The following is a 131944-nucleotide window of genomic DNA, read 5'->3' as shown; positions in this document are numbered from 1 at the left end:
GCACCCGAAATGAGGGCCCAACGGGATTAACAAGCGCGTCCCTGTGATCGTGAGGCGCGACCCCGGTCAAACCGTGGCCCAGTCCCCGGAATCTCAAATAAAGTACGAGTTAAACATATTTATGTTAAAAAAAAAAAAAAGCTCCTCCCCCAGCGGCAGGCACTCGCATAATCCCCTTCTGCTCCATTAAGGCTCGGTTCTGGGCTCCTCGGTGTCGATAGAGACATCAAAGCCGACCAGCGCGGCGTCATGTGGGGCAGACGGCGCGCAGCAGCCCGGCTGCAATTGGCCGATCCGGGGAGGAGGGAGCGGCCGCCGGATGAATAATGGATGCGCTGCGCCGCTCTGGAAGCAGCGCCTCGGCTCTCGGCAGGCGAGACTGAGGGGAGCGAGCGGGGCCGGCTCCGGTGGAAGGGTTTGGGAGTCGGGAGTGTTCGCTTTTGATTGGCCTCATCTCGCATACTGACACAGCAGCATCTGAAATATTAATCTGATCAAAAGTCTGCCTCATCTCAGCCTTGAGCGGCGGTTCCGCTGCTTTGAGAGCCCAGCGTGGGCCCTCCAGATCTGGGGGAGCAGAAGGTTGTTGTTGTCTTGTGTGTTTTAAGGACAGTTTGCACATTTTCGCATGTAAGTGTGATGATTAGAATCAAGAGAGGCAATTAAATGATTGTTCTGAAGAAGTAAGTTATTTATTACTCAATTTTAATGTACAGTTGACTTCTTTTTAAAAAAAAATGTAGATGTGGTTTTTTGGAGCAACCTTTAATCATATTAACCTTGAGTTTGGACAACATAAAAATGTCAGTGGGTGAAGCTAAGAAGTTAAGGAAGCAAATTAGCACTAATTTAGTTAGTCTGGCATCGATGTTTGACAGCAGCGTCGGGCCCGAGGCACAAAAAGATTATTTTAGATTTATTCAAGTCCTCTTCCATCACATACATACTTAATTAAACTGTAGCCTGGATGTTCAGCCAAGACTAAATAGAACTCAGCTCAACTCACGAAAAACAACCAAAAAGTAAAATAAGCAGTTAATTCTCTAGTGGTGAGATTGCAAATTGCAACCAAATGGTTTCTTTCTTTCTTCTCACGCCCCTACAAACCATATGCTGGCCCCACGATCAGTTTAGTAAATACATACACCTTGATAACTTTTCCTACATCTGTTAATAGTTTGTTACGGTGTCATCTCTTTTTTTTATGGCCTTCCACATTCCACATAATAAACTGCTGTGAAAAGACACAAATGATGGAGATTTAAGCCTGGTGTTATGGGCAAATCAAGGGATGGGCAATTGTGTTTGTGTGGGGGTCAGTCTGGCCCACAAAGAGAAGATAAGCCCAAGCTGGTAACCCCATTTCCCTTCCATCTGTTGGTCGCAGTTGTAGAGCATGGCTGGACTCACCAGGCCCTGGCAACCCATCCCCCAAGCCCTCTTTCTCTGGCTGACTGCACAGCTGTGTTGCGTTTTGGATTACGCCAAGAATAAAACAGGAAGTAGAAATTAAACAAAAGCTTAAACACACACGCAGACACAGAAACTCGTGCACACTTACACAGGCAGGGTAAGTCACCGAAGACTCCGCGGCAGCGCCAGTGACGGCCTGTGGAAAAAGTGCGCACCCTCGCATGCATGGAGCCGTCACACAAACACACTGCAGTATGATCGGAGTCATAATACTCTGCCTCCCACAGACTCACATAAGCCCAGGCAGAACCACAGGCATATCATTTCTCTGTGCCCACACTCGTGCTCACACATATGGTCGTTTTACACGCTTAGTGCCTCTCGGCCTCTCCTCCCCTCTTCATGGTGGTCTGCTGCGGCTGATGAGGAAAACGAGCAAACATGCTCCATCAGTCTTGGAGCATGCCAACGCAGTGACGCAAACATGATGGTATTTTGGTTATGGGATGGCACGCAAACATAGTAAAAAAAAAAAAAAACTGACAGGAAGATCTGGGTTTAGCCACCATGGACGCTCCTGCAGCCGCTCTGCTGTTTCTGACCCGTTGCTACGGATCTTTTGAATAAACGGCGGCTGAAATTGCATCTCGCCTTTATTTTTCCAAGTGCACCAAACTGCGTTTTGCTGCGTGTTCGTGGAACGTCTCCGCCGTCAAATGCATCATCTCGCCTGAAGGCGACGGCCTTCGCTTAATCCGGAATCCGCTATCTCTATCTGGAAATGAACGGGAGGTTTCTGGGCCCGGAAATGACGTCGAATGAGGAAGCCGAACTGGGAGGAAGGTGGTGGATGTTTGGAAACATGTAGCTTAATAAAACAAAGCCGGGTTGGCTGGCAAGGTGCGCTGGAGCTAAGTCTCCACCGCCACTTCTCGTCATGACTTGGACCAAACGTTAATGAATATACGGTAAATGGTTTCAGATGTTATTTTTACTGTCAGGACCTGAGTCACTTAATGAGTCACACAAGCTCTCCCTCACCCCCTCTCACCCCTCTTCCCCCTCTCACCCCCCCTCTCTGTGCTTTGTTGACATGGATATTCCAGCGTGCTTGTCAGTCCCTGTGTTTATGTGTCTTCATGAATAGCACTTGCACATGGAAACACTTACTGTATTGCTGTCACCCCTGGACACCCCTCACACACACACACACACACACCCTTCAAGACTCACACACACAAGCAGTAATGGCCTCTGCAATCACCACAGGGCAAAGCAGCTGTCGACTTAAACATATCGTCTTGACCATAAAAATCTCTACGTCCATATATGTGGTAATATATGCCCGTGGCCTTAGACTTTATTTTGACAGGCTTTGTCGTCCACCTGACATTTTCCCCTGAAATCCTAGAACATACGCAAACCTCCCCCTGGAGCTGCCTCCCCTCCCTCGCTCTCCTCCCTCCAGTGTCATCAGGAGGGTAATATGAGGCACATGGATGCTGATGACAATCCCCTAATCCTCACGCTGATGACTGATCGTTACCCGCGCGCTGCTCATCCCCATCTTGTCCTCGCGCACCCAGACTGGGGGGAGGGGTTGGCATCATCCCTGTCCCCTCCCCCCCTTGCCGCCGCCTCACCCAGCTGAGAGTCATTATCTCCCAATGAGTGACGTGAGAACGGCCGATGGACGAGGGCGATATTAGTGTTTGAGTTGGTGCAGGAGTTTGGATCTGCTGAAGGTCGACCGTGGGGAGGGCAAAAAAAGCGAAATCTGTGGTTCGTCTTCAAACGTTTCAGGTCTTTATCCTGTGTAACCCATAAGAACTCTAAACTGGGATCTAAAGCAGAGTCGCAGCGACGCAGCATCTAGTCTGACAATCTCCCAGACACCATTTGTATGCGTTATCTACGTTCTGATAACCGCCGTTTAACCTTCTTCAGGGTCACGGGGAGGGCTGGAGTCTATCCCAGCAGCCACTGGGTGAGAGGTGGGACCACACCCCTGACAGGTCACCAGTCCATCACGGGACACACACACACACATACACCATTCAGGAGACGATTTAGAGTCCTCCAATCAACCTAATGAGCATGCTTCACACATTGAAAGGAAACAGAGAGAGGTGTGTGTGTGTGTGTGTGGGGGGGGGGGGGGGTCTTCGGGCCTTGAAGCTGTGCTGACCACCGCGCCGCCGCGCAACCGCGTGTTTTTTTTCAACTCTGCGGCGTGAAGCAAGGAGATGTTTTGTCTCTAACACTGGCTAGACCTTCAAATTATAGCTTCTAGCTGAGGCATCAAAGTTGATAATTAGGATGTGGACGTGTTATTATACCGTACACAGATTAAACAGTTTTACTTGTCAGCACAACGTGGTCATGGCTGTTGACGGAGCCACTGGTTTGTGCTGGGAATCACGACCAATCGTCTCCCTCGCCGCTGTGGACGGATAGAAACGTAGTCCAGTAGTAATTATCAAAGGGATTTTAACGGGATTTCAATAACTGCAGAGATAGGTAACAAAAGTAAATTCTTCTTCTTTTTTGGGGGGTGTAAATCCTACTTACTGAGTTTTTCTGGAGCTTTCAACCACAGCTGACAACTGAGCAAAATCCTTTCGGTCCAGCAGACCAAGTGTGACTGCAGCGGCACGAACCCCGACCACTGAATGAAGCAGCTAGGTTTGAGTGCTTATGAGCACTTTTCATTTCTCAGACAAAGAATCTGTTAATTGTTGTTAAAAAAAGTTGCCCAGTCTTGTTGTAGTGAAAACAAACAGCCACGTCGGCCAAATGCCAACGCCTTCCTTTTGCACCGAAACGCCGCGAAACAGAAGAATTACAGACCCGGGTCTATTTTCCTTCTCCGAGACTTTGTTGGTCTACTCATTGGGGCCATATGTTCTGTGTTTTCTTTGCATACATAGGATTCATTTGGCTTTTGTTGAAAGTAAATCGCCGCTTCCGCCCACATGCGCACACATCAGGAGGTGTTTGAGGTTAGAGTTTCTCAAAGGAGCTGAGAAGAACAGTTTAACATGTTGAGTACCGGCCTAATCTTGTTTACTCAGATGCAGTTTGCGAACGGCCGTTCATGTATGTTAAATCTGACCTGGCACGGCTCCCTTTGCTGAGATTTGCAAGCTTGTCCCGCCACTTTCTGATTTTCTGCGTCGCTGGGTTTTATACACATGCCGGCGATGTTTGATAGCCTTTGAAGGTTTTCATGCTCGCAGGATGGAATATGGCGGCACATCGGGACTCACCACCTCTAACCTCCGCTCAAGTGTTGGCTCTGATGTAGACAGGGAAGCATCGGCTGCTTAGTTCTGCCTGATCGAATATTTGAACCCAAATATTTGTCCATAAATATTATGTTAAATATTTGTGACTTCTGGGTTATAATCTGGATGTCGCCCTACACTTCTGCCCCCATTTTGTTTCGCTGTATCTTACCTTCACCCCCTGCTCTGCCCGGCTTTACCTCCTTTATCAAGGCTCTAATTAAGGCTGCTACAAAGTCCACAAGAGCTGAGAAAATGGTCTGTTTATTCATAATTTTAGACCAGGACAAGGTTCTGTCTGGTTGGGGTGTCGAGAACAAGATACGAGAAGTCCCCGTGAGAACAAAATGATGTCGTGTTGTTCTCGCGTCCACGGGAGGGAGAATACACTTGCTACACATGCTGTATGATCAACAGCGTTTATTCCTGTATTGGCAAATTGCCAGGCTTGGTTCCCCTTCGGCCTCTCCTCTAGGATTCTACCTCAGCTTTCCGAGATTCCCGTCAGTGGATCGCTGAAGACAGATCAAAACCCTCCGCTGAGAGTAGGGCGGCTTATTTCAAGTTGTGATATATGTGGAGCAAAAACACTACCAGGGCGTCAAATGTTTTTACAGCCTAAGCAAACTGAGGTTTCCGTGCATCGAACAGTGCTTGCACGTACAGAGGAGACTGTCTTTTTTTCCCAAACCAGCGACATTTCCCAGGTCTTGTGGATGTCAGTCATGGGATTGGGTAAGCTTGGTCCATCTTCTCATTTTGAGCCTGCCAGTCAGCCGGCCACTCAACCAGCTCTGGAACAAGCCAGCCAGAGCTTTTTAAAGGGCCTCTGATTTGACAGAATCCCATGGGGGAGCAGGGGGGATTAGGATTAGCAGCTGTTTCCCCTCAAACGCTGCAGAAGATACGCCAGAGCTACACCACGCTGATGGCAAATTAATAGATGAATAGAACATGCGTGCGTTGACTCAGATAATGTGCTAAAGCTCCCCGTTTCATAAATAGCGAGGAAGGTGTCCTTTCCTTGAACTCGACTGTGCAGATCCGTTGTCACACACGCGCTGAGTAGCAGAGAGGGACGCGAAGGCATATTGCGGCTGCGAGAAAGGTTTAAAACATCATTGCTTTAATCTGGAAGCACAAAGCCAGCGACAGATTATGCCTCTGCCTCTCAAGCGATTCTGCCGCAGATCCGGTTTAGATGACCCCCACTAACACCCTCAGAGACAGGGGCTTTTAACCCCAAACAAACACCCATAGTAAGCAGGCAGCAAATGAGAACACACGCGCGCACACACACACGCACACACATCCTTGGCATGCACAGCGACTGCACCCACCCACCCACAGCATCCAAAAACACACACGTGAGGTCATACGTGCAGGCTCACAGCCACAGACAATGACAGATAAACACGCAGGCTTATGTCAGTTCCACTTCCATCCATTTCAGGCTATTAAGCGGGACGTGAAAACCCCAAACTGTGGTACAGCAAACAGGTTCTGAGGTAAAAATGACACAGCTGCTGGTGCGTAACGACAGCTCACAATGCCGCCGTCTGTCAGGCCGCCACAGAGCCCACTTAAAGCTAAGATGACACTTGTGCGGCGCTGTCACGAGACGAGGTAAAATAAAGGCCAGTGTGGATTCGCTCGGTGCTTCAGACGCCAAACTTCCCTGCTAGATTTTGGCCCCCTGGCCGCAGCAACCTTTACCTGCCATCGGAGGTCTTTTCCTTACGTTTAAAGTGTAATCGCATATTAGGTGCATGTATCGATACGCTTGAAAGGCACCAGACTGGAGGAACTGCTCCACACTTATTAGAAATATTTAGTTCCTCTTTTATTTGCATTTTCTCAAGAATGAAAAATGATTGTATTTATGGAAATTCCTTTTTTGGGGGGAAGTATAAAAATTCATCTTCTGCCATGAAAGCAGTAGTGATTCTTGGCAACTATAAAGACTCTAAAGACTCAGTTAATGATAGGAATCACAATTATATACATTAAATCCACATGACAGAAGAAGGTGAAGCACAAAAATGGTCACTGTCGTTCAATAAAATGTGTTTTGTGGCCCAGATTAGTGCCCCAACAGTTGGCATCATAAACTGTGAATGTGAACTGTGAATTATTCCAATATTTCTGTGACCAGCGATCAAAATTGTGCCTGTCTGACATCATTTCACATTCTGTGACCACAAACGCGCAGCTGTATATGTTGTGCATGTGGTGACTTATTTTAATTCAGGTCTGAAGGGATCTACTGATATAGTTTTGCAGCCTGAGATCACAAATGAGCTACTCAAATGAGCTGCTCAGTTTCCTGCAGAAAGGGCTCAGGTCTAACCCAACTCCAACTTCCTTTCCATGATATTGAACAATGTTAACTCACTACTCACATATTCTCTATAATTTACAATATTTTCTTTTTAAAGAGGCAGCCTTATCTATATTTAACCGGGAATATGCATTATTTAAAGCTATTACGGTGAACTAGAACTTAACCTTTGCTTAGAGAGACTGGGGCGCAGCGGGCGGAAATGGAATGGCGGAGAAAGCGAGATACAGTCGAGAACAGGGGTGTAAAAGAGGAGCAAATCCACCGTGGTTCGCCGCAATATGCTCGAGATCTGAGGGATGAGTCAAAGAAAATGACGGAGGAGAAAAAAATACTCCTCCAAATATTAAACTCAGGTCCTGATTATAACCATCTTATCGTTTCTCAGTCAGCTGGTGGTAAAATGAGTCTCTGGCGTGACAGGGCTGCCCCCCCCCAACACTTCCACAAGAACCTCGGACTAATTGGTCTGCAGACATTTCTGTCTGTACATAGAGCAGATCTGGCAGACTTTTTTTCATACACTCTTTAAAAAAATCACCACGTTCAACCACTTGAACCACACGGAAAGTGTCCCCACACCCTTCAGTAACGGTAATGTGCGTCTGCATGTGTGTGTGTGTGTGCGCGCGCGTGTGAAATAGAGAAAAAGAGATAAAGAGAACGAGTGTGCAAGCACACCCTGATGTTTCCTGTCTCCAAATAAAGACTGATGGTTTCTGTGTGCATGTGTGCAATAATACACGTACAGGATGTGCACCTATTGACCAGGCCTCCATTATTTTAATTTTCACATCTGATATCTGCTTTTGCTCCCAAGAACACTGAGTTATTCAACAGAAAGGCTGAGAAACACACCTCACACACTTCACAACCACCGTCTGTGACATACGTGCAGCAGATAAAGCCAGATCTGACCATATTTAAGTGGTTAAAAGCTACAAGAAAAGGTCTTTTGTAACAGTGGCGTCGCCTGTGCGCCACAGTAAAACCCGGTTGTCGTACTCTTTCTGAGTGATTTCAGGCATAACCGAGACACACAACAAATAGAAAATTACAAAAGTGCTGAGGTTTCAGGTCTTCCTCTGTGATTTCTGAAGGGCTGGTGAGAAAGTGAGACAGTATCTGCACTGGAACACTCACAACTACCGCAAATATACCGAGTGTGATTCATCACTTCCTTCCTCTTAAGCACGAACGGTGCAAGAGCATACCGTTTCCATCACCGAGCCCCCACCTAGCTGAGTAAACACGCTGTAAGAAGGAGTGTGCTTCAAAATGTTTGCCAGCCTGCATCTCCACCTGCATCTGTTTTTATGACATATGGTCCATTTTGAATGTTGCGATTCGGCGATTCTTTGTCTTGCGTGGATGTGTGTCCTCACATCGACTGCATAACGACTACCAAAATGGGCAAAGTGGGACTGAAGTTTGTGACCTTCAAAGGGCTGTTTGAGGGTTAAGACCTGGTTTTAAGGTTGAGGTTACAGTGGCTACGGTTGGGCTAAGGAGCTGGATAATGCATTAGACCTATGAAACTCCTCACAAAGATAAATACGTGAGGATGTGTATGTGTGTGTGTGTGTGTATTTGTGTGTGTATATACAGGGAGAGAGAGTCTCAAGGCAGCGAGTCCAGCGGTTTGCTACCCACGCCTTTATCAGTTCTGAGGGAACACTTTACAGGTGGGATATAAATTGAGGTTAAAGTAATGTTTGAATAGAAATAGGTTAAAATAAGCTGTAGAAGTGAATGGAAGTGTGTGTAAAGGTAAATATAAAAGCCACTAAGGGAAACGCTGCACAATCTTGTGTGTGCACATGTGTACCGTACGTGACCCTCGGCAGAGGGCCTGCAAAGAGCCGCGCTCTCGACCTCTGGTGCCATCTGCCAGTGACGGAGCAGAAATGCAAATCAGATGCAGCCAGATAATACAGCACGCTCGCTCCCTCCATTAGAGAAGCCTACAGAAATAAAGTAGGTCAGACAGACCAGCAGCCAGCTGTGTGTGTGTGAGTGTGTGTGTGTGAGTGAATGTAATAAGGCACATGCGCCTCTCTTTGTGTGAGGAGACATCTTTACATGCACGTGGGGGGATGGGCCTCAACTTAGCGTTAAGTGTTCATAATATCCTCACTTGCGATGCCGAACGCTCACATGTAACCTAAAGACAAACAGCAGCTCATCCAGTCGGCGCTCCTTTAAAGAGGCGTGTGTGATGGTGCAGAAGGAGCTGGCTGAAAAATAAAGGCTCTTATCTGAGGCTGAAATTAGTCACAGCCAGCCAGGAAGTGATAGGGAGCGTATTAAACTCTCGAAAACGAACCACCCAGGAGGGTGATGCAACGCAGGGGCAACGCTGGTGTAATGCAGACAGATGCGTCTCCTTCTCTCATATCGCTGCGACGCCTTTGAATTATGAATGAGGCCCCCGTACACCTCTTCAATGCTGAAGGCTTCATCTGTTCGTACTCATAACCTGCTGAATGTTTTCAATCACGCCTCACGCCCAAACCACACAATCCTCACCGTTAGCTGTGCCGAGCGTCTCTGGTTAGGGCACACGGAGCCTTTGAGGGGGCTGCTCGGCTCTTTGTTTCTTGTCTGGCAACAGTCAAACACAAAGCAGACACAATCAGTTGCCTGGCGGTAGTTTTAAAGCCCCGCTCCTCCTTTTTATTTATTCGTGCGCTCCCGCTTCAGAACGGTGTGCATGCTTGTATTATTTCCAAAAGGCATCCTGCACAACAACCAATCACATCAGCCCCCTGCTCTTCTTTCTGTAAACTTGCAGCAATCCGAGCTGAATAATAAATGACTACATGCCTTTCAGAATCATTTCGAGCCTTCTATTTATAGATGCTTAAACATTTCCTTCTCCGGCAAACTTTGTGTTTTCTTTTTTTACCACCATCTGATTTCAGGCACAGATTGGAGATTCGGTCACAAGGGAGGGTCAATGAGTCTCATTTCCTGCTGTTTGGTCCTCTTTAACCAAACGACTCTGCACTCCCTGAATTCTGTGAAAATCCCGCTCGCGTTTCTTTATCACTGCTGTGCAGAGTCGATCCAGCGTGCGTTTATGTACACAGAGAAGGTGGTCAAGGCCAGGAAAGCTTTCTCCAGCTCTTTGGAAGGAAGGTAAAGCTGAAGGTAAAAGGAACACTGACATCAGTGTCATTTCCAAGGCCGAGACTCATTTAGAAGTTTTGGATTTTTCCAAACACTTTGACCTCTGATACTTTTGGGGTTACGGTTCAGGTAGTTTGAGTCCATCCAAGTCTCAGCATCTCAAAGATGGGGGGTTTGAGAGAATCTTCGAAGTGAAGATATACCTGGATATCATTAGCAAAGATGGCGTTTCAGGGAATACACAAGAAGGTCCTTGTGTAGTTTTACAGCACAGAGAAGATGACATGTTTAGATATTCTTTTCTTGAGCTCCTTTTCCACTAATGTTTTCAGGTATATATATATATATATACCTTGGTGGAAGAAAAATCCTGGGAATTGCATGGTATGTTTCCACCACACCTCCAAGTTCCAGAAAATAGATTGAAGTTTCTTCAAATGTTAATTCATTTGTTTCAGCACTTGTCCTCATCTAGCTCCTGTCTGCCTTAGACCGTGTTCCTCCACTCAGCACACAGCCTTTTAAAATACTGGGGGCTTTCTTAATTCCTGCCTCACTTCTAGATAGTTTTTTCAGGGAAAGTTTGTTGCTGGGGGAAAGTTTTTTCACCATGTACATTCTGTTGAAATGTGCTGAGGTTTATCAAAATCCAGGGCAGATGATACAAGTTCCTGCGCATGGAAAGGGGGCTTTGGTAACAAAGGTCACCCCTGAGTTCATAGTGGAAGACGTCCTTTCATTCAGTGGTTCAGAGGAAGGACAAATGGGTTATGGATCCACATTATAAGACAGAGGACAGGTAGAGGACAGAGCAGACAAGGCTGGAAATTTGACCTGGCCTGCAGACTTAACCTAGCCTCTTGTTGCTGCTATGATGAGCTAACTGGATTTCTCCTATACCAGCAGTCCCATTAAATCCATCTCTATGGAACATTCATCCAGAATTAGTCTTGTCTTCCCAACGTTCCGGAGAGGAACGCTCATCGCCGTTGCCGCTGCTCTCCTTTGTCTCACCAGACCGAACGAGGGACTCTCTCGGGCAAATCCCGCTTTTCTGTGTCCAGACGCAGGCTTGCCCACGGATTCGCTCAGCCCTAATTAAGCAGGATGAGTCGAGGGGAGAAAAATCTCTGCACGGACATTATCATCCGGTGGCAGCTTTACAGATTTTTGACTTTTCGTTCAGTCTGCGCGCATGTGTGTAAGCTGGCGCTGAGGGAGAGAAAACATCGACACATTGTTGTCGAGGGCATAATCCTCACTTTTATTAATGGCGGGAGTGAAAGAAACTCGCCACGTGTCCGGACGTGTGTGTCCACGCTGCAGCCCGTTGCACGGCCTTGTACGGTGCGCTTCAGATGTACAGAACTTGCTGTGCATCCCCCCCGAGACCTGCGTCATCGGCTCAGAGGTTATTTCCTGTAGCCGCAGAGCAGCATATCTCTTCCTGTTCTCTGTGTGCAGAAGCATCAGGACCCTTTTTTATACATTAAACAGAGAGTGAAATGAGGAACAAATGCTGAAGGAAGTTGTGCTGTGCTATCCATGAGACTTTTGAAGGTGAAGGTTTGGAAATATTTTACATAAATGCTTATTGCTGCAGCAGAATTCCTCTGGAAATATTGCTTCCCTGACAGAGACCCCCTGCAGAGATTAAAAGGTTAAATATGCTTCACGCCGAGCGCCAATCATTGGTTTTACTCATAAAAGTCTATTTGTGTGCGTAAAAGAGTCCCTCAACCTCCACATTCCCAATTGATGGACCTTTCTTTTGCTTAATGCCAGGACTGATTTCTGTTCAAACGGTTGGATCAATCAATAGAAGAAAATAGGTTAGACCAGTTGTGTATTGATGGTCGATACTGTGCATAAAACTGGAATAAGAGCCAACAGAAAAAGTTACTCTTAATGCAGGAGGATGAGTTTGATTGAATCGCTACTCAGGGTTTTTACTGTAATCAAAAATAATACCCCTCAGCATTGAAAGTTATTAGGATTACCTTAATAAACACCCCACCAAAAAAAACCAAACAACCCACATTTGGGGCTTTTCCACTGTCATGCATGGCAATTCAATTTTCTGGATGTTTGAAAAGTGACGTTCTGTTGACCCACTTCCTATGATTATAACAAACAGGCATGTAGAATCAGGCATTAGGAAGAAGGTTGATAAGGACATATTTCAGCTTCATATACCTTAACCTGGTTATCATTCACTTGGGTATTTATTACTGTTATAAACACATTATAACAACAGGTAAAGGATAATTACATTATTACATGTGATGTTTTAGTGCCAGTGAACAGGTATGAATTCTGGAATCATAGATTTCAGTTTCTAGGATGAAAGTCACAAAACTACCAAAGTCAACGTCAATATTGGGACGAGTTTTGCATCAAAAACAAACAAATGTTCTACTTGTCTAGCAGCAAATTCATGTTTTTCAATGAGACTTCTAAGTGGGGCAACTGTACCGTCAGCAGACGGGTAAAAATGTGATTCTGGGACTACAAAGGAACAGAATTTGGTGTGCACAAACAACTGCATCCCAAAGGAGTTTCTCCTTAAAGCTAAGTTCTTATCCCTCGCATCCCCCCAAAAATATTTCTTTTTTGTTCAAAGGTAAATCTGTTGTCAACTCCAATTTGAAGAGATCAAACATGCTTGATGCTTTTGAGTCTAGGTGCAGATATGAATTTGTTAGTGGCACAAAGGAAAAGTGCTTTTTTCTTTAAAAGTGATGTCTGCCAGAAGGAGATTTGATTCTTTACTGTCGTGAAAGATTATCACCTGTAAAGAACCATGATCAGGTCCTTGTTTTTACCCCATCTGAGCCTTTACCCCAAAACCAAGATGGGTTCCATCAGTCGAGCATTCTTAGTGGTCTGACACGAGTTTCACCTACCATGTTCTACTTAGTGAGGCCAACAATAGGTTAAAAATAAATAAATAAAAAATAAATGATGAAAATCTTGTATTTTATGCACATTTAGGTGTAAAGATTCATGAAAGATGTCACACTTTTTTTTACACCTTTATTGAATATGTATCCCAAATAAAAGTTTGCAATGGTGATGTGTAATGGTGATAAAAAAATATTTTGTACTATTTTTGACAGTAAGTCATTCCCTCTATCCATCATCTGCAACTTCTTTGTAGGGTAATAAGTCATTTTTAAAAAGTCCCAGTAGTGGAATAATACGTTCGGTAAGATATTTCACTGTTGTGTTTGGAACTGATAAAGTTATTTATCTTCCTCAGTTTGAGCTCCCCTGCAGCCGGTCCAAAATGCTACAAAGGGAATTAGCGCCACCTAGTGGTAAAATACTCATATATATATATATATAACTTTTTGGTACTTTCTAAAGCATCGTTACGGTAGACACGTGGGTTCTAATGTGTTCGCCACAGTTGCATAAAAAGGGAGTTTCCACAATTGCAACGTTCTAACCCCTTACATTTGAAACCATGCTCTAAATCCAAATGATAAGACTGAATTCCTATTGTCTAATATTATGTTACAGACTCCCAATTTGGGGGTTTGCAGTAACAGTTAGTGCAATAAAATATTGAATTCACTATTTAATAGCGTCTCCAGTGCCGCCTGGCCACTTCCTGTCAGTAGGGGAGTGCCGATACAACAGGAAATCTCGCACAAAATCTTCAGATACCAAATTGAGGTCAAGGAGCGTGTGTGAGCGCGATGGAAGACGGTTCAAACGTGTCTTCTGGATGGATTAAAACACTGATTTTGTGTTACGTCGCTGTTTCACTGTAAGTAAACTTCAGACGTTTGCTTGACGTTGCGTACTTAAATGTAACTGCAGCCCAAGACCGTCTCGAAGTTTTTATTTGGGAATAGATGACCTCGTTTGAGTTTAGTTTATTAGTTTTAGTTTAGTGTTAGGTTTTAGTTTAGTTTCACGTATATTTATGATCGATTATAGATTTAAAGTGTCGTGTCGACGGGCGGGTGTGGATTGACGGTTGGTTTTTTTGTGCGTAGACGTAATCAAGTAGGTGTGTGTGTGTGTGTGTGTGTGTGTGTGTGTGTGTGTGTGTGTGTGTGTGTGTGTGTGTGTGTGTGCGGTTTGTGTTGTGTACTTGGGAATTCAACTCGTACTTTTACTTTCGGTTCCAGCGGCTTCGTCGTCCCCTCTTCCTCCCAGTGTGTCGATGGAACCTACAAACATGACGGAAGGGACTGCTGCCTGTGTGCTGCTGGTACGTCTGCATGGTGTCAGATTCATTGATTTGCATCTGATTTCCAGAATATGCAGGAGCGGGTTGACAGCCTGGTCTTACTGCTTAATTGGTGTACTTCCCAGTTAGGATCAGGAGCTTGCACAGGCTTTGTAGTTGAAATGGATACTCTCTGTGGGTCGAGCTGTACTCTCAAAGAGATTTAAATGTTCAAGCATGTCCAATGTTGTGGCCACAGTCCCTGACTATCAGTTATGTAAAAGAAGGAACAGTGGACTGATCATCAGATTAACCTGGTTAGTTAAACCATTTCTATGCATCCTCATGCTGTAGGTCTCTATCTGGTGGAACACTGCACCAAGACCCTGGAATATGGAAAATGTGAGGCCTGTAAAGTCGATACGTACAGCAGTGAGCCGACTAGCCAGATGTCCTGTGAGCCCTGCAGGTCGTGCTCACAACCCAATGGTACAGTAGTGCAACTGGGTGACACTCACTTCTGCTCACACTTTCTAAAGAAAATACATAGCTCAAAAATGCTTATTAATGTTATATAAAATGCAACATTGTTGTTATTGTTACAGAGCTTATGCAGTTCTGTCAGTCCCTCTCATGTCACTCTTGTGCTTAAAACATTTTTTTAGATAATCTGGAAGAGGATGAACCCTGCACTCCTGCCAGAAACAGAAAGTGTCGGTGTAGAAAGGACCATTATTGCAGCAGTAAACTGGAAATCTGTAGACTCTGCAACCCTTGTAGTATGTAAGTTCTTGCATCATCATTTATTACTGTTAGACTGCTGACATTTTTCTTTTTTTCTAAAAAAAAGACAAATACGTAATAAATTAGCCCTCATAACTCCACGTCATTCATACCTTCATCTATTTTGGTTCAAGATGTGAGCCTGAGGGCATCAAAGTAGCCTGTACAGCCAACAATGACACAGTCTGCAATGAAAGAGCTCCAGGTATGCTTTTGTGTAATACAATTATCTCTCTCCATAATTATGTTATTGTATCATAATTCCTTTATATAACCCAAATTTGTCAATACCTTTCTTTTTTAGATGGGCTAAGTGTCGGAGGTATACTTGGCATAGTTTTTGGGGTCATTGGTCTTGTGATCGTGGCACTTTGTCTGTTGTGTCTTTATTGTCGTAAACGTGAGTATTTAATATAATGAGACCCACGGAGGGCACTTGAACATCTCCGTCGATAGTTAGGTACAGGTATAACAGGTGAGTGTTATTAAAGTTGTTATGCGTTTTGTCTCCCTCAAAAGGCAGGAAACAGCAGTCAAAGGACATTACAACTATTAGGGTAAGTTAGCATCTGCTGTTTACTGTGGTACCATACTAACTTTCTCCTGTTTTATCTAACATCTGCTGTCTTTGTCGGTTACAAAAATACTTTTCTGTCTCTACTGTTGCAATAGCGGCTCTTTTCTATAGGAAATACAGGTCAGTTGTCTGAAATGGTTGGAGTCCTAGTTTGTGTTGTAGTCAGACGTTGGTGGTTTTGGTTTGCTTGTTTATTTGCTGTGTAAACGTGTTTAACACTTATCCTGATTTTGCTTTCCAGGAACTGCAGCTGTTAAATGGTAAGAATCATCTGTTGATTCAATGGTTTCCACAGTTGAAAACCTGTAGATAATATCAGGTTGCATGGTAGAAACCTGTATTGAAATGCAATTTATGCAGACCCAAATATGAGGGGGGCTTTCAGACCTACATGCTAAACTGTGGTGGTGTTAACAATAAGTTAACATCTTATTCTGAAAATTGTAAATCATTATCTAGTAATAAAAAGGGAGTAGTTGGCATCTTATATTCCTGGAGAGAGGTGGGATTTTACTCAGTTCAGTATTCCACATGCTATTAAAATCACAATGAAAGGTGTTTGTCCCTTTAAGCGTGCTGAACTTTGTTGTAATAATCTTCCGGTTCTTTTCAGAAGTGGAGCTTTACCCTCACTTGCCTGACATCGCGGCCATAATCGGATGGAAGGATATGAAAGATATAGCGATAGCAAGCGGTATAAGAGAGGTGACGATTGAGAATGTCCAACTTAATCACCAAAATGACCACGAGGAACAGACACAAGAGCTGCTGAACCACTTTAGACAGATGCACAGCCAAGAGGCCGCAAAGAAGTTGATTGAGTTGCTTAAAACAAAAGGAAAAAATGACAAAGCTGTCAGGGTTGAATCTCTGTTGAGACATGCTGCTGGGAATGTTGTCTAATGGAAGCATTTTTTTAGAAAAAAAGAAAAAACTTACAAGCACTTTATTTTTAAGCTCGTACCAATTGCTATTGTCTGCCAATCCACCACCAGGAGAGTCCGAGTTAGGTCCTGGCTCAGACCTCTCTGGCTCGCTCTGTGTGGAGTTTACATATTGTGAGGGTGTTCCAGAGATCACCTGCAGATCAAAAACATGCACGCTTGGTTGCCTTGAGACTCTGAAAATTTTAAACCCAATAAGTTTATTGGTCATTTACTGTTTTGCAGTATTTGTCTTCTGATTTGTTTTGTTATGAGATTGGTGCACATTTTTAAATGATTTCTCAACTCTAAAATGCTGTTAAATGATTTTAAATAAAAGCAGCAGGATTCAATTTGTGTTTCTTTTCTAAAACAAGGCAGACTGCAACAAAAGTCTCTTGCAATAGCTATCCTTGAGAAATTCTGCCATCCACTTATGGCACAACCACATGCAACCTGTTAACTGAAACTGCCTGACTGCAATAACCGCAGTCTTCTAGCATTAGCTGCAAGGGCTTCAGGATGTTTGCAAGATGTTCCCTCATTAGAAGTAAAGACCTTAAAATTGCATGAGTGTTATTAATATGAAATCTAGCAGACGTCTGGGTACTATTAACAAAGCCCGTTTTTTTTTTTTCTTAAACATTTTTAGTGTACCAATAACAGTGACGTGGTTGGCCTAATCACTCATGTATTTAGAGTTATTATAAAACAAAATATTAAGCTCATAATTTATTGAGGCAGTGTTGCAGAAGGCTCTTCTCAATCGCATTTTGAGTGCGTTCAGACCTCCGAGTGGGCGTGGTCTGACCGGATGGGTGGGGTTCACAATCCGGAAATGGGTGGGGAAATAAAGCGTCAAGCGTTCCCAAGCTTGTTCTCATGAGTTTGACGCATATGGTTTTAACAAAGCATTTCTCCATGGAGAGAACCCTCCACGCTCAGAAACAAAGACCAGTGCAAAGGTAAGGTCAACGATTTTATATACTATGTCTACTTTTATGTCTTGGGAGTCTACAAGTTGATGTCCGCAAAACGTTTTCAGTCAGCGTTTTCCGTAATGGCGGGTCGCTGTTTTGTTACTAAGACAACCGGAGACAGCCTCAATCTGTGAGCAAAACAACGATGGAAAAACGTGCATTTTGCTTATGGATTGTGCAGTTTTAACTGTAATACGCCTGACATGTCTTCATCAACGTTATGAAAAGTGGAATACTTTTGTTGTTTAGCATATTTAACAGCAACACTTGCTTCTTGTATCTGACAGGAAGGATCCACCATAGATCTAAGATTTAAATGACCGTCTGTGCTGGTCTGGTCTCTCTGTCTCTCTGTCTGGGTGTTTGTTTGGACAAACTGAGCCATGCAAGTTTTGGAAAAATCCAAGTCATGGGAAGTTTCTCTGCCTGTATGACCTCACATACTCTGCAATTACACTGTAATTTTAAACCCTACCAGCGACTAGTGATTCCACCCTAGAGTGAGATCATGATCCACGTGTTCTTTCTCAGTATTCTCACCACGTTATATTCCATCACCGTAAAGTGTCGTCGGTTTTAAACATTCATCCCATTTTCTTCACTATTACGATCTGCTAAGACGCAAGGGGCTTATGCAATTTCCTTTCCTGCACACAATATTGCGTTGCTTGGTGGCCATCAGGAAACACCCCGAGGGAGACGAGCCAATAAGGTTATTGCACATTTTTTAAAAGGGAGGTAACAGTTATTTCATTTTGCAGCAAATGTTAACAGGATGCAATTTTTAAGAGGAACAAAGTTGATAACAAGCCTAATCTTACTTCCTTTCAGACTGAAACTAGCAAATGTGTCTATATTTGGCACAAAGACTGGGGCGGAGTTCAACTCTGCCAAATAACTAAATTAGCATTTGTAAAACTGTAATTTCCTCTCTTTCAGGGTCTAGGCTGCTGCCTTGTCATCAGCAGGGTGCTTAAATAAAATGAACTGAAGATGCAGGGGGCCATTGCACGCATGTGTGTGTTAGTGGCTGCGGCCATATTAAACCATCCCTTGCTCTCCCCTCAAGAGAACGCCACGCTCCATGACCAGGATGAGGAACTGATGGCTCGCATGCGGGAACATGAAGAGATGTTGGAAAAGGAGCAGGCCAAGCTGGAGAAAGAGTTCTCTCAGCTGACACCAGAGCCAGAAAACATCGGCTCTGAGGAGGAGTATAGCGGGTACTTGTGGAGCTCGGTGGTATTTTTAGTATTCCTGGTGATCGAGATGTTCCGAATGCATGGGGCCCATACAGAAATCGCACCGTTTGGGGACGAAGACATTTATTCAGAAGGTGGCTCCCTCGCCCCCAGACTGAAGGCGTTGGACAAGGAGGTTCTGAACAACTTCTGCGACAAATGCACCTACACATCCTCCAATGAAATCTGGAGGGTGAGAGAGTTCGTGGAGGGTTTTGCTGACGACTTGTTGGAATCACTCCGGAGTGTGTGTGACAGGGATGCCGACATGGAAGTCGGGGACTTTGTTGGAATTGGAAGCGTGTTTGAGTCTTGGAAGGTGTGCAAGCCCCTGATGTGCGACCTCCTGGTGCCTTTCTCACCTCCAGATCCATTTGCGCTGCAGTTCCATCTGTGGTGCAGCTGTTCCAGCAACGTGCCTCCGAACATGCAGGGCTGCGGCAAGATCAAGGTCTCCAAGTCTGGTGGGAACGAGGGCTGTCTCTGCGGCTCTGCTAACATGGGGGAGGACATGCTGTGTCTCTTGCATAATGGGAACGATGTGCCCAGTGTGGAACGCAGTCCCGATGACCTGCTTTGCACCAGGAACACATCCTTCTTATCTAAAGATCAAGTCATGAAGTGGTTCCAGATCTCTGTTACCAAAGCTTGGGGACGCATCTCCCACAAATATGACTTTGAGGTCACTTTTCGCAACCTGGATGCTGCGGGCGCCCTAAAGGTCCGCTTTCATTCAGGGAAGGTTGTTGTATTGAACATGATACCAGTGGTTCAGCTGCAGGATACAGATGCCTACTTTGTCTCTCACTTTCCATCCGGTTCCGAGAGCCCCCCAGACCCCTACTGGCCTTTGTCTTTCGCAGTGTATGAGAGGAATTTGCTGAAACTGATATCTAAACGTCTACCGCAAAACTCCTGTCACTTACACTGCCTTCAGATTGTTACTTTTCTCCACAGAAAACAGGCAAGCCTCACAGGAAGGACGGCACTCACAAACTACCACATTAAGACTGTCCTGTTGCACTTGTTGCTGGGTAAAAGGGCCTCTTCATGGGGCACGGAGCACATGGAGAGCAGGCTTTGCGATTTGCTCAGCTTCTTGCATAGAAGTTTACAGGAAAAGAGACTGCATCATGTTATGATTGGGAACAGTAAGGTGACAGAACTCATCCAGGTTCCTGAGATAATAAGTAGAGCAGAGCCCGTCAATCTGCTCCGGTGTCTGGTGCTGCAAGCGGAGCTTCATGCTCAAACACTTCAGCATTTCAATGAGATGCTAAAAAATGCACCTGCGCTCCTACAGGATTACACACCTCACTGGTCTAATGGTTTGTGCCTGCTTGGTGACGGGGTGTGAACCAGTTGTGTTATCCAAATTATCCGACTGTTGTACTGAACTGTTAAGAATATCACCTCCAAACCTCGCCACCTGTGCAACAATAGCTACTTTTTGTGCATAAGCACTGTGTGCATGTTGCTTCTTGAGCTCCTCTTCCAAGGTTCCTTTAAAACTGACTTTTCACCTCCGTCTCAAATGTCAGCTTTATATGATTGTGGAGGTCTACAGACATGGATGATACAAGTCGCAAAAAGTAGAACGTATCATCCTCTGAAAGAGATCGAAATGTAGACCATGAGTCCTCCAAAGTTGTAGTTAAAAAAAGTAGTCCCTGTCTAATTTTTATCTCATTTTCATGACTGTATTCTTTACCTTCCTTAAAATAATTCCATATTTAGAGAAGCATTTGTATAAAAATGTGTTTTAGAGGTGTAAAGGTTGGAGGATTGATGGATGGAACAGCCTAGTTTACTGATGGACGCAGCAGTATTTCCATGAATGGTTACATTAATTACCTCAGCACACATCCATCTTATCAACAGTTAGAAATGTTAGCGCATCTATTTTCTGATATAGTCTTGTATACCAGTGTTCTTATTTGTAAGACAAGTTATTTTTGTTACCGTAGATATTCTATATATTTATATGCGCATTATTTATTAGGAGATTTTTGTACAACAGATGTTGAGAAAAATTTATTGGATGCTGAAAATCTAGTTACATCTCAGTTCCGTTTTTGATAGAAAGACCAAGATGACAGAAACCATAACAAAAAAGACGGTTTAAGTTTTGGAAACGAATCATTTTTACAGGCCGTAGTCGTAATCAGGTTTGCCATCAGCGTATGTTTTGTAGAAGGCCTTGTGCGTGTCCAGACTGTACGAGGTAGCTTTGACCGCTGGGTCCTCACGCATGCGTTCAGTCCACTTTGCCAGCTCAGGTGTGTTGTCAAGGCAGCTGAAGATAAAAGGCAAAATCTCAGTATTTATCACAGACTGAATTGTAACGCGTTTGTGTTCTCATAGAAATATGAAGGTAAAAAAACCAATATGCTCTGAAACAATTAATCTGCTTTTTTGGTTTATTATCCAGCTCTTGTACTGTTTCAATTAAATGTATTTTCTCTGATTCAGGAGATTATTTCTTACCTCTTCAGTCCAAAGACTTCCAGCCTCTCGAACCACGGCCACATCATGTAGTCAATCATCGTGACGGAATCACCACCAAAGTACTTGGTCTTCTTGTTAGCAAAGTCCTGCAAATGTAACGTAACACACATCAGAGTTGTGTACAGTAAAAACCTAATGTAATTATTGAGCTAAGTAATTCAAAGCACACAAGTGGGTGACTTTCCTTTATTCAAAAACATCTTTAGTTTTAGGGGACAATGATATTTCATTTTAAAATTCTAAACTATTTTCTAACCCACCTCATTTAATTTGGTCAGCTTCTCTTTTAGTTCAGTTTCCAGTCCTGACACATCATCTCCATTCTTTTTACCCATAACGATCTTGTAGAAATATGGAACTATCTGTGGACAGCAGGCACATTTAAGATTATATTCATAAGCATAATAGACTGCACTGCAAACTGGTATTCAGCCACATTTCTAATACCTTGGAAAAATGCTCCAGCATCATTTTTTGCTGAGCTTTACCAAAAGGTGTGGAAGGAAGCAGTTTCTTTTCAGGGTAAACTTCATCCAGGTATTCACAGGTGATCGGGGATTCATATATCACCTCTCCAGCAGGTGTTTCCAGTGTTGGAACGAGACCAAGAGGATTCTTCTGAAGGAACCAGTCAGGTTTGTCTTTAAGATGAATGTTGATGGTTTCATACCTGCAGTACAGAAATGTATGCAGCCAAATGAAATCAGCACCACTGATGATTTTAACAATGGGAATAAAGATGTGGTTCAATATGGAATTACTTGATCCCTTTGGCATTCAACACCAATCTCGTCCTTTGAGCAAATGGGCAGAATCTCATGCTGTACAGTCTGATGTGGCCTTCAGGGACTGGACCTGGAGCAGGACTACCTGCAACAAATAAAGTCCATTTACCAATGTGATGATTGTGATAATGTTCAATCCATTTATGCTGACTTGCATTATTATAACATTGTGCGTTGGTTGCTATAATTACAGGATGAAAAGTTCACAAACAAAATAGACGATCAAGTTGACTTATTGTAAAAAAAAAAAAAAGTACTGTGCATATCTAATGTTGCCACATTATTGCACTATTTTCACATTACAACATCACTATTTTGCAGGAGAAATTAAATACATCGAAAGACACCAGATCAACTTATCAGTTTGACCTTAAATTTAGGTCAGTGCGAGTACGCGCACAATTTTACCAAGTCATCGTGAGTCACGATAATGACCTGGCAAACATCAGTCTGTCATTTTAAAGGATCTCACCATTCCAAAGATATCAGCAATAAGGGCAAATTCTTAGTATATATAAAATTCAGCAGCTATTTACAGCTTTCATAAAATCAGCAAAACATATTTAATCGAACGTGTCTGCCATCTGTTTAAGTGGAAAGGTGCGCGCCCCTAATCAAGCAAGTAAAAGTAACAACAGCTTAATGAGGAGACCAAAAAAAGGCAGAATTCTTACCGTTAGCGTGACACTTTTCAGTGGACATGTTTGTTTCAGGTGGAATCTTAAACAGCAGAAATATAGACGGGCGGACGGTATGCAGACAGACGGCGCTCCGCTCAGCTAAGTGCACACTCTTCCGGGTTCGGTGCCGCTGAAGAAGACGTTTCAGCCAATGGTGACAAAGGGTGTTTCCTCGAGACTGTCTGGTTGCCAGGGTTACCTAACGCGACCCTTCACTCCTGAGTGGCGTATGGTTTCTTGTTTGGTATTAATACATAAATGGATAAAAACGCGGTCTTGGAAATTAGGTATGTAAATGCACCAAATTATTCTAATTACCTTTCATTTGTTACACCATAAAAAGCTTATATTTCAATATTTTTGCTCAATTGTTAGCTTCCACGTCCTTTGGATTCAAGAGAGATGACACAGGGTTTACTTCCTGTTTTACTCTCTCCAGGTGGATCCAGGCTTTTACAGAGAGGAGTTTCTTCGAATTTGTCGACAACAAAACAATCTGCTATTCATATGCCAGTCATATATGTTTCCTGAACCTGGAGACTAAACTACAAAGTGTATTCCAGAGTTCTGTAAGAGAAATTGGTGCATTGACAGCAAATGGCAGCAAGAGGATTTTTGCTTTCTCAGAACAAAAGCTATCCCCATCAATATTTGTATACAGCTTTCCAGAGTTTCAGTTAAAGAATAAACTAAAAGGTAAGGTTGTGAAATGATTGTCTTGATAATTATGGGAGAATATGGTAATCACCTTATACATTTGCAGTCTCAAAATGTATTATCACAAAGTGGTAAAAAGTAAAGTGCATTTCATTGCCAAACACGATGTATTATATTTTAATCCAGTAGGAAATACAATTAAAGGATAAATCTAACAAAGAAGTCCATCATTCCTGTTTAATCTCTTTACAGGAACCGCACCGCTAGACTGCACATCTCTGGCATTAAGTGATGGAGGTCCCTTTTTGGGATGTTGTTCTTCTCTTCCAAACTACACCATAACAGTTTGGTAAGCAACAGATCATGAGATGTGTTATTATGTGTTAATATGTTATTTGAATAGATATATTATAACATTTGTTTATGCAGTATATGTGGAGGAAATGTGCTCATCTAACATGGCCTTCTTGCAGGAACTGGGAAAAAGCTGAGCCAATTTGTTCACAACCAAAAGCTGGGTGTGATGTGGTTTCCCTGGTGTTCAACCCCTTAAACTGTTTCCAACTCTGTGCTTTGGGGACTGCATCCATCACCGTTTGGAATATTGAGAAGAGTACTAACCTTCATGTTCTGAAGCCCAGGTATCCAGGTTACTCAAATTGAATATATATTTTTTGATGACACAAGGTATCAAACCATATTACCAATGTCAAACATTTGTTGTTTCATATAATACTGTTTTGCAGGGTGATAGAGCTTCCAACAATTGAGGATACAGTTGATAAGGGACTAATGGCAACTTACCTTAATGAGAGTGACAAAGAAACCCAACTTCCTCCAATACCCCTCTTGGATGTAGGAGACAAGGCAAAATCTTTTCCATATCATTTATATCAACATATGTCTGCCTTAATGTTGGACTTTCAGGATGAAACCTTGTTGCCAGTTGCCATCAGTCACATAATCTATGAACTCTAAGCTGTTATATAATTCCAAATATGTTTACACAGCCTGAAGTCTGCACCAAAGCCAAACTGACCCCTGCTGCTGTCTGCTGGACGGCAACGTCAGAGCTTTATGTGACCTGTGCACAAGGCTTCCTGCTGCTCGTTGACCCCGAGAGCCTTGACGTCTCGGTGCAGTTCAACCCCTCATGTAAAATAAGCACAGACACAGTGGGGCTATTTTGTAAAGTTGGGTTACCAGTAAAAATGCTTTTATCGTCTGTATTTGTTGAAGCAGCTGCTGAAGCCATCCCTGAACTCAGACAGGACACCTTCCAAGGTTTAACACTTTGGAGGGATGATTGTATTGCTGTAGGAATGGTAAACATGTGTACTTTCATTTTTCCGGATTTATTATTTGACATAAAGCTAGACTAAGAAACATATATGCTGTATATATGCTCTACAGGAGAGCGCGGTGCACTGCCTGCGAGTCAAAGGAGGTCAGATTGAAATCATAAAAACGTGGCAAATTGAGCAAACCGTCACAACAGTGATGCACTCGCCCGACAATGAAATGCTGGTTGTTACTTCAAACAAAGTAAGAACCTAAATTTGCCATTTTTTTCAAAAGAATGATTATAAGAGAAACCTGAACATTATTCAGGAAATTCTGATCTGGTTATTGTAATCATTTTTCAGGGGCAAATCTTCACGGTGAATCCAAATCGGTCGGATGAGATTTTGAAAATCCTGGATGTCGGCAGTGGGAGGTCTGTGGCAGCTGCTTTTTCCCACACTCCGACGAACATTTGTGTGGTAATTGTTGTTGCTCCAAAAGCCACAATGTGTTGTGTCTTTTTGGGGAATTTCAATTGTGTTTCTACTGATTATAGTCAGTGAAGAATTCTGGAGAAGTGCAGCTGTGGTCCAGAGATGGCCGCCTACTCGGCTCCCTGTCTCTTCAAACTGATGTGACATTCACCTCTAAGCACTTAGATCAAACCAAGATGTACAACACTGGCTCAGAAAGGACGAGAGAGGTAGCTTAAGTTCTGCTCTGTCTTTTCAGGTGACATGTGTGGCCTGCTGCCATGTTGCGCAATACGCGGCTGTTGGAACAGCTTCAGGAGTCGTGCTCTTTGTTGACCTGAAGAGGGAGCAGCAGCCCCAGCTGATACACGAGTTCCATCTTGACCACTCTGTGGATCAGATAGTGCAAGTATCGCAATTCCCAAGCGTTTCATTTACTTCGTACAAATGTGTGTGGAAAAAGCCAAATGTTTGTGTGCCTTTCAAGTGCTTCTCTTTTACAGTTTTGATCAAGAGGGACACTATCTTTTCATCGGAGCCTCAGACTCACATGTCTTTGTTGTAAATGCAAAGCCATCAGAGGGGTTCTCAGTCCTAGGTTACACAGGTAGATACTGTTTATAAACTCATCTAAACTGATCCTACACTATAATAAAATGTTCAACACTAATCAATGCTGAGTACATAAACGTGAGTGTAATGTTAGCTTTTATGCAATATTCCAATTTGGTTTTTGTTTTCCAGTTGTGCCTGGTCCAGTTCTGTCTCTGTCTACTCAGTGTGTCAGGGATTGTGAACAAGTGAAACTCCTAGTTTTGTGTGCTGGACAGAAGGAGCATAATCAGAGTGGAAGCCTGCTCACAGTGCTTTCTCTGCCCCTGAGGGGTCTTGCAGGTATACTACAGACCCATTCACCCATTCAAAAAAAACTGATTGTTGGCATTGGCTTTACAACATTAGATCCCAAACTTCCATAAAATAAGTTGGTAGTCAGAACAGAGTTAGAGTTATTAGATCGTACACAGCCAGTTTCACCTGCAGCAGGACAGAGTTCAAAATGATAGAACTGAGGTGATGGATAAAGTGAAAGAGTGATGTCAGAAATTTATGTATATTCAATTTATGTTCCTTCAAGCAATGGGTCATAATTACAATCAGCCAATGCGAGTTGATTTATAACCAAAAATGAAGATTGTCACAAACAATATACTTTAAATGTTTGTAAAATAATGGACGGTGTTTTTCTGGTGTTTACTTGGCTTTAGGGACCTGTCCACCCAATGAAATGTTGTGTTAGTTGTTACCGTTCAAGCCTTCAAAGCGAGAATTCCAAGGATTTAAGCAACGCCAGTTAATAAAATTTAGCTGGACATATTTATTAGCATGTTTAGACATGTTGTCACTAACACTCTTAAAATGGGAGCTGAAGACTGAGTGGTTTCTAAAAACACACAGGTGTTTAAAGATCCTGGAAAACCTGTTTAATGAGATAGAATTTCAGATGAATAAATGTCTAAAGTGCAACAAAGAAGGCTTCTATAAGGGCTAAAGATTCAAACTGTGCTGAATACATCACAATTACAATGTATTTTAATTAGATATCAGTGTGAAAATTCTTAAAATTCCAAAATGTTGTGCATTTGCTTGTAATAGACGTTATGGCAGAGGTTACAGAATTTGTGTAAAACTTAATTTGTTGTGTATCAGGTAACAGAAGTTGTTACTTACAGGCTCAAACTGGAACAGTCCTTCAGTAATACCCTAAAAGGATGAACTATTGTGTTGTCCTCTAAAAGAAACCCCTTTATTACTGATTTACATTCTACTACAGTTATGTGCCTCATGACCTACAGGTCCAGATTGTGTAGATGGGAATAGACGTTTGGCAGCTGACATCCTTCAAATATCCAGATATGAAGTGCCTCATCCAATTCAGACGTGTGTCCTCGGAGTCGGAGAGATCTTTGCTTACTGCCACCAGAAAAGAGCTCTCCAGCGCTTCCCCCTCCCTAAGGTACACTTCCACTTATTCTTTTCTGTTCTTACCTGCATGAAATGTTCATTTTCAGTGATATATATCGAAGATATTTGTCAATATTCTTTCCTTATTGCTGTAACAAACCTGTGACAAAGGTTCTCAAAGATTTATGCCATGATTCAGCTTCCCTGTGTGTTTGTTTTTTATATTCAGGACGCAGATGCTGCTTCCAGTGAGCGTATGGTCCAGCTGAAGCCAGAGGAGGAAGTGCAAGGTCATCCTTTGGGTCCTGCCTGTCTTACTCTGTCTCCTCACCATTTATGGCTGGCCTCTGTGGGCCGAGGTGGCCTATTACGTGTCCGAGAAACCACTTCGATGGTAGATCGTCTCACTTACTTAATCAAAACACTTCAGTTGTATTTGCTTTATATCTGCTGTCCGTGACACTGTTACCATACAGGACCAGTTTATTCAGCTGCAGTGTCATCCGTATGGCAGTAGCAGAGTTGGGAGCGTGTTGTTCTCTGCAGACAGCCAGACCCTCCTCACTGTCGGCTTAAATGATGGCGCTATTGTTTGCGCTAATCTAAGGTAAACAGAAAGCAGACTGTCATGCTTGTACAACACAGTAGAGGGAACTGTTGCTCTCAGTGATGATGTCACAGACAAAGTAACTGTTTCTTCCAAGGTAATGCTTAAATTGCACAACAAAATGGTGGGTTTTAAGCTTGTATTTTGATTTCTCAGATACACTTATTACAATATAAAGTAATGAGTCTCACACTGCAGGTAGATAGAGTAATCATGACTTTGCCCTTGAAACAATAATGATTCTGTCAATCGTGTGTACAGGATGAAAGATCGGGACCTTGGTAAGATGAAAAAGTCTGTGGATAGTCTTCATACAGGATCCGAGAAACTCAAGGTGAAGTTATTCTACTTTAGCAGTTGTGCTAAATTACAAAGACCGGAGGAGTTTGTTTTTATTCTTAATCCAAGACAAACGGATATTCAAATAGAACCAACGCCATATTTAAATTACTACAACTCATGAACACCATTGCAGCAGTGGGTCAAATACCGTTATTTATTTGTGTCTCTGTGTTATTTTTACATGTGTGAACTCTCTGTAGGCCAGTGCTGGAGCGACCACGGTGGATGTGACACGGGAAGAAGGGACTCTGCCGTCCCCTCCTCCCTCTCATTCCACTTGGCTGGAGAGCAGGCAAAAGACGGTCAGTGGCTAATAAACTGAAATAGTCACGCTTGAAAAGGAGCATAGCTTTTTAAAGATCACCCTCCCTCATGTAGTCAGTCTAAAACCTTTGTTATTTGGCTCTTAAAAGATCAAAAGTCAAAGGAGCTTTGATTACACTTATGTTACATTGCTCTTTATATATCACTGATATCGATGAACTTCAGTCACAGACAGGAACTATGGAGGGAAAAACAGAAAGCAGAGTAATATATTAAGAGAAGACATTTATTTCTGTTTGACTCTAAAACGGAAGGAGCACAACACATGTTAATCATGGCATTTGCTACTGTGTGTAGGATTACAGATGTGAATGTAACACAAGTATTTTTATTAAAAACAGTGCTGGTAGAACAGTTTCACACCAGAATACTCCTACGTCCATGTTTGACAGTAGCTACAGTTTTCTTTGGGGTTAAAAATCTCTTTTGATGCTTTGACCTTTAAGCTTTCCTCCAGGAGCCTCTAATCTAAAAGCCTCTCAGTCCCCAGTGATACAAAACATGCTGGACTCACACGCACACCTTCTTGTCCAGGTCTCTGAGCAGCATGATCTGCTCAGGTCAGACACAAAAGGAGTATAAAACATGCTCTGTTTAAGTGGGCTGAGGAAAGGAAACAGCTGTTATTAATCATAATCGCTCTGAAGACGACGCCGTGGGTGACAGCCTGAACCGATAAAAGTGGATGTGCCGGCAGATTTAGTAATAGTCTCTGAAAAGTCATCAATGATTATTGATATGCCTTTGAGATTGAAAATTAACCATAAGAGCCAAAAAACAATTAAAATGGTCATTAGCCAAACCCTGATACATCCTTCAAAATGGAGTGTTTAAGTGGATCCAATTCATTTTTTCCCCACAAATGGGGACCAAACAGCCACTGTCTAGTTGGCTTTTACAATATATCCACTTTTAAAGCTGTAACATGTTAAGTTATTCAATGTTGGCTAACATCTAACTGAGGGTTGTGTTGACAGACGATTCTATACTATAAAGGCATAATGATCCCTAATTACAATTGTTAACCAATGTAATTGGTTCCACAGGCTGTAAAAGAGGAAAATGAACAGCAGGAAGCCATAGCAGCCACCCTGAGGAAGGACCTAGCCCAATTGTATGCCTCGGTGAGTTTTATTGCCTATTTATTTGCTTATTTTTGTGATTAATGTTTCAGCTGAAGCATCCACATTTTACAGCACATGTCCTCACAAGTATCACATCGTTTGACAAGTTTGTTCTCTTCAGCCAGCTGGGGCCCTGTTTTTATAACATGCAGAGCATCTAACAAAAGTTCTCACATAGAGGAGTGAAAATGATTCATTTGAAAACACCCAGCCCTGAAGGATAAAAAGCCCAAAAGAAGAAGATACATTTGATATTTATCCTGGAGCACAAAGTTCTGCAGGGTGAAGTTTAAAACCAAAGTATTTCCTGCATTTCCAGCTGCATAAGATGAGGCTTGAAAATGAAACCTGCAAAGAGATCGAGCGTCTGAAAGACAGCGAGTTTATCCTGGATCCAGAGGAACAGAGAAAACAGGAGGCTTTGATGGAGCAGGCGGTTAATCAGGTAACCTGCAGATGCAGATGAGAATGCAAATAGATTATGTAAAGATGGAAAAGCTTCTCACTGAAACGTCATCATAGGTAAGAGAAGAAATCCAGCGGGAGATTGCAAGAAAGCGATACCTGTACGATGTCCTGAAGAGAGACTGCTGGGACTCTTTGAAGGTCAAAGGCAAGGCCATTAAAGTAAGATGCATTAGAAACAAGTGTAACATTTCCTATTCAGCACAGAACACCCTGATTTGTCCTATTATTCTATTCCAGGCCTTTCACTCTGACCTGGAGGTGATGAACTACCCTCTAAAAGAGAGAACGGAGGCAGACATGGCGGAGCTTCAGAGGGTTCAGAAGATACGGAAGTTTGAAATGGCTGTAAGCAAACTTGATCAGCTTTTCGTTACAGCCTTTAGTGCAGTAACTTAAGTGGTAGACTCACTGGGTTCAACGTGATGACACAAAATGGATTTCCCCTGTGCAAGATAGGAAATAATGAATGCACCACAGTTCCGGTTTTAAGATTCCCATGAGGACTATTGTTAAGATTACTTTATTTTGCAGTCTTGCATCCCCGCAGATTCATTCTTGTTCATTGGAATGTTTCTAGATGAATTCAGCTTTGTCACTTTTGAACTCCAGCATATAGAAACTGTGACAGAGGAGGAGGAGGAGGAAGGCCAGGAAGCAGACAGTGCTGCTGTTATGGGGAGCTTCTCTGCACAGCTAGGATATTCAAATCCATACGTTTACAGTCAGTTCAGCCTGAGAACCACAGAGCAGAGAATCAACCAGATAGTTCTACTACAGGTGAGAGTGTGTTAGAAAACTGTTGTGCATGTGGTAATGTGAGTGAAACTTATTATAAATCTCATTATCTGAGCACAGGATGTGATTTATAACATCAAGAAAGGCTTCGATGAGGAGTTTGAGGCCTTGCACAGACGCAAGCTGCAGGAGATCCTTAATGTGAGAGAGAGAAACAAAGATATCCGGCGGATAATGGTTAAACTGGACATGAAGAGAGAGCTGTGGGAGCCTAGCCTGACTGACAGCGAGCAGCCTGAGAAGCTGTTCACTGTGGACGACTCTGAGGTTACTGACCCCCCTCTTCAAATATGAAACAAACAAAAAAAAGCTGGCAAATTGCACAGAAAGTTGGACAACGCCCTGCAAAACTATGAGGGAAACATGGCAAAGTCCTCTTTTAAAAAAAAAACCTGACGCAGTGCTTTGCACCTTTGTCTGGTTGCAGATAAAAGCAGAGAAATACCTCACCCCAGAGCAGAAACAGGAGGAGGAGAGGAAGAAGTTGGAAGAGCAACAACGTTTCGCTGCCAGAGTATGCCGCCACAGCAAACGCCTTTTTGCTTCGAATTTGTTAATCTTTGAAAATGTGGCAAAAAACGCTTGATATATCTAATCTATTTTTACTCTGAAAGGCGTCATTTCCCAACACAATCTTTTAAACATGATTTTCCATGGATTCCAGCCTTCAGTCATTACGTTCTTGTCCTTTTTTGTCAGACGGAAAACCTCAGAGAACTCGCCCTTAATGAGATGATGGGTGGAGCGCTGGAAGTGAAGCAGGGGGACATCTTGGAAAAGGTCTGAAACCATTCATACTTTTGATCAATAACAATCAGGTCACAGCCTTAAACATAACGTCATACCAATGATGCTAATAAAAGGATATATCAAATCTAAACACCAAAAACACTGATGATTCATCTAATTTAAATTCCTATGATGTACAAGAGATTCAACTGGTCTGAAAGTGTGTTAGGGGGATTTTTGTGCCAGTTGAATTAGCTAAATCAGCACGAAGGGCACATAGTTTCTATTGAATGGACTCCACAGGAAATACCTCCCCCAGAGTTTGTTTTGAGCAAACCTGACAGCCAATGGGACGAGGAGGAGAAAAAACGATACGAAAAGTTTGAAAAGAAAACTAAAGAACTCAACGAGGAGAAGGAAAAATACAAAAAGGTACGATTGGCTATATGGCATTGGTCTCCAGGGATCCGTAGAAGTCTAATGAACTCTAATTACAGTCGCTGGAGACTGAAATGAAGAAACTGCACACCATCAACAAGGACGTGACTGAAACCTTTGATGAGAATTTGAGGAAGCTGTTTGAGAAGAAAATACGCTGTGAAATGGCGGTTAACCAGGTGAGCCATGTATAAAAGCGTCACGTGACACTGAAAATACTACGCCAGCCTTGTGTGTTTTCTGTTATGACAAAATGGGGCCATTAACCCAGTACTTTCACTGTTTGGGTAGATAGTAATTGCATTTCTTAATTAACAATGGCTCTAAGGCATTTTTGAAGCACCTGTGTTGATGACCCCTCATAAATCCTGTTTCAATGTAATTTACAGGAAGAACTTAAGACTGCTTATCTTATGACTGCAGTGGAGGAAGAACAGGAGATGAACACCCGGGAGCAGGAGCTCAAGTCCAAACTTGAAGGAGTGGAAGCACACAAGGTCAGGAAACCTGAACATTGTGTCGTAACGAAGGGTTTTATTAACATAATTTACACTTCAGTCGACTGAGCAAAGGGCGTTTATGCCACATAAAAATGGCTTTTTATTTTTAATTTGATTTACTATGAGATTTCAAGGTTGACAGTCACAGGTCCTCATCCTTTTGTTGGTTCCTCCACAGCAAGAATGTGAGAAGGAGGTGGAGAGCTATGAAGAAGAAGTCAGGTTGTTTGGTGACATCTATGACAGGATTGTAGATGAAGACGGAGTATGTTGGCTTTTAGGACTCAGCTCTTTTTTCTATATGCTTTACACAGTTCGCTGACAGTGTGCTATATAATGTCTGTGGATTTTAAGGTCCTTGACAAGGACTTCAAGAAGGAGTTCCAAGATGTACCAAAAAATGTGATTAACACTCTCTATAAGCTATTCAAACGAAGACCCAGGTTTGTAATATTAAGTTCACTGTCATACAAAAAACATAAGCTAATGTCCCTTTTCATTTGCTGGGAAATGCTGAGCAGTTGTTGCACATTATCTCGACAATCTCAGGGTTTCCAAGACAAAGACGCACACAGAGAGCAACGCCAGCGTCTCTAAAGAGCCTCATCCATGTGGCTCCCCGCAGCCCGACGAGCTGGCTGATCTGCTGCAGGCCATGGAGGAGCTGGACGCTCCGGAGAACACACCGAAATGCTTGAGTCCAGCGGTCTGGGAGAGGTTTTGTCTTTTCCGCAGGACTAAAGTGGAGAGTGAGCACAAGGTAACGAGGGTCGTGGCGAATGCATCACATGCGCAGTTGTGGGCGCTCTGTGTGTAGGTATGCACTCACAGTTTGGCGTTTTCAGGTGAAGGTAAACGGCAAAACATTTGCCAAGATGCAGGGCGTGCTGCAGAAGAAAAGAGACAAGTTGGAGACCGCAGAGCAGGAAATTAAAAATCTCTATGATGCACTTAAAAGGTAGCACATGGCTGTGTTGCTGTAGCAGCAAAAAGAGGAGAAATGGCAGCAAAGGCAAAAACGCGACGCTGCCACTAAATATTATGCTCGTGTGTCCACATCTAGCCAGCACGAGGAGAAGAACCACTTCCTGAGCAACATCGTGATCCTGGTCCCTCTCAAGCAGGAGCAGGTGGAGGTGTCCACCGCAGACTTCCCCGCTGACTACAGCGATTCTGTCCTCTTAGATCGAAGCGTGGTGGAGCGCCTCAACGACACCATCAGGGTCGGTTATTGACCGCCACCTGACACAAACAGCCCTTTGAGGGACGTCGGTTATTAAGACGAGTCTGTGAACGTGATGTTTCTGGTCAGACTTCCGCAGAGCAGAAGATCAAGTCCATGGTGGAGTGCAAAGACTTCTGTAAGGGCATCATCCAGCTGCAGTGGGAGCACAAGAAGCTGAAGATGCAGATGGAGGATCTGAACAACAAGTGCAGGGACATCCGCCAGTTAAAACTCACTGAGGAGCAACGGGATGTAAGTGCAATTAGCTTCCAGCGAAACCCCGATGTTGTTTTATAAAGATTATCTCAGGTCCCATCGAGGGTTTTACTCAGAAGCCGCAACATGTGAGGATAATGGAGGATTTTACCACCTGTGTTTTGGTGGCATATCAGAAGTTTTCTACTTTAAGCAATGATTTGGAATGAAACACATCTTGGAATCGTTGGCTCCAATGTTACCGAGCAGATTGTTTAAAAAATCTGTCCGCATCACATGATGTCTGATTGATACCATGCTTCACCACAGATGGGCATTCCTTGAAACAGACACATTTTTCATACTGGCTCCACTCACTGTTCTTTTCTTGTGCTTGGTATTGTTCAAAGATGTTTCCTAATATGCAGAGAGCAGAAGATCCGATCGCTCCTTCAGTATAGTGCACAAATATGCAATGAAGTCAAGGGCTCATTCATGGATAGAGGAGCAGCACCGCTGAAAATGAAGATGTCCTTAATGTTGCGAACACAGCTTTCACTCTTGTATTTTCACACTTCAGCAGCTTCAGTAGCAAAGAGGAGCCGCTGCAGCAAAATTAACGATTCTCCTAACATACCGGACAAGAACACTCTTGTAAAATTTGAAAAAGGGCAACAACACAATACATTGAGTTCAAATTAGTCATCGTCGTAAAGTCAGTGAACATGGCACAAACAAACGTTTCCACGTCTGAAAGCCAGATTCTTTTGGAAAATGTTCAGGTACCAGTGCTGAGGTGTGGCAAGCAGCTTCCTGACATTGTGTAGGCCCTTGATAAAGCCTGATCTATAAACAAATCCATCCTGAGGCCATTAACGTTTGAACATTCTTGCTACGCACAACATAGAACGTCAGATGGATTTTATTTGGAATCATCTCCTCTCTTTTCAGTACCTCACCAAGAAAGGCCACGGCAGTGACACAACTCAGCAAGTCTCCAGCGTGGAGAAAACGATAGCGTTCCAGGAAAAGGTGCTCAAAAGAAGCTGAATCGCGTTCTCCTAAACGCACGCTCGCCTTTGTATTTTCTGCAGATGACGGCTCAAGTGTGCTCTTTGCTTTCAGGTTCATCAGAAGAATGTGCAAAAACGCAAAGATAAAATTCAACAGATCAAAAGGAAGGCAGCAAAGAAGGTTTTGGAGAACGCGCAGCTGGAAGAGGACATAGCTAACATGCAGGCGGTTTTGCAGGAGAGAAGAGAAACCTACAAAGCAATAGGTAATAAACCACTTTTAGCCCTTTTGTAACATGTCAGTCTCCTTGGTCTGACTGTTGTGGCCTGTTTCGTAGCCCCAGAAGAGAAGGAGAGCGAGAGAGAAAAGCGCTACCAGAAAATTCTCCAAGTGAAGGACTTGAAGTCCCTCGTCCAAATAAAGGAGAAAGAGGTGGCGACGCTCCGGGCAGAAGTGGAGCGTTTAAGGAGGAGGAACTATCCTTTACTCGTCGAGCCGAAACAAATCTAAGGACAGCAGTGTTGGCAACAGTTTCACTTTCAGTTTTATTGACACTTTTCTTGACAGGCCAAGAATCCTGACCCTAATTTATCCTCATAAAATAATCTTAATGTAATGCAATTTACAGCAGGAACAAACACCAAATACCAAAAGAATCGAACATTATGTTAACTTTCATATAAACATCTGCAGTAGCTGTGCGTGTAACTGTGTGTTTTGAGCTTCTATTCAGGAGGTAAAATCTTCCTCCGAACGATCAAAGTGCAGAATGCCTTCATCCAGACCAAAGAGGTCAATCAGCTCCGACAGGCTCGCCTTTCCTCCATGTATGGAGACGTCTGACTGGAGCTCCTGCAGCGCCGCCTGAGCGCAGCTCCTCCACTTGTCAATCAAGCTCTGGAGCTGTGTTGTGTCATTCTAAAGAGAGAGGCAACACGTGATTGGTACTTCCATGAAAGCGTGGGCCTCAACCACACACATTCTGGCCCTGTGGTTTCACCTTGCTTCTGTACATTTTAACCATCTTGAGCCGGCGCAGTGTCTCCGTCTTATCTTTGACCTCCTTCCTCAGCTGGCCAGGTTCATGCGCAACAGCCTTCACAGGAGGGTGCGCTGCTTTGGGAAAGGCTCCACAGATCATTTCACTCCCTGATTTCGTCACATTTCTGTTTATATCTATGACCGAAGAAGGGTTATTAACTGCATCCCGGTAATGTGCTGCGACTTGTCGGCCATCCTCCTCCTCCTCATCCACATGAAGACGTTTGGCCACAGAACAGGGAGATGTGAAGGAGCGTCTCGATCTCTTCAGCCTTTCCTTCAGAGAGGAACTGAGGTTTTGGGGATGCTGAAAATGTGAAGACAGATTTAAAACCAGGATGCATTTTCTCAGTGGGTTTTCACATGTTATATAATATTTTACCCATCTACAGTAGAATACTGTTGAGCTTTTGCCTTCGGCATGACTTCAAAACAAACTTTAAACCACAGTTCAACAAACCTTTTGTGTATATTCAGCGGGGCTTGAGTCACAAGGAGAACACACAGACCTAAATTTGGTTGTTTTTGGCGTGGTCTCCATCACTGAAACGGATTCGGACGCCTGCAAGGAGCCTCAAAACTAGGTTAGCCTGAGCAGCTAACGTTAACTCAGTCACGTAGCTTCTCGACAAACGCGAAGAAACACATACGTTTCAGGCGGAAAGGTATAACTTAGACTTCATTTTAGCACAAGTGAAACGTAGATATTAAAAACACGTTTAAGTAATCTTCATTCTTCCTTGTTTTTGCCGTTCAAGAAAACCTCTCAAAGCAGCGATTGGACGATATCTGGTGAATGGGATCATGGGAAATGTAGTTTCTTTGAACAGTCGTTAACCACATCTACGTTCATGGTGCATTTATCCTATTCATGTTCCTTTCATACTTAAAAAGCCAATGCTGATTTACGGAAAAGTCATTTTTAGCTCTAAAAGCACGTGTTGTGTTCAGGCATGTTTACTGGTTGCCATAGTTACCAGGGTTGAGCCAGGCTGAATCAACTCTTCTCATAAGTTGATTCACATCTCCTTTTTTTCTTACCAGTTTCAAACTGCGGGCTATATTTCATACTTCTACTCATCCCGGTGATATGCAGGGTTGTTATTTTTGTTGCCAGGAGGTAAAATTTTTAAAGCGAAGATATGATCTTGCCCAGGCTTGAGAAATTCAGTAAAATCACATATTTCCCATCCCATCTCTATTCACCTCCATCTTTCCTATTTATATCCCCTTTTCCTCCTTCTCCATAGCTCTGCAAGGTAGCATTTTACTCACAAAGGTCTTGATTGCATAGTGGCTTGATTGTGTCTCTCACTGTAAGTTAGGCATTTAATATTAGACTGCCTATTACATTTACATTTTTGTCATTTAGCAGACGCCTTTGTCCAACATGACTTACAAACCCAGTCCTCGATGGCCACATCCAGCCGGGTTTTCTGTCCTACCAGGCTGAAAATGCATTCAGTGGGATAGAAAACCCGGCTGGATGTGACCCTTGAGGACTGGGTTTGTAAGTCATGTTGGACAAAGGCGTCTGCTAAATGACAAAAATGTAAATGTAATAGGCAGTCTAATATTACACACCCAGGGTTGGGGTAGCATCTCTTCATTGTTTTCCAAACATGATTATTTTTGGTCCTGAATAGGCCTATGTGTGTCATAACTGTACCAATAATACAAGTTTGTAGAATGTAGAGGCTAAGTGAGAATCCCAGTCAGAAACCCAAATCCGTACTCATATATTTACAGCCTAGTGTCCGGCATTTGCAGGGTCTTAATATCCACAAGTTGCAACACTCTCGCAAGCTAATATCTAAGAATTGTCTGCAGCTGATGGATAATTTCTATGTTCAGCATGCAAATAATGACATAAACTGCCTTGTTACCATTCGGCACAGTTTCAGTTATCTTTATCAGCTAAAAAAACAGGGGAGGGAAGTTAAGGTGAGGCATGAAGTTCCAGAAACATAACCCTGAATGTGACTGCATGCAGAGTTTTCCTGGTCAGCTGAGGACAGACACTCGTGACATCCTGCCACCGACGCTAATTTAGTGGAAATGTTAAAGAAGCAAGGCTTGTCTGGGTGCCCACATGACACACTGAGAGAAGACTGAGCATGGCATTAGTTGCCTACCTAACCTTTCTCCTTTTGGACGTGCAATTTCACACGGATAATTTCCAGGAATGCAGGTACAAGGACAACAAAGCAAAGCTGAGCAGACAGAAGTAGAGCAAGAGCCCTAAAGATTAAACCCAAGGGGCTAAAATTAAGTTTCAGGTTTAAGACCCATAAACTGAGTATGCAGGTACAGAGAAAAATCCCTCTCTTGTCTGACCACACAAAAAGTTCTGCTTCCCTGGAATTTGTTCTGATTTTTTCTGACACTCTGCTTTTGAAGCTCAACAGAGAAAAGCTCCATCAAAGTCTAATACAAAAACCTCATTTTCATTTGTAGTGAACAACAAACACTTTGTGCCTGGTAGAGAACAAGTACCTGCACGCGGGAGACAAACTAATATTCATACAACAGTTCTGGCGGTGCGGGATAATTAATGAGTGTTTACTGCAGGATAATCTGGTCTCTTTGCAATAACTTTCTGCTAACAACACCCCGTTTTTTCAGGGCATTAAACAAGTCTGCACTAAGACTGCTGTTATCTTCAAAACCAGCCGTTGTTTTTTTTTTTTTTTTTAAAAAAAAGGGAACCAGAAAAAGCCAGATCCTCTCTCTCTATCTCCCTCTTTTATTGACCCCCGTGGGATCTGTTATTGTAAACCACCCCCTTTCCGTTAGATATGGCATCCTACAAGCCTGCGCACGGAGCAGATCCTCCTCTGGTACACTGTCCTTGGGTCCATTTGTTTTCCAGTTTGAGCGAACCGGAGTCATGCTCCCTGTGACTCACGCAGGGTGGGTAGATGTCCGCACAGGGTGTGGCGAGTGAGGGAATTAAAGCATCCAATTTGAATCAAAAACTCAAAATGCAGAAATGCAAGTTAATTGAGGAGGGTGGGGAGGCACTGTTCTTATAGCCGCGGGTGAATCAACTATGGAAACGTTGCTATTGCGCGTTTTGAGCCAAAAATATTAATAATATACTGATCCCTCACATGGAAAACTAGCGTGCAAAGGCGCAGAAATCACTGCTATTCACTCTCATAGGCTACATTTGTGGTAAAATGCAGTTTTATGTAATAAGTTGGCTGCCTTTTTAAGGATTAACTATATGTTCCGTTTCCACTTCCAGAGCGCGCACGCTGCTGATGCGTTCCAGCTGGAGTTAACAGAAACTGCAGACCCCGAAGTGGCAGAAAAAAAAATCTACGAAAAGAATCAGAGACGGGGGGAGCCCTTCTCCTCAAATTACTCCTTCCCACCCACCTCCCACCCAAACTTCTCCCGTTTCAATAGCGGTGCGTAAAAGCACCAGCGGGAGGAGTTCATCACTTTCTTTTTTTGACGGTCCACTGTCTGTGTTTGGAGAGGCGGCTGCCAACTTAATTGATTCCCTCGGGCGCGTCTTTTAAAGCTCCGGCTCTTCGTGCCGTCTGCTACACCTGCCTGCCAAACTGTGGCGCTGATGGGCGCGGCTGGGACCGCTGCCCAAACCTCTGTTTTTACTTGTCTGGGAAAGTTGGAGGAAAACGCACAAAAGCACCGGGGACTTTAAGAACATCCCACCACGGGGCGTCAGTGGCCTCATACAAAGACTTTTCCTCCTCTGTCGCTCCATCTCGGGACGAATTTGGACTGACCAGGCTGTTCGAAGGTAGGAAGATTACTGCAATAGTCTCGAAATGTAAAACAAACAATTTTTTTTTACACGGGATTGTTTGAATGGTTTCTTCCCACCTGGTTGTTGAAACTCTGCACTAACAGCTCCGGAACTTTGGTGACAGGCTCTCTCATTATTATTTGACATTTTCTTTAAACATTCTGTCTTCCTACAAGAAAACATTCTTCTTCCCTGCAGATTCTCTTGCTCTTTGTAGCATCTATAAAATTAGTCTGTTATGTGATATCAGGATAGTTCTACATGTGCTTTTGCTGCGCTATTTACATCTCTCTAAATATACTGCAGGACCTGGTCAGCCTAGTTTCCTGTTATAGAGGCTTACTTTTACTGTGAGAATCAGGCGAAGAAGACCTGCACAAGTGTTACATTATAATAAACCTCACTTTTTTCAAAGCCAAAGTGTGTTAGGAACTTGTCAAATGTGTTTCTCCTTTTCTGGTTCCGAGCTTTATATAAAAGTGAGCAGTCCATGAATCATGTGGTTAAAGGTCCTTGGCTGGCAGGGTGTGGTGAGAAGATAGTCTCCTGGAGCTGTGCAGTGATCCCCTGGTCTGTTGTGCTCTTTTGTTAGTTTGGATTTCAAAGGCACAAAGCGAATAGAACTTCTATTGAAACCCACAGGTGACGTTTTGCAGCTTTTGTAGACTCACAGTCATCATTATTGACATTAAAAACACTGACGTGAGAGCTGGAGGTGATGTCGGGCCTCTTATTTTTGCCCCGAGTGTAATAAAGAATCTGCTTTATTGTCTTAAAATGGCATGATTTCATAGGCCCGGTGTTCCTGGAATGTCCAAGTCAGCAGATGTTTCCTTAAATGCCGTTTATTCCTCAGTTAGAATGGAAAAAGTAGACTTAACAACTTTTAGCAGCACAAGCGCGCTCAACGCTCTGCCATCGTCCCAGCAGATAAAATGGGATGGACGACTTAACGAGACAGATGGACATCTCAGGAGGCAAGTCAGAGGAAAAGGGTGAGCGTTCAAAATCCATGTGTCTGCATTTTAAACCATTCCTCTTAGTTTAGTTCACATTCAGCGAAAGCTTCATCCAAAGCAACAATCACAAAGTTTCATGTGATACAGAAACATTTGTCCTTTGACGTCCCGCTGACGGATCGCCGTTGTTTACGTCGGTTAAGTCTGCAGTTAAAAATACACGAAGCTCTGGAGTTGCTGGGTGATGCTTTTGTCTGTCCTGTGACGGCTTTACTGCCACTAACATCCCGGCATGCTTGCACCACGCTCAGATTTCCACTTCTGCTGCTCTCTCAGGGCGTTAGGGTTAGGGTTAGTCATCCTCGGGGGTTTTCTTCAGCAGTCACGGACGATTGTAAGCAGACACCTTAACGTCACCTCACGACTTCTGACACGGGGTGAAAGAACACCTAATTATATGCCCGATCTGAGAGCAGCAGCAGACCAGTTGCTTCCTCTTCCTCCGTTAAATTGCACATTTGTTATGGAAGATATGGAGCCGTTTGGCGCCGCCCAGACTTTTTATGGTCCGGCCGCTCCAAAGATGAACAAAAGCCAACACCAGTCTTTAAACCTTGAACCTGTAACAGGCCGAAGTTCCAAAAATGGAAGGAGGAGGAGTGCAGAAGTGAAACTGAAATGGAATTCTCTTTATCTCTAACAGAATCCAACAACGTGCCTTCTGGTGGAAGAGGTTATTAAATCAATGATCAGCACACAGTTTATTATAAACATTAAGATATCAACTCAGACCCTTTTGCTCCTTAAAGGGAAGAGATGGTGGTCAAACAGAACAAGTTGAGCGAGTTCTTTTCCTAACACTCCTTTTTAATCACTGCTTAACAACACCAATTTGTCCTTTGTTTTATTTGTTTTGTGTTGATTTCATCCAAAAATATTGTCAGAACAGGTGAGCCTTAATATAGGACATGATATTAATGCGCTGGAGCTGATAAATGTGTTAAAAGTTACTTTGCCATCATAAAATAACTTTTTGAAATCAGCTCGTTCCTTCAATTTGCCGACTCCTCGTTTTAAAAGGTCACTTCCTGCCCAGTGACATGATGGTCACCTGATCACCACACCAGGATGTTTAGGCACTTAATGAGTTAAGGTTAATCATTTAGCCAGTTAGGATCGAGTTTAAGGACGTTCAAAGTCTCTTATGGATTGAATCATGATCCAAAAACTTAATTATGCTCAGCTAAGATCAAAAAACATTTATTAAAGGGTGTTTTTCATGGTCTGATTTCCTTTTTTGTTCTTTTTTTTTAACCTGCATCATCTTTTCTGTTTGCATGAATGAACCAGATTTTCTTTTTTTAACCACCCAATTAAAAAAGCAAACTTCCTACTTTTCCAAAACCATCCATCTGTAACATTCCAATACAAATCATCTGTCCCATGTTTGACCCTTTAACAGTCAGATCGACTGATCCAGGTACTAGTCTCATCCCCCCTGCGTTGTTATTGTAAACCCCGGAATGTCCTGCACCTGTCAATCACTCAGCACACCCTCCAAGAGCGGTGTGAAGACTGTTATCATCATCACTGTTCTCTAACTTACGCTGTCCCCCCCCACCATCAGTTGTGAGGGAAACGATAACCTCCACGACCATCCTGACGTCTCTGCCGCCAAGTGAGTTCCTCTTTCTTCGCCTCACATTTGAGCAGATTATCTGTAGACGACTGGAGGGAAAGTACAGTAATTATTGTCCCATTATAGCTGTGGAGGAAGGAACCGGTGAGCAAGGCTGTTTTTGTTGTGTGTCTTCTCGTTGCTATAGAGGGAACCGGAGGATCCACTCAGCGGAATATGTCCGGCAGTGTGGGAGGGCTGGGACTGGAGAAGAATGTCTTCACGCAGAACAGCAATGGAACGTATTTCTCTTCATGTGAGGGCAAATTTCCACTCCACCTCTCCGAAGTGGAAAATCTGTGGTTGCGAGACCCTTAAAACCTTCACCGTCACAATCGTTTTCTGTCACTTATGGTTGATTATCAGCTGAGACAGACAAACAAACGGCGTGTCAGCGATAATGATGCTGCGGCTCAACATTTAGTTGTTTTTCCTTGGAATTTAGATGCCTTATTTTTCTGTATGGGTCAGTTTATGTGATTTAAATGTTATAAGTTAAGCATCTGCAGCTGATATAACAGATCAGTTAAACACTATCTTATTCAAAGATCCATTGTGTTCATAATCTATTTTCAGAAACTCCACTTATCGCTGTGTTTCATGTACTTTTAGAAGTGTTATTTCTATAAATATTGACACGGGTCCCCCTCCGTGGGTGCTTTGGGATTTCTACAGAGCCCTGTAATGGACAAACAAGCTAGAATTCAAACACAATATTTGTTTGGATTACTCGTCCTTTCACTTCCTGGCAGCCTTTGTGCAAAATGTCCTCAAGCCAGTTGACTGGTTCAGCAAAATTTTAAAAAAGTGTTGGAATTTATGCTCAACAAAGTCGGCAGACAGTTAATGGAGGATTTCTTTTAGAGCGTGGCACAATTGCTAAATACAGCGCAGCGCTGGTTTCCCTGGCGACGCTGCCGTGTCTCGGGAAAACACGTTTAAGTCACGGGCAGATTTGCGTGCACGGCTGAGAAAAGCATTTAAAGTAAATTAATGTCAACGCTTTGTGTCGTGCACGTGAGGGAGGTGAGGAATTGGAATTGTGTGACTCAGGAATATTCCCCCCTTGAAGTGTCAACACTGCAGACAGGAAACAGTCGCAGGAAATCCAAAACATCCCACGTGCTTTGTTCCTGCAGCCTCCGTAGGTGTGAGCAGCAGCTACAGCTCCTCGGGGGTGTACCTGGGAGAGGACTCCTCTGGAGGGGGCGAGGTGGGCCTGAGGTATGGCGAAGGGTACGGAAGCGGGAGCGGGAGCGGCGGTGGCGGCGGCGGCGGCGGCGGCAGCGGGAGCTACGTGGTGAGCTCCGTGTCAAAGGTCAGGTCCAGCTCCTCGGGAGGGGCCAGGAGGGCGCAGGGTGCCGGCTCATCGGGAGGGGTGTCGCCAGGTTTCCGGGAGAGGAAGGTTGTGTCGAGCCGCTCGGGAGGTTACGATGGTGAGTGTTGGCTTCAGGAAACAGCCGTAAAGAAGGAGCCGTTAACATTTGTGCTGCTATTGTGCGCTTTTCTTCTAGGAAGTTCTAGTGCTAATTCCTCTCCTGAATTTACACGCAAAGATTATGGAATCTATTGTGAGTGGGAGCAGCAGTTTTCCTCATGATACACGTGTGTATATTTTGGTTTTTCCACTCTTTTGTCTGTTTTCTGTGCAGGCTCCAGCACCACAAGAGGGAGGAGTGAAAGCAGAGGTATTCAGTGACCCCCTCCCGCCCCCACCATTACTTCTGGACTATCCGGCTCCTTGTTTTCATCTTATTAAATTGGGATTTGTTTGTTGATTGTGATTTCTTTCTCCCCTCTCAGAGAGTGAGATCAGGGCCAGACTGCAGAGTGCCTCCCCGTCAGCCAGCAGATGTGAGTCCGAAGCCTCTTTAATTGCACTTATTAAAAATGAAAAGACAACATTTGAAAAGTTGAGCATTGTTGAGCGTTGATCACGTTGCTGCCAGCTCATCACCCCCCCGAGTCCTGTACGGAGGCCCGGCCCCACCCTTGAGAAATTTTAATTAGTAACACATGCGCAGTTTCCTCAGACTGCTGGGTCCGTTTGCATTGTGCTCATGCAGGGAGGCAGCAGAGGGGTGGGTTTTGTGGTGGCCACAATGGCACATATGAGTCACTGTTTGCAGTGTTTCCCCCCCAGTTTGAAGCAGAACAGTGGAAAGTGGGAGTGTGGCAGCAGCTGAATGCTCCCCCTGCTGACGGTGGTGCACAACTGTCAGGATTTGCTGCACGGTCGCATTTTTTCTGTATCGTCAGCAGAGACGGACGAATAACAGCCCGAGATCAAGGCTGTGGGCGCATGCTTCTGACAAATGCTGTCTTAAAATGTTGAATTAAAGTCACCTCATAGGGGTTTTTTACAGATCTGCTATGTCAGATCAAGAGTAAGTTTCATTTATATTCTCATTAACATAGATTTTTATATTCATATTGACATAGATCCCCCTCACGTGGGCGCTATAATGCTATAATCAATGCTACAATCACATTTTCACTAACCTAAGAAAGGGACATTTTTAAAAAAGCTAATTACCCAACATCATTAGCCTGATATCAGAGTTTAAACAGATGAACTGAATGTCCAGAATATCTGTTGCACAGGTTTCTAACATTGTTTGTGCCCCTGCTGGCAGGGACTGAGCTGGATGACGTGAAGAAGCTGCTGAAGGGTCGCTCCAGCAGCGTGAGCCCCACTCGCTCCTCCAACGCCTCCATCACCGTGCCCGTCCCCAAGAAGGCCACCGTGGAAACCCAGACCATCTCTGTGGCCGCTCAGTCGGGTATGCCCTTACTGGAGTAACACATTCTCTGCATGCACAGACGCCTTGCCTCCTCCTCTAAAGGGAAGGGGTTTAAAATGGGCCCCCTGTTTGTCCCTGCTGGGTATCTCGTTACATTCGCAGCCTTAGGAGGATTAGCATCTGGTTTCCAGGAAGATAAATCATTTGAGTGATTGCAGTTATCAGACCACACTTCCAGGTTCCTGCCTGACTGTTGTACAACAGCTGGAGCATTAAAAGATCGGGTTGACGTACAGATTCTGTGACATAGAAAAGCAGCAGTAAGAGAAATGCTGATGAATTCTGGAGACGGGGATGATTAAAAACCTGTTTTCGTACTCTCCTACAGGTATGTCCTTTGACTCTGGTGCCATATCAAACGGCTTCAACACCATCGATTCGGGCCTGTACGACAACGCGCTGCTCTCTGGCCAGGTGGACGCTGGTGCGAGGTCAGGACAGTATGACGTCACCATGAAATCAGGCCAGTATCAGACTACACTGCAGTCCAGCCAGTTTGGGGGCAGTTTGGCGTCCGGCCAGTTCGATTCTGGTGTAAAATCAGCCCAGTATGACACCAGTCTGAAATCAGCCCAGTATGACACCAGTCTGAAATCAGCCCAGTATGACACTGGTGCCAGGTCAGCCCAGTATGACACTGGTGCCAGGTCAGCCCAGTATGACACTGGTGCCAGGTCAGGCCACTATGACACTGGTGCCAGGTCAGGCCACTATGATTTGAGCTACAAATCAGCCCAGTATGGCAGCGGCGTGAGAGCGGGCCAGTATGACACACTGGACGGCGTACTTCCTGCTTTCACTTGGTCCACCACCACCCTGCCCTCCGCTTCCACCACAGCGGTCGCCGGCAACACCAGCACGTACACCTACCAGGCCAGCAGCAACAACGCGGCCGGAGGATCCTCACCAGTCAGCCTCACGCTGCCCTCGTCCCTGTCAGGTGAGCAAAAACAGCCTTCAGAAAAAGGGGGGTTCGGGGCCGTTCAGTGTACGTCAGCATGTTCTCCCTGGGCCTGCGGGGGTTTCCTCTGGGTGCTCTGCTTTCCAAAACCTGCACCTTAAACTCAACCCCTCTTGTGTCCAGTTTATGGCTTCCAGAACAATCTGGCTCCCGCCTCTGGCAGCGTGCTCACCACCAGTGGAGCTAACGCCAATGCTAACGTAGGCGGTAGGTATTTTTTTCTCACATGTTTTTAATGTTTAAAGACTGTTTTTCTAGCATGTTTATGTCTCCTGTAGGTTACGGCGTTCCGAAGAACATGTCATATGGCACCGGCGTCGCAAGCACTGGACTATCTACAAGTCAGTATAGCTCGGTTAGGACTGGGTTAAAGCGGTAAAATCCTGATTTATGACTGCTTTTTTTTTTTTTTGTAAATATCAGCCACTAGATCCCAAATCGATGACGTTTATAAGAGAGACCAGAAAATCCTGATGTCAGACAAGGAAAACGTGTCTGGCAAGCGGGAGACTGAAACACTGATTCTGGCGAAAGACAGCGGCAAGCAGTTCACCAGCGGCGGCAGCAGCGTGCACTTGAGAGGAGGTGAGCGGCGCGACTGCTGCCCCCTCCTGGACAGACAGAGCAACGCAACACAGAGGGATTTCTTCGCCTCTTCCGTCACATGTTCCTGTTCTGCTGTTCTGTAGCCACTTCACGCTAAAACAGCTTTAATTCTTTATGGTTTGCAGGGTCGGTGTCAGGAGATTCAATGAAAGAGAAGCTCTTAACAAACTACGGAGAGACCATGAAGCTGAAGGCAGACACTGGCAACTCTTACTGTGAGGACACAAGTTCACCCCCCACCCCCCCCCCCAAAAAAATGCTCTTTTAAATTTAGAAAAATAACGATTCACTCTTTGTACAGATGGATCATCTGGAGTCGTCATGAAAGACAAAGCCACTTTTGCTGGTACGCTGGACCGGCCAGTGTTTACGTCTTGTGATGTCACAGTTTGACCGAGCTGGATTTTGGCTCTCTTTCAGAGATCCACAGGGACAGCGGGATCTTCGGGGGCGGGGGGCTGTGCTGCTGCTCCGACGCCTGCTGCTCCTGGTGGAAGTGGCTGCTGGGCCTCCTCCTCCTCCTGCTGCTCCTGCTGGGACTCCTGTTTGGGCTCATCGCCCTGGGTAAGGCCGCCTGGTGTGACGTGCGGAGATTTGATGGGACGGAATGAAACCAGGAATCATGAGATTTTCCATGCATCTGCAGCCCGGGAGTGGCCAGTTTAGCAGCAATAAAATGGGAGTTAGCTTTTACAGGCTGGTGAACGTTATTTCACCGAGCTGCTAAGAGCTGCAGTCGGAGCTCTTTTTCCCTGGAAACTTGAGCCGCGGGCACAAACTTAACTGGCCGGGCTGGTGTTGGGTGTCAGGGGGGCAGAACATTGATGACATCATGGACCTCCTCCTTGTTGTCCTGCAGGTTTTAGTCCAGGTTTTAGCTTATGTGATGGTACTGAGGGAAGGAACGAAGGGGAGCAGCTCAACTCCTGGAGTGTTTGATGACCTTTGATTGTCCCCTTTTCAGCCGAGGACGTGAGGAAGCTGAAGAACCGAGTGGCCGGCCTGGAGGCCGAGTCCTCGGTCGCCGCCGCTCGCCTCAGTCGTCTGTCCGGTTCTTCCACTCACATCAACACGCACGTGGGAGGAACCAGCCACACTGACCACAACGTGCACCTGGGAGCAGGAGGCGGGGCCTCAGGCACACACATAGGAATTACCACTGGCTCCAACGGTGGCCGTGGGACCGATGTCCTGGTTGGAGGCGGGGCTGGAGGCGCCAGTGGAGGCGGGGCTGGAGGCGCTGGTACCAGCTTGAGTGGCGGCACCAGCAGTTCAAGTTCCAGCTCCGCATCTGGTGGTACCAGCCATTCAGGAAGTGGAGGTGCTGGTACTGGTCACAGTGGAAGTGCCGGTACCAGTTATGGTGGAGGTGCTGGTACCGGTCACAGTGGAAGTGCCGGTACCAGTTATGGTGGAGGTGCCGGTACCAGTTATGGTGGAGGTGCTGGTACCGGTCACAGTGGAGGTGCCGGTACCAGTTTCGGTGGAGGTGCTGGTACCGGTCACAGTGGAGGTGCTGGTACCGGTCACAGTGGAGGTGCTGGTACCAGTTTCGGTGGAGGTGCTGGTACCGGTCACAGTGGAGGTGCTGGTACCAGTTATGGTGGAGGTGCCGGTACCAGGTTCGGAGGAGGCGAGGGAACCAGCACCAGTTACAGTTCTGGCACCAGCCTCAGCAGCGGTAGTGGTGGAGCCGCTGGTACCACCTTTACTGGTGTCACTGGGTACGGAACTGGGGAGAGTGGAGGACGCACGGACCTGGTGGCTCTGCAGGTGCTCATCCAGCACACGCTGAGAGCAGAAATGGAGTCAGAGGCCTTCAGAGGTACTGCACACACACCAACACACACATAAACACACACTAACACACACATAAACACACACAAACACACACATGAACACACACCAACACACACATAAACACACACTAACACACACATAAACACACACCAACACACATGTGAACACACACCAACACACACATAAACACACACCAACTCAAACATGAACACACTAAGACACACATAAACACACACCAACACACACGTGATCACACACCAGCACACACATGAACACACACTAACACACACATAAACACACACCAACACACACGTGAACACACACCAACTCAAACATGAACACACTAAGACACACATAAACACACACCAACACACACATAAACACACACCAACACACACATGATCACACACCAGCACACACATGAACACACACCAACACACACGTGAACACACACCAACACACACATAAACACACACCAACTCAAACATGAACACACTAAGACACACATAAACACACACCAACACACACGTGATCACACACCAGCACACACATGAACACACACTAACACACACATAAACACACACCAACACACACGTGAACACACACCAACACACACATAAACACACACCAACACACACATGAACACACACCAACACACACATAAACACACACCAACACACACATAAACACACACCAACACACACATGAACACACACCAACACACAGGAGGGTCTGAGTTATTTCCATGCTTGTTTTGCTCAGCTTTTCTAGCCACCTCCCTGCCGGGCCAGAGGGGACTGCCTGGACCAAAAGGTTAAATTAAAATAGTCTTTGTTTCTTCACCTCCACAGACACAGTGTCGTCATGTTTGTTTAATTTGTTCTTTTCTGTTTTGTTCTTTTCAGGCGACACTGGAGCTAAAGGTTTGGAATTAAAGTAACTTATTCCAAGAAATCTGCACTTTTGTGTTTGTCTGTGTGTCTGTGTGTGTCTGTGTGTGTTTGAGTGTGTTTGTGTGATCTCATTAAGATCTTTACTGGTTTCAGGAGATACTGGCTTCCCTGGACCTCCAGGTGAGGATCAATAACAAGATGCTGCCTATTCTCTGTGGTATCATTATGTAATACATTTTGACCTTTGACCCCAGGGGTGCGGGGATATGCAGGCTCTGACGGTCCAAAGGGACAGAAAGGAAATCAAGGTACAGCTGACACCTTAAAGAGTGACTCAGCATGAACTACATGAATCCGGTGTTTTATTTCTATTTAATGTGTTTGATCAGGTGATCATGGACTGGACGGACAACCAGGTCTCAGGGGCCGCGAGGGGCCCCCTGGACCCAGAGGCGAGCCAGGACCTTCAGGCGTCGGACAGAAAGGTGACAAAGCCCGTGATGGACCTTTATCTTGTCTATAAATTCAAATCAATCTTGACTCGGTCTCTAAATCCCGGATGTGCTGGATGCAGGTGCTCCTGGAGATCATGGAGTTCCTGGTCCAAAAGGTGATTCTGATTCTCCATCAATACACAGAATTCCGTATTATAAGTGATCAAGGATCCATTAGGTATCAGTGGATAACATTTATTTTTCCTTTTAGGTGCACCTGGAGTTCCTGGATCACCTGGTCAGTTCCTGTTCAGTAGAGAATCACACTGATTCACCTGCATTCCTCTCACACACTCGCTGTTTTACCAGGTCAGCCGGGCTCACAAGGATTCCGTGGCGAGCCGGGCTCACCTGGCGCTAAAGGTCGGTGATGTTCCAGATGACTTTCTGGATTTTTAGAGTCTATCAGGCTAATGCAGATCTTTCAAACTGTTGTTTAATGAATGTTTCTTTTAGGTGACCGTGGCGATGAAGGTCACAGAGGTCCGAAGGGTCAGTGCAGCTCAGTTTAAGCTACAGTATCTAAAATGTGTGCAGTTCTCTTAGGAATCTGTCCCTTTCTTCAGGTGATGTTGGTTTACCTGGTCTGCAAGGGCCGGCAGGAGAAAAGGGAACCAAAGGATCGATGGGTGAGAGTCAGAACCTCCCAACTCTTAGGCGATATCATTGTTTGAGAGAGATTAGCGTCTCCATAAATAATATGACATTGAAGAGAGGTAGAGAACTGACATTGTAAGCTACTGAAGAGGCGCTGCCATCACATCATCATCATCATCTTCATCATCACTGTTCAGCCAAATTATTTAAAGAGCTGTACAACTGACTCCGCTAGAGGGCAGCAGAGAGCAGCCGCTATGGAAGATGAAACAGAACAACACTGCCATTAATAGCTCTGTGTTAATTATAAATGTAACTATTTTTACCTTTTGTGTTTTCAGGTTATTCTGGAGTTGATGGCACCAAAGGATCAAGAGGTAAATAAGTCATGGTTATAATTAGCAGCAGCAGTTATGGTGCCTATATACATAAATTTTGGCCCTCAGGTGACCAGGGACCTGCCGGCCCTCCCGGACTGAGAGGCCCTGCTGGATCCCCTGGAGACCCTGGAGTTCCAGGTAAAAAGTGATGTCTACTCTCATTAAAACCTGCTCCTCATCTATAATCGATATCATCAGTCTCATGTCTCCTCCCCTGAAGGATCACCTGGGCTTCAAGGACCACCAGGTATGCACTGAAGAGGGCAGCATGAATCTGTTCCCCCTCTTTAATTCTCCAGCTTTCTGCAGTATAATTGACTTCAATCAGCTCAACAATGAAGGAAAACTCCTTTAATTTGTTGTAGGAATTGCAGGAAGTCCGGGAAGACCTGGCGCCAAAGGTAAACCCTATATTAGACGTTCTGCTGTCTACAAGCGTGTGTTTGGTGTGTTGATCGGATGTGTCCCCGCCCGTCTGTTTCAGGAGAAATGGGTGAAGCAGGAAGAATCATCAATGCAGGTAAGAGACAACCATCATCTCTCTGAAAATGCAAAGATTTAACTGTAATGAGGAGATAAACAACCCTCACTTTTATTTCCTAGCTGGATTGTCTACTGTTGGAGTCCCAGGACCACCTGGACCGGCTGGTCCTCCAGGCCCTGCAGGAGCTCCAGGATTATCAGGCATGATCCATCCCATTAACTCTTGACAGTTCGTCTTTATCAAGAGTAAAACCACATGTTTTTATCGTTTCTTCCTCTAGGTCCCATTGGCCCCGCTGGTCTTCCTGGTCCTGCTGGTAGGATTTTTAAATCCCAGAAAAACTCCCTATATGGGACCATCGGATTCTCATAAGTTTTGCTTACAGGTGCTAAAGGTGAACGAGGAGAACCGGGAATAACCGTGAGAACGTCTGAAAGAATCAGTTCAACCAGAGCAGAGGGTAAGTCTGAGTACCAGGGTTAAGCACTGTGACGCCCCCTTGTGGTCGGGTGGTGTATGTATCAAGGGCTCCTCCCCATCAAAGCTGTCAAATTCAAACATCATCAAACGTTGCCATGGTAATGTTGAGTTTTGTTCTGCTTTAGGACAACTTTCTTCTGGTGGAGTTTCAGCATTACCTGGCCCACCTGGGCCACCCGGCCCTCCTGGACGTCCAGGTGAAGGACGCAAACCCACACACTCACACACTCCTGTTGTAAACAACATCATGAAATGTGAACTTGTTGCACTTTCTAAATATTGTTTTAAAACCTTTTTCATCAGGTGATTCAAGACAAGGACCACCGGGACCACCTGGACCTCCAGGTCAGCCAGCTAAACCACTTGCAATCCTCTGCTTCAAATACTATAACTTACAATTTCTCACATCTGATAATATAATTTCTATTATCAAGGCTATGGAAGACCAGGACCTAAAGGAGACAAAGGAGACCCAGGCTTCTCATCCAGCTCTGGTACGATCTAAACAGAACTTCTGTCTTTATGTGGCTTAGACATACGTTGGAATCCTGCTGCTCTTCTTACAGGAACATTTTACACGGGGCCACCTGGACCACCAGGACCTGCTGGTCCAAAAGGCTCATCAGGTGACCAGATGTTCTAAAGAACTCATTTACAGAACCTCTGACATCCCATTTCATGTTTGACTCACATGTGCGTCATTGTTTTAGGTTCTCCTGGACCAAGAGGATATCCAGGTACTTGTTTTTCTCCAGTAGCTGCATGATCATTGGAAGAATTCCAATAAATCTTAAGGCTAAGATATCTCATGTGTAATTAAGGTGATCCAGGCCAACCAGGAAGACCAGGAACCTCAGAGAGAAGTGAGCATCACAATGAATCACAAAGAACATGCTCATGTGATCTGTGTCCATCAGAGGTCATTTCTACTCTTGTTTGCATTTCTTCCTCACAGTTGCAACTTATAGTGGAGGAAACGGGATTCCAGGACCACCTGGTCCACCAGGACCTCAAGGACCTCCAGGACCACAAGGATTTAAAGGTAAAACTACTGTCAAACAGGAACTAGGCTTTTCACGGCTCAGTGTTTCATTATAAGACGTCTAATCACCAAGGTGTATAATGAGATCTGGGATTTTTTTTATTTTCTAAGGGGATCCTGGAGTTCCTGGAATCTCTGCTTCTTCAAGAGGTACTGAAAGTCACTGTCCTTTGAGGGCTGAAAAGCGCCGATGCATATCTTTAATTACTTTACTTTTCTCTTCCTCCTAAGGCTCCATCTCAGTCGCCTCAGGGCCTCCTGGTCCCCCAGGTCCACCTGGTCCTGCAGGCCGGCCGGGCACTTTTGCTTCTTCTACTGAGATGCACCAGTACATCTCTGAATATATAAGTATGTTTGATTTCACTGATTTTCCTGAATTAAGTCATTTAGAGACTCATTTCTGAGATGTTCCATGCAGGTAGAAACAGAGTGGTTGGATCTCCTGGACCTCCAGGTCCTCCTGGGCCTCCAGGAATCCCCGGAACCTTCTCAGGGTCTTTGGAGGACATCTCGACCAGAATTATTGCGTACATACAACGTGAGTCTTTCTCAACCGCACTTCAATTCTATGTGAACGGGGTAAACATTAATGTCCTGTGGAATTTCAGGTTCAGGTTCCAGCCTCAGCATTGGGGTTCAGGGTCCTCCAGGTCCACCCGGACCTCCTGGACCCGGGTCTTTTACGGTCAACGCGCTCATCGCCATGCTCCAGAGTAAGTAAACATGCTGCAATGCACAATGTGGATCCACCAGATTTAATTGGTCATCTCTCTCCATGATCTAGGGGAGGATGTGAGGAGATATTTGTCAGGACCACCAGGGCCACAAGGACCACCGGGACCACCAGGAACATCAGTAGGAATTTCAGCCAGTTACAGTGTGGACGAAATTGCTACATACGTCTTCAATATCATGAACAGTGAGCACAAGCGGCATAAATCAGCAACGTATCCATGGAGGTGAAGCTTGGATCTAACCTATCAAACCATCTTTGTCAGGTAGAGGGATCGCTAGAGGTCCACCTGGACCACCCGGCCCTCCTGGTCCTTCTGGTCCTTCTGGTGCAGGAGGGGCTGGCTTCACGACCGCAACGATTGACTATTACGCGTTGAGCAGAAGTAATTTTACCAAAGAGCAAAGAAATTCAAGTTGACAGAACCTGACGCTGAGGTACCGTGTGTGATCTTGTGTCTGTGTAATCGCCTCAGATCCAGAGTTCCGCTCGTGGATCAGCTCTACAACACAACAAGGTCCTCCTGGGCCGCCTGGTGTCCCAGGGCAAGCTGGACCCCCCGGGCCTCAGGGACCACCAGGAGTGTCTGCCACCGTCTATGGGGCGGGAAGTCGTGGCTACAGTTTGGAGGACATTCAGCGTTACCTGCAGAGTGAGTCAGACAAAGATGATGCACACGATAAAGACCTCGTTGGGGGCTCTTGGAGGAACTATTTCCTTCCTGCACCATGCTGCTCTAGGATAGGATCTATTCTTGGATGAGAAGTGAGCGAACTTTAGGGGTTTTGCTAGGTTAGCCATCTCTGCTAGTGTCACCCTTTGCTTTCATCCGCAAAGAAAGTGTTTTGAATGAATAATCACCATTTTCAGGCTCAGGGTTCAGAGGCGTTCCTGGCCAACCTGGTCCTCAAGGTCCACCAGGGCCGCAGGGTCCACCGGGAAGCTACAGCGCAACACTGGCCTTCCCTCGGGAGAAGATCCGTGCTGAAGTTCAGGACTATCTGTTCAGTAAGGCTCTGTTATGGTGGCCCAAGCGATCCGTCTGCCTCTCCTCTACTTTGAAGCTGAGAAACAAATGTTCTCCTTCAGGTGACAATGTTCGTCGCACATTTATTGGGCCGCCGGGGCCTCCTGGACCGAGGGGTCAAAGAGGAGAGCGAGGAGAGCCGGGGTACCTCCACAGCGAAGCGCAGAGCCTCGCGTCACATCGCAGCTCAGAACGCAGAGAGACCAACCTGAGCAGGATCTATGAGACCATGGACTACTCCACGGTTGCCAGGAGGGTCACTGACTACATCAGGAGTGAGTCCGATACAGTTTGAGTCAATGTTCGATCGGCAGCTCTAAAATGACCCTGGACTGTGTAACCATCCTCTAGGCCAAGGCATGCTGCAGGAGAATCAGGGTGACGGTCATCTGAAGACCTACTTACGGGTGCATCAAGGTCCCCCTGGTCCCCCTGGGCCCCCCGGCCCACCTGGTTACAGCCGAGTCATCGGTTCCTATGGAAACGTCACGGCGGACCTCATGGACTTCTTTAGAAGTGAGCATGGGTTCTCTGCTTCAGGGTCTAAATAGTCCATGTGATGTTGCGTCATCATGATGGGATCTGTGCTTTGTTGCAGCTCACGGCACCATCCCAGGACCTCCTGGAGGTCCAGGACCCAGGGGAGAGAGAGGGCACCCAGGACCCAAAGGAGATAAAGGTACTGGTGAAGAAACAAAGTCCGGCGGATCTTCTAAGACAAGCAGACTGAATGTTTGATGTGCCTACAGGTGATCAGGGCCAGCCAGGGTTACCAGGACTACCAGGGTCGTACACTGTTCAAATTCCTCACAGAGTGCAGAAGAGGCACGCAGGTCAGTCAGCATCTCATCAACCCGCTTCCAGGGTCACAAACACGCAGCTCAATTTAGATTTGACCTTTTTTTTCTCCCTCAGCTGCAGACAGCGAAGCGGGTGGACGGTCAAAGAAGCATCTCCGTCGCACCAGCGGTGGCTAAAGGGCAAACATGCTAATGCGTTATGACTTTTACTGTTTTTTTTTTAAGGTTCAACTGTAGAGGTAGTCAATAAAGCTCGTTTCTCTTGCCATAATTAGGTAAATAAGGACAATCCTTTGAGACAGAAAAGCAGCTTTATTAGAACAATAGATTTAGCTGCTGGTTGGTGTTTCAGACTGAATTTGTTGCGTGGATGGGAAATATTTCCGATGCTAGCTTTTTTATTTGTCAGACTAGCTTGACTTGTAAGCATTTAACACACATTTTAAGCGCACTTTGAATATTTTGTCACTGCTTGTGAGTGTCTTCTGTATTTTTTGTATATTTTTTAAGATGAGGATGTAAAGATCTGTAGTGTCGTCATGGTAACCCTTAACTTCCCCCAAATTTAGCTTGACAGTACTGTTGACTTCTCCACTTATATCAAGAATACAAGTTATGAAACTAAAATTATATGAAATATATGAAAGGTCCAGATGGTTTAGATGGCGACATCACAAATAATTGGATTGTATATATTGTGTGAGCGCACTGTAATCACTGTTTTTCTTTATAGGCTTAAATGTTGGACAGATTAAATTATGATTATGTGTTCCTACGGTTTACATGAGTTCAAACGATATATTTGAGACCCACAAATAAATCTATTTTTTGACATCTGAGTTTTGACGTGTGTGACTAAATTAAAAAGCAAAACAAAACTGAAAAGCATGTCAAATAAACAGTCAATATTTTATTTACAACAACAAAATATGTCAATTTATAAGACACTTTAAATACATGTTTGATGATGTAACAAAAGGGGGCGGGGTTATGGTGTGATCTGCAAGACAGCCTAAAAAATAAAAATAAAAATCCAGCATTCATAACAAAAAGCACTCCATGTTAATTTCAGCATACAGAAATGAATGTGCGCACGTGTGGCAAAGGAAATCTTGGTTTTCTCGAAATGTGCCCCATGGATGCTCCCAGAATACTGCGCCAGGCGTCTCCTCACGCTAAAATCCACGCAGCGACAGCGCGCTACCTTCCAACGCTGGCTTCAAGAGCGAAACATTACAGCATCTATACATCAGGAACACGTGTCTGGAAACCTAAATATGCCTGTGTGATATTAAAGACCCCGAAATAAAGGCTTGATGTTGGAAATGGGAGAGAAAAAGGCGACTTGCTGTCACAGGACAGTTCACGACTGCATATTTTCCTTACGCGGCGAAACAGTGCAAATCAACAGCTTTACATTCCCGTACGGCTCAGTTCTCTTCAAACTGGACGACCAAATGATAATGTTTGCGACCGTTGTTGAAAAGAGCTCCCAGGAATTCTTTTGTGGACAACGGGGGGATTACGACGCGGTACATTCCTCTCGTTTTGAACTCTCCACCTGACGACGACGTTTCGGACGACGCGCGACAGACGTGACACTTTTTGTGAGTCTAGCGGCTCGCGCACGTGTTTCAGGACGTTTTTCTGTAGCGTTGCTGAAATATGACGTGGAGTTTGGCGAAATCGTTAACTGTTCAAGGACTGAAACGGCCTCTCTCGGGGCGTCGCGGTGAGAAGGCGGCTCCGTATTCACTGTGAGCTTCAGAAGATCCAGAGGAGGGAGAAACAAGCGCGTGAGGCACTGCAGATCATTCACACTGTAGCAGGCTGTGTTTCAACCAAACGGAGCAGCGGGATTGGCCTTTGGGACCAAACGCACGCTTTAAAAATTTAAACATGCCGAGGGGGGGAAAAAAAGTGCATATCAACCGCTGGACGTTTCCCGTGGAGCTGGAGTGTAGGCACGTCATGCTCACGACTGGTGGGATCACAACAGGGGGGACATTTTTGTGTTTAATCAGTGGCAGAGCGGATGTTGCTCCAGCGGGGAGTCCGTGCGAGCAGACTGGCACGCCGTCAGGCTATAAGCCAGAGTTATGCAGGTTTGGGATGGGGTAGAATTTCGATACCCGACTCTGGGTGGTGGGGTTAAGGCATTCGGACTCTCCGCTCATTTTGAAGAAGACCTCCTGCTCCTGGAGCTTTCGCGTGAACTCCTCCTCTAAGGCCTGCAGGGGGCAGCAGATACAAATGACAAGAAGCGCGATGGTTGAAGCGACTGTAGGGAAAGGGAGAGGCGGGTAAAATACCTTCTTCCTGGGCCTCAGCTTTTCCCTCCACTCCTTCATCTCCAGGCTGTGCTCCTCGTCCAGCTCCTTCAGCTTCTGCGTCTCATGTTCGATCAGGAGGTGGCATTTCTCATTCTGCAACACAACGCGAGGCTTTAAAGCACTAAAAATCAGTGGTTTCAGCATGTGAGCTGTTACTAGAGGACAGTTATTGGTGGCGTGGTGGCTCCAAGGAGCCGTGGCGTGCTTCCACCTGCAGCTGCTGCAGCTCCCTGATGTTGGAGTCACACTGCAGCTGCAGATCCCTCATCTGGTTCTCGTGTTTCTGGTGCTGATGCAGACGCTCGTTTTTCTGCCTCTTTTCTTCCTGACCAGCAAACTGAACCAAAGCACACAAAAAAAAACCCCTTTAGGACCGATATTAACCCGACACAAAGCGAAAGGATTACATGCGACTTTCTATTGAACTGTTGCCTGTTTTCCGTGCGCTCAAAAGCCACTTTGCCGTTTTTGCAAGGTGAGAATTGTTATTGTTGTTTTGAAATAAGGACGTAGTGAAGATTTGACGTGCCTTTGAGGCAACAAAGCGACGGTTCTTTAAGTTTTTATAACGGTGAGAAGCCATTTTCCATATATTGTGTGGGTGATTTCTGTTATTTGGCTGGGGAATAGAAATGAAAGGCGCGTGCTGTCTGCACCTGCTTCACACGCTCCCTCTCCTGCTCCGGGGTGATGGCGGCAGCGGCGTTGATGCGAAGGCTCTTCTTAAACATGGCCATGCGGGTCTTGGCCTCGCTGCGCTGGATCTTGGGCAGACGAACCCTCTCCTGGGTCTGCTTGTTCTTCATCTCCTCGACCAACCTCTGGTTGTAGCGCTGCATCTGCTCCATCTCCTACAACAGACAGGTGCAGCGTTTGTGTGGCGGCCCCGTTGAAGCCGCCCCCCCCCCCCCCCGGAGGCGTCCCTATTGACTCCTGACCTTCTCGTGCCTCTTCAGCAGCTGGTGCCTCTGCAGGAAGTACTGGTCTTTCAGCTGTTGCTTCAGCTGCTGGTGCTTCTCTTGCAGGTGGCGCTCCTCCAACTCCCACATGGCTGCCTCCCGAGCTACAAGACACATTCACACAGGGATGAGACGGGAGACGGGGGACATGTCCATGCTTGTTGAAAAGAGCAAAACAAAGAACCAACCAGCCCCAGCACGCTGTTTAATTTTTGTAAACTACATCAGGGCATCAAAGCCAAGAGGAAAGGTAAAGATTAAAGCAAACGCCACCGCCTACCTCTCAGCAGCTGCTGCTTGTGGTTGAGACAATCTCTCTCAATGGTGGCAATTTCTAGTTTATGCTGCTGGATGATTTTCTTCAGAGCGCCATCTAGATCCTGTTGCTGCTTCTGGAGGAACTCCTGCTCCTGCAGATGTTCCAAGGGAGAGGAGTAAGAAGCAGCCAGAGGCCGTGAGCACCGTCATCATGATCAGAGGGACAGCAGAGAGGAAGACACTGCAAATGGCACGAGCGCCAAACTGATCACATCTAGAGGCTAACTAGTGGAAGGGCACCGAGATGTCACATGACTGACTGGAATCAGCAGAGGAGACACTCAGGATGGCAATGATCCACAATGGAGGTGAAGAGAAGAAGAAAGAGGAGTTAACAGTTCAGTATTATGTGAGACGACATTCACATCGACGTTCACATCTTCCACAGACCAGCTTAAGCTCATTTTAGAGGGGACATTGAATGACAGAGCTGTCGGTAGAAAAACCAAAGGCACATTACAATTACGGCCCACTTCTCCCTATTGTATGACATCATTTCATCATGCTAACGATGCGCTGGAAACACCATATATATAAAGACCAGATGTGGAAGACTGGTGGACTGGTGGAGGAGAAATACTGAGCGGGAGCAAAAAGAGAGAACCACTGCACAAACAGTGATGAGCACACAACAACGCCCATGCTTACATGTGTTGAGCTGTGAAACTGAAACACCACAAGCTGCCCTGCCGCCTATCTCCTCTCACATCTAAGTATGGGCCAAAGGCGGAGAGAAACGAGAAGGGGGGGGGGGGGGGGAAGGGGGGGAGACTTACATCCTGCATCTGAGCGTTGAAGAGCGCGCATGAGGACAACTGAAAAGACTGAACCATAACCTGGGCCACTGCCTGCGGAGGAGAGCACACGGCGCCACTCGCCCTGATCAGGGACAGACACACAGCAGGCCGACACACACCAGCGCACACACTCATCCCGCCTCTGTCGCGAAAAACACCGTCCTTGCCCATCCGCGGGCGTCGCGATGAGTTTGAAGCGCGCAGCCCGTTTTATTTCAGCGGGAACGTTAGGAGCCGGTGGTGCACGGTAACAGTTGATGACGGTTATTCATGCTGGCAGCAGCTACAGTCAGACTTTAAAAGGAACAGTTCACCCCAAAAAGTTAAACAAAACCCCCCACATCTGTCCAATAAAGATGCGACACCTCTAACATTTAAAGCTACACATGTTCATATGCATCGTCACCTTAAGTGAAGCGTGCAAAATAGTTCGCAAACCCGCAAGTGTTCTTTTTGGAGCACTCGGAAGCACGCGGCATAACGGGTGGTTCCCAGATCTCAGGAAAGATGCACCACAGGTGCAATAAATGCACTACTGAGGTATCCTGAACGAAACACACATCTGTGGTTCAACACTTATTAACCCCGACGGGAGGACAAGATGCTTCTGATTTGGGGGGAACTTTCCCTTTAACGGCATCACTTTTATAGTTACTCTTCATGCTACTGGCTCAAGCGTGAGTGCAAATAACCTGACTGCAACCTTTTAAGTACAAGCCTGAACATGAGGCTGATTCGGAAAAGATGAGCCGAAGAACAAAGTTTGGAAATGATTTGAGCGCAGACATTCAGAGTAGAAACAGGTGGGTGTTTTTTTTAAACGCCAGGGTTCTTTAAGTACAGAAACAGAGGGCCAGTTGGTCATCATGCTGATCATTAGAATCAATCTGATAAAACACTCACTGCACAGACGGAGCAGTTTGCTTGACTTCCTTTGATATGAATATTTCTTTATGTGCAGAAACGAGAAGGTGACGACAGATTGGGAGAGAAATTGAGTGTTTAGTTGGACAGCAGGTGACAGTTTACCTCTGCGGTTCTAAGGAGCGACAGGTCTTCCTTTAAGCGTTTCATGAGTTCTTTTCTCATGTGTTTGGGCGACTGTCCGACTTCGTCTTTGACCTATGGTGCGTTTTCAAAAACGGGTTGATAATCTGGAAATCACCCAAACCCGACTCATAGGAGACATGCAGGGCTGCGTCCCGCCACCGTGATTTAAGAGGATCTGATTTAGGTTTGATTCTGATCCCACAGCCGCATCAGAACCAGTCAGAACTACACTTGTCAGAGCCCAGTTATACATTTGCCAAGAGAGAGGGAGATATCAGCGATACATCGCAGAAGAGATTAGTGTAAAAAGGAGTTTCTCCCGTTGCATTAATAATGAGAGCGGCTGATTAGTTTGCCTAAATAAAGAGGAGCTGAGATGGAATCATTACCAATATCAAACAGTCAGTCAATGTGGACTGAATTTTTCTCTTGAAAAACAGAAATCTTGTAGACTATAGGCTATTTTCATGAAGGCGATGAAGGATGTATGTGTATCAGACATTTAAAGAAATGTGATTTATGATCGCAAACCATTTGGAATCCATTGGTGGTGAAATATTCAGCGAAACAGAAATGCCAGGTGGAATTTTACAGACTCCCAGGCACGAGAACAAGAATTCAGGACATCTTGTGTGCAGCTGTTAGGTTATGAACTGAAAGATTCATCCAAGCGGATTTATTTTCACTTATATTTATATATATATATTAAGGTTTTATTTACTCTAAAGATGATTCCATATCAGACACTCTTATTTGGAATTTCATTTCATTTTCCCAACATGGCCGACCGACCCTAAGACCAAAGCCACCTCACACATTCATACAAGAAATATTTGTTATATAAAACAGACATTTTCAATAACAACACAAATTCTGCAATTAAAACAATACAAAAATGCATTTGCCTCACAATAATGCAGCTGAGAAGCCACGACGAAGAGAGTGGGACTGAGAGAAGCATTTAAATGAAGGAAGTATGCACAGAGCGCTGTCAGCACCACCGCCACCAAGACTTCACCACATACAGTAGCTGCTGATTACTGTCTCAACAGAGCTGCTACAACCGGGGCGTAGGCAGAACACGTCGGTCGAGAGGACGCAGCACATAAACGATGTCAGAATTTTATCCTGCCGGCACTGTTTTGCTTGAGAGGCAAACAGAGGAGATTAATGACAACACAAGAGCCACAGTGAGCTGGAAGCGGAGCGGCGTCTGGAATTCCTGGCTCTCTTTGCATACGTGCATTATCAGGCAAAGAAAAGGAAAAAAGCACCAGACCAGAGATGATCTGACACCACTGTCCACTGTCTGTGTTATTAAACACAGACAGTGGACATGTATGACATGCAAATTAAGATGAATCAACAGTCAGCCTACATGCAGCCACAGCCATGCATGGACATACCTCTTTTTTCCGGTTCTTCAGCATGTTCTGGAACTTGGACAGCTCCTTGTCTTGATCCCCTTTGATGCGTTTGGCCTCGTCACGGAGCCGGCTGGTGTGATCTTGTTCCAGTCTCTCGATGGTCTGCTTTTGCTTCTTTTCAAGATTCTCCACTTCCAAGTCATATTGACGCTTCTTAGCCTGGAAATGACAGCTTGGTGTTGGCTTTCTCAAAACGCAGCATCAGTAAGCTGTTGTGAAGAACGCCTCGTATTTTATCATTTATATTTTAGGTCAATTGCAGCAGGTTATAAACTAATCCCAATGTTTTCCAGCATGAATACTGAATCAGTCTGTTGCAGAGTAACTTAATGGTTTAGCTTAAACCAAAATGACGCTGTAGGACGGCTGTGCGGACTCACAGTCGTTTCCTGTTCAAAGCGTCGAAAGATCTGCTCCCTCTGCTGCTGCAGCTTGTTGCTGAGCTGCTGCTGCGCCCTCTGCTCCTCTTTCTGCAGGAGTCGCAGCTCTCGCAGCTCTTGGCGCCTGAAAGAATCCACATTAAACAGCAGTCGAGCCCCTGCTTTATTTTTATCTCCAATTCATCCGCGAACTGGTGACGCTGTTAGGATGTTACTCACCGCTCACTTTCAAATGTAATTGTCTTAAAGTGATCTTTTTAAACTCTCTGAATCAGCTACTAAAGCGATACGGATGAACAAGAGCTCTCGTATAAACATTCAGAGCAGGATGTCTTTAAAAGGCAAACTGGGACATGGCTGTAAAATAAAGTAGCATTTATCATGGGAGATAATCCACATGGGCCTTGCAAAGGCTACGGGAGCTGTGAACTGTCAAAGAACTAGGCCTCCATAGTAACCTGGCTACTAACATGGTGGTAGGCAGACAGGAAACAGGCTCACCTCAGGAACCTCATCTCCTCATTTTTGGCATCATTATCTGTCACTATCTTTGAGGTCGTTACGCTGACTTCCACACCGTCCACCATGAACTTGCGCGTCTTCTTCAGAGTCTTCTTCTGGCGCTTTGACTCCTTCCAAGAAATAGAGACATTTCAAGGATTTCAGGTGTGGTGATCACGCAGCGCTAATGAGCGGTGGTGGATGTAACCTTACCTGCAGAGATATGGAACTGCCTTCCTTGGTTTTGGTCAGGAAGCTGGAGATGGACAGATTGAGGTCGAGGCTGTTGCTGTCAGCGGCTGAACTGCTTCCAGAATCGGATTCCACATCTGGTTTGATCGTGGCAGGGCTTCCATGATCAACCTTGCTTTCGGAATCCGTCTCACTTTCGAGGACGGAGACGCCATCTTGGGAGGTGCTCTCGTCTTCGTTCCCCTTTGCGGGAACGTACTTACGCGGCTCCGAATCCTGCACAGTGTCTCTGGCTTCATCGACAGACTCATTTGCGGATTCAGTTGGTCCAGAAGCCTCTGCTTCCACATCTGGTTCAGGCTGCTCCCTCTCCTCAGGAGCCTCATCCCCGTGGTTCTCCTCCAGCCGACCTTTTACGGGTTCCTGCTCTGCCAGAGCGTTGGTGGGAGTCACGTCCACACTGGCTGGATCTATTATATTTGCATCTATACTGTCTGCGTTTCTATCCAAGTTTGCTCCTTCAGCTGCATCTTCGGTTGGGTCTTCTGCCGTTTTATGCTGTGGCTCCTCCTCTTGAGTTTCTTCTTCCAGTATAATTTCTGCTTTTTCTGGCTTATCTTCCACTTGTTCTTCTATATCAGCATCTCTCTTTTCCTCCGACTCCTCAATCTCTTTTTCTTCTATTGTTATATGGGTGAGTCCCTCTTCCTGCTTTACTTCCTCACCATCTATTACAACATGGGCAGAGACGTCTGCATCCACGGCTGCTTCTGGACCTGCTCCTACAGTCTCAGCAGGAAGCCCCTCAGCTTGGACACCTTGCTTTGGTTCAGTAGGACCTTGTGAGAGCAGGTCATGGCTGGGTACCGCATCCTCACCACTCAGTTCAGATGTTTCAGTAACTTTCTCCTCAACGCTCTTGTCAACTTCATCTGTTTGGAGCTGCTGGTCGGGACCTTTATCACCAGCGTGGTCCTCAGCAGACTTCTCAGTGACGGATTCCAGCACGGCGGGAGCTGCTGGGACTTTTTCATCCTCTGAACTGGCCACACTTACATCCGATGGCCCCCGTTTGTGACCAGGAGCCGCCTAAATGAGCAAAAATGAATGAGCATCCACGTGTTATGAGTGAGTGCAGGCGAGTACACCAATGAAACCATGTACCACAGGTGTGTCGGGCTCTTCCTCCTCCTCCTCTTCCTCTTTACTATCCTCTATCTCCTCAGTGACTTCAGCTTTGGCTTCAGCGATGATCTCTCTCAGAGGTCTGCAGTCAGTTACGCTGGCAACAAACGGATGCTGCAGACAGACAAGCACAAGGAATCAACTTCTGCATTCACTATCTGATCTAGTAGCACGCTGCAAAAATGAAAACGGCACTTAGAATATGCAAATCCAAACAGGGGACAAAACAGCAATGAATGAATAAAGGCAGGAAACTCGCCTGTATGAGCTGTACGGAACTCCACCTATTGTCCACATTCTTATCGAGTGCCTTTCTCAGGAAGTCATTAAACTCTGGTGACCTTGAAAAAAACCCCAAAAAGACTATTGTCTCACTACATAATCAATCCTACAAATACGCTTCACTCGTTGCCAGTGCAGCATCTCACCAACGAGAGGGGTGCATGAGTGTGGGCGGCTCAGACTTGGCTATTTTCAGCAGCACCCTCATAGGATTCATCTCATGGTTTGGCGGCTCGATCTGTGCCAGCTCTATCAGAGTCACCCCCAGGGACCAGATGTCAGCCTTGTAGTCATACGGACGATCTTTGGAGGTTTCACACATCACCACCTCTGGGGCCATCCTGCATAATCAGAAGTCAGCAAGTCTCTGATTAGCATGGAGCACATTTTGGATTCGGAGCAAGACTGTATATCAAGTCACGTCGTTTAACCAGAACAGAAATAAATGGAGAGGAGAGGCTAACGTGACACCTGCGCTTCATTTACACTCGCACTGACAGGAAGCTGCTTAAATACGGTCATCACACACCTGTCTGATTTTGTGCCACTGCACAGAAGAGGCTTTATCTCTCCTCCAATCAATTATTCTATACATACCATTATCACATTAAACTGGGACAATGCCCACTTTTATGCATGCTGCATGACTCACCAGTAAGGAGTGCCAATAAAAGAGTCTCTTCTCTGCAGGGTCTTGGTATTTTTAGCAGACACCCCGAAGTCAGCTGAAAGCAGAATGAGATTACAACGATCAACTTTATGTGCTGTGGATTTATTGGGATGGGAGGTACTCTGACATTTCCCATAATTACAAGTGTCCACAAAGATGGCAGGAAAGCCTGCATCATTTCCAGCAGTTGAAGCACCTGCGCACCTTCAGAGCTGCCCTTGTTTTCCCACTTTTCAATCCTTCATTAAGTCCCCGGTGCCTGATGAGAATTATTGTTTGCCAGGCTGCATCATGACCCGCTGCCTACGGAACATGAATCATCGGGGGAACTAACGGCTCTGGATGCCACCGTAGCAACCTGAATGCTTCTACTTCTCAAAAATTACGCAACCAATCGCCGACTTCCGTACGGAGGAACCAGCGTATGTGAATAATAAATAATTTTATGAAATAAAACGTCTCCCAAGCATCCATGGTACAGATGGTGCGCTTGGTTGCCAAACTACTGATGGCAAAGGGATCAAGTGAGGGAATTTGGCTTCCAATATCATAAGCAGGAGGGAAATCGCCAAAGTTCTGTGGTCTAAATGTGATCTTAGCTGGAACATGAATGAGCTGAGCCTCAAACCATCCTCCACAAATGCTGCAAACAAACGTGCAAACGAAGAAAAAAACAAAACCGGAACTTACCCAATTTCACTTCTCCATTCAGAGACAGGAGAATATTTCCAGCTTTCAAATCTCTGTGTATAATCTTATTCTCGTGTAGGTAAATCAAAGCCTCTAAGGTTTGCCTGCACACCACGCGGATCTGCGGTTCCGTCAGCGGTCTCTCCAGCTCTGTGGATAAACACATCTTGTTAGGTGGTTTTCCTAATACATTATTATAAAAGCAGACGGAGCCAGATTGTTATATCAACATGAAATACGACGACCCAGAAGCGTTCGGTAGCAGCTCTGAAGCCAGCAGACAAGTCTGACTGGACCGACCTGGGGAGAAGAGCTGTTCACTCAGACAAACCAAAGAGGAGAATATGACAAACGTTACTCATGGCGCAATAAGAAAATCACACCTTCTGAGTTTTTCTAAGCGTACAAAGTGAGAACCTGCACATATTTGAAGCGGACTGACCGCTCTGAAATCTGAGCTGCAGTAATTACACAGTTGGAATAGGCTCTCCATCTGGACGAAGGGGAAAAAACCCACACAAAAGGCTTTTGGAAGGGATGGAAGAAGAGAGCTGGCACGTGGAGATGAAGCAAAACACTCCAAGGCCGTGCCATAAGTTTCTGTTCCTCTCGTGAGTGTGGGACTTACCCAGCATGATGGCATCCACAGCACCGCCGGCACAGAACTCAATCAGAATCTGCGACAGTGGAGAACAGCCTTAACAATGTATACACAGAATGCACCACAACTCAGCAAATCCTCCTAAGTGCTTAAAGGGAATATAATATATGTGGGACAAAGATCTATAATATGGATTGATTAGGCGATATGTGGCTCTTCTCTGTCAAACAGCCACATATCGGTTGACCATAACATTCTTAATGGTAGCAGTTATAATGTAAAGCTGAATATTTCCCCACTTTAGCTGATGTAATGGATACAACCCAAGTACTTCACCTATATTAGGAACTTGTGAAATGGGATGTTAGACAAAAATAGCTGTCAAAATTACGGAGTGCAGTTTATTCAGCTTCGTCCAGTAAATGAAGAGAGGAAACCAAAGCTGTTGTTCTGGGTTGGGTGGGGGGGTAAATCTAATTTCTGCTGGAATTCTGATTCTGGCCTGATAGGAAATATGGTGAACACTGCGCCCAACTTCTGCTGCTGCCTGTGCATCATTTCAACCTACCGGTAAATGAAATGCCAAACAGGTTTAAACTCTTAATTCTGTCCTTCTAAAATGTCAAACATTTGCTAAAGACGTCGCTCTATTAACTCAGTTACACATTGATCACGCCGCCTGGAGAAAAACACAGCCCGTGAGCACAGCTAAATTATTCACAGGCACTTTCTCCAGCCACAAAAACCTTTCCATTATCATCCTCTAGATGTGACCCATCCACAAAGGATGGTCACATGACACCACCTGCCAGGATCTAATTGTTCTGGGGCCTCTGACTGCACACAGAATTAGATTCTACTGAGTGTGTACAAACTGCCCAGGGAATCCACTTTACTCTGAAACAGCTTGTAAAAATGGTGGCTGCCGGATGATTATGAACTGGGGATATTTTATATGGACACCACAACACATAACAGTCTATTCACCAGATTTTCAGGAAGCGCAACTTTAAAATCGTGAGCAGGAACTCAGATACTTCCATTGCTATCAAGTTACAAATACATTAGCTAATGTTTGATCTGTATTATATGAATCAGATGTTTCTATGAGGCGAGTAGTACAGCAATGTTGCAGTTAAATAAGCTGTCTGGGAGGGAAAAAAGTATTAAAGTAAACTTTTATATTATCATACTGGTGTTTTTCCATGCGTGACGCCTTCCCTGCTTCTGTCTCCAGAACCACAGGAGGAGTGTCAACATTTGGCCAGGCCCTGGCTTCCTTACCCAGAGTTTGCCCTCGAAGTAGAAGGCATCCAGCAGCTTGACGATGTGATGGTGGTCGCAGGAGGCCAGAATGTCGATCTCCACCATGTAATCCTCCAACTCATCCTCCGTCTTTGTGTCGATGACCTTGGCGGCAGCGAGAGTCCCGTTCTGTTTGTTCTGAGCCTGAAAGCAAAAATTGACAACAAAGGGAGTCATTTAGTGTTCTTTTATTAATTATGGATAAAGTGCAAAGCACAGTTAAACACTTGTGTGAATAAAATGATCCAGAGTGACCATTCAGCCGGTCTAATGAAGTCTAATATTTACAACAGGAACCCAAGCGGCACTAACGCGAGCCGATTTTGTCAAGTTGGCTTCCTTCTCCTCCTCCTCCCTCCCCTCCTCCTCTTTCTGTTTCCTCTGAAGCAACAACTAAAAGGTCAAACGCATTAACCATCAGCTGCTCCAAATTCATGTTATGTGACATTAAACTGGGATTAACAAATATCAAATAGATTTAAGGTTCCTCGGGATGAAAGTGGAGAAAGAAGCCAACCGTGCACACAATGTTTATGGATACTGACACAAACTTGGGGAGTTAAGGGGGAAAAAAAGGGCGGGAGAGTCTGGCTGGAGTGTCGCAGAGGCTGTCACACCCTATATTTACACAATTCTGACCTAATACACATTGTGTGTGAGTGTATTCTCTTAGTCCAACACAAATACACAAGCAGGGACATTAAATATTAACTTGATGAGGCAAAGGCAGATGTGTTTGTGTCGTGAGCTACTCAAACGAGCCCCCGACACCTCTGGGTACAACTCAAACTGTGTCAAACCTCCACGCCTTGATTTGCATTCAGCAGAATTTCGAAATGTGTCATCGGGTCAGGGACTTTTACCAACCCAGCTGCATTATGTGGACTCAGGATGGACAGAAAAAAAGATTCTAAAAGCATTTTTTCTTTGATCCACTGAAGAAAAAGGCCAGACATGACGCGCCGATCCTTCTCTTTGTCGTCTGGCTTCGATTTTCTTGTTAACTGGTTAAAGATGCTAACCTGTGCTGGTATAACAGGTGAATTACGCACGCGCATCCACTAATCTGTAGCCTGTTAACAAATACACGTGTTCCCTCTTTCAAAAGTGCGTGATCCAGCATTCTTATTTACTTTTTAGAACTTTGTCGGTGCAGATGTGCAGCCATTGCCTGCACGTTATGTATTCCTGGCACCATAATGCGCGCTGCACCCCTGTGCACCTGTCAGAGACGTGCACGAAAGAGACAGTTGTGCTGCTCTGTCAACACAAACAGCACATCTCTCCCTTTTGTGTTCCATTGTTGCTCTGTTGGAATGAACCACACCTGACAACAGCTGGACAGGGACTTTGGTGACTTAAATCAGTCCCAGGAAGGTGTTTTGATCCGTTTTTAATCACAATAACACTAATAAAAACCTCCACCAAAAGAACTTAAGTGTTGATTTGAAGGGCGCAAAGCTAAGATTGGACTTGTGGTTTGATTTAAGTGCTAATATTTAACTGATTTCGGTAACTGAAGGACCAGGTTCGAGCCCCGAGGCGGATGTGGAACGTTACCTTAAACACTTTGCCGAATGCTCCGTCCCCCAGCTCCCCGATGATGTCCCAAATTTCCTCCGGGTTGACGTCTCTGTGGACATTTTCGTACTGCTTTTTCTTCTTATCGGGCCCCAGCTTAAAAATCTTGCGAAAATTGAAGAAAGACATCTTTCCGGACGTGAACTACAGGGCGGTGGAAACGGTCTCTTCTTGGTGATTTCCGCCAAGAAAACACAGCGGTTCCTCCCGGGCTCAAATAGCTAACGAAATGACACCGTACGGAGGTTTAAAGGACATAAACACGCTGCTAATGGGGCCGTCCAGCCACAACAATGTTAATTAAAACTTCCCCTGACGGCTTCTCGTCATAATCGCATCATGGCTAGTTAGCTGTGTGCACAGGACGCTGAGGGATAACTGCGAAGTAGAGTTCACCCTTCCGCACAGGCGGCCGCGGACGTTTTTCTAACGACGAAACGGCAGATAGCGACATTTATTCACCCATATTCGAAGACTCAATCCGGAATCAGCATCACTAACTGGGCGATAGCGGATAAAACACGGAGAACAAATGTACATGCCTCGGTGTGCTGACCATACAGAAGTTAGCGGGTTAGCATCAAGGTAGCCGAATTATCCATATGTGTTTCCGGTTAAAATTTCAATATAAAACTGCACTATAAGGCATATGCATTTGGACTCCAAAATAACTATCAGGATGCCAAACGTATTGTTGACGATTAATGTACAGAAAAACGTAATCAAATACACGGTTAAGTAAGTGGTGCAGACGCCAGGTCGACACTTTTATTGCGCCACAATTAATTAAATCTTCCCATGCTTTTAGTCTGAAATACGCACTTCCGCTCTGGGCAGAGCTGTCCCTCGTTAACTTGAGACCGTTAGTTAGCTGTATCAGTTTCCTGAGGACGTGCTGAGCGGCTCAGCCCCTCGGCCTCCACCACGCATGCTTGATGTGTCGCTACAGCCAAGCAGAGGAAAACTGTTAAAGTTCATGAGACGTATACCTCATTCACGCCCATACTAAATTATCAGGAGACTTGATGCGAATAAATGGTCGTTTTGGTTGATTCGCAGTGCTTAATCTGTCATAAGGACCGGTGAATTGATGTGCAGTTTAAATTACTTGGCCCCTTCATACACGTGGGCAACATAATATCACAAGAAATGAGACAAGACAATCATGTCATATATAATATCTGTTAGAATAAACCGCCGTGATTAAAAATAAAACAGAAAGACACCTCTTTTGTTGCTTTTTACGGTAGATATCAGATTTTGTGTTGTATGGCGCCCCCTTGTGGGGTGTGTGAAGATCAGGTTGTCTCCATTCGTCGTGGTGCTCTCGCTTCTTCCAGCAGGAGGGAGTAAAGTCATTTACTGCAGGCAGAGATAAGTGCTGTCCGGAAATCCGTGGGAAACTGTATCATTGTAACAGTGGATATTTGCACTGGGTGCCAATTTAAACATACACGCAGGTTTTCTTTGCGTTCTATGTCTGCAAGACTACAAAATTCATTTAAACTTCTATCTCAACCATTCCTTCTTTTTTAAGCAAGATAAAGTTAGGTTTATTTCCTATGAATTAAATGTAGTGGTGTGTAAGTCGTGAATGTTGTCCAAAAACGTTTCCCATCTGGGTTATCTGTTTGAGTGCGTTTCTAAAAAGGAAGCAGAGCTCAGTTAGACTTTCCAGCGCGTCCGTCCAGTCAGCTGAAGCAGGACCGCCCAGTTCATTTCCATTTCCACAGGCCCGTCTCCGCGCTGGGCTCCAACAGTCCAGCCCCTCTGGAGGGAGGAGAAGCCCGATTAAAGTCTTACTTTTGCTGCGTTATTATGTTCCACAAAGAGCCCAGAAGCGCCGACGCAGCCTGACATTCCCTCATTCCGCGGATGCGCCCGCGTCCCGACGGCGATGAAGCTTTTGTTGTGAAGAACTTGGCTTCTTTCTGAACTTCCTCTCAGCGCAAGTCCCCCTCGGGCTCCTGCGACTGTCCTGCCTATTGTTTGCATGGATGAGCAGCTCCTTTTGTAGCGTTCCGAGTGTTGGTGCAGACCGATCTGCTTTGTGAAGATGCAGCTCCGGACGGTCCTTGACGTGAATGTCGTGGATGTGCAGAAGAGAAGGAATCCCTCCAAACACTACGTGAGTTGCCTCTTTGCTCCATTTCTGCGAGCATGGTTTCGAAAAAGCTCCACAAGTATTCACCTTCCTGTTTAGAGCCACATAAGTGAGAATATTTACAATGAAGTCCACCTCTGAGCTCTGTATTTGGACCTTCTTTGACATGGCACCACCTATGATGGAGCTCTGGGCGCATCTGGCGCCGCCAACAGCTGGAAAATTCAGTTTGCGCAATGTTTTAGGCCCCGTTTTGGGTTGATGACGTGATAGTAAGTGTAATAGGAGCTGACTGTGTTTGTGTTCGGCTGTCATCAGCTGGTAGGACGAGATGGAGGAGTAAACAACCCTCTGTAATTGGCACTTCTGCAAATAAAACCCATCATGTCGTCTATGGGATCACATCATCCATCTAGATAGCAGCAGTTCTTCCTAATATACATGCATTCTTTACCACATTCTCTGTAGATATAAGTTTTTCACCCCCCCCAACACCCCTTCACGCTGTCCTCCTCACTGTCCACATCCAGTGGTGGACTGGGCCTCCTAATCTGTGACAGTTTGCAGGAAAAGAGGCGCTAATGGTTACAGTTGGTCCGCCCTTGAATCCTGCCGCTCAGCCAACCGTCTGATCGCTGGTGCGATAACGTGTATCTGAGGGACGGCCGCTCTTATCTCACAGAGGAGGATTTCTTTGCTTCTAGTGGCTCCCTCTATACAGCAATTGGCAGAAACGACCTGCAGATGTCTTTAACATGCAGCAAATGTCATGGCAATAAAACGAGACGTAGGGACCAAAACCATAGCAATCTATAAGTAGTGTAATATTGAGGTAATGTAAACCAGAAATGAGTCGTTTCAACACTTGAATGAAACATTTTGTAACAGATGTTCACGGTATTTCAAGCTAGCCTGCTAAAACTGCATAATACACTGGCGCTGCTAGCATACTTTGGCACAAAACAGGCCAAATGTTCTATATCAAGTGTATATTTCACATTGAAAAAAAAATGTTGTTCTCTCTGCTGTACAGCAGTGGTTTTATGGTCTGCCGTCATGGTGATGGGCTACTCTGTCCCCACCCAAGCGTGCAGCCATGGTTTCCATCCTACTATTTGCATGAGCACTTCAATCCACTGAGGAGAACATTTCTCAGTGGGATTGGGAAAATCAATTAGCCCATCAGGTACAATTGGATTAATTAACCTGAGAGTTCGGATCAATTGCATCATCCATCTCCTGCCAAGAGAGGGGCTCCTGGAGGGCCACTAAAGGACGGGGGTTTCCTCCTGGGATGGAAACCGGAGGTGAGGGTTGACCGGGAAGAGAGGAGGAAAGAGAGAGAGAAATAAAATCTCATTATCGATGAGCTAAGCAACCGAAAATGCTTATCCGGTTTGCGAGAGGAAAGAAGCAACCCTTTGTCTTTTGTCCCTGCTGCTCAAGGGAGACTTCCTTCCAGCAGCTCATGGAAGCAGAACCAGAGTCAGCATGGCAGCCGCAGCTCGTTCGCCCACACGGAGCGGCAAAAAACAGAGAGAGAGAGAACAAGGGAATCTGGCCGAATCTGGCTGTAATCTCCAGTAATCTGTAATAATCTGCACATTAGCGCCGCCTGTTCCTCTGGGATTGTGGTTGCCCCGCCGTCCCCTCAGCCCGAGCGCGGCGTTGGTTGGTGCCGCCTGTATTTAATTAGCAGGCTGCTGGACAACATGTTCCAACTCGCTGTGCTGAGGATTTGAAATTCTGACTTGATGTTAATTTATTGCTCTATTTATGGCTCACATCGCATTTCAACCCCGCGTGTGGGCAGATTGCCGCCATGTGCGGCGGCGGCACGATGTTTTATCCGTCGTCAATCGCGCCAGCGCTGAAGCAAAAAGCAGAATTAAACAAACATAATGAAGTGTTTTAAGTGGATGGAGGTGGCAGCTAGCATCTAACAGCCTGAAATACCCGTCATGAGGTATTTCTCCATCCAGTGGCCCCGTTATTGACCCCTGGTGTCTCCCTCTTTAGTGCGGCGGAAACAAATGAACTATAATGAGTTTGCTTGACCTTTGGCGACCTCCGGTCGTTAAGCCGGGAGGAAATGCACTTTGCGAGCGCCGTGGCGTTTTTAGATGAGGTCACTTCGCTCCCTAATGGACCACTGCGTGTCCTGACTTGTCCTGTCCTCTCCACAGGTGTACCTCATCAACGTCACCTACTCGGATTCCTCCTCCCACGTCATCTACAGGAGGTACAGCAAGTTCTTCGAGCTGCAGGTACGCCGTCACCGCCACGCAGACGGACGACCCAACCCACCGTGGTCCCTTTCAAGCTGTAAAACTCGACATTCCTTTGTTGACTACGCCCTGAACGCGTCTTAAACTCTTTGAACTTTGGGGTTTTTCTCCTCTGCTGAGCAGCTCAGTAGGTCTCTTAGCTGGAAACCTCCTGGATAATGAGGGCTGAGCGTGTTGCTGAAGGGCTCCACCGAGCCCTTTTGTCCACCGCTGGAGTGTTTCAGAGCTACCTTATCAGAGGTTTGACCTCGTGTGTGTCAGGCTTCAGCAGAGGAAGCCCTTTGTTCTCTGCTCTCCTGCTCACAGGCAGGGGAATTGCACCCTGTGCCTGATGGGAACAGGGCTCCTCTACTGTCTCTGTAAACACAGGGCTCCTCGGTGGATCCCTGCTGCCTGGGCGGGTTTGTCCGACCGCGGCGGCCCGCTGGGAACAACAGTCCGCAGCTGTCCACACAGGACGGGCGGGGTCGGGGTGTTTGATTCAGCTTACACGAACGCCGCCATAGAGGTGGAGGATGAAGCCAGAGATGACGTGTGTGCAGAATAAAGGAGTAAATCCATCCTCCAAAGCACCTGTGAGGATTGTCCTGAGCAGCGGTCCAAGAATGTCCTGGACATGATACAGGAAAAACTGGAAAGCAGTCGGGAGTTGCAGGGGTGAGCAGTTTCAGAGACTCCCCCAGCTACTCTTGCTAATGCTACGCAGCCGTGCTGATGAACGCTAACAAAACACAGAGGGTTGGCGCGACTGACACCGCCAGCGTCGGCACAATGGCGCGTTTCATGTCCGCATCGACTTGGCGGTGGGAAAAATGCAGCCCCGGCGCCGGACAAGCGCGCTCTTGACCTCATCTGATAACCACGATTTCAGAGCCGAGAGCAGCCCGAGCTGAGGTCAGAGGAGAAGAAATTCCTTTCGGACATTGGCGATGACTCACGTTATTTCCAAACATCTGTCGGCGGTGCACAGCTGGACATATAAAAGCGCCTGTCAACAACAGGCGGATTTAGCGTTTGGCTCTTAAGCGAGAAGTATCCATTTCCACTGCCAAACGCACGTCAAGAAGCGCTTCAATGCTAACGCTTCAAACCTCCCCGGTGCGTTCAAGACGCGCCCCGGCTGTTCCTCTGGCCACTCAGCAGTTCTGGGATGCCAGCTCGGTTTTATCTTCCTGCTCAATGGGGCTTTCTGTGCCCCCACTGAGCACCAGGGTCAGAGACCAAAGAGGGATTTTGACCTGAGAAAACCGGTCTGGGTTCCTTTTCCTTGGTCAAACATCCCTTAGTCAGCATTTCTCACTTGTCTGGCTTCTGTTCTCCACACCTCATTCATGAATAAAAGCAGAGAAAGGAGAAACTCCTGGAAATACTCGCCCGCTCCTGTATCTGGGCCGCAGGGAGGAAACAATCGCCACTCTGTTTGATCAGTAAAGACCTCGAGTATGAGTGTTGTTTTGGACCCGTGCAGGTTGAGCAACAGCAGCCTGGCGTCCTTCTAAGAAATCCAGAGCTGACTGGGGACTTTTGAAACCTCTGCAGTAAACAACTCAGTCAGGCAGATATCAAAACAGCTGGGGGGGGGATCAGATTGTTTTCCCACTCAGACATTCCTCCTGCTCAACTCCCCCTGTCTGACATTCCCGTCCGTAGCGTCTTTGTCTGATCAACAGCTCAGCATCCCAACCTACTCTTCCGAACACAGCCGGCGATTGTGAGGACAGCGTGGCATTCGGGCGCCTTCTGTCCCCGCAAACGTGTCCGAAATGTCACGGTAGCGGGACATTTGATGCAGCGCTGGATGGCAGGAAAAGCTCCAGGTCGCATTATCGGCCTGCCACGACGGAGAAATCCACGTTTTCCCACCAGGATCCAGGATCTGGGATCCACGGGGATGAAATCACGCGACTTGTGAATTAGTGAAACGTGAGGAATAGGGTGTTTTGGTCGGCCGTTGCCATAGACACGCCTTTCACACCTGTCTCTAATGATCGCCGCGCGTCTCCCGGGAGGTTGACATCATCACCACTGCGGCGGGATGAGGAGCCAGAGCGTTCCTGGTTCCGTATTAAAGGGAATAAGCTGCCGCTGTCGTTAGCCTGCGCTGTGCCTCACATGACGAGCCTGGAAACACGACAGGCTGTAAAACTCTGGTAGAGTGTGGGTCCAGAGTGCTGCGTCGTCACTGTTAGGGGGGTGAACCCGTGCTGCAGCGTAGCTGCGGCCGACCCGGTGTGAATGATGTGGTCCTTTCCAAAGTACATCTGCAGGAGAGAAATAGACGGGAAAGATGGGAAAACAAACCAGATCCGGCTGCTGGAACCCAGAAACAACAAGTGACGGAGCGGCCCCGGTTCTGCTGGTCCGCCCGTAAGATTCGGGTTTCCACGGAGAAGGTTCTCATGGCGTCCCTCTCCCTTAAGGAAGCACATCTGGAGCGAGGCGAGGCGGAGCTGCCAGAGGCGTGGCCACATCTGGATCGGCAGCCAGGGCGGTGATCTCATGATATCGTAGTAGAGACTCTTTCTAGGGTTGTTTTGGAAAGCACCCATCGCGCTCCCTCCTCTCTCCGCCCCGCTTGACCGATCCATCACATCCTCCGTCCATCCGCCATTTTGACCTCCCGTAAGAGGAAGCAGCTTTGGCTTCCTCCCAGTTCAGCGTCGGTGATGTAAGCGCGTCTGCAGATCAAAGCGAAGCTGCGTGTAGTTACATGAGTCAGTGGCCGCTCAGACGATATGTAATTACACCCCATGGTGAACTCTTGCCCTGGAACAAGGAGGTGGACTGTTCCTCGACAGCTTGAGGCCTCCTTCGTTCTCTTTCTACTCTATTTTTAAAAGATGATGAATTCCTGCCGCTTCGCCTTTTGCATTCACGCACGTTAAACGCTGGTTTCCTTTGTGCCTCCCAGATGCAAATCCTCGACAAGTTCCCGATTGAAGGAGGTCAGAAGGACCCCAAAAAGAGGATCATCCCGTTCCTGCCAGGTGATAATTGACGCCAATGTGCCATTTTATGTTTCCTGGTGTTGCTGGAGCCTCTGTGGAAGCTTTATTTACTCCTCCGCTCCGCCCAGGCTGAATTACTTAGTGGTCGGCCATGTTGGTGGGAGGCTAGCAGAGACGGATTTGTCTAATCTGATCAAGTCATTGTGGAGCAGAGCGGAGGAGAGCAGTGAAGAGATCCTTTGTTTGACAGGCTGCTCTGCTCGAATGCTGTTTTTATCGCTCAGCAGGGCCGTCGTGGCGCTAACTGGATCTGCTCACATCCACCAAACAGCAGCACGGTTGTGCTCTTAAAAAGGGATTTAGATGCTGAAACACTCTCTGGGGAGGGGAGGGGGGGGGTGGAAACAAGATTAGAAGAACCTCAAGAGATTCTGTCCTGACTGCAGGATTCTGCAGGATGGTGTAAATGCTGACTCTCGCTCTCTCCTCAGGTAAAGTCTTGTTCCGCCGCAGCCACATCAGGGACGTGGCGGTCAGGAGGCTGAAGCACCTGGACAATTACTGCAAAGTAAGACGGAGGGCTGCTCTGTCCCTAACGCACATCGCTTTTCCCATGTGATCCCGACCAGAGTGGATGCATTTTGTGGCTCGTGTGTTTTGTTGGAGCACATTTTGCTGCGCTCCTTGCAGCATTTCCAAGGCAACACCACCACCACCCTCAACAGGAAAGCAGCTGTTCTATCTGCACTGGTCATTTCCCGTCACCAGTGTAAATAGGCAGCCGATAAAGGAAATGGGGGGTGGGGGGTGGGGTGGGGGGGCAAACAGGGCTCGACCCACTTATGGTCAGCAGGTCAGAGGGGGAGTTTGGGCCAGGTGTGACATTCAGAGTGACCTTTAGAAGTTTAATGGTAACAAAGTTGGATTTTAAACACTTTTGGGTGGAAGCAGTTGATTTTTAATGTCCACCCAGCTCAGTTTAACCACCTGTGTGTGTTTTCCTTCGTCCTGCCGTCACTTCCTTCCCCACCACACCCACCGCACCTCCACCTCAGCGTCTCATCCCGCTGACTCTGCAGTGACTAAGTGTTACGAACTGATTACACACGCAGGCCAGGAAAAAGGGCTTTGTTGAAAATTCATACGACCTTTTGTCACCTCGCACGTAGCTATCGTAGCTAACTACTGCGCCTCTCCCTCCCTTTTCCGCCACAGGCTCTGATGAAGCTTCCTTCCCAGATTTCCCAAAGCGAGGAGGTCCTCAAGTTCTTCGAGACCAAGTTAGATGACCTCAACCCTCCCACGGAGTGAGTACCGGTCACAGAAATCATGAACTATCTGTTAGCATCAGCATCGTGATGCTGGCGGTGGGGGGGTGTTTGTGTGCCGACGCGTCTTGACCCAGAGGCCTGCTGCTGACGCAGAGATGATTGATGGGGGCCGGTTAAGAAGCATCGCCGTGTTCCATTAATAACAGTGTCTGGGAGACGACACCTGAGCCCTAAACTAATGCGTAAAGATTAGCATTGTCTCGAGAGTGACGCAGAGTTGAGTCCCAGATCAGATGAAGCTCTCTGGTTCATCATTTGTCACTCTGGGATCAAAGTCAGAGAGTGGGAGTAATTGCATAGACATAGTTAGGTGGTTTTTGTTTAAATTCTATTCTGATTTAGCAAGGCAGCATGTCTCTCATAGCATTTCTTCCCAATGGAATATTAGTATTCTTTTTCCCCCCACTTTAATTGATGGGTGTAAAGGAGGTGGTAGGCAGAACTCTCGCCAGGTCCCTCCACTGCTGGGCCCCCTGCATCTGACTCCCTTAAAAATTAATCCCACTTCAAAGTGAGGTCCTCCTCCGATCCCTGAGACGGAGGAGTGCATCTGAAGTTGAGATGTTGACATTGTCTGGAGGCCACGCCACCCAAGCGCTCAGTAATGTGAAGCAGACCTGCACAATGTTTGACTTTGCCTCACGGGAAAACAGAAAAGGTTATCTGGCAAAGCCATAAAGATACGTTTGAAATGATCTGTCTTTTAATGGAAAGCAATAACTCCTAATGAACTGGGAGCACAACTCTTTTATGAAACCTGGAAAATGTATTTTTTCAAGGACTTTGTCCTGATTAACACAAATCTCTATGTTTATTTTATTATTATGTATCCCTTCTGTTAGGACTCAGCTGTATATAATCTTCATCTTGACTGCCATCTAACGGCCAAGAGGCGCCATTACATGTATGAAACAAATTGACGTTACCTTATAAGACCACGAGAGGGAGCCAAAACACCACACCAGAATACAGCAAGCGAGGTTAATTTCACCTTTGTGGCCAAATGTTTAGACACTGAAACCGTTGTGGGTTTTATATTCTTTCCTTCCACACAAGTGGACAAAAAGATGAGGAAAAACACCAGTCATGTCGCCAAGTTGAATAAACACCTTGGAAGAAAAAGGGAAGAAAACAGCCATGTTGCTGCATTTTCATAACTCCATCGGTTAAAAAGAAGCACTTTTCAGTTATTAGCAACAGGGTGTTGTTATGCTTCTAACCAGATGGATTATTTCTTCATTAAAGGAAAAAACAGTCATCTCGCCTCTGCAGCCTCTAGTCAAAACACGTCAGGTCGCCGTTGGTAACAAAGTTCTTCCAGATGCACATAATGTACTTTATTGTACAGCTGCTGTAGCCGTCATTCTCAGGCAGGTAAACAAATGTGTGCACATGACAGTGCACAGACATGGACCTTTAAGCGGCATATGGACCCTCCTTGCATTTCTAAATCCAGTAATGATCCAGTAATGATTTTCTAGGGAAAAAAATATCTCTTGTCCCCAAATCAGAGGTTACTCGAGCCACGGTAACATTCTTTGCGTGGGTCTTTTTGTTGAAAATGCAGAATTTGGATTTACAGGACGAATCTTAGTGGACGACCACGTTGCAAATGTACACAAAGCCAAAAGGTCAGCTAGATAATCCACTGACTTTCTTTTTTGCTGACCTCGACACCCCGACTCCCAGGCGTGAGGTTAGTCCTGCAGAGGTTAAATCCAGGTCATTTAGGAGCGACTGTAACGTATATACGCAGGAGGGCAGACGGGGAAATGTGAGCGAGCGACTAATGTCTCACATTCCTGCTGTAACAGACCAACCTTCAAAGAGGGAGTCGCAACCAGATGGTTGTTCTCAACTGGAAACCGCTCTCGCAGGATTGGGTTCATGCCCGGTTATGCATATCCATCCTGTGTGCATGGGCGTGCGCATGCTGGGATCCAAACTGTATGAACATCCTGTCAGCCGGAGTTCAGAATGAGCGCAGATATTTGAGTAATTTGACTTATTTTGGATCTGCTTACCTTCCCTAATCCATCAGATTCCACCAGTGGAAGCACAGAGCCAGAATTGTGTGTTCGGTCTCCTCCCGGGGAGAATATTATCCCAGCTCGGAGCTAAGGGTCACCGGCTAGCAGGGCAGGTCAGGCATCTACTTTATCCCTGTCATTTCCCGCCATCATTGGCCTCCACAGTGTTTCCTCAGTTTCATCCTCCCAGAATTTCAGAGAATTGACACGGATACCTTGGAAAACAGTTTTCCACATGCTTCATTGTTAATTGGTCCCATGTGCCGTCTTAATCCTGGACTGTTGCCAGAAAGTTGCAGCTTTTGCATTTGGATCCCGGCTTTACATCCACCCTCTGCTAGCCGCTTAGCCGCTGTTAGCTGCTGAATGTGCAGAAATGATGCTCATCCTGATCACGTTGATCATTTTCGCCCCTCCTGGTGCTGGATTTTGCCCCCAGCTGCATGTCTTGGCATCCGTCCTCAGCTCCTCTCACCGAGGCGGGCTCAGCCAAGCGCGTGGACGCAGCAGCCGGTGCACGAGCTGCGGTGTGTGTGTGTGTGTGTGTGTGTCCACTCGGGCTCAGGAATCTTGAAATGTCACCTCAAAAATCACAGAGTGACTTTTATTCAGCTTTCAGATTCCCCTTTTCAAACTACCGCCTCCAACATCTGATGCCTTGTTTGGTTTCTGTCCTTGACACATTTTTACACCCCCCTGAACCCCCCCCCATCCCGGGTCAAGTTCTGCCGGCATTCCCTCCGAGGGTTTGGCTGGTCCTGGTGTGCCAACAGTCGTGAACACAAACCCAGCCTTGAACCGCTCATCATGTTGTCCTAAAACTCCGGGCCGACACGTTCTGACCATGTTTCTCTCCTGCTGCCTCTTTTCCAGGGACTGTGGAGCCGCCGGGAAACGCAAATCAGGTGAGGTCGCGTTCACTTTGAACACATTTACTCCAGAGTTGAAGTCCTCAGAGGCTTCTTTTATAAAAAGCTTCCCGTGGGGTTTTTTTCCTGCCTGAGCGTCTCTTCGTGGGTCGGAAGGCTCCAGTTTCTAAAGCATTAGCCATCAAGTGTGATCTCGCCGTTAGAGGACGCCCACACGTGCATGAGAAGAGGAAGGGGCGCTCCGGTCGACAGCTGTGCAGTCTGAAGACACCCGCATGCTTCCTAATTACAGCCGTCAGATCCCAAAACTCGCCAGTGCCTTGCTTCCTGCCGTCTGCAGCGGTTCCGAGCGTCGTCTCCACGAACGACCTCAAATTCAATTCCTCGGCGGCTGAGCGGCTGGAAGAATCAGAGATGCCCCCCAAAATGAAATAAGAGCCTGGATTAATTTTATTAAGTGTTCTGCGATATTGAATGTTTATGGAACCGGATTTCAGCTTAGAGGCATAATGGAAAACTCGCCTTATGTCGACCCCGCAGTTGCGTAAATCCAGTTAGGACAAGACATTAGAATTGTTTCCACTTCAAGCAGCTGCCTGGAACGTGCGTCATATACGTCCTGATCTTTTAGATCCTTCAGTAAAAGGGGCACCGCCTCAATGAGGCTTATGGTTATTTGGAAGTGCTTCCCGTCAGGAGCCATCCATACCTGATCCGCGTCCTTCGCCATCGGCTCCGTCCTGGATATTAGCGGATAACGCAGCTCTGAGGTTGATTCTCCTTTAAAAGCTGGACGGCAGATACGTGTAGTGAGGCTGCAGTGATATTTGCAGCTTATGGTTGCCGTAATTGCACGTCTCAGGGCTTCCATAAGAGTTCACCGAGCCCCTGTCCCAAACAGGAGAATGAGCCGTTCACCACAAAACTGCTAGCGGTCAGAGGATCGAGAACGAACCCGGTACACTTCAGCGGTCGCAGGTTTCCCCGTTAAAACATTTTCATCACTGGCATGATTACTTTCTGTTAATGGCCAAATCTAACACCAGGAATTCTCTGGTATTCCCTCTGGAAAGATGTGGAATAAATTATTATGACCTATGGAAGCTAACAGCCTGTCATTGTTGTAGAGGATGTTGAAAAACTTTGACGCATTTCCACCAAAACTACCCGGGAAAGAACAAAAAAGCCTTTTCCTTTTGACCAAACTATCCCTGGAAAAGTACCCAGAATCCAAGGTTAGAAGTAGCTGAAGGACCACACCAGTCAGCGGTTCAGCCCGTTGTTTTCCAGAACTTTGAGGTGCGGCGGACACACAAACCACTCGGATAAACAGGAACGTTTTAACCAGGTAAATAAATTCCTGGAAAGGTCGGTGTAAAAGAGGCCGATCTCATAACCTTACTGGTTCAGTAAAAGGCTCCCGGGATGATGGTGACAGGATGTCGGAGCAGGTCCGGGACCATCTTTAAACCGTCGCGTTCAGAGGCGGAAAACCACCAGCAGAAGATCCGAGCGGAGCAGGAAGGGAAGAGAGCTCCTCGGGGTGTAGTGCATGTGAAAAGCAGCTGGGGAGAAGAGGAGGTTTACGTGGCAAGTGGAAACCATTTTGGTGTCGTGCACGGAGGGGGGGGGGGGGGGGGTGTTTATGTGCGCAGACACGCCGTCTTTAATCCAGCTGCAGGTATCTGGGCTCTGCGCACACGAGCTGGTGTCAAAGCTGCACGACGTGCACGGCTGTCGGGAGGAAGAGGGGTTAATGTGTTGGTGGGTGGGGCAGGAGCGCCGCGGAAGGACGGGAGTTCAAAGCGCTTCTGGGAATGGCGAAGGTGAACTGGGCATCAGCTGGAGAGCAGAAGGCAGACTCAGACTCCCCACAGTCGCAGGAAGAGCTGCGGTCGAACCTTTTTAAGCGGAATGTCGCTCGTGTTCATCGCGCGTGGCGCTAAATAATCTGCAAAATACGGGAGCACAGAATGGCTGTGATGTTCTGTCCCGAAGCGTCCGGGTTTTCCTGAAGATCCAGCGCAGTGATGCAGCGTGAGCGTGTCATGCATCTGTCTCACAGACAGCAAAGATCAGCTGAACCACTGGTCAGAGCAGCATCAGAGGGGAAGCGTTAGCATATTACTTTATATACCATGAAGTCACTCGGTTGGCCCTGTCGTGCTAAATGATGGCGAATCCAGATGACTTTAGGGAAACTTCTGTAGTTTTTGTTTGTGGCCTGCCCCTTCTCCCCCCCTTCCCCGAGCCACATACTTACTCAATGACACGAGTACATCTGCGCTACAATGAACAGCAGTCTTGTCTTCTTCTGTTAAAAAAAAAAAAGCCAAAAAAATGGAGTCAAACATCTGCTGTTGATGAGCCAAACAACACTCGCCAAATTTAGGCCTCTGCTCTCGCAGCGTCGCCACAGAAAACACAATAAGACCACCGGAAAACGGTGCCTTCGAGCCGTTTCAGAAGAGGTGGGGGGGGAGAAAAGGGGCATAAATGGGGAGGTTAGGTCTCCTGGGGTTCCCCGCTGTCATCATCCCTGGACGGAGCTGGTGACGAGCGGGAGGGGGGTGGACGCAGCCGGGACGTGTGGGAGCAGGAAGCACATGAATAAATGCAAGCAGAGGAGGGGTGTAAACACGGAGCGCGGCTGATACGCCTAGCGGTGCAAAGGCAAGAGAAAAAGCATCGGAGCTTAGAAGGTTGACGCGTCTGCGAAGCGACCCGCCCTGCAGGAAGGACCCAGTTAGCCACCGAGATGCTTTCAATGCGTGATTATTGGTACTAACGTGGTTAAAGAGCCAGAGCGTGTCTGGATTCCAGCTGCAGCTTCAGTTCCTCCGTGTGATGTTGGAGGGGTCGTACACGCTCACGGTTACTCGCGCCGTAAGGAAACTAAGCCGCCGCTTGTGTTTACATGGTTAACTGGTGAAGTACAGGAACGGAGCCTTCCAATTGGCCGGGCTGCACGCTACAGTCGCCGCTCTAGTGTTTCAGAGGGGCCATCCCTCTGAGCACAGCTCCAGCCCCTTCATCTGGTTCTATTTAAGGCCTCAAGCGCAGCCTCTTTATGATTGGCGTACACAAACCTAGTTCCAGCCCCGACAGGGGAGAAGGAGGCTTTTTAGCAGATGGTTTATTTTCCGAGGGAAACCATTTCTTTCTCTCCCTCTACTGTCCTGTCCTCAGCTGGCTCGGCCTCACTGTCCTGTTACAGTTCCCTCAGCTTTCTCTTCGCCTTTCTCCCTTTCCAGGGCGTTCATGCTCCTTCCTGCGCCTCTTGACCCGATTTCAGCTCCGCGGTGCAGCGAGGATGAGGCTACTTTGCTAACACAGAATGGATTTTCCGCCTTTAGCGGCTTAACCCCGCGTTGCTTCCTGGAACAGCTCCACTCGCAGACTTCCAGCACCCCCGCTGGCCTGGTCGCGGGGCTGGGGAGGGATGCAGCTCTATGGCTAGACGCTCAGGAAGATGTCTACAGCCCTGTGAATATTGTGATTGGCTGAGTTCTACCGACAGAGGGGCCCATGGCGCAGCGGGCGCCCGGCAGCCGTTCTCGCGGACCTATGGCCGGCAGCTGGCTGACGGCGTGTTTTTTCCCCACCGGCCCAGGTCTGGACGCCTCGGACCCCATGCTCCTGGAGCAGTACGTGGTGGTGGCCAGCTATGAGAAGCAAGAGCCCGCAGAGATCAGCCTCCAGGCGGGCGAGGTGGTCGACGTCATTGAGAAGAGCGAGAGCGGTGAGTGATGACAGCAAAACAGGCCGCGACGTGTCCGATGCATGTCACACACACACACACACACACACACACACACACACCCCTCTTCCCAACCCTCTAACCTCCTTTGTCCACAGCCGTGGGTTGTTGCTTTGTCCCATCTGGAGGCTGAGCTCTGGCCTGCAGTCAGCCCCGTTTCCCCCCCACTGTTGGTTTAGGCTGAGGGCCAGACTGTTGCCTTTAGCAGGAGGAATGTCTTCCAGCCTCGTATTAATTATTCCAGCTCGCTTTAATGGAAAGCCAGCCAGACACGCTGGATTTACAAATGCCAGCTGCGGAGAGCTCTGAGTCAGCTGTTTGACGCTGGAAAGAACGAGCAAACAAGGGCAGAGATCATGTTTGAGGTTTCGTGCGGCCCGATTTGGCAATTTTCAGTGTCAGCGACGCGCTGATGTCAGGCATCACGTCACGATGCTCCAGGAACGCACATCTGAGGGGACGCAAAACAAAAGATCCGGAGCCGAACGTGTTGTTTTTAACGCCGCGTTGACCGGAGGAGGGCCCAGTATCGGGGCCCAGCTTTGAGCTTTAATGGCGTGCTGAGACAGTAAAACACTAATGGGACTCATGTGTTCTTCAGCGGGATGGAGGAAGCCGGGACCAGGCGAGGCGGAGGGTTCCACGACGGGCGTGAGAGCACGTCGACGCACGCCATGCTCGCCCCGAGGAAAGGGGGGGGGGGACTCAAGAGACTAAGCCCTGCTTTGAAGGGTCACGTGTCGCGTCTTTGGGTCTTTGGCGTGTTTGTTTTCGCTTCTCGCACCAGTAGAGTCTCCGCTCGATGGGGGAGCCCGAGTGTGGCGGATATCCCGGTGCCGTGACGTCCTTTGACTGCTCCAGGCACGCTCCTGTGGTTTCCAAACACAGCAACACAGCCCCCACCGCCACCTTCCATTCTTCCCTTTTAAGTTTCGTCCGACAAGTCGTGCGAGCCGGCCCGCGTTCTCCGTTCCCTCGTTGGTTCCTGACTTCCCTGGATCTGCCGCAGCTTTCTAGAAAGCAGAACAGCCCAGGATTAGTAAAGCACGGCCTTAGACCGGCTGACAGCTTTATTACGACACTTTCACACTCATCTAAAGTAAATACGAGTGCAGCTGCCTGAGGAGGCTGTTTCCAAACATGCCCCCGCAGGATGAGTACGGACCAGCTCGTTGCCGGGCCCCACATTGCCTGAAGTCCTGCATCAGCACCGTGTGTTTGACATGTGGAATGGCGTGATGTGAAAGTCCTCGTAATGCACAAAGGTGAGCCAGCACAGCGGACCCGAGGTCGGGGAAACCGCACATTTGTGCTCTTCTTTTGTCCGTCGGCGCTAACGCGGCTGTTAGCGCTACTGTACCACAGACTGCGGCTCCACTTTTCCCAACCTTGGATTAGATAATATGCGCCTTTCACAGCAGTGGAGAATCTAGGTCAGGCCCAGAAGCGAGCTCAGCTTTCTTCACTTTTCCAGCCCTGCTGCTCCGAGCCAAGGTAGTATTTTCCGTCGCACCGGCAACACGATGTAACGCGTCTTGTTGCCGTCTAAAAAAGTGTTTTATGTCGATGCTTTCTGGTGTTTCGCGCCGAGCACGAAATGAGCAAGAACCTAACTTTGGTGACGTTCAGTTGGGTGAAGAACAGGGGTGTAATTAAACTGGGCTTGATTAATTTCGTCCTCGCGCCCCGCGCAGCTGTTTTATTAGACTTCACCGGGGGAGATACTGGCTCAGGAGGAGAAATGGAAAAAGACATTTCCTGCCAGAGTTAGTGGCTCCGAGACGTTGGTTCATTAAAAAGGCTTAATGGATCCTCCAGGATGCCTGCTTAGTTTACGCTGTGCTGCAGCGACGCTACCCGAAGCTAAGCTAGCGGCCTCGTAAGCCTTTACAGACGCCTTTTGCGCGGCGGATGAAACGTCGCTCGTTAATTAGCCGGTTTGGAGGAAAGGAAAAATAATTTGCAGCCACTTGTGGAATTCTTGTACTTAATGCGACTGGTCTGGTCACACCTGGAGGGCAGCGTTAGGCAGCCGAAGCATCTCTCCACGGAGCCGCCGGGGTTTGACTCCTGTCTCCAGGCCAACTTCAGATCAGCGTCCGTGAGTTACAGTTTCCAGGAATGTCTGTCACCCGTGTGCAGCGCGTATCGCATGGAGCTGTGCATTTCAGGACGAGATCTAAGTTTAAACTTTGACCTTCTATTCCCCCCCCCCCGGATAACAGAACTGGGGTTTAGATCCCATTCAACAGTCCCGGGAGATCCACAGTTGATTCCCAGCATGGGATCGGGGACATGAAAATAAATCCAGCCTTGTCGTCCTCCTCAGGCTGTCAACTGAGTCGTCCCTGACCTTTGCCCTCTAGGACCACCCTCTCAGCGCAACGGTGCAGTAAAGGTGGAGCGTTACGTGGTGCTGGTCCATTTTCCACCCTGAAGCTCTCCGAGTTGCTGTTTTTCCCTCCTTCGTGCTGCTTCTGTACACCACTCGACGTTATTTGAGGAAACACGGGCAGCTTCCTGGCCCGCCAGCACGCTAACCTTCCGTTTTGCATGTACAATTAGGGAGATGTTTCCTTTCACCAAAGAGGAAAACCTCTACGAGACCTGTCAGCGAAGTATCGGTGACATGACGCAGAGACGGCGGCGACTTCTAAATCTCATTCCGGCAGATGGAAGAACCATCCCCGCCATCCATCCCCTCCATAATACTCCATAATTCAGCACGCCGCCACTGACCATCACATCAGAAACTGAAGGGGCTCAGTGTGACTTTCGGAGGCTGGCGGGAGATCGAGATCAGCCGCCGTAGTGGTGGTATTAATAGAAAGATCGTCCCCGGAGCCATAAACGTAGCTTTGACTCAGGCGTTCATCACCGAGTAAAAGCAGTAGTTTAACATGTGGCCTCAGACTCTAAAGTAAAACTGTGTCTCCGAATCAGCAGAGCACACAAACGGTGGGCTGTGAACCGTGAGCGGATCCATTCAGGCTCAGGGGGGAGAAGGTTCCGTAGGTCAACATCAGCCCTTGAAAGCGGTGTTGTAACCCGCCCCACACACACACACTCACACACACACCAGCGCAGGTAAATAAAAGCCAGTGCTGTGTAGAAACGGGAAGTGTGTGCGTCGGCCTGGATGGGGCTCTTTGTGCGCTCCGACGCCGGAGCCTCTGTTAATAAACACAGAAGCTGGAAATAAATAGGGTAATAGAGTTTTCGCCCCGCTTTACGCAACAGTGGTGTCGGGTATCTGCAGGGCTGCTGAGCGCTGCATTCCTCCTCATGTCAGGCCATGAAAAAACCCTCTTGTGCTGCTGAGGCTAGATGTGCAGCCATTCCTCTGTGTGTGTGTGTGTGTGAGAACAAAGTTGTTGTTTCTCCATTTTTATTTGTTTGTGGCGTTATACACATCGTTGTTGTTCTTTAGGTTTTCCAGTTAATTAAGCGTGTGTAGTTTGCGGTGTCGTTTTATAGCCGAATCCGACATTCCAGCTGAAACGTCGGAGCGCCTTACCTTAGTCCAGTTCTCTCGGAGCGTCGGAGAATCTGTTGTTGCTTTGTGAAAATGAAAGAGCGCTTCTATGGCTGACAGCGTTTCCAGATGGCAGATGCTGCATGAGGGCCAAAAAAAGAAGAAAGTGCTGTTCGCGTCGGCGTGCACAGGCTGCTGGACACGAGAACAGCTAGAACAGCCTAAAGCTGCAGAAAGTCCCATTTGGGAAACACATTTTTGGCTTGATATTCCTTAGAAGTTGAGGGGTTTCGTCACGCAGTCACGTGATGTTTCACCTAGGATTAGCAGAAGGCTACAGCTGGATTAGCCTAGCTTAAACACTAAATGTCTGTATGCTACCGCCGACTTCAAAGCTCCGGAAGATACCAATTATAGTTTAGTGTGAATTCTACAGAACCAGGCTGATAGCATCGTGTTTATTATTCGTATACAGATGTTATAACCTCGATAAATAACAAAGTGTTGTTGATACAAATCTGATTTTTTTAATGTAACTGAAACACTTTTGCACTTCTGCTCTTAGCAACAAATAAATAAAACCTCTTTGCGGTCAAAAATGCACTCCTCAGCCCCAAGAGCTGTACCACAGCCATATAATTTTACCCACAAACCTTTGCTGTTTTTGTAAATGTGTTTATTTTTCTTCCAAAATCTGCCAGCATGGAGTTTTGCTTTTCTTCCAACCACCTAGTGGCCCGATCAGGAACTGCAAGCTTGTGGATTCGCTTCCTCAGGAAGCCCCTTTTGCCCTGTTCGTCTCCAACGTGCACTCGGTGATCGCTACTCAAGATTTTGGCTGCCTCCTTTCCCCCTTCTCTGATTCAAACTGGCAAGAACTTTTCAAATGGAGTAAATTGTTGCGCCGCGTGACACAACAACAGAGCTGCAGCTTTGTAGTGACAACGTTGTGATCAATCGATCCATCAAACGTGGCTTCTTAGCCGTCCAATCAACCTGCGATGGTAATCTGCCCCCAGGCTGTCGCTTCAGGACGGGTCAAAGGGGATTTCTGTCATTTCAAGCGGGGTTCTAATCATTTTAACGTCCGCTGGGCTTAAATCAGTCGTTTGATGCGAAGGAACGAAACAGTTGTCGTAGCATAACTGACAGATATTTTTAGAAACAAGGCCCCCTTTGTTCCCCCCTACATCTGTGCAGATAATCTCTGCCATCCACAGAGCGGATGGAAACCACATTTGTTTTCCAATTTATTTATACCGTCGGTTGTTTCTCCCTGCGACCGGCCAACATTTCATTTTCTCAGTTTTATTCACAAAAAAAAAAGTCCTGGGAGGAGGAAACGCAGAGAAACAGCTGCTCCTTCGTAACGGCCCCAGTTTTATGTTTCCGATAAAGAATGCACAAATGATAATTCTGTCAAACAGGAATCACCCCCCCCCCCCCAGCCCGCATGGAGCAAAACCCCAGAAGAATTATGACAGCATAAGCTAGCATGCATACCTCAGATAACACATGCTAATAAAGAGGTCGCGAGCGTGTATGTGTGCTGTCACCTAAAAAGGCAAAGAAAGGATTATTTAACCGCCTGCTTTGAAACAATAAACACGCCATCCCCCCTAAATCCCACTAAATTCACTTAAAAGTGGGACAAAAGTCCCCTCAAACGAGCGTGAGAGTTCCTTTTCTGTGTTTAGGTGGAGCTGATTTCTGGGTTCTTGTGACGAGAGACGAGCAGCAGGCTTCTCTTTCTGCCTCCCTCCTTTCTGGAATTGCAGCAGGTTTGATATAAACCCGACGTCCGGAAGGTTTTATTGCCTTTTCTCCAGCTTGGCTGAACTCAGCCTAAGCACCTGACACACGGAGGGACGGGTGAATCATCAAGGCCGCTGCCACCATTAACAGCGCCTGTTTGCTCGGAGTGGCGCCGCCACCTGCGTGCACGTCCGGGCCGCTGACGGCTCGCAGTTAAACTGCAGATTCTCGTGTTTACGTTTCTGGAAGTGCTGGGTTTGGGATAACTTGCCCGCCCGTGTTTGCGTCCGCAGGTGCCAGCCAGGCTTTTCTGCACCTTATTCCCAGATTCGCTTCTGCTGAGTCAGCGAGGAGACGACCGCCGCTCCCTTTTATCGGAAGTGGATCCTCGAAGCCACGGCTGTCCGAGCGTTCCACGGCCCGCTGCATACCTGAGCTGCAGCCAGCGTGCACCAGTTTTTTTTTTGTAAACATCTCTGTAAATTTGTAAAACAGAAACAATAATATCTGCCTCCAATCTGTAATGACCTTCAATTTAATGCCTGGCTCATTGTGATAAATGTCATCATTAAGGAGATAATTACACCATCATTAAGCCCGCGCAGATGAATTACACTCTCTTAATTGCTATTATTCCTGTATTACTGTCGTGGTTTGTTTATATTTTCCCCAGAACATTTGTGTAACTTCATTACCATAATCATCCATCGGACACGTCAGAATCCCAACATGTTTGCTTCCTCCAAGCTGCCGAAAGTACAGAAACCAGCACAAATCCGCTTTTTCCATGAGTAAAGAATTTAGTTTTAAAAACAGTGACGAGGAAACAATCGGATTCTTGTTTGTCGATAACTGAGGGACAAAAATAGAGGTCAACAACACGTAAACAGGCTGGACGACCGAAACCGCCGCATTCTCGGGAAATTTGGGTCAGCGCACCATTCCTGTTGAAAACCGTGACTGGACCAGTAAAAGGGTGATGAAACACTTCCTGTCGCCTTTACGGCGCGTCCAAACAGCTGTCGGCCATGTTGTGTCCCGTCACCCAGAGGAGCAGCGGACGCGCCGCTCGCCGCAGGCCCGGCTCATTCGGTGGCCGCTCCGAGAGCAGGACCGCGCTCCCATCGGCCGGAACGGCGGATGGAGCGCAGGTGGAACGATAACCCCGAGCCAGACGCCTTGATATCGTTGGCCTGCGGCCGCTGCTTCTCTCAGCCAATTAGGTTCCTCCTCTTTGCGTTTTTTATCGGCATGTTTTGATTACGCAACGCCGTTGTGAGCTGTTGTGTTTTTACAAGGGCGGCTCTTATCACGGGTCTGAACTCGTTGGCCTTCCACACACACACGCCGACCCGTTGGCGTCCCCGCTGGGTTTCAGCCGCTCTGCTTCTCCCCGCAGGTTGGTGGTTCGTCAGCACGGCGGAGGAGCAGGGGTGGGTCCCCGCCACGTACCTCAACTCGCACAGCGGGACGAGGGACGACCTGGACCTGGGCGCGTCTAAAGCCGGAGAAGGTAAGTCCCCGCCAGGGTCCTCAGGGGTTTGGTCATGTGACGCGGCGGCGCAGGCCTGCCGCCACCTTCCCCATGAACACCCCTGTCTCTGTCTGCTGGACGCCGTTGGTGTTGGTGGCGAGCGGGCCTTGGGTTTCTGTGGACAGGAGGAGGAGCGGAGCACAGCGCTGCTCTGTACCAGCTCCGTCTCCTGTCACCACCAGGAAGAGCGCCAAGGAAAGCGTCTCCGTCGGAAGCTGCCGGGTTCCACCTTCGCAGCGTCCTTTCCCTCCCGGGTTTCGTAGCTTGAGAGGCTGCACGCGGCGGATAAACCGGAGCGTGGCAGGCGAGCGTTGATCTTTTATCCCGCTGGATCCAAAAACCCTGATAAGAAACACACCCACCGCACAATTCAGACATATGTGAAGCCGAAGGCCGCGTCTAATCGCACAATCATCTCCGTATGCCTTTTCTAAACATCGCAGCGGCGGAGGCTCCGCTCCCCTCACACGCCGAGACTCCTGGCAAGGTCTCCTAGCAACAGGCAAATCTGTTGCGTCAGAGGAAACCTAATAAACCGCCGGAGCAGAGATTCCAAACAAATGTCAAGGCTCCACACATATTTTAACGCGCTGTAGTTTATAGCGCTACGCTAGCTCTGATCATCACTGTTGATGGTAAAATGCCAGGTTTCTCCACGCTCACTAATCAGCGGAGAGATTTCCACAACGCATGACCACACAGTCCCAAACACACCAATGAAGGGCTACGCCCAGCACAAGTATCTGGGATTTGTTGGGTTTTTTTCTTCTGGGAGGATAATCTGTCAGTTTAATCCGTGTTTGTGTGTCCAGTCCATCATGGGAAAGGCACGGAGCTCCTCCTGAGTCCTGAGTTTTGGCTCCCTCCGCGTCACTGCAGCGTCACCCAAAAGAAAGCACATTTCACGCCGATTAAAACCGTCCCGTCGGCACCTCCAAAGGTCGGAGGTCACCTGGCGTCATGCTGCGTCCGCTCTCGTTTTCTTTTTTTTCCTTCGGAAAGAAAGTTAAGAGTCAGGAACAACACTGAGCCTTTGGAACAAGCTGTAAACAACATCAAAAATAGATCAGAAAGTAGACAGCAGAGACCTGCATACAAGCGTTTAGACGATTTTGGTGCATTTTGATCATTTCGCTTTGTTTTAAGCAACATTTTTGAGGTGGGTGCTGCCAGCGGTGCAGACCAGGTCCGAGCCCAGATGGCAGAGAGCTATTTTAAATACTTTAACGGCCGAGCGTGCAGCACAAACAGACATATCTAAAACCATCGAGGCGTGTTCTGGTGGATGTTTTCCACATTTGCAACCCTCTGTTAAACTGTTCACCTGAACTCATCATGACAAGGTCGGTGGTTAATGACCAGTCGATCTGGAGCTGCCTCATTAGCATTTAGACAGTTGTGACAAGCCCCCGCAGTCGCTTCACCTACCGGTTCAGATGCAGACTCGCAGCTGGCGGCTCTATTAATTGGAAGGCATTCTTGCAACATCGGTGCATTTCCTAGAAGCTCTAACACAACAGGATGGGGGGAAACACATGCTAACAACATCCTGATTACAGGGCTTAGCAACTATATGCTGGTTTAACACTTCCTCTGTAACCTCCACCCCCCATTTTAACCGTCCGCCATCTCATTCTACATGTACTGTAGCTAATAACGAGGCTCTGTGTCATTTGTGCAACATTTGTGTTCGTTCTTCATGTCTCTTGTCTCTGTGTGTGTCTGTCGTCTCCTCACCACGTGTGTCTGTCAGTTACTAAGCGCCATAAGGCTCATCTGAAGAGGCTGGACCGAAGATGGACGTTGGGGGGCGTCATCAGCCGGCAGCAGAGCCGAGGTGAACAGATACAGATGCTGCACCCCCCATCCCCTCCAGCACCGTCGCTCTCCATGTTCACTGTGTCGTCCTCCTGCACACATGTTTATCATGATCCACAACCATGACTCACAACTAACCACTAACTATGCTAATATTGCTCACATGAAATTAGCCTGGAAAGCCAGAGTGAACGCAGCAGTGAGCGCGTTCGCCAGAAATTCAGGCTGGGCTCAAATGATGTGACAGAATTGTTCCATGAAAGCATTCTAAAAGAAAATTCAACCAGTATTCCCAGAACCACCAAACAAAAGTGGCCCACTCAGCTGTATGTGATTACATAATAGATTCTGGAACGGCCGGTGCTCCGATTTAAACCCAGATTTAGTTTCTGTTTTATTAGCAAAGGAGTCCTGGATCTAGTCTTCTCATAAAACTGTATTTTACTAGTTACAGGTTTTTGTTGCTCTTACTTTCAGATTGCAACAGATAATCAAACGAAACAGATATAAAATTACAGAGAAAAGAGACAAAAATTTACACATTTTCCATCGAGCAAGGAAAGCCAGGTTTTTTTTCCCCTCTCTGCAGATGGTATGATGTTGAGATCAGCCCATTTTTCTTGCTTGTCAGTAGATGTTGCTCTCTTGAGTGTGCAGAGAGATGTTTCCAACCCAGAACTCCTAAAAAAAGAGCATTATTTTGCTGATTCCTCAAGAATAATTCAGGAAACTGATGCGAGCGACGTCTGTTGTGGTTGAAATAACATTTGCTTCAGAGTTTCCCCTCAGCGCTCTGCTGGATATTGTTTAAGAAGAGGCTGGTGAGAGGGAAACGGTTCACCGTTCCAAAAATAAAGAGGTTAGAAGAGCCGGGCGAAATGAAAATAAAGTGCACAGAAATATCTGTTGAAATCTGCTGCTTCTGCATGTGAGGGGGAACTGCAGTCCCACACCCATCCCAGTCCCGGCGCGACATTTGGAATATGGTTGGAGAAAAGGAAAAAAAAAAAGGGAGAGAGAGCTCTCCTGCCAGAATGGCTCCTCTGAACCCTCTGGGAGGACAGCGAAAAGATTAGAGTCTCTTTATAAGCTGTTTCCCTTCATGAGCACACGTCACCGCGCTGCCCCGTTCAGACCGTAAATGCACTAATGACACAGGAAATAATGTCCCTGCTCCGCCCCGACCTCATGGAAATGTATAAATCAACATGGAGCCTTGGTTCTATGCTGACTCAGGAGACACTGGCTGTCACTTCCAAGGGCGCTCTTAGCACGAGCTTAGCCTTATTTAGTAGCTTTGGGAACGCTGTCCTTCTACAGTAATGGTTTGTGACCATCAGCAGGGGAGGATAATGTGAAAGTTTGAGAGTAAATGGGAAGGTCGGGTAAGGAGAACGATGCAGGAATACCATCCAAGTTAAGCTCATTTAGCTCCAGCCGCACAGGTTCATTTAAGTTAGCGTCGACCATCTGGAGTTTCCCGAAGCTGCGGCACCTTTACGGTTTGTCCTTCTCAAACTTTTCCAGGTCACCCTAAAGTTTGGATGAGGAGAAGGGGAGAATTGGACTGCAGGTTATTATTTTGGCTCTTCCTGTAACGATATTCCCTCTCACTGACTTTCAGCTCTCCTCGGGGATCACTTTGAGAAAACTGCTCACAGTTGGGACTGTTCAGCAAAAGAAATGTTCGCCCAAAAACTGAAACTTCGCTCGTTATCCCCGTATTTTCAGTCTATACGTGTTGGGTGTTTCGGGCTAAAACGCTGCCGCGGACCAATCAAAGACAGCGATCATCTGAACCCTCAACAGTTCCAACAGTTTCGCTTGAAACTTTCTTTATTCATCCATTTTCTCTCCCTCAATAATCACAGTATTTATTTTCTGGCTTTGGCAGAAGAGAAGTACGTAACCGTGCAGTCCTACACCAGCGAAGGCAAGGATGAAATCGCCTTTGAGAAAGGCGCGGTGGTGGAGGTCATTCAGAAGAACCTGGAAGGCTGGTGGTTCATCAGGTACATGGCGGCTTATTCGGTCGACATCTTACGTCTTTCGCCCCGAATCGTCTTCTCATCGCTCCTCTTATTCAAATGACTCCACAGGTACCAAGATAAAGAAGGCTGGGCTCCGGCTTCCTACCTGAAAAAAATGAAGGACGACCTCTCTCCCCGTAAGAAAGCGGTCACGGGCCCGGTGGAGATCATTGGGAACATCATGGAGATCAGCAACCTGCTGAACAAAAAGGCTTTGAGTGAGAAGGACGTGCAGACGGAGGGCGTCCCAGAGAGCCCCCAGGCGGCCAGGAAGGAGATCAGCCTGCCCATCCCCTGTGCCGAGTCCAGCCCCGCTAGTAACCCCCAGGAGGAAAAGAGCAAAGTGGAGCCTGCCTCCCCAGCTGTAGCCCGCATCGCCCCCCACCGAGTGGAGATCGGTAGGTCTCTGATGAAAGAATGCTGGGGCAGGGGTTAAAGTCCCCTGAGCTCTGGGCGCGTGTGACGGGGTTCGCATTGTTTTGCAGGCTCCCCGGTTCTCCGGCAGAAACCTCCCCCCCGAAGAGATGCCACACTAGTAAGGATATTTCCAGTTTGTGTCGTCCTATATGAGGTCGTTAGTTATGATCTTCAACATATCTGTTGTCCCTTCTTCAGCTAGTAACAAGAAATAAACAGTAAATTTAAGTGTTTACCAAGTGAATCTATCTAGTCCTTGGCAACGTGGTGTAGAATCAATAAATGAATCATGACTTTTGCAGGAATTCTGGCCCTTACCTTGTTATCTGTTTGAGGTGGAACTATTTTATTTATTCAAGAAGCCTTTTAGTCCAGCCAACTGAGTTCATGCACCCGCATAACTCCCAAAAGTCTCCTTGGACTCAGCTCGATGATCTGATTTCACCCCCTTGCGAAATGACAACTTGGAGACACAGCTGAGATGTTTAAAGAAATCTTTCCTTTTTAATAAAACACTGTTGATAATCAGATGATGATGAAGTAGATGAGAGCTGAATTGCATGGAAAGAAAAGTACAGTACTGTGGAAGACGTGTACAGTGCTCGTGAGTCAGCCTCATAGCTGCTCTGACACGGTTGATTTACGCTTCCAGGGATTTCAGTTGCCTTCCCCACCGGAGCCCCCTACGGTCGAGGCGGAGTATTACACCATCGCGGAGTTCCAGTCCTGTATTTCTGATGGAATCACTTTCAGCGGAGGCCAGAAAGCAGAGGTAAGCCTCTGGTAAACAGGAACAGCTCAGGTCCAACTCCAGTTCAGTGCCTTCACATAAATATTTGCATTTATTTTCAATTCCTAGGTGATTGAGAAGAATTCTGGAGGATGGTGGTATGTTCAGATAGGAGAGAAGGAGGGCTGGGCTCCCTGTTCCTACATTGACAAGCGCAAAAAGCCCAACCTAAACCGCAGAACAAGCACTCTGTGCCGCCCCAAGGTTCCACCTCCAGCTCCGCCTGTCAAGAAGCAGGACTCTGTGGAAACGGCGCCCCCGAGCAGCCCCGGGTCTGAGGCTCCAGAGTCCCCCGTGTATCAGGGAAGGCCTGTTTACGAAGAGCCAGAGTATGACGTCCCAGCGATCGGCGATCTGGACCTGGAGTCCGAGTTTGAGTTTCTGAGGGGCGAAAGTTCCCTGGTGGATGGAAAGAATGAGGACACGTCCTCCGAAAAGGGATCTCACATGTCCTCCAAACCCTCTCCCGCTTCATCACTCCACAGCGCCTCCTTTAAGATGGGCGAGTCCTTTGAAGATGGCCACGACGCAGGGGGGGAGGCGGAGGGGGACGAGGAGTGTATTTATGAGAACGATGGCTTCCGGCCTTTCAAGGAGACACCTGAGAGGCAGTGCAGCAGGGATTCCAGTTCCTCCAGGACAAGTGTCTTCTCCGAAAGCAGCAAGACGGCCGGAGGCGGGTGGAGGGCTGGAGGTAGCAAGTTCAAGGGAGACTCGAACGGGAGCTCATTCTCAAACAAATTTGAAGAGGGAACCGGCCCAAAATCGGCCCTTGCTGAGTCCCAAAACAAGAGAGAGCAAGAAGAAAGCAAGCCAGTCTCCTCCACCCTGTCCTCCTCTAAATTAAAGCCGGTGGTGCGGCCTAAACCTCAGCTAGCCAAGACGTCCAGCTCGGAGCAAATGGACATCAGCTCATTGAGGAGGCAGCTGCGCCCGACGGGGCAGCTGAAGAACAGCATCAAAATGAAAAACGAGGACTCGGAGACAGCTTCTGTCATCTCCTCGGAGGATTCCTTCTCCTCTCAGAGCACCTCTGATCTCTCCTCCATCTATTCCAAAGGCAGCCGAGGAGACTCGGACCTGGAGGGCTGCGCCGTTTATCGCACCACGGATCCGTATGAGAAGGTGCAGGAGTCCGAGCTCAGCTTCCCTGCCGGGGTGGAGGTGGAAGTGTTGGAGAAGCAGGAGAGCGGGTGGTGGTATGTCCGCTGGGGCGATACAGAGGGCTGGGCTCCCACCTACTACCTGGAGCCCCTCAGGCAACAGGACGACTTTGCGGGCTCTGAATCCGAAGGATCCCCCTCCAAACCTGGAAGCCTCAGTAAGTCCAACAGCCTGGAGAAGAACGAACAAAGGGTCCAGGCTCTTAACAACATCAACCAAAACTTAAAGAAGGTCACCCCTCCCATCCCTTCCAAGCCCCCAGGCGGCCTCTCCAAACCCATCAGCTTCTTCGGCTCGCGGAAGCAGAACAGCGCCAAGCAGCAGGTGGTCAGGCCCCAGTCCGTCCTCATCTCCGCACCCATAATGGATCCTCCCAGCTCTCTGGGTGCTTTACGGAGAAACGAGTCCCTCAACTCCACGGACCACCCCCGCGTCAGCCCCACGGTGCGGCGCAACGCCTCCTTTGGTACCGCTCCACGCGGCCTGGTAGCAAACAACCTAGCACTACCCAGCAGGAACCGATCCGGTACCGGGAGCTCAGAATCCCTCGGCCTCGGCTCGGTGAAAAACTCCCTGCCCGTCTCCACCGTGAAACCCAAGCCCCACATCATCCACAACAACCTGAGGGAGATTTACGTCTCCATAGCGGATTACCACGGCGACGAGGAGACCATGGGGTTCCCTGAAGGGACCAGCCTGGAGGTCCTGGACAGAAACCCCAACGGGTGGTGGTACTGCAAGATCCTGGACAATGGCAAGCAAAGGAAAGGCTGGGTCCCCTCAAATTACCTCGAGAGGAAGCACTAACGCTCACGTGCGGAGCTGGCAGATCTCTGCACGTGCGCATCAGGACTGAACAAACAGATGCTTTTATTTTGTGAAGAGAACAAACCCTAAGACACTTGCAGGGGGGGTTGAGATCACACCCGGTACCTTTGCCCCACCAGGACACGAGACGCCCGGTAGAATGAGACCACGGCCTGGAATGTGGCGTTCCTGGGCTTTACTGACACACCCGGAACAAAGAGTGACGGCTAATTTCCGATTCTTCACTCTTATCCTTAACTTGAACTAAGATATCCCTTCGTGTCCGCTCCCTAAACTGTCCTCTGAACTTTTCTCCCCCTTTTTAAAATACATTTAAGCCTTAATGCATGTTTAAAACGACTCATTATACCGACGACGCCTTGAGCTGTTGAAATTAAACCGTTTTTCTTTTACTTTCCGTGAAGAAAATTCCAGTTGTTACCAAAGCTGCTTTGTGTTAGTCTCATCTTGGTGCTGCCTCTTTGGTTTTTATTTTTGCATGATTTAAAAAAGAAAGAAAGAATATCTCGTTATACTGTATGTGTCACCTTACGTGAAATATTTAATCCATTTAATTGTGTTATTTTGTCCCAGCAACACAAATTGTGAGCATCTCTGATTATCACAATTACCCCCAAATGTAAAAATAGAAACCACCCCGAACCTCGTTTTAATTTCTGTGGCGAATTGTCCAAAGTTAAAACCTCCTTGTCATTAAACAAAAGATATATTTATTCAAGAATTAAAATAATTTAGCTTATTTTATTTTTTAGACTTTTACTCATTTTAAAATAAAACATAAAAAAAAAAAACGAAAAAAAATCCCCACCAAACTGCCAAATCTTTCACGATAACTTTAAATTTCTGCTGGGCAGTAATTTTTCAACTTTTTCTTTTGACCATTCAGCTCCAGCCGTACTGGGATGCTCACGTTTGTTTCCTGTTACCAGTGTTACCAGTGGTGATAACTGAAGTAATTAAATAAATGCACTTTTACACTGCACCGGTGTCTCCCTTCTGTGATTTAACCTCGGCAGTTTTAGAGGTCAAGCTTCACCCGGAGCCTCTTTGATGTTTTCCTTTGTTCTACCGTTTCAAAGGAACCGTCCCAGAATTCCCAAAACTGACCTCAGTCAGAATCAAAGGAAACCTCTAAGACCTGTTTAATGTTTTCCACATATCCTTCATGTCCTTCATATCCCTGCACAGCATTCGATCGGGCAGCAGGATGCTAATAAATTAGCGCACGCTTGGTTGCGTGGTGGCCCTCTGAGCTGTTATGCATAGCGCACGTGCATGATGGTGTCATTGATCAGAATCCTTCTGCAGCTCCTGCCTAATGAGGGTTTCATCATAGGTCGTGTTAGACAGCGGGAGCCTTTAGTTGGGAACGACAAAGGGTTGGGAAGCACGGGTTTCCCCGACCTGCTTCCTGTCTCATGTTGCTTCATCTGGCTTCAGCTGAGAGGATCACATTGGGGTTATGTGTGCGCTCGTTGTCACCTCCAGCTACAATCAGAGGGAATCAAAACACTGATGCAGTTTTGCAGTGTCAGAACCTCCATATTGCCGACATATTGGATTTGGAAATATAATAGGATCCGCGGCCGACAGGAATTGAGCATGAAATATATCTGTACCAGTGGCTGTTCCCTCTGTTGGGACCTTAATGCTCGAACTCGCTGGTTCGGAACTAAGTTATGATCATCTTTACAAACAGGCCTGCTGGCTGTTTGAGAGAGTGAAAGGATCAGCTTCCTTTCTACCCTACTGTGTGGAATTTCTGCTTATTTGTGCACGCCAAAGATAAATCACCGGAGGACGGCGGGATGAAAAGGAAATTCAAAGTGTGCGGGGACGATTGAGTCCTCAAGTGTGCAGTCACTCTTTGGCTAGTCAGCAGAATTAATTATGACAAATGAGTTGATAAGGAATACAATTAGAGAATCAGGGAAGAAGAGTTTAATAACACAAGTGATTGACAGCATGGCCTCATGGTGAAAGGTTTGACAGACTGAGTTTATGTGTTTTACTTTAGGGTGAAAGTAAAAATCTCCGTGCATCTCCTATAACGCAATTAAATAAGTATGTTTTTATTTTTTCATGCGCAGAGGGTGCAGTGGCGGCCTCTGGCCTCTGGAGGGCAGCAGCACTCAGGCTCCCCTGGAAAGTTGACGCCATCAGAACGTCCAGCTTCCTCCACGCTGTGACCAGTGAAGAGGTGTGATCGTTCCCACAAATCTGGACCATGAACACAGTCGTAATTTTAGTGCAATCTCTCTTCTCCTCACAGTCTCTCCCTCAGTACTGGAAAACTGTCCGGCGTAAAGATTTTTCATCAGCATCCAAAGCTGAAAAGCTCCACGACAGCAGGCGCAAACTCCAAATCCTGACAGCCTGGCATTGGGGTTAAACTCCTAATCAATCGCCCGCTGCTCCGCCGGAATACAGATTCACAACGTTCCTAGACGAAGAACTTTGTCTGAGTGAAACAGAGACGTCACAAAACAGCCGAGCCTCTGAGCCTTGGAAGGCCGGGCGCCAGGTTCACCCAGAGGTCTGAGTGGAAAGTGTGTGCGCACGCATAAACCAGCGAGATCTACTGTATTCATATCACTGTCATGGACGCGGACTGTGTATTTGCCTCTGACATCTGGCCACGAACACCAGCCACCGACGCCTGTTTCATGTCGGGATGTCGTTGGCTGTATTTGCGCCTGTTGGAGAGCAGCATAAAACAGTGGTGCATTAAAGCCGGGCCCACGGGGGAGTAAATAACAGATGATGTTCGTTCCACATACCTTGGCTATAAACAGTTTCTCTGTGAGTTATAGCTGTTTACTAAAAGCCCTTCCCTTTGTTATTCATATAGTATACATGTGGAGGGGGCGTCAGTGAAGCGATACTACTGCCGCGTCCTCAAGCGTGGCCGCAAGTTTGGTTCTCGCCGTTGCACAATTTGGAGTGTTCTTGCGGTTCCATTGACCGGTCGCAGTGGTCACTGTAAGAAAAGTGAGGCGCTGTCGTTCCTCATCTTTACAGCCTGGATTCCGAGCGAATCCAACAAGATGGCGGCCGAGAATGTCAAAATATAGGAAATGAATAAGAAAAGGCGCGTACATTCGCGGGTTCAGACTGCGTCTTTATTGAACAACCTGAACAGAAATCACATTAGGAATATTTTAACAGCTAGAAAACAGAAACTCCCAAGAAAACCAAAAGTATGAACAGATTTCTCATCAAAAAAAATATACAACGCTCACCTGGTCGGATGGCTTCGTGGTAGCTGGGCTGCAAATATTTGGTCACATTTAAACACACAGTTCTAACCGTCTGTCAACTATCAGCTCCTAACTCTAAAAAAAGATCTCATTTAAATACATAATCAGCTCATCACACACACACAACACACACTTTATTCCCTTTCAATGCCATATCTAATTATATGACACTAACACACAAAGTTTGACATTCTGGGGGGGGGGGGACGCTTTTCCACTCTGGTTGATTACATCTGATTTTTCCAGTTAAGTAGCCACACAGCAAACAGGTGACTCGTGAATGAACACTGTGCTATAACTGTGCTATATTTAGCCCTTTTGTCCCTTGTTTCATCCAGCTCCACCTCCATTTTCTGTTGACCGGCACTGATTTCCCCAACCTGGAGCACAACCTGGAACGCACTGTTCGTTAGGTCACGGAGCCGTTAGAGGTCGAACAGATGAAACACTCCCATTAGGGCAATTTAGGTTCTCCAATCAGCCAGTGGGTGGAAGCCGGAGTACCTGAGCAAAGCTCAGACTCAGGAAAAAGAGCGTTCTAAATTTTGATTGTAGAGTGTCTGAGTAGTTGTTCACAGCAGCTTGTGTGTTGTGTAATTACTGCCGTGATTGAAAGATGCCTAGAAATGGGAGCAGCTGCTTGATGTCGGCCGTTTGCATTAAATGATGCTGTCTGATGACTTTAGCTATCGGTAGCTTCTTGCTAATGCTGGCGCCTTTGAGACACGCTAAAGATCAACTTTGTGGTGTCAGACCTCTCTGAATCCTTGTCAATGGTGCATCCACAAAGCTTGGATGTAACTCAACAATTCTCTCCTCATCACTCCCATCTGCAAAAAAGGCATGTTTATCCCTGTGCGATGCATGAGAAAAGTAAAATATGGATCTCAGAAAGTGGCTCAAATCAGGCAAAATCACACAGTGCAGGTGTGGCTACAGGTGCCCCCCCCCCCCCCCACAGAAGACTGTGAGATGAATGAGAGTGATCCAAATTGATGAATAGTTCATCAGTTAGCCAGCTGTCTAGCCTGCTATAACCGTTAGCCTTCTTTTCCAACTACTAACAAAGCTGCTCCTTCTCTTATGAAACATGATTTATTTGAAGTCAGACTGAACTTAAAAGTAATCTTACATTCCATGTCTAAAATGTACAACTGCAGAAATGAGAGTGGACAAGCGTACGCCCCCAATATCAAACTATTCCTTTATGTAAATATTAGCGTGTCCATACAACCTATCAGGTAACTAACTGCTACTATCATCTAATAAAATGGTTTATTTTATAAACAATTCTCTCAATTTTTCTACACTTTAGCCATATATATCATATATATATAACAAAGAGAAATATTTATAATAGCAGTGACAAAATAAATAAAAATATACAGTAAATATTATGCCAGATAATTTTCTTTTAAAATATTCATTCACAATTCAATTTCTTATTAGTCGTATTTGGTCAGATAAAAAAAATATATAAGCAGGGAAAAACAACAACAGAATTCCAGTATTATGAAAGTAACCACAGTCTGACGCACACTGAAATACCTGCTGTATGTCCTCTATTTCCATAAGGTTGACGGTGAAATATAAAGAATATTTGGTCTGACTCTGATTACATCTTGCTTAATTCTTCTGGATAAAAAGTACCAGAAAAGGTCCGGAAATTACAAACTACAGCCCCACTGAAAGGTGCCGCCACTGACCGTGGCGCTCTTATTTCGTGTATATAAAATAGCGGTAATAGAAACGTTGGACCACAGATTTCCTGTGCTGATGAAGAGGCTTTTGTTTTAGAGACTTTCATGGCGCAGAAGCTAAGAATGCGTCAGAACCGTTCGTACGAAGCCCAATATCCAGGCTTTCAGCGTGTTCCTAAACGACTCTTGTGCTTAAACAATGTGCAGACACACAGCAAAGTTGCCCCTTCCTCCCTCGTCTTCATCCCCCGCATACGACATCCTCTGTGCTACGGCGCCCCCCCCCCACACACACACACTCCTCGCTGATTTACTTCCTCATTCGCCACCAGCTTCACCTTCTATGGTGACGGCGTTCACGCATTTTTTTTTTTAGACCCTTCGCACTTGCTTACGGTTCACAGAAGGTGTCCCAGGAAGGAATTCTTCACTCTCGTTTTCATACTTCATGGAAGGAATACAGAATTTTCGGTTTTCCTTGATTTTGAGGGCGGGAAGAACTTCAACCACCTCTCCTTCGCTACTCACCTGTGACCTTGTTTCTCCCTTTTAAGTAACTAGCTAGCAGCCATGCTATCACCTTCTGGAAGGTTAAATCTGTAGGAAATCACCGATTCTCCTCAACCGATGCAGAAATGGAGCTCTAAACTAAGATTTAGCTCCTATTGTCTGGGCCGCACCTGAATTTTCAAGGCTCATAAGGTGGAGCACACACCAACACAGCAAGCAACAAGAAAGGGATTTTCAGTCTTTTTTCCTTTTAGTAAAACAGATTTTACCCCGTGGGTGTGCACCCCGTGGGTGTGCACCCCGTGGGTGTGCACCCCGTGGGTGTGCACCCCGTGGGTGTGTAATATATGAAGATTAGCTTCCTATCCTGCAGAGGTGAACACAGGAACTTGTTTCCATTTATGAAAAGCAAGGAGACACTTTTGGCTTTTTTTCCACAAAATCACCACCAAGACAGCAAAAATAAAATGTTTTCATGCCGGGAGTCCTGCTGTACCTGCTGTACCTGAGCCAGACACATTAGCAAAGATTTCTGAAGGATAAGTTCATGGCTTTGACAACCTCTCCAGCCGGAAGTGACGAGGCCGACCACCAAACCTACGTGCTCCGATAGATCTTGATGATGTCTTTGATTGTCCTCCTGCAGATGGGGCAGCACGCGTTGGCCATTTTCTTGAGCTTGAGGCCGCAGGTGTAGCACAGACACATGTGTCCGCAGGCGTAAAGGACCGTGTCCACCACGTTCTCGTAGCAGATGGTGCACTCGTCGCTCCATGACGTCGAGCAGGACGGGAAGGTGGGGGACTCGGGGTGGCTGGAGAACGGAGAGCTCGGGGTTGTGCCTGAGGTGGGGAGAAAACAAACGGACATTGGACAAGTCGGAAGTGTCACAGCTGTCCTGCGAAGGGAGACGTGGACCGACCTGTGGAGGACGAAAAGGTGCTGTGGTAGTTGGAGTTGAGGCTCGAGTTGAGGCTGGCGTTCAGCGGTATGTTGAGGTTGGGCTCCGACTTTCCGCCGCAAAGCACCGTGGGAGTGTTGGGTGTGAAGGAGGGGGAGCTGGGGAGGGACAGGCCTCGGAGGTCCGGGTGCAGAGACGAGCCTGAGGAGGAACCCCGAATCAGTGGTGTCATAGCTGCTAAGCAAAAGGTTGCCTCGTTGGCGTCAATCACTCATCCCAGCCGATAATTAGCACACGGAGGACGGACGATATCCCGTCGCTCCCCTCGCCCTCACTCTGCCTCTTACGTAATCTTTGCGATCATCAGGCAGCTGCCTTGAACATCAACACTGCCTTTCTGTGTGGGGGAGGCGCGAGTCTCAAACCCACGGACCTTCTGGCCATGGAACCAGCATCTTCCGTGGTGCGTGTGTAGTTTGTCCTGTAAGATGTTTCCTGCTCTGCACCCCCCCCCTCCCCCCACCCCCACAGGCCCTGACGTCCGCCCTCGTGTCGACATCTCATCTTTTCTCGAAAAAAAGCGCCCGATTGTGATCTCATCTCCCTGGTAGGTTGACTTTGAAGCGACCTTGCCTTTGGACCGATCGCTGCGCTCGCCGGGCGGCTGCGGAGCGCCGGCGTTCCTTCCATCTGTCAAATTTCTCTAATATCGAGTGTTTGCATCCTGTCCCGCGGTCTGCTAATCCACGCTTCCCCACAGCGACAGTGCAGATGCCGCTCAATAACGCGGTGTTCTTTCGCTCGTGAATCTTTCGCGTCAAGAATTCACTGCGAGCGGTTCTGTAGCTTCTGTATTTGTGGCTAAACTGGATGTTAAAGGGACCAGCAGCAACTTTTAACGACTTAGGAAACTACCATTCCCATGTAATTCCCATGTATGTTTCCTTTTCCACGGAGCTGAATGGAAGCACGGAATCTGTCGGTAATTATTCGTTAGCTCAGAATTACGTCCATGCAGGCGTCAGAGCGATAGCGGACCCACACGTTCGAGAAATGCACGTTATCGTTTCCAAAAGTCACCCAAGAAATTGGGAGATCGCGGTTTCTAAGGTAACGCAGACAAAATGACCACGTGAGAGCAACAGACTCTCATCCGTTCCACTTCACAGGCTCGACAACACCCAGCCGTGACGAACTGTCACTTCCCCCGGTGCTTCCATGTTGCCATGGCAACTGGTGGCGTGAGGCTGAGGCGAGTGGGCGGGCGCCAATGCTACAAACGCGCTCGCCACAGCTGGAGTGGGTAATGAAATGAGGACTGCTCGCAACCGAAAGAATTGCAAGACAGAGGGGAGAAAATGCGAGTGGAGGACAGGAAGTGGATGACGGGAGAGGCGGCGCTGGGGGAGCTAGTGGGTGTTGAACTCACGGTCTTAAACCTCTATGCAATTACAATTTAATAATGCATAGAGGAACATAAGGAGCTTTATTAGCCACCCTCTCGAGCCTAAATACTGGGTGCTGGGAACCCACGCAAGACAGAAATAACCTTCCCGGCTCCAGTCTGGCTGATAACAGCAGAAAAAAACCCACAATACTGGAGGAGAGAACATTTGTATCGTTTCCTCTTGAGCTTCGCATGTGTCTTTGGGCCCGACGCCACCTGTGAACGGGGGCAGAACACTCCCAGTCCGTCTCCTGCAGACGCCCCCATCAGACGGCGCTGAGCACCAGCCATGTTAGCGCTCCGCCTTATGAAAAATGGAAAAATCCGTAAACCACTAAGTGCAGGGCTTTAAAAGCCGGAGCACGCCATTTTAAATATTTCAAAGTGCAGATGGATTTGCTGGAAATGTGGCGCAGCTGATTTGTCTCGTCACGAAAGACGCGCGTCCCCGAAAAAGTCTTTTTTCCTTTTTTCCAACTCGACAATCAAAAACGACCATTGAAAGGACACTTAACTTCAACTACTTCAGGGATTAATGAAGCTCAAACTAAAGGAGCGCCACCATCTCATCAGACGCGAGACTGTCGCCTGTGATCGGCCAACACACACTTTAGCTCACACTCAAAACGAACAGATGGCTGAAATTCTGAAACGGAGAAAAATTATTTGCACGCGAATCCGCACGATGGATTGATTGATGAAAGCCACGGCGCCTCCAGCCTGTGTTGGAAGTCTGCACGAGTGGAGCGGAATGGACGGGTCCAGAGACAACATTTGTGAAGGATGCAAATTCCGAAAAGGACGTACAAACGAAAGGTCTTCGCAATCCAGGCTGAATATAGGAGAATCACCGTTCCCTTTGAGGCCTGGATCGATGTTTACTCCCCAACTTTCTCGTTCAGGTTGACTCAAAAGCAGATTTTAGTTCAGAAAGATGAATGGAACCAACCTAAAATCCTCAGCTGTGTGACGGTGCCGTGCAGCCCGTAGAGCATCCACAGGGGCCTGGAATTATCCACGTACAGCTGCATCCCTGCACTGACGCTGTTCCGGCTCATCCTCACCTCCCCTTCCGCGTTCACCATAAAGCCCAAGATGTCTCCGTTCTGCAGCGGCACGGCCACGCGGCACACCGCCCAGAATTCCTTGCGATCGACCAAGGCCTCCGTGTTAGCCGGGAGGTCGCTGGGTCTCAGCGTGGCCGGGTCACATGACGTCACCCCGTAGGAGAGAGACCCGGGCCGCGTGCCCACTGCCTTCACCTTCACGAACACAGTCTCTGAGCAGTGAACTGGACGGCTGGTGAACACCAGCGTCTGCTCGTCACCGCGGCGATCCGTCCGCGCCGCCGTGTGCTTGTCCAGCGCGGCGACGTGGACGCCGTGCACCGCGTGGAGGTGGAGATCTGTGTCCAAGTGGCCCGGCAGCAGCGAGCACTGCTGGGAGTTCTGAGAGTTCTGGGGCACGTGACACAAGGCAGAGCTCAAGGGATGCAGCTCTTCCTCGTCATCTTCCTCCTGTCGCTGCAGACTCAAGTCGCACAGACTGATGGAAAGCCGGGGGTCGTCGGCGTTCCTGCGAATGGAGGCCCGGTGGGAGGCAGCGAAAGACCGAGGACGCGTGCACTCCACGGGGAGCATCTCACTGTCTGCGGACACAAGAAACCCAAAAATGATATAACTAGCTGGTGGCTGAGTCTGGGTCAACATCATTAGTGCTTCATCATAGTCTTCAACACATAATATCATATTAAGCTGTGACCAGCAGTGTCACGCGGAGCAAAACCAAATGTCCTGTCCGCTAGGTCACCGTTGCCCCTCTGCATGTGTCTGTTATTTTACCTTCGCTCAGAACAAAGGACGGGCTTGGGCATCTCTGCGGTGTCATGCTTTAACGCGGTGATGCACAAACTGCAGCGGTACAACAAATAATCCTGTGTTTACATGCTAGGAAATGCGGCGCATGTGGGGATGCACCGTAGCTGCGGGCCAGCGGCTACATCAAAGCGAGGGAGACATAACACTTTTATGTAACACCGGGGAGATAAGAGGTGTGCACGAGGCCCCTGAAAAGACAGTGCAGTTCAGATGTGTTTGTGCCTCCCACTGTGTCTATAGCTCGGAGCTCAAACTCTCTTTTTTTTTTCTTTTTTAAACTTGTTTTCACTTTTTAAGTCATGCTGGTGTGTTAGCGCAGCGGAGAGCCGCCGGGGTCGAACCGCAGATATCATCATCTAATAAATCCAAACATGTTTTTCAGACGGCTCCTCACTCGTGATGGATCTTTGTACATGGTTAAACGTGTAGCAGTAGCAGGATTAGCTGTATAGAAGCATTTATCCAATGTAGCCTGTTCTTTGTGGCGCTATCGTCGGCTAAACAGCTGGTTTAAAGAGAAACGTATTGACTCACAAGCAGCCATTCTTCGTCTTACATGCCCTTCCACAACCACAGCCAGCACAAACACATGCACACGCACGCTCCTCGACACACCGCCATATTTAACACGACCCTCTTAACATAGGCTAAAATTAGCCCGATTGGGACATGTGAGGAGAGCAGTGAGGGACAGGTCGAGTGATGAGTGACACCACGGCTGAGCTGCGTGGCTCTTAGCCCCCAATCTGCTTTGGGCTTCCCCTCCAAGAGTGGATAACGTGTGAGCGCGTGGCGGGGGAGGAGAGGATGAAAAATAGAGTAGGGTTGGACACTTGAGACAAAGGGCATACCTCCCTAGCTCCTCTTTATCAAGCAGACAGCAATCTCTGAGCAGACACTGATAAACTGCTTGTACTTAATTACTTCCTCAGTCAAGAGTGACCACCACTGAGACGGCAGGCGCTTATTATTAGCGGGCTTATCGTCCTCGAGGCAAAATTAGCTGACTCTGGGATCCGGGAGTCTTTCTGCTCGGTGTACTAGCTTGCTGCATTTCACAGATGATGTTTTTTTGAGAGGCGCCGCAGTCAAAAACAAGCTGCGAGGGGACTCCAGCGGAGTCATGAAAAATTTCTACCTGAAATGAAAAAGAGATGAGGTACAAAGGAGTAAAACGAGATGAAACGGCGACAGATGAAAGCACTGGTCAAATAAATATGCATGACCCGTTCCTGGTTTAGATCCCGGCAGAGCCTGACACAGAATTTCACACTTAAAACACCTGACGCCGACATATATAAAGCACACAGCCAGTCAAATGGCGGGATAATGAAGATTAAAAACACAATGGACTCTATTTATTGCCCATTCCCCTCATGTGTGGCCCATCATTGGGAAATCAAGCTCATATTTTTAGCGTCATCCGCAGAGCTGGAGGGAAACTTTGGGGATAATAACCTGTCTGTTAGAGACACGGACGTGAACGCGTCGGTGGAAAACAAAGTGACAGGTGCAGCCGTGTTTACAAGCTGCATGGAGCTGGGATGTGACAGGGGTCACGCTGAAGGACACTGGACCTCCATGCTGCCCTCGCCGAGTCTCTTTGGTTTGGCCTGAGACATAAATGCAAAGTTTGGAAGTGCTCCACCTACAGGCACACAAAGGGAGATACCAGGTTTGGAATGAGGTCGTACGAGGACGTTGGAGGGTCACATTCTTTTAGACGGGGATGAGGATCCTGATGCTCACCACTGGACGGGTTGATGGCATTATCCACTTCTGGATGCATATTCTGCAAACATTTCAGGAACTAACTGGGTAAAAACTGTACAAACAAGGGCCACAATCAAATTAGGCAGGAATGTGGAGTTCCTATTACATCACTGGGGGAAAGGAAACCATTCACAGACATGTGAAAAGTAGAAACAATAAAGACTTTCATTTTTCAAACAAATCAGTAATATGAGGTTTATTACTGTAAGAAGAGCTAAGGATCGCAACAACGGATCCTTTGTGTCGCCCGCCTGTAAACACTGTTATTTAAGGCCGCTCTTCCTCCTCGGCCATTCAAGATGCTCTCTTGTTTTAAATCATAGACTTAGTCTATGCTTTCCTTTAGAGTTCTATTATTATGCTAAGTGAATTTCATCCAGGCAGGCAGACAACACAAGAGTGATGAAGGGCGCAGCTGAAAGAGTCCAAAATAAAGAGGTCCAGGCACTTCACCAGGAGAGGAAAGCACTCTTTAAACATACCAAACCGACACGGGGTCAGCAGCTGACCTCTTGACCTTGGCGCTTCAGCAGACACCGTAGCTGCGAGGGGAGAGAGAGAGTGGGAAAAGCCCAACTTTGGCTGGACCGCGTGGGGGAATTTCTTTGTTGGTGGAAGTGAGAAAGCAACCACACCAAAGCACACACCTGCTGGAAGAACCTGGCCTTTAGTCAGGTGAGACGTAAGCTCAGGGGAGGGGGTGGGGCTGCCACATCCTGAAAAACCTGTTCCTGGGGGGGAGGGGGGGGGGGGGGGGGGGGGAGCAGGATGGCGCCGGAGACAGATAAGAGATATAAATGATATCTTTGCATCCCGTTTAACAGTCAAGGTGAACCAGGAAGTAAAGTCTGAAAGCTGTTCCAGCCAGAAAGAGAGCTGCCGAACACGATGCGGTTTTTGAGTTAACCCTCTCGTTTCATGTGAAAGCTTGAATGGACCCTATTCCTTTTTTAGTCCTGAACAGCTCCCACTCCAACAATGGCATGGCGAGTCGATGAGGGAGGCTGCAGTTTATTCCTTGGCCCGGCCAAATAGGATTAGAAGGCTTTGGTGGGTTTTAGCGAAGCTACAACCTCTATACAAGGTCAGCTGCACCGATCGGGTGTGCGTATGGTTCTAGATTTGTCCTCAGCATGCGTGCATGCCTACAGGGGCTGTGGAGGGCTCTGTCCAGAATGAGTGAAGTCATCTGTCACGAGGAAGGGGATTTGGAAACGTGGCTGTGTATCATCCCCAAAAGGAGAAGAGAGGGAAATGAAATGGCGACGATGAGCTGTCAAGGATTAGGATCCTGGTCAAGATAATAAAGGCAAGAACAAGAATCCCCTGAGCATCCGGGGTTCAACGGGGACATCACGTGTGGCATTTGGTGGAGTCTTTGTCTGGTGGAAAGCAAATGCGACACCAGTTGGTGGGAATAGGCGGCAGAGGGATGGAGCGAAGGTGATCAGGCGGGATGGGTGCTTTCAAGGCCGCGTCAGATCCCCTCTGGAGCCGCCTGCTGTCCCTGCGGGCTGTTCCGGGTGCTTCCAGAGGACTCCTCCCTCCATAAGGTGTCTTCGTGGGGTTGATCTGACTTCAAACACATTTCTTTGATTAAGATTTATGTTGCTGCGTTGGTGCAAACAACACGGCGATATTTGCCAGAGACCAGTCCTCGGTGGTCTCCGACCATCTGAAAACAATTAGACTCGTCTCCGCAGGCTTCCCGCAGTCCGGCCCCCATCCTGAGATCCAAAGCTGACAGGTCCCATAAACCATTTCTACGCATTTCGCGATTCCACCTGGGCCCATTAAACCCCAGCTGAGGCGCGACGGGCCGTCCAGCGACATTTATTTTGCTTCAACACATTAAATAAATGCCTGGTTCTGAGATCACTCAAAACAGAATGCTTAAAAACACAAACCCCAAACTGGATGGATGCTAACAGATGTGAGCACAAGAAGCACCCCGCCGCGTTCAATGGCAACACACCTCCTGCTTTCAACAAAGTTACCGAGCCCCTCGCCAAAAAAAAGGAGAAAGTCCACGTCCGGGGCCACGGTCCCACAATGGATTTGGCTGGATTTTACTCCACGAGCTGGACGACAAACAATTGTGAAGCAGCTGAGCCGAGCTTGTCTTGTGTCTGATGTGATGCAGCCAGACGACTGTTTTGATGCGTATCAGCCTAAGAAACTGTAGCTGTTAAACACGATTTAGATGCTTTATGGGCTGCACAGCGAGGTGGGATGAAGCGTTCATTGGATACAAGGATGGTTCATTTCAGTAAAAAGCTGGAATTCCAAGGCCAACCTTGGGAATGGCTGCAGTCTGGCACACCATCAAGGACACAGATTCTGCAAAAAGCATCAAAAGAACCCCAAACAACAGAAATTGACCTTGGTGACACCGTTGGATGAGCACCTTCATCGGGCTTTTTACCCATACCGGTATCAGCACCACCCGATTGGGGGTCCGAGCGGAAAAGACGCCCGGAATACCCACACGTCTTCCAACATATGAAAATAATCATATGTAAAAAAGACCACTTTTCATCAAATTTGTTGGTCCAATCAGCACGCCGGCTAAAGAAAGAGGGAAGGAGAGTGGGAATAATGAGCGACGGCATAGCATGAGTCATGGTTCGAGTCTATTTCTGCCAAAAGAATCCATCTCAAGGACTTTGCTAAATGTTTATAATATGGAAACATTTACCTCCCCTTCCCACCCCCACTCTGTCTGCTGTTGGCTGCAGCTGGAAAACTCTGATGGACGACTTTGCGTATTGTTTTTACCGTCCCGAATTTCCACTTTATTGTTTTTGGAGGCTTTGGCTGTAAGCAACAGAGCAGAAAAATCAAACATATTAGTAGCAAATCCATTTTTCTGTACTTGAGGTTAACCAGAGTCTTCCTGTGCTTTTAAGCAATAATTAAGAGAAGATGGAGTGCATTGTTTTGGTTGATTTCTCCATCCTGTCATCTGAAGTGCTCATCAAAATTAGGAAAAGCTGCCGGGTTTGTCTGGACCCGAACCCTGCAAATCTCCACCAAATCTGTGACGACAAGTGAAACAATAGATTTGTAGCCAGCCAGCGCAGGCAAAAATAGACACAAAGAGAGGAAAAAACGACACAATCAGTCTCAAACGACCAAACGGGATCAGCTTTTCTCTCCCGCTGCCGTCCTTCTGACGAAAACACTGGTACGAATCAAAGGTACGGCGCTCTGCCGCCGCTAACAGGCGGTGCCACCTTCAGAAAAGATGTTAAATGATTTCAGAGAGTGCCGAGAGATCACAAACGTGCATGTGGAGTTTACAGTTTGTTCACACTGCTGGAAACTTTACAATGAGCCCCGAAACACACATTTCTCTGTTTACCATTTGAATTTTGAGTCATTAAGGTTGGTTTTGGACGCGGTGAAAGTGGTTCATTTCACTGTTATTTGATCTCACATGTGCTAACTGTTGCTAATTAGCACTGAAATATGTGCTTAAGAATAGGGTGAAAGTGATACGTGCTGTCAAACAATACAGTGAACACATAAAATATATGGAAAACAGTTTTACAGTCAGAAGATCTACAGCAGATTGCTTTTTAGGTATGAACAGAGTCAATTTGAAACGCAGCAATTACACAATCAGACGCCTCCCATCATTCCCAGTAAAAAAGGCTGGGGTTTGTTGAATCAGGGGTGCAAAGTCACAACGAAATGTGATAAACACCAGTATAAACACCAGAACATGTGGATACCAACATGATTTGTTCTAGTTTCTAAAATGCTAGCATGAAAAGCATGCATTAGGCCTGTTCCCTCACCATGATGTCCGTCTGCTATATTGCTAAGCAACGCCACACATAGCTGTGACTGGCGTCAACAACATCCCTTCTAATCCTGAAAGGCATCCAGCCTCTTGACAGTCTGGGAGCCATTTTAAATTCTCCTCTAATGACTTGAGACAGGTCGCAGATGACGCTAGCCGACGCTGGTCTTATGGATCGCTACCACGCTGTCAGTGAATAAGTGACTCATCTGACGCTAGTAAACAAACCCCATGACGGGCATCTTGCACCCAGCCAAAGATCCATCCACAGATGCAACGGGATCTGTCATACCTGCCCAAATAATGAGTGCTGTGTGGTGTCTCGGGGTTCACCCAGCAATCAAACACATTCTGTTCAGGCGGCAGCAAAAGCAGCACAATGGCGTTTTGGACTACAGAACTGTATATCAGTCCCATATGTGTTCTGCTTCAGGGAAAAGAAACTGGAAACACTTGCAAGTTATTTGTGACCTGATTTCTGCTGCTTTTACAGCCGACAGGAGGGGAAAAGTAAAAAAAAATAAATTAAAAAAAAGCAACCGTTAAATTTTTGCTAGCAAAACAAATCCAAGCTTTCCTGTCAAATTTAAAAGCTGGTGGTGCTAAATGACGAGTTAGCCGGTGACGCCAGTCTTTCAAGGAAGGCAGTAAACAGAGATGTTTGTGAAAATGTGGATGAAACGGTGCTTTGAAAAGCTGCTCTTTGTATGTTCCGACATATTATACACATGAGGGAACCTTTTCTGCGAGCAGAATTCACGCGGGGCACTTTGGTCTTTATTGACAGCTGCTCGGGTAGGACAGGTGCGGTGATGTAAGAGATCTTAGCTAAATTGCACGGGCAGCATTGTTGTTTTGGACATCCCCCCTGAGGCTTAGTTTGATTTCAGCAGATTAATTTAGCTTCCTTGCTTACGTAACCATCTCAGCTTTCAAGCTGTCTTGCTGATCTCAGGATCACCTTTGACTCCCAGCACGGGTGGGTAGCTGCTCAGAGATGAAACTGCACCGCTCTTGGAAAAGAGAACCCTCAGACATCAGCAAAACACCTGATCGCAGGAAAAGCGCCGCGAAACAGGCAGTGATTGACAGCGTTTCTGATGAAATGCGTCATACAGTCTTGCAGCTTCAGGAGACGAAAGAGAAATCAGATTGCGAGCATTCTTACGATACGAGCAGCTCTTCCACAGTAGATTATTAAAGTTATAAGGAAGGAAGAGGACTTCAGAGAGTGCTGCTTCCACCCCCAACCCTTCAACAAACATTACATAACGATTGAACTCGAACTCTTAAACGTCCCTCTTCTGTTGTCTATGCAGCAGAAGTTGCCGTTACATGAAGGAGACAGTGTTATCCTGCTTCAGCGAAACATCAGGGACTTGGTTAAATGAGGTCAGTCCCCTTCGGGACGGGGGGGTTAAGGTTATCCAGAAAAACTGCAGGATCCACTTAAAACAAGACCCATCTGAAAATAAAACTGCAATAGAGGAAAAGCGTTTTCAAAAAAATAAAAGCCCATAGAATACATCTAAAAATGTGTGATTTCTTCTCATCTCAGCTAGCCCACTCACTGCTAACGCTACTATGGAAACCGGTCTGTGTCATCTTCCCGGAGTGCTGGCGATCATGCTGAGATTTTCTGAATAAGACCTGATATCAGAATCCTCTTAGCACCACAGGTTTGCGGCTAATAGCTGCTTTCCTTCACGTCTGGGTAATTTGCCTGTTCGCAAACTCACAACAGGAGGCAAAAACTGATGAAAATACTGAATGGCACATACGTCAACACAACCACAACACAACACAACACAACCACCGGATTCCTCTGAGGTCACACACGACAGCAACACAGCCTGACCGAAGACGGGCGCGAGAGCAAATAATCTCTGAAAATCTGAGAAGCCAACGATGAACATGGGCTCTAATCAGATAGTTGTGATTACTCAATGTCTATGAAAGGAGAAAAAAGTAACCCGCTGTCTGATCTGGGCTCAAGGCTGTGTCATGTGGCAAAAAGGTCCGAACTTCTGAGGGCAGAAATCTCCGTTATCAGCGATCATACGCTTCGCCTGGCTCTAAATATCAACTCAATTTGGGACGACACTCCGATAACGTCGGCGGAGTCATAAGAGACGGATTATAAAAGAAAGGTTCAAATACGCGCCTCCGCTTTTTCCACCAGAACCCGGAAGTTTGGAGACTAAACCTGAGAAACTTGTGAGGATTTCACCCTCAAAGCTAAGCTAACATTAATGTGATAATAGTAATGTGTTTGTTAGTTCTTTAGAGTTTCACCGCAATCCAGGACCCTCATCCAAGCTGTTTTGGACACACACACACACACACACACACACACACACACACACACACACACACACACACACACCTTCTCGCTCCACTTGTTCTCCAAGAAGAAAACTACAGCAGATCTGTAACTCCAACCAGGGCCGAACCACAGGTGGAATTTTAGCCGCTTTATGAGCCGGTGCAGCATTCAATCAGCGCAAGCACCATTAAGAATCAAAAACGTGCACGTGTGTGTGTGTGTACGTGTGCCAACTTGGGGTACCGGTCTTTGATGGTTCTGCTTGCACTTCCAAGGCTGCAGTAGGATTCTGTGTTCCTCAACTTGTTGTTCCTCAACAGAGGAGGCCGAGGAGTTGGGCTCAAGCTCCCAAACAGAAGGAACTGAACCGCAGCGCAGTCGTAAAGGGCGAGACATTCTACAGGTCTGCAAAGACACCCCCGGACGTATCATGACATCATGCCTCCACTTGTCCATCCTCTTGAAATGGACGACACCCAGATAGTCACAGTCTGCTGCTGGATATCAAAGATCTCCCATCTGAAAATGGGACACTTCTTGCTCTCGGCACTGCATGAAATGAGGTTAAATAGGACTATCTGCACCGTATAGGAAGCTCATCTATTTTTATTAGGGGTGCTGACAGCCTCTATTCTCCGGGGAGGGGAGGACGGCAATTCTTGGAAATGGTTATAAATACGATAGGTGTCCACGAGAATCCCGATTTGTCATTTTTTTAAAACTCTGTTTTGTCTTAGAACAGTGTGGGGGGGTTTGTGAACGTGTCTTAGCTTGAAATCCAAAAATAACTGAAATTATTCCGCATGCCGTTTACCCCTTCATTTTAAATGTAATGATCCTTTTAACGTCACGGACAACTAAGAGGGCTTTAACGTTTTGAATCCGCAACCACGGCAGGAAACTGCAGCGCCGTCTTTGCAATCTCCAGGATCTTTTTCCATGGAAATATTTTGGCAGCCGGGAGAGGAACCGAGCAGCTGGTTGGAGCGTCCCCCTTCTTACCATCCGCGCTGGAAAAGCACCAGAAGCAGAATGGTTTCCAGTGGCCGAGAATTAGCAAAACAAGACTCCCATTTTAGCGGAGCCGGAGGGCTGAGGGGGTTCGGCGCTACCGGGATGACAGACGATTTCAGTTTTTTTTCCGTTTCGACGAGCTTGCTGACATTTTAGAGTGGCAGCATTTTTAGCGTTGAGCGCAGAGCGCTCGACAGCCATGTGCCACGACCCCGGCGCGGATAAAGAGGCCAGTGTTCAATTCCGGTAAACATCGTTTTGTAGAAAAAGACGTTTCTCCAAATGACTCACCGAGCAGCTGGACCCCCCTCGTGAGGCCGTAGATGTCTATGAGCGCCCACAGAGGCTCTGAGACGTGCACGCCGCTGAAGAACAGCATGGGGCTGGAGTTGTTGATTCGGTAAAACACTCTGCCCTTCTTGTCCACCCAGAAGGCGATGACGGTCCCCTCGTTGGAGAGCTCCTCCGGCAGCGCCTTGGCCCAGAAGCCGCTCTGCGAGACCAGGTCTGGGCAGGCGTACTTGGGTAAGGTGTCGGGGTTGATCCTCGACGGGTCTTTGCACGTGAAACCAAGCCGCAGGGCACCGCTCCAGCAACACTGTTTTTTAGTGATCTGGAGGACATTTGAAGCCCTATTAATTTAAAAATGAACAAACACACCAAACAAGTGTTGCTATCATATCGTGGTCGGGGGTCCTTTCGGTCTGCAACAGTTTTCAAGGACATTAATTTAATAGTCACTCAGATTGCGCTGGCCAGACCACAACTGGAGTCCACTCTGCCAAGTCACCAGTTGGCTTCAAAACCCAGATAAGACCAGAAATTATTCGCGCCTGCAAACCATTTTTGTCTTATTTTGAAGCTCTTTTGACTTTCAGTCTTCCTCACATGGCAACACTTGCCCTGCTCGCTCACTTTTCTTGACATCGATGGCCCCGATAGGGGAAGTGGAAAGTCGTTCTGGGCCGCTGCTGCAGCTCGGGCCCACCCAGGAGCAGGGAGAGGGCTTATCAGGCAAAACAAGAGGGCAAAGAAGACAGACGATGAAAGACGTGGGTAGAGAGGAAGATGAAAAGCAACCGTAAACTGAGGGGTGATTGTTCTATATTAGGCCAAACTGGGTCAATATGAATCCAACGGTTTTACTGGCATAGCATTCTGTGATAATTCATTTGACCCCCTGCTCTAATTTCTCCTCTTCTCAGACGTCCTGATGCTAAACACGGCCCCAAATCGACTTTTATCGTGGCCGGCCTTCGTTTTTGGTTTACCTTCAGCCGAACCTGCTCGTACACGGCGATGGGCCTGTTGCTGAAGGTGATGGCGTTGCAGAAGCTGGCCTGCCTCTTGACGGTCCTCTGGGACATGTCCATGACGATCTGCGAGCCTTTGGTGCTGGGGTGGAAGAGCAAGGGGACGGAGGACAGGCCCCCGCACGGCTGCACGGGCAGGCAGCGCTTGGGTTTGTGGTGGCATCGGTGGGACATGGCGGGGCCATTCAGAGTATCTGTGAGGGGGAGAGAAGAAATACATCATTAAATAAAGAGATTTTCTGACAGTATATGAGAGGAACACAGCAGGCGTCGCTCCGAGACACCAACAGAGGGGCGCTTCTGTCACCTTTTATTTCTATGCACATATCTTAGCAGCTCATGTAACATCCACTTTAGTGAAAATGCATTGCTACAATCTAATATTTCAGTTCTCAAGGTAGCGCAGTACAGCCACAAGGCTATTGGAGACACTATACCACTCGAATTACCTGCAAAAATGTCCTTGAGGCGGAATAAATATACAGGTAGAGGGGCAGAACCACCCACTTGGTTATTTAATAGTAGGAAACGACGCAGCCCTGGGGAATTCCAATAAAATCTAGTCATTTTGGTAAAAGAGGCGATTCAGAAGGTTTGTTTTTCAATGTTTTGCAGGTCATGACGCTAGACAAGGGAGGCAAATGTGACAGGACTGTTTAAAGTTGATGGTTAATAGCATTTGGGATCCAATGCTGCCCAGCAGGAAGCTACAGAGGCTGTGATATTTATATGTTCAGCTGGTGAATAAAGGGTATTCAGCCCTCTCGTAATAGTAAAGTATGACAGCCATGTTATTATTCCCACTTGTGGCTCATGTCCTGTTGGGCAAATATAATAGGAGAATTAACTATAGGAGAATTTATAGGAGAAGGTCAAAGGTCGATGGCTCAAACCGCGTCTGAGTAAAACAAGAAAACACAACTGCACATGAAACATACCTGCTGTTCCATTCTTACTTAGAGGAAGTGGGAAAAACAGCAGAGCCAGAAATGAGCCTCTGACTCACAATGTGCAGGGTTTTTTTTAACACTTTTTCCCATGTGAACTTGTGAATCAGAGCTCATGGCGGCAGCGTTCCCATCACATCCTCTTCTCAGTTCTGAGCCGATAAAGAACATCACGCGCTTCAACGCTGCACTCACTCCCCCTCCATTAAAACCAACTCCCCTCAATTAATGTTTCCATGTGTGTCTTCAAAGTACAAAGCCAAGGTCACTGTGGTTATGTGAAGAAGGTATTTTCCCACAAACACTGAGGTTCTCATTAAACCAGATACTTAAGCAATGCAATTTCATTAGAACTCTTATTGTGATGACACGGAAAGGTCACGCAGTGTCCGGCTAACGGAGCGCCATCCCTGCCGCGGGCCCTAATTAACATGTTTCATCCTCGCTCCCGCCCGTGATCGAAACACCGCTGCAGGAAGATAATCGGGTCCGAGTGACCTTGGGAAGGTCACCGTGTGAATGAATCTTACACGCAGATCAATAAAGGCTGCCAGGATCATCCCTTCTGAGACCGAGTCTGCAATAAAGCCGTCTTTGTTCCAGGACAGAAGCAGACGCTTCAATGACCGAGGATGTTTATGTCCCCCTGTGGAGGTGAAATCTCAAATTCTGAAACCAGAAAGAGTCTTTTCCTCCGAATCACAACTGCCGAAGCCTCTGCCAAGTGTTCTGGACTCGGTGCAGTGGGCTTGTTAAGTCCTTCGCTTGCTCTGGTCCCAGCAGAACAATGTCCAAACTGTAGTCCGCGGACAACCGAAGCCATAACGAATGTTTTGACCACACTGCCTCCATGATGTCATGTCAGGGATCACGTCCTTGGGAACAGAACCAGGACTGTGTTGCTCTGAGCCCTCACACTTGCATGCAAATACATTTTGATCCCAACATTTTATCACTTGTTTTCCTGGTGAGAAGCAGCAGCATCATAAATAACCTGCTAGATAAAAACTCCGCACGTGATTTACTGGGAACGGTTCACGTCCAAATGGGCCGAGGAGACCGCAGCTGCTGAAGTGTGTTTAAAAAGACCGCGCAACCGGACACAGAGATCCCTGCAAACATGGGCTGAGGCAAATATTAGACTAGCAAGCAATGCTGGATGAGCTAATGTTACCCCAACATGGCCGTCGTTCCCTAATGAAGGAGGACAAACAGTGCAGAGCAGCAGGGCGGCCTCGGCCAGCATCACCTGACCACCTCCCCACCACCATGTCGGGCCCAGGTCTCCGATGACGTTAGCGGCCCCGTCTCTCTAAACAAGCTGCATCCTTAAGAACTCAAAGGCAAGCACAGGTTTTTCCTTCCAACAAATGCTCCTGACCTTTTGCTCACTTCCATCCCAGTCCACAGGCCTGTAATTTCACCCACATATTCTCAAAGCTTAAGGCTTTTGAACGTCTTGCGGTGCCCAAAATAACCCTCACAGTGGACCAAACTGATGAAAAAAATAGCCTCTCTTTTATAATTCCTGATTCATTTCCTGTTGGTGAACTAGATCCCAGCGCAGGATGATGTAATGCACTTATGAATAAATCATCATTGTTGCTAAAATGCCGTCACACCAATACTGAGACATGTTTTTCCCTCTTAACCAGAAAGCAACACTTAAATACTTTAAACAGCGCTCCAATAGTGCAATAATTCAACTCCTGTTCTGCAGGACGAGCTGAATGATTTATGAGAACATGCTATTTTCATAGCCCTGACAGAGGGGAAGACATCTCACGTCGTTACTTCACATCTATGGGTTTTTGTTTTTTTTGGGGGGGTATTAGAGAACATTCGCCATTCTCCATCGAGAGTTTAAATGCCAAATTTGTGTCTTTGAGATGAAAATAAACTCTCCAAGATTTTAATCTTAACTTTTCCAAGAGGCACACATTTATTAATTAAGCAAAAATGAATAAATAATGAATGTATTGCTCTATTGCAATAATGACATTGTAACAGGATGAACTGTATTAAATTAGATAAACCTCTGCTCCAGTTCACCTGTTCACCGGACTAACATCACACATGCAGGAGCAGCTAAATCAACCACTCAGAAATGGCCAGAAAGTTGTGACAATGTTGGACAAGTTGCTGTGAGTCGTATTTGAGCGGGGATCAAATATTAACAAGGAAGCAAATAAGTTGGATGGTTAATTAGTTTGAGTTCTGGTTCGTCCTGTTTGGGAACTCCAAACTGCAGGAAACCTGTTTTCTGTCTGCTTCATATCACGGAGGAGTGGAAATCTTCACAGCGGACTGAAATCGCTCTCATCTTACTGAAAAGTGAGTCGTGACTCAGAGATGTAGGTAAAAACTTGTCTACATTCAGTGTAAATGTATTTGGAGTTGCCAGGACGCCTACATCTTTGACGCGCACAGACGCGACAGCGCACTTGACCAAACTCGACTCCATCTCCAACTCTAATTAAACGATCATCCACAAACGCACGCGCGATGTCTCACCATAGAAGCTGTTCCTGGTGATCTGACCTCCCATGGCTGGATGCAAGGTGCGTTTACCTCCTCGTTCAGCTGGATTCGCCAATATTCACGTGCAGCCGCGCGTCCTCGCCGACTACATTATTCGGGCGAGACGCCGTCGACGAATGATTCAGCGGCAGATCGCGTCCGTCCGGATCCTTGTCGATGCAAAGCAGCAGCAGCAGGCGACACTCAACTGATCCATCAGCGCCTGCTCGCCTTCTCCCTCCAGTCGGCGCCGCAGCGATCACGCTGGAATTAACATAAAAGGTGGTGGTGGAGGTGGAGTCTGCACGCCGGAGCTACCAAAAAGGGCTTCTCATAAAGCCCTCCAAATCTGATATATGTGCGCACACGCGTGTAGGGTCTGCCCCAGGGATCAGCCATACATTCCTGAGGGTGCAAACAGGTAAAGGTAAGAGTTCAACTAGACACCTGTTGCAGGGATTGTGCCCCCTCTACACAAGCACAAATCTGTGAAACCTGCAGTTGTTGAGGAGTTTAAAATGCATTCCTCTTCTCTGTGGCCAGTGAAGAGGAACTAATAGTTTTTATTGTACCTTGTTTTGATCAGGTTACAGTATGCAGAGGGAGATTCTACGCTAAGCAGAATGTTTCAAACCGGAGCTGAGAAACCGACTCGGATCCATTTGGGATCTACGGTTTCCAACTCTGGAACACAAGCGATCATGGGCAGCAGCGTGAGCGCTATCACCATCCACTCTGATGCCACATAGCAAGAAGGTTTTGGGTTTGAATTCCAGCCAATGTCCAGTTGAGTTCACTGGTGGGGCAAAAGTGAGCGTGCGTCCCGGCTTTTCTGCGCCAGAGGAATAAACGTGTGTCCGGCCGGTGCACTATATGTCAGGGTTCCTCTGAAGTTCTTCATGCGTCTAGAATGGTTACCAGGAGCCGCTCAATATCTGCTTTGTTGCTGTCAGCGTTTACATAACGCGCGTCGACAGCCAGGCCTGCGAGATTCCATACTGGTTTGGAAGCACGCGTTAGCTTCTCATGTTGTTTATAATGTTGTTTATACGGCCTGATTGTGGTTGACTCGACTGTCTGTGAGCAATTTACAATGACGGTAAAGCTGGAGGCTTCTCTTACAGAGCGTCCCCTTTTCTTTTTTTCCATAACAATTGGTGGAACGAATTTTATTTGTCACAGGAAAATTGAGATGAAATGAAAATATGGGAGCAAAACAACAAGGATCAGAACACTTTAAGAATCTACAACATCAGCCCTCGAGTCATGGTCACACATAATGGAGTTTGACATGCCACCTGATCGCACGGCGGTCTAAATCTGCTCGCTGGTTGTGTAATAATATTAGGGGGGAAATGCTGCTTACTGTGAAAGGAAGCTATCTTGTGTCCGATGGTGAGACTAAAACATGAAAGAAGGTGGCAAACGTGAAACTCTTAGCTAGCATCAGCTGCAAAACAACATTTTCAAGACAATTTTTGGACTGATTGTCACTCCAGGGAAGAACAAAGCACACTGACAGACAGTGAATGCATCACTTCATCTTTTTGTCTTAATTAAGATGTTTGTTAAAAAAAAAAGATTTATTTTTATTTTCTTGTTAAGTCTCTCGGACCATTTCACATCTTTTTTTCATCTTTTTGTGTCTCTTTCTCAATGTGCACTCCTGTTGTTATTACTGTTTATTATTTTTGTTTATAGCACTTTATTGGTTTTGCATCAATAAAGCTCCAAATTTTCTTAGAGCTAATGTTACTAATGTCACATGACCTTTGCCCCTGAGGTAATAATTATATAATATGTATAATATGTTACCTGTTTTGCATCTGGCTCAACTGTGTGAAATTTAAACATGGCTGTTTTCATCAACAATTGTTCTTGAACCTATTTGAATCTTTCACTCCAGCTCTCAAGTACATTACAAATCAGACGATCGGCTCCTCCCCCCGTAGATTATTTCTAGATGGGCGCCTGGCAGGCAGCAGCTGCCTGGTGGGGTTGCGCTGGCACCGGGCCTTGGTGGACATCTTGACAACTTTGTCTGAGGCAGCCGTGTGCATGCTTCTCGTCTGCGGGGATGATCCGCGCCGAACAAAAACACCATTCTACTTACTTGGACCCTTGCCCTGGGGCCATATGCAAAACATTACACAGCAACACAAGAGCATCATATGATCCTCAACAGGGTGCGTTAGCAGGAAAAAAAAACCCAGGCCAGCATTGGAGGTGGAATGAACAAGTCTCATAGCGTTTGAGAGAGACTGTGACTTAATGAAGATGAGGCATGAGGGTTTATTGGTCATGGGGTTGTCAAGGAACAGAAAAAATAACAGTTTATTTACTCAGTGTAGCAAAAAAGAAAGAATCTGAGAAAATTTACCATAATTCCAAATATAAAATAAATCTTTAAATTTCCCTTTAATAGATAATTAAAGGGAGATTAAGGGATTAAGGGACATCCCGGTAAAGAGCCCTGTGAGCTGGCCAGTACAGGTGCCTTTAGGACACCTCTCGAGGAGCATATTGTTATATCTGCAGTGTGGAGCCTCCTTTCCTCAAAACAAAGGAACGTTTTAGTTCATCTTCTCTCGGCCTAAGCACTGGCAGCCACAAACGTGTTTTCAGCAGTTTGAAGCTTAAGTTGTAAATCTAACGAGACTTTTGTTCCATCCGAGCCAGATTTTAATCAGCTGGGGTTCTCAGAAGTATGGAGGAGTGGAGCCATCCCTCGACCGTGGGACCGAGGGCTTGTCTCTGCAAATGATGATGCGTTTAAAGAACTGAGGAAGTGTGAAATGACTCACAGGGATGGGCTAATTTAGCTTTAATCGGGTCTAATTGTCTCTTCATTAAGCCGAACAACAGCCGAGCAAGCAGATTTTGCAACTAACAGCAATGTTTATTGGGAGCTGTTTGAGTCTCAGGTAAGGACATGATAGTTTCAGGACGGACCTAAACGCATCATGTCACTTTGGGGCTATTTTTCTTATGTTCTCAAACACACAGGGCAGCGTGCTCCAATCAAATACATTTGTTACGAGGTATCTGTCCTTAGTTAACGCTACTTTTCCAGTCTGGTTTCTTGTTTAAGCTTGATATTATATTCATCTTCTCAATGTCCTTGAACCTTTACTTTGTCTTGTTAATCCCACCCTGACTTAGTTCACCTGCGCCCCCTCCCTTCTCCTTGTGTACTTAAATCTGTGCACGTCCCTCCATCGTTCCTGCATTCCTGCGCTGGGCCTGACTTGCAGAATGTTTATATTGTGGATTTAAGGTGACGTCAAGGCGTGCCTCCTCCATTTGTCCCGTCTTCAGTCATGGAAGCGGATTTAGTACCTGGGAATAGTACAAATTTGAAACAGGTATACATTCTGTTAGGATATTGGTGTTACACATCTGAGCATACTCAACTGCAGCAGAGGGACTTTTCAGGAAGTTTCTGGTCTCACCCGAAAACTCACCTTGATGGCAGCCATTGGCTTGGACCACATTCAATTATTTGCACAGCTCAAAGACACCAGTGTTGTGTTAATTAGCGAGTTTTAGGAATCCAGCTGGGTAGAGCCGCTGCTTTGTACACCGTTTGATCCATTTTTTCAAATTTTTGTATCAACGTTGGAATGAAGTTTTGGCACCCAAGCATTGGACTGTCGATCAAATCATTTAATCTCCCCACCCCACCCCCAAGTGAATATAATATTGTTAAAAAAAAAGCAACAACAGTCACCAAAACCCTGCTAGCAGAAATAATGAGGTATTCAGGGAAATGTGGGGGACTCCAGAGGTCAGCTCATTTATTTCTCCATCTAAAATGGCTGCATTAGCAGCTTGGAAAGAATACAAATGTTATTTATTGATTTCTTTTTAAAATTATTTCCCTGATGCGATGCAACATTGTCATTTCTGAAACATTCCTTCTCTTTCCTTATTCTCCACATCGCCAAACTGTGTATCTGTAAAACTTTGTTGGGTTAAAACCTGCTTTCAATTGTACCATTATGTTTTTATGCTGTTTTAAGTTCAGGCTGTTTTTAATTTGTTTTATCACTCTCTATCTCTGTGTTGTCGCCTGTGCTAAAGTGAGCTTTCATGTCTCTATGCTGCCTTTACTTTGCGCACCAATCAATAACTTTGGAAACTTCTTTCCATGGACTTATTGATCAGGCTCGCTGTAACTTTTCATAAGTAGCAGGAAATGAAACAGAAACGCACAGGGAAGACTTTTGGCCTCTAAAATCGAATTGCGCTCGTCAAATTTCTGGGGAGGTGCGCGTCAGGCTACTGCTCAGGAGGCTTCGTTGGGCCCTCAGAGAAATCAAGCATGATTTTGGGAAGCAGAGATGGAGGTGGATTAGGAAACCTCATGCAGACAGAGCTGGAGCAGGACAGGCGCGCTACTCGGAGATTAGGGCCAAACGTTCTGGGGTGCTGGACTGGAGCACTGAATACAGAATGTGCTTCACTCTGATGGTATTGTGAGAAGAGGAGCTCTAATATGCTTTGAGAGCTCTAACATCACTGAGATGTGCAGAGAGAGTATGGACAAAAGGCACAGGAAGGTAACTTTAGATATGGGAAACTCATCAACAACAAAAGCAGAAATAGACAAAGAAAGGGAGTTTAAAGGACTTGAGGGGGGACAATGGATGGTGCATTCAATGCCTCTGTAACAGGAATCTACCCGCTGCTTCTGCTGCTCCAACACTTTGAGGGCACTAATTACATGTTATCAAGTGTGGTGTGCAGGAGACGGCTCACTAACGTGCAGGTGAACTTGACTGATTTTAAATCCAACCTCACCTTCACCAGAGCTGACAGATGGGTGGGGATCGCTTGCCTTTTTCCAGTACTTTTTTAGGACTCTCTCAGTTGCTACCAATTTTCCTTCCAAAAGGGGATGAGCAGCCTTTTTGGGACTCCTGACAATAGCTGGTCTGTTGCACATGACTCCTCAGAGTAAACATGTCAACCCCACTGGATTCAAATATACTCATCTATTCATATTATATATATAAACTACTAATATTTTTCAATATATTCTGCATCAGGAACACATTCAGTTTATTGCATAGCTACAGGAACCCCCCCCCCCCCCCACACACACACACACATGCACACACGAGATCTGTCTGCTTATAATCAGCTTCATCGACATTGTTTAAACTTCTTTGGCCACAGCTGGAAGGTATGGAAGGTAGCAAATGCTCAATTATAGTTCTTTCAAATTTCTTCAGTCCAAAAAGTATTTAAAAAAACAAACCTCCCAAGGTTTTAAACAGAGCTTGTGCCGTCCGTGATGTCGGCCGCCAAGTCACGTACGGTAGCCCGTTAAAATATTCCTGAAAGCAGTTTTGTTCTCACTGGTGGTGTTTGTAATGTCCTTATCAATGTCCAGGTATGAGTTTGATCATGGAACATTAACCACATGAAAAAGCAGCTTTAGAAACAAAGCTTTTCATCATTTTCATTACTATGGATAGCTCAGATGATTACAATTGATCCTCTCCCAGAGAGGATGAAATAGATGCCAGAGGAAACAGTAATGCTCATTACTACGGAACAGAGAACAGGCCACCACGGATTTCTGCTCAAAAGCAGTTGCATATAAAGGAATATTTCTTTTATTTTATGATATGATGATATTCCCGTAATGTGTTTTATGTCTATTTTGGATATAAGTGCAACCATTAGATGTTGCTAAAGAGAAATGTGAATTCAAGGACCTGAAACGGCGCCGGATCTGTGCAGAAACGCAAGTGCACTGCAGATGTTTACGCTCGCTCCACCTCTGTTTGCAGGCTATTATAAACAGTTTCAACCTTCACTAATGTAGAGCCTGTAAAGCCTCGCCGGAGCACAAACACGGTGGAATGTTCACCGAAGTGGAGTCAAAAACTGGTCATAAATAAAGCAAGTTTATAATGAAACATGACATTTATAATCAATAAATATTTCAGGTGGTCCCTCTCTGCAGGATTTAGCCTGATGCATAATTAAAGCACTTTGAATAAATTCCTAATGATGTCATGACAGTAACAGATGTATACAAACACTGATTTACTCAGGAGGTGTTATTTAGGAATCCCATTATGCAGCTCAGTGATTGGATGAGAGCAAAGTTAGAGTATGGAGCCCCAGATGTTTGTTTTTTTTTTAAATTAGGGCACCTTCATCATTGTTCCTAAACACAGACAATGACTGAATCTAAATGTAAATCGTGTTTAACAAGTAAAGGCAGTAGATTACATTTTTAAAAAGAAACAAAGACAGTCTTGTCCAAAATGCGATGGTGCTCTTGATAGTGTTTTCTGTGGACTGTAAATGTGTGCGAGAGGGCCAAAAATCATTCATAATTTCAGGAATTGTAAACAGTGTGTGCAAATGTCAGCGTAATTACCATATTTATTTGTGTTACTGTGGGCAGAATAATGATGCTCGGCGGTAAATTCACATTACTAAATGCACCTTTGTGACATTTAACTTAGAGTTGTGAAATTTTAGAAGGAAAATAAACAGCATGTTTAAGCCTCATTATTATTCGATTAAAACAGCTGTATGCAGACTACGATGGCGGACCCGGTCAGCAATCGACGGGGTTTCCAGTCCACAAAACCACCTCTAGATTTGAGTGTGCACTCATATAAAATACACAGACATGCACTGAAGGTCTGTTTACATTAGAACCAGTCCAGCGAGGTGTTAGAAGAACCTCAGTTGGTGTGTTCAAGCAGAACCAGGATGTGAACTTGTGATCCGTTTTTAGAAGACGCATGCTCATCAGTCTCCATGCTCACAGTCATGAAAAGACCACAGTGTTTGTCACTGACAAACATGTTCAAGCATTTTTCCTCTTTCCAAAATTATGTTTTCTATTCAGAGTAGAAAAGATTGGGGGTGGGGTGGTGGGGTATTCATTAGAGACCAGCTTTTTATGTGTACAGCCCTGCTTACAAATGACAGAGTTTATGATTTAATTAAGACGTAATCTATAGTGTAATTTGTTATAGAAAAACAAACCAATTTATTCAAATTGCACTAACTAAATTACAACCAGTTACTAAAAGGTTCGGGGGGGGGGGCATTTGAGTGTTTTCATCCCTCAAAGTACACCCTACAGTTCATTATTTTCATGTATTTCATTTAACCAAACAACTCGGTTCTACTGGGACAAACTTGATTCCATCAGGAAAAGGAATTTTTACAAGGGGCTTACTGGTCATGTGTGTCAGGCCACGGCGTGTGGGAATGTGGGTAACTTTCTGCTTGTTGTCTGGTTCTGTTTAAAGTTCTGTTCCATGACATTTCCTTGAAATTGTGTAGAATATGTAAAAAACACACCAATATTTACTCACCAGTTATGGATCGAATCTTTACAGTACGTTACCAGTGAATATTTCTGTGTGTGTAGGTGTGCTCGCTTTACTACATATTGAGTACCAAAATCCTTTCAGCTAGCAAAGCGGGTCCAACTTTGCTGGGGTCCCAATACTTCAAAAGACTGTTTGAGGGCCAAGACAGGTTTAAGGTTGAGGTGACAGTTGGGTTTGGAGTAGGGTTAAGGAGTTATTTGGAGTTATAGCTAGGGCCCTGGATAGTGTAACCTGTCTATGAAAGACCACAATGGTAGTAATGTAAGGACGTGTATGTGTGTGTAAATGTCTGGACGCGCCTCACTGGACAGTTCAGGGAATTACAGGAAGATCCATCCATCCATCCATGACACATGTTACATTATTTAGGAGTGATGATTTTTCCTCATGGCTTTTATCATTTCTAGCATTGGAACCTCGTGCAACAGGTTGCCCACAGGTATATCTAAAACCAGAAAACACTCCTGGCATCTTACTTATTTTACTCAAGTAACAAATAACATGAACATGAATTGTCATACTGCTATTCTTCCTTTCTTAGATGAATCACAGAAGCAGAGAGGCATGGGGGGGGAGGGGGGGGGGTTAATGTGGCACAGAGGAGGAACGCCGGGGCGTCTCTCTGGAGGGCTTACGTGGTGTCTCATACACCAACTTCAAATTTCTTTCCAAGCACCTTCTGGAGCGTACTGGCGTGCACACCTAGACAATGAAGTGGAAACAAACTTTATGAGCTATAGAGGATAAACAATGGCGGTTTCACAAAATATGCTGGCGTCCCCAGAGAGTCACCGCTACGTCCTCATGGCGTCCCCAGGAAAATCGTTTGAAATATGGTGGGTTTCATCTTTTCTGCAGAGAAAATGATCACACAATAAAACAATCATTGACATTTGTTCAGTATATTTGTCCTAAAACATTATTGCCAATAAATAGTAAAAAGGAGTAAAAATACAACATTGTCTGGGGTTTTTCGGGTAAATTAATTATCGTGTGGAATGAACATCACGTTCTGATCAGCCAATCCATCAATAAGACTTTTCAAACATGTGAGAGGTGTTGATAGACAAGAGAACTCTTGAAAAGGTGTTTTTTCAGTCATGGAACGTAGCTTTAAGGTGTTTCTAGGTGAGTTATGAACACATAATTCATTCAGACAGCACGGTAGTTAATCATGGCTGGTGGGCGGAGCTGGAACCTGGCGGTCATTGAGATGCTACATGTCTGTGCGACGCCTCGGGCACGCACACCGTTCACACACACCTCGGGTCAGTTTCGACTCTCCAGCCACCCCAGTGTGGCTCGGTCTGTGGGAGGAAGCTGGCGAGAAAACCCACGCAGAGGCAGGGAGAACATGCAAACTCCACACGGAACGAGGGACTCTACAAATATACATGCATATATTCTTTGGACGGTGGGACATTTTATCCATAACATCCCTCATTAAAAATCATATATTTATTGCACACACAGTAATTTGAATGATTCCGTTTCTTGGTTTCACCGTTAACCTTCAGGACGAGGCGATTGTTTCCCCTTCAAAGTCAGCCGCTAACGGGAGCGAAGGACACTTCAAACCATCGATTTCTCCATGTGGCAAACAGATGTGCCGCCATTGGCTAATTCTTGCAATCATATTAACGCCACAGAAAGCTGAAGGCCAAGCAATAAGTAAATGACAGCCCGGCACCCCGCTGCATGCGTGAGCACGCACCGCTAACGTAATTTTCCCGCTCGGTTGCAGCTGCTGCACATCATTTCAGCGTGAGTTCATCATAATATAGAATCTAATCATTCTTAAAACCCCGGTGTTTGTACAGAGGCTGTTGTTTGGGCTGTTGCGGACTGTAGTCTGAAGCGCAGACTGTCTGTTCTGTAGCTCCACTCCTGTTGCCCCCCCCCCATCTCCAAACAGATGCTTCATCAAATCTCTTTATACATGGACGAGCAATGAAAGATATGTGCTGTCAGTCCGTGGCCTCCACTCAATGACTCCCAGTGTCTCTCACCATGATTGATGTTTTCAGTTTGCTCGTATGGGTGCTCTTGAGCATATGCCTCCGTTTTCTTCTTTTTTTTTAGTTGTTTCTCCCTCGGAATTTCAGCTGCGACCGAGCCGCTAATAATATTTATTCACATTGGGTCTTTCGTCGCAATCGGCACGGGGCTGAGAAACATTAACCCCATGTGAAGTCTCCTCCACCTCAATTACATTTTTCAGAATTCTTCTTATCAG

The 131944-nt window shown here is 46.5% G+C and overlaps 9 protein-coding genes and 1 long non-coding RNA gene across 19 annotated transcripts; 5 read left to right on the top strand and 5 right to left on the bottom strand.

The window, feature by feature from the left end:
- The first annotated feature begins 13784 nt into the window (after window positions 1-13784).
- Window positions 13785-16990, top strand: fas (Fas cell surface death receptor). Its single transcript, XM_011603254.2, has 9 exons — window positions 13785-13948; window positions 14316-14398; window positions 14711-14845; window positions 15022-15139; window positions 15274-15344; window positions 15444-15539; window positions 15659-15696; window positions 15958-15976; window positions 16330-16990. The coding sequence occupies exons 1-9, from the start codon at window positions 13878-13880 to the stop codon at window positions 16617-16619; spliced, it is 921 nt and encodes a 306-aa protein (XP_011601556.2). The 5' UTR covers window positions 13785-13877; the 3' UTR covers window positions 16620-16990.
- A 487-nt stretch (window positions 16991-17477) lies between these two features.
- Window positions 17478-21327, top strand: itprip (inositol 1,4,5-trisphosphate receptor interacting protein). The gene is made up of 2 exons (XM_003963987.3): window positions 17478-17604; window positions 18559-21327. The coding sequence occupies exon 2, from the start codon at window positions 18613-18615 to the stop codon at window positions 20215-20217; it is 1605 nt and encodes a 534-aa protein (XP_003964036.1). The 5' UTR covers window positions 17478-17604; window positions 18559-18612; the 3' UTR covers window positions 20218-21327.
- LOC101079429 (glutathione S-transferase omega-1) lies at window positions 20873-22982 on the bottom strand. Of its 2 annotated transcripts, none has more exons than XM_003963957.3 (6): window positions 22828-22982; window positions 22130-22238; window positions 21816-22038; window positions 21629-21730; window positions 21348-21454; window positions 20873-21156 (listed from the first exon to the last, which is right to left on the bottom strand). In XM_003963957.3, the coding sequence occupies exons 1-6, from the start codon at window positions 22853-22855 to the stop codon at window positions 21006-21008; spliced, it is 720 nt and encodes a 239-aa protein (XP_003964006.1). In that variant the 5' UTR covers window positions 22856-22982; the 3' UTR covers window positions 20873-21005. The 2 variants fall into 2 exon arrangements, with proteins under 2 accessions (XP_003964006.1, XP_029690936.1); XM_029835076.1 differs by having other exon boundaries at window positions 20964-21156; window positions 22130-22234; window positions 22828-22963.
- cfap43 (cilia and flagella associated protein 43) lies at window positions 22961-35666 on the top strand. 2 transcript variants are annotated; one of them, XM_029835075.1, is made up of 38 exons: window positions 22961-23120; window positions 23273-23529; window positions 23743-23839; window positions 23964-24131; window positions 24237-24345; window positions 24501-24645; window positions 24733-24815; window positions 24904-25035; window positions 25137-25253; window positions 25331-25408; window positions 25507-25652; window positions 25751-25854; window positions 25992-26141; window positions 27101-27261; window positions 27439-27603; window positions 27686-27816; window positions 28078-28150; window positions 28359-28460; window positions 29529-29606; window positions 29926-30051; window positions 30129-30233; window positions 30312-30419; window positions 30684-30851; window positions 30930-31136; window positions 31297-31383; window positions 31569-31649; window positions 31902-32030; window positions 32096-32215; window positions 32426-32533; window positions 32715-32801; window positions 32891-32979; window positions 33086-33296; window positions 33382-33494; window positions 33600-33759; window positions 33849-34013; window positions 34908-34988; window positions 35082-35235; window positions 35308-35666. In XM_029835075.1, exons 1-38 carry the CDS (start codon window positions 23092-23094, stop codon window positions 35478-35480), a joined length of 4797 nt encoding a protein of 1598 aa, XP_029690935.1. In that variant the 5' UTR covers window positions 22961-23091; the 3' UTR covers window positions 35481-35666. The 2 variants fall into 2 exon arrangements, with proteins under 2 accessions (XP_029690935.1, XP_029690934.1); XM_029835074.1 differs by having other exon boundaries at window positions 24237-24357.
- On the bottom strand, window positions 27111-28477 carry LOC115249532 (uncharacterized). Its single transcript, XR_003888210.1, has 3 exons — window positions 28340-28477; window positions 27370-27811; window positions 27111-27293 (listed from the first exon to the last, which is right to left on the bottom strand). It is a non-coding gene; the product is annotated as an uncharacterized lncRNA (long non-coding RNA).
- sfr1 (SWI5-dependent homologous recombination repair protein 1) lies at window positions 35492-36820 on the bottom strand. Its single transcript, XM_011603253.2, has 3 exons — window positions 36472-36820; window positions 35971-36318; window positions 35492-35888 (listed from the first exon to the last, which is right to left on the bottom strand). The coding sequence occupies exons 1-3, from the start codon at window positions 36550-36552 to the stop codon at window positions 35700-35702; spliced, it is 618 nt and encodes a 205-aa protein (XP_011601555.2). The 5' UTR covers window positions 36553-36820; the 3' UTR covers window positions 35492-35699.
- Window positions 36821-39425: 2605 nt separating this feature from the next.
- On the top strand, window positions 39426-56362 carry col17a1b (collagen, type XVII, alpha 1b). 4 transcript variants are annotated; one of them, XM_029835091.1, is made up of 57 exons: window positions 39426-39783; window positions 40299-40431; window positions 40720-40784; window positions 42376-42426; window positions 42575-42682; window positions 43566-43862; window positions 43941-43997; window positions 44079-44114; window positions 44230-44280; window positions 45063-45209; window positions 45559-46170; window positions 46315-46398; window positions 46470-46532; window positions 46615-46776; window positions 46923-47012; window positions 47099-47143; window positions 47218-47361; window positions 47762-48112; window positions 48335-48622; window positions 49360-49410; window positions 49503-49520; window positions 49644-49670; window positions 49745-49798; window positions 49880-49975; window positions 50065-50100; window positions 50196-50222; window positions 50294-50347; window positions 50441-50476; window positions 50551-50613; window positions 50923-50958; window positions 51028-51099; window positions 51182-51208; window positions 51327-51362; window positions 51446-51481; window positions 51565-51645; window positions 51726-51761; window positions 51831-51905; window positions 52051-52122; window positions 52229-52270; window positions 52360-52419; window positions 52492-52551; window positions 52636-52662; window positions 52747-52788; window positions 52881-52967; window positions 53079-53117; window positions 53199-53315; window positions 53386-53505; window positions 53576-53680; window positions 53752-53886; window positions 53966-54085; window positions 54176-54352; window positions 54571-54708; window positions 54790-55002; window positions 55079-55243; window positions 55326-55406; window positions 55477-55560; window positions 55643-56362. In XM_029835091.1, exons 3-57 carry the CDS (start codon window positions 40730-40732, stop codon window positions 55702-55704), a joined length of 5448 nt encoding a protein of 1815 aa, XP_029690951.1. In that variant the 5' UTR covers window positions 39426-39783; window positions 40299-40431; window positions 40720-40729; the 3' UTR covers window positions 55705-56362. The 4 variants fall into 4 exon arrangements, with proteins under 4 accessions (XP_029690951.1, XP_029690949.1, XP_029690950.1 ...); XM_029835089.1 differs by lacking the exon at window positions 40299-40431; XM_029835090.1 differs by lacking the exon at window positions 40299-40431 and having other exon boundaries at window positions 40717-40784.
- A 55-nt stretch (window positions 56363-56417) lies between these two features.
- slka (STE20-like kinase a) lies at window positions 56418-70396 on the bottom strand. 3 transcript variants are annotated; one of them, XM_029835094.1, is made up of 19 exons: window positions 69778-70396; window positions 68197-68361; window positions 66940-66988; window positions 66312-66461; window positions 65604-65676; window positions 65098-65292; window positions 64929-65010; window positions 64649-64783; window positions 63506-64573; window positions 63293-63423; window positions 62792-62915; window positions 62391-62570; window positions 60964-61056; window positions 59100-59229; window positions 58799-58923; window positions 58517-58711; window positions 58072-58197; window positions 57840-57953; window positions 56418-57758 (listed from the first exon to the last, which is right to left on the bottom strand). In XM_029835094.1, the coding sequence occupies exons 1-19, from the start codon at window positions 69925-69927 to the stop codon at window positions 57612-57614; spliced, it is 3432 nt and encodes a 1143-aa protein (XP_029690954.1). In that variant the 5' UTR covers window positions 69928-70396; the 3' UTR covers window positions 56418-57611. The 3 variants fall into 3 exon arrangements, with proteins under 3 accessions (XP_029690954.1, XP_029690955.1, XP_029690956.1); XM_029835095.1 differs by lacking the exon at window positions 60964-61056 and adding an exon at window positions 59914-59985; XM_029835096.1 differs by lacking the exon at window positions 60964-61056 and having other exon boundaries at window positions 69778-70395.
- Window positions 70397-71550: 1154 nt separating this feature from the next.
- LOC101065877 (SH3 and PX domain-containing protein 2A-like) lies at window positions 71551-99921 on the top strand. Of its 2 annotated transcripts, XM_003963982.3 has the most exons (14): window positions 71551-71926; window positions 74089-74169; window positions 77102-77177; window positions 77630-77706; window positions 78354-78445; window positions 81373-81404; window positions 84982-85110; window positions 91758-91871; window positions 93646-93729; window positions 95605-95722; window positions 95810-96138; window positions 96226-96275; window positions 96810-96929; window positions 97017-99921. In XM_003963982.3, exons 1-14 carry the CDS (start codon window positions 71855-71857, stop codon window positions 98916-98918), a joined length of 3276 nt encoding a protein of 1091 aa, XP_003964031.1. In that variant the 5' UTR covers window positions 71551-71854; the 3' UTR covers window positions 98919-99921. The 2 variants fall into 2 exon arrangements, with proteins under 2 accessions (XP_003964031.1, XP_011601549.1); XM_011603247.2 differs by lacking the exon at window positions 93646-93729 and having other exon boundaries at window positions 71552-71926.
- A 2118-nt stretch (window positions 99922-102039) lies between these two features.
- Window positions 102040-122609, bottom strand: LOC101079054 (E3 ubiquitin-protein ligase NEURL1-like). 2 transcript variants are annotated; one of them, XM_029835097.1, is made up of 6 exons: window positions 122387-122609; window positions 118827-119062; window positions 117847-118168; window positions 107707-108405; window positions 105332-105511; window positions 102040-105251 (listed from the first exon to the last, which is right to left on the bottom strand). In XM_029835097.1, exons 2-6 carry the CDS (start codon window positions 119040-119042, stop codon window positions 105007-105009), a joined length of 1662 nt encoding a protein of 553 aa, XP_029690957.1. In that variant the 5' UTR covers window positions 119043-119062; window positions 122387-122609; the 3' UTR covers window positions 102040-105006. The 2 variants fall into 2 exon arrangements, with proteins under 2 accessions (XP_029690957.1, XP_011601548.1); XM_011603246.2 differs by having other exon boundaries at window positions 122330-122607.
- Between the last annotated feature and the right edge of the window lie 9335 nt (window positions 122610-131944).

This window comes from Takifugu rubripes, chromosome 4 (genome assembly GCF_901000725.2).
Source record: "Takifugu rubripes chromosome 4, fTakRub1.2, whole genome shotgun sequence".
Taxonomy (NCBI): Eukaryota; Metazoa; Chordata; class Actinopteri; order Tetraodontiformes; family Tetraodontidae; genus Takifugu; species Takifugu rubripes.
The sequence above is the reverse complement of the archived record's forward strand: the minus strand, read 5'-3'. Positions and strand labels throughout refer to the sequence as shown.

Bases quoted from the DNA above. Each gene is read 5' to 3' on its own strand.
- fas (XM_011603254.2), top strand. From the start codon at position 13,878: ATGGAAGACGGTTCAAACGTGTCTTCTGGATGGATTAAAACACTGATT. The intron at 13,949-14,315 runs GTAAGTAAACTT...TTTCGGTTCCAG, and splicing joins TGTTACGTCGCTGTTTCACT to CGGCTTCGTCGTCCCCTCTT. The intron at 14,846-15,021 runs GTACAGTAGTGC...ACATTTTTTTAG, and splicing joins GTCGTGCTCACAACCCAATG to ATAATCTGGAAGAGGATGAA.
- itprip (XM_003963987.3), top strand. From the start codon at position 18,613: ATGCAGGGGGCCATTGCACGCATGTGTGTGTTAGTGGCTGCGGCCATA.
- LOC101079429 (XM_003963957.3), bottom strand. From the start codon at position 22,855: ATGTCCACTGAAAAGTGTCACGCTAACG. The intron at 22,039-22,129 runs GTAATTCCATAT...TCTGTACTGCAG, and splicing joins TTGAATGCCAAAGGGATCAA to GTATGAAACCATCAACATTC. The intron at 21,731-21,815 runs GTATTAGAAATG...TGCTGTCCACAG, and splicing joins TGCTGGAGCATTTTTCCAAG to ATAGTTCCATATTTCTACAA.
- cfap43 (XM_029835074.1), top strand. From the start codon at position 23,092: ATGGATAAAAACGCGGTCTTGGAAATTAG. The intron at 24,816-24,903 runs GTAAACATGTGT...TATGCTCTACAG, and splicing joins ATTGTATTGCTGTAGGAATG to GAGAGCGCGGTGCACTGCCT. The intron at 32,216-32,425 runs GTGAGCCATGTA...TGTAATTTACAG, and splicing joins GTGAAATGGCGGTTAACCAG to GAAGAACTTAAGACTGCTTA.
- sfr1 (XM_011603253.2), bottom strand. From the start codon at position 36,552: ATGGAGACCACGCCAAAAACAACCAAATTTAGGTCTGTGTGTTCTCCT. The intron at 36,319-36,471 runs GTTTGTTGAACT...TCACATTTTCAG, and splicing joins CCGCTGAATATACACAAAAG to CATCCCCAAAACCTCAGTTC. The intron at 35,889-35,970 runs GTGAAACCACAG...CTCTCTCTTTAG, and splicing joins TTAAAATGTACAGAAGCAAG to AATGACACAACACAGCTCCA.
- col17a1b (XM_029835089.1), top strand. From the start codon at position 40,730: ATGGACGACTTAACGAGACAGATGGACATCTCAGGAGGCAAGTCAGAG. The intron at 47,144-47,217 runs GTACGCTGGACC...GCTCTCTTTCAG, and splicing joins AGACAAAGCCACTTTTGCTG to AGATCCACAGGGACAGCGGG. The intron at 52,552-52,635 runs GTGACCAGATGT...TCATTGTTTTAG, and splicing joins TGGTCCAAAAGGCTCATCAG to GTTCTCCTGGACCAAGAGGA.
- slka (XM_029835094.1), bottom strand. From the start codon at position 69,927: ATGTCTTTCTTCAATTTTCGCAAGATTTTTAAGCTGGGGCCCGATAAG. The intron at 65,293-65,603 runs GTGAGTCATGCA...CTGATTATGCAG, and splicing joins TTTATTGGCACTCCTTACTG to GATGGCCCCAGAGGTGGTGA. The intron at 64,784-64,928 runs GCGAGTTTCCTG...GTCTGTCTGCAG, and splicing joins GTTCCGTACAGCTCATACAG to CATCCGTTTGTTGCCAGCGT.
- LOC101065877 (XM_003963982.3), top strand. From the start codon at position 71,855: ATGCAGCTCCGGACGGTCCTTGACGTGAATGTCGTGGATGTGCAGAAG. The intron at 77,178-77,629 runs GTGATAATTGAC...CTCTCTCCTCAG, and splicing joins GATCATCCCGTTCCTGCCAG to GTAAAGTCTTGTTCCGCCGC. The intron at 96,139-96,225 runs GTAGGTCTCTGA...ATTGTTTTGCAG, and splicing joins CCCCCACCGAGTGGAGATCG to GCTCCCCGGTTCTCCGGCAG.
- LOC101079054 (XM_011603246.2), bottom strand. From the start codon at position 122,363: ATGGGAGGTCAGATCACCAGGAACAGCTTCTATG. The intron at 119,063-122,329 runs GTGAGACATCGC...TCCCCCTCACAG, and splicing joins CACCAGGAACAGCTTCTATG to ATACTCTGAATGGCCCCGCC. The intron at 105,512-107,706 runs GTTGGTTCCATT...GTTCCTCCTCAG, and splicing joins CACACAGCTGAGGATTTTAG to GCTCGTCTCTGCACCCGGAC.